The sequence below is a fragment of the Rhinoderma darwinii genome, chromosome 1 (genome assembly GCF_050947455.1).
Source record: "Rhinoderma darwinii isolate aRhiDar2 chromosome 1, aRhiDar2.hap1, whole genome shotgun sequence".
Classification (NCBI taxonomy): domain Eukaryota; kingdom Metazoa; phylum Chordata; class Amphibia; order Anura; family Rhinodermatidae; genus Rhinoderma; species Rhinoderma darwinii.
Window position 1 is genome coordinate 67,366,828 of NC_134687.1, and position 144,179 is coordinate 67,511,006.

Sequence of the window (144,179 nt, forward strand, 5' to 3'; positions counted from 1 at the left end):
CTTCAAGTTCCCTAGTGGGACACAAAAAAAAAGTTAAAACAAGGTAATAAAAATGTTGTAAAAAAGTTAAAAAAACTAAGTTTCATGTTAAAAAACACTATAACAGCCTTTTTTCCTATAATAAGTCTTTTATTATAGGAAAAACCAAAAAACATAAAAAAAGTACACATATGTGGTATCCCCGCATCCATAACGACCCAAACTATAAAAATATCACGCTATTTTACCCGTACGGTGAACACCGTAAAAAAATTAAATAAAAAACTATTCCAGAATCGCTGTTTGTTAGTCACTACCCCTTGCAAAACAGAATAAAAAAAGGGATCTAAAAATTGCATGTACCCCAAAATTATACCATTAAAAAACGCAGCCCGTCCCGCAAAAAACAAGCCCTCCCACCGCTTTTTTGACGGAAAAATAAAAAAGTTATGGCTCTCAGAATATGGTGACACCAAAAATAAATTATTTGAAACAAAAGTGATTTTATCGTGCAGACGCTGCAAAACATAAGAAAAACTATATATATATGGTATCGCCATAATCATACCGACCCGCAGAATAACGTAAAATTGTCATTCATAGCGCATGGCGAACGCCGTAAGAAAATAAATAATAAAAAACATCAGAATTGCAGGTTTTTGGTCACCTGGCTTGCCAAAAAAATCAAATACAAAGTGATCAAATAATCGCATGTACCCCAAAATGGTGCCAATGAAATCTACACATTGTCCCGCAACAAATAAGCCCTCACCCAGCTCCGGGGGAGAAAAAATAAAGACGTTTTGGCTCTCAGAATATGGCGATGCAAAATGTGCAAAGTGTCCAAAAGCGGATAAGATCGGGCGCCATTTATCAGTGTGACACCGGCCACATATCTGCGGATTATTATTTATTTACCGCATTATTATACCCTCTTATTATACCCCTGATGTACCCCGCACAGATTACATATTCCCCCACATCATAAACTGAAATACCAGCAAAACCCCAAACAGAACAACTAGCGAGCAAAATCTGCGCTCCAAATGCCAAATGGCGCTCCCTCCCTTCTGAGCCCTGCAGCGTGCCCAAGCAGCAGTGTACGTCCACATATATGGCATCGCCATACCCGGGAGAACCCGCTTAACAGTTTGAGGTATTTTTCTTCAGTGGCACGAACTGGGCACAAAATATTGTGCACTAAAATGGCACATACTTGTGGAAATTTGCAATTTTCACTTTGCAACATCCACTGAGCATTCATTTCTAATAGAAAAAAAAAAAATCTGTGTGGTCAAAATGCTCACTACACCCGTTAATAAAATGCCTTCAGGGGTGCAGTTTCCAAAATGGGGGTCACTACTTGGGGGTTTGTTTTACTATTTGACCCCAGAGCCCTGCCGTTGTGGGTTAATGCTGCGAAAATCACCAAAATAGGTCTCACATGCGCCTTTCACTCCTAAGCCCTGTCATATGTCCAGGCAAATGATAAATGCCTTGAGGGGTGTAGTTTACAAAATGGGGTCACTTCTCATGGTTTACACTCTACTCTGGTACCTAAGAGCGCTCTGCAAATGCGACATGGCGCCCCTACAGCAGTCCAGCAAAATCTGTGCTCTAAAACCACATGGCACTCCTTCCATTTTGAGCTCTGCCATGTGCCCAAACAGCAGTTTAGGGCCACACATTGGATATTGCCGTACTCGGGAGAAATTGGGTAACAAATTAAGTGTGTTTTTTTCTCCAATTTCCCCTTGTGGGGAAAAAAATTGGGTGCAAAACTACATATTTTTGGGAAATGTTTTTTTTTTTCATTTTCACTGCCTGATTCTAATACAATCTATGAAACACCTGTGGAATCAAAATGCTCAGTACACCCCTAGATGATTACCCTGAAGGGTAAAGTTTCCAAAATGGAGTCACTTCTAAGGGGTTTCTACTGTACGGGTACCTCAGGGGCTCTGCAAATGCGACATGGCGCCCAAAAAACAATCAACCAAAATCTACATGCCAAGTAGCACTCCTGCCATTCTGAGCCCTGCGGTGTATCCAAGCAGCAGTTTATAACCACATATAGGGTATTGCCGTACTCGGGAGAAATTGCTTTACAATTATTGGGGCACTTTTTCTCCTTTATTCCTTGTGAAAATGAAAACAATTCAACATTTTAGTGGAAAGAATGTAGATTTTCATTTTCACTTCATAATCCCAATAATTCAGCAAAAAAACTGTGGGGTCAAAATGCTCACTATACCGCTAGATAAATTCCACGAGGGGTATAGTTTCCCAAATGGGGTCACTTTTGCCGGGTTTGCACTATTTTGGCCCCTCAGTGGCTTTGCAAATGTGACATGGGGCCGCAAACCATTCCAGCAAAACTTGAGCTCCAAAAGTCAAATGGCGCTCCGTCCTTTCTAACTTCCGCAATGTGTCCAAACAGCAGTGTATTACCACATATGGGGTATTGCTGTGCTCAGAAGAGTTTGCTTTACAAATATTGGGGTGTTTTTTCTCCTTTATCTGTTGAAAAAATGAAAACATCTGAGCTAAAACTACATTTTATTAGAAAAAATTTAGATTTTATATTTCACAGCATAATTCCCATAGATTCAGCAAAAACCGTGTAGGGTCAAAATGCTAACTATACCCCTAGAAAAATTCCTTGAGGGGTGTAGTTTCCAAAATGGGGTCACTTTTGGGGAGTTTCCACTGTTATGGTCCCTCCAGGGCTTTGCAAACACGACATGGCACCGAAAACCATTCCAGCAAAATCTGCGCTCCAAAATCCAAATGACCCTCGTTCCCTTCTGAGCCCTGCCGTGGGTCCAAATAGCAGTTTATCACCACATATGGGGTATTGCCGTAATCGGGAGACATTGCTTTACAAATGTTGGGATGCTTTTTCTCCTTTTTTCCTTGTAAAATCTAAAACATCGTATGTTTTTTCAGAAAAAATGTAGACTTTCATTTTCACAGACCAGTTCCAATAAATTTAGCAAAAAACCTGTGGGCTAAAAATGCTAACTATACCCCTAGAAAAATTCCTTGAGGGGTGTAGTTTCCAAAATGGGGTCAATTTTGGGGAGTTTCCACTGTTATGGTCCCTCCAGGGCTTTGCAAACACGACATGGCACCGAAAACCATTCCAGCAAAATCTGCGCTCCAAAATCCAAATGGCCCTCGTTCCCTTCTGAGCCCTGCCGTGGGTCCAAACAGCAGTTTATTACCACATATGGGGTATTGCCGTAATCGGAAGACATTGCTTTACAAATGTTGGGGTGCTTTTTCTCCTTTATTCCTTGTAAAAATGAAAATATCGTATGTTTTTTCAGAAAAAAAGTAGATTTTCATTTTCACAGACAAGTTCCAATAAATTTAGCAAAAAACCTGTGGGCTAAAAATGCTAACTATACCCCTAGAAAAATTCCTTGAGGGGTGTAGTTTCCAAGATGGGGTCACTTTTGGGGGGTTTCCACTGTTTTGGCACCACAAGACCTCTTCAAACCTGACATGGTGCCTAAAATATATTCGAATAAAATAGAGGCCCCAAAATCCACCAGGTGCTCCTTTGCTTCTGAGGCCGGTGCTTCGGTCCTTTACCGCACTAGGACCACATGTGGGATATTTCTAAAAATTGCAGAATCTGGGCAATAAATATTGAGTTGCATTTCTCTGGTAAAACCTTCTGTGTTACAGAAAAAACTGTATTACAAATGAATTTCGTTAAAAAAAAATTGAAATTTGTAAATTTCACCTCTACTTTGCTTTATTTCTTGTGAAACGCCTAAAGGGTTAAAATAATTTCTGAATGCTGTTTTGAATACTTTGAGGTGTGCAGTTTTTAAAATGGGGTGATTTATAAGGGTTTTCTAATATATAAGGCCCTCAAAGCCACTTCAGAACTGAACTGGTCCCTGAAAAAATAGCCTTTTGAAATTTTCTTGAAAATGCGAGAAATTGCAGCTAAAGTTCTAAGCCTTGTAATGTCCTAGAAAAATAAAAGCACGTTCAAAAAACGATGCAAACATAAAGTAGACATATAGAAAATGTTAACTAGTAAGTATTTTGTGTGGTATTACTATCTGTTTTACAAGCAGATACATTACAATTTAGAAAAATGCAAATTTTTCCAAATTTTCTCTAAATTTTGGTGTTTTTTACAAATAAATATTGAATTTAACGACAGATTTTTTTCAGTACCATAAAGTACAACATGTCACGAGAAAACAGTCTCAGAATCGCTTGGATAGGCAAAAGCATTCTGGAGTTATTACCACATAAAGTAACACATATCAGATGTCCAAAATAGGCTTAGACCTTAAGGGGTTAAACAATAGGTAATTATTATTTTTTAAATAAATTCCCTTTTAATGGCAGCATATTACAGTTGAAAGTTCACTTTTTGAGGCCCCATGCACACAACCGTATTTTCATCTATCCCGAAATACTGTCCGTAAATACTTATTTCATCCGTATATACGGTAGGGTGTCTGTAAATACGGACCGCATTGCATACGTATATATGGATCCGTAACGAAAGGGGGAGGGTGCAAATGATGTAATCAGCATGTTGCATAGCAACGCTTCCGTAAATACGGACGGTATATGGATGCACATCTGTAGCCGTCCGTATTTACGGAAGTGCCCATAGGCTTTTATAGGAGAGTCCTTGACGTAGTTACAAACAAGAATAGGACAGGTTCTATAATTCTTTCAGCACGGACACCCATCAGTAAAAATACTGAAAGGTGTCCGTGGCCAATAGAAATGAATGGGTCCGTAATTACTGTCAGTAATTACTGTCCGTAATTACTGATGAAAAATACGGTCGTGTGCATGAAGCCTTAACCCCTTCCCGCAATTTCACGTATAGTTACGTCATGGGAGCTGGTGTTTTCCCGCAATTACACGTAACTGTACGTGAAAGAGATGGAGCTGGCTCAGGAGCTGAGCCAGCGACATCACCGCCGGGTGACAGCTGTATGTTACAGCTGGCACCCTGAGGTAGCGGCCAGGACCGGAGCTAGCATCCGATTCGACCGATTAACCCCTCACATGCTGCGTTTAATAGAGATTGCAGCATGTGAGGAGTTTATAGCCACCGGCACCCCAGCAACGTGATCGCTGGGTTGCCGGTGGCTGCAAAGGCGATCGGAGGGCTAATACTTACCTCCCGGTCTGCCAGTAACGGAATCCTCCTATGCCCCGTCGTCGGCGGGGCCCAGGAGGCTTCCGGTACCATCGGCAAGATGGCGCCGGCTCAGCTTCTGGCTCAGAAGCTGAGCCGGCGTCATCAGCAGTGGGTGTCCGCTGTATGTTACAGCGGACACCCCGATCTATCGGCAGGAACCGGAGCTAGCTTCGATTCCTGCCATTAACCCCTTCAATGCAGCGATTCAATGCAATCGCTGCATCAAAGTGGTTTGTATGCAATCGGCAGCCCTGCCATACGATGGCAAGGCTGGCGACTGTTACTATGGCAACAGGATGCCTAGCAATGGCTTCCTATCTGCCATTACATTAGCCGATTAGGCCCCGTCCGGAGGCGGAGCCTGGTCGGCTTGCTGTCAGTGAACAACTGACAGTTCTAATATATTGCACTACATAGGTAGTGCGATGTATTAGAACATCAAACAAACAGTTGGACCTTCAAGTCCCCTAGTGGGACTAAAGAAAAGTGTAAAAAAAGTGTAAAAAAAAGTAAAAATAAAAGTTGTAAAAAATACAATAAAAGTTTCAAATAATAACACAAAACACAATCGCCCTTTTTCCCTTATCAAGTCATTTATTATTGAAAAAAATAATAAAGCCATACATATTTGGTATCGCTGCGACCGTAACGACCTTAACTATAAAAATATTATGTTATTTATTCCGCACAGTGAACGCCGTAAAAAAAATAACTAAAAAATACTGACATAATTGCTATTTTTTGGTCACTTTGTCTTCCAAAAATTGAAATAAAAAGTGATCAAAAAGTCGCATGTACCTAAAAATGGTACCTATAAAAACTATAACTCGTCTCGCTAAAAACAAGCCCTCACACAGCTCCGTCGACGAAAAATTTTAAACCGTTATGGCTCTCACAACTTGGCGACAGAAAAAATCCATTCTCTTTACAAAAGATATTTTATTGTGCAAAAAGTTGTAAAACATAAAAAAGTGCTATAAATTAGGTATTACCGGAATCAGACTGACCCGCAGAATAAAGATAACATGTAATTTATAACGCGTGGTGAACGCTGTATAAAAAGAACTAAAAAAATATACCAGAATTGCTGTTTTTTAGTCACCTTGCCTCCCAAAAAAAAAAGGATAACAAGTGATCAAAAAGTCGCATGTACCCCAAAATGGTACAAATAAAAACTACAGCTCGTCCCACAAAAAAAAAAACAACCCTCATACCACTACGTCTATGAAAAAATAAAATTAGCCAAGGCACCAATAAGCCAGGATATAAAAATATGCAGTTGTGCAGCCCGAGGGGAACGTTTCTTCTGTTTCAAGTGGCAAATTATCAAGGCCCCTAAAATTAGGGAACCAGGAAGGGGAGGGCTCAAACATATCTGCTGGAAGGGTGCCCGTATTATACCAGGACAACACTTCCCAGCAAAATTCCTCAAACTGCAAAGATCCCGAGTGTGGACCAAAAGGGGAATAAGTAAGGACCATTTATTAGTTCGACACCGCCCTGTGCAGAAAGGATTGTGTCACAGCGTAACACATCTATGAATTATTTTATTGGTTTTTTTTACCCCACTATACCACCTGACTATGCCCCTTATATACTCCACCCGGCTTACATGTACCCCCACATTATAAACGGAAACACCAGTAAGACTCAAAACAAGACTACTACAAGCAAAATCCACACTCCAAAAGCCAAATGGCGCTACCTCCCTTCTGAACCCTACAGTGTGCCCAAACAGCAGTTTACTTCCACATATATGGCATCGGCATACCCGGGAGAACCCTTTTAACAATTTTTGGGGGGTGTGTCTCCAGTGGCACAAGCTGGGCGCCACATATTGGCATATCTATTGAAAAACCATTTTCACTCTGCAACATCGAGTGCACACCAATTTCTGCCAATCACCTGTGGAGTTAATATGCTCACTACACCCCTAGGTGAATACCTTGAGGGGTGTAGTTTCCAAAATGGGGTCACTTCTGGGCCGTTTCCACTGTTTTGGTACCACAGGGACTTTGCAAATGCGACATAGCGACCAGAAACCAATCCAGAAAAATCTGTACTCCAAAAGGCAAATGGCGCTCCTTCCCTTCTGAGCCTTACTCTGTGCCCAAACAGCAGTTTATGACCACATATGTGGTATTGCAGTACACAGGAGAAGTTGCTTTACAAGTGTTGCGGTGCTTTTTTTCATTTATTTGTTGAGAATATGAAACATTTTCAGCTAAAACTATGTCTTATTGAAGAAAAAGGATTTTTTTTATTTTCACTGCCCAATTCTAATAAAATCTATGAAACACCTGTGGGGTCAAAATGCTCACTACACCCCTAGATGAATTCCTCAAGGGGTGTAGTTTTTTGAATCGAGTCACTTTTGGGGAGTTTCCACTGTACTGGTACCTTAGGAGCTTTGCAAAAGTGACATGGTGTCAAGAAACCAATCCAGCAAAATCTGTGCTCCAAAAGCCAAATGGCGCTCCTTCTCTTCTGATCCTTGCCGTATGCCCAAACAGCAGTTTATGACCACAAATGGGGTATTTCCGTACTCCAGAGAAGTTGCTTTACAAATGTTGGGGTTCTTTTATTCCTTTATTTGTTGAGAAAATGAAAAATTTTGAGCTAAAGCTACATCTTATTGGAAAAAAAGGATTTTTTTTATCTTCACTGCCCAATTCTAATAAAATCTATGAAACCCCTGTGGGTTCAAAATGCTCACTACACCTCTAGATGGATTCTTCAAGGGGTGTAGTTTCCTAAATGGAATCACTGTTTTGGTGTTTTCACTGTTTTGGTCCTTAGGGGCTTTGCAAATGCGATGTGGTCTCCGCAAACCATTCCTGCTAAATTTGAGCTCCAAAAGCCAAATGGCGCTCTTTCCCTTCTCAGCCCTGCCGTGTGTCCAAACAGCTGTTTATGACCACATGTGGGGTATTGTTTTACTCGGGAGAAATTGCTTTACAAAAGTAGTGGTGCATTTTCTCCTTTTAGTCCTTGTGGAAATTAGAAAAAATTAGCTAAACCTACATTTACTTTGAAAGAATGTAGATTTTCATTTTCACGGCCTACTTCCAATAATTTCTGCAAAAAACCTGTTGGGTCAAAATGCTCACTATACCCCTAGATAATTTCCTCAAGGTGTATAGTTTCCAAAATGGGGTCACTTTTAGGGGATTTCCACTGTTTTGGTGCCGCAAGAGCCTTTCAGACCCGACATGGAGCCTAAAATATTTTCTAATAAAAAGGAGGCCCCAAAGTCCTCTAGGTGCTCCTTTGTTTCTGAGGCCTGTGCTTCAGTCAATAAGTGCACCAGGGCCACATGTGGGGTATTTCTAAAAAGTGCAGAATCTGGGCAATAAATATTGAGTTGCGTTTCTCTGGTAGAACATTCTGCGTTACAAAAAAAATAGATGAAAAATGAATTTCTGCAAAAAAATAAATAAATGTGAAAATTTCACATCTACTTTGCCTTAATTCCTGTGAAACATCTAAAGGGTTAAGAAACTTTCTAAATGCTGTTTCGAATACTTTGAGGGGTGAAGTTTTTAAAATGGGGTGACTTATCGAGGGTTTCTAATATATAATGCCCTAAAATCCACTTCACAACTGAACTGGCCCCTGTAAAAATAGCCTTTTGAAATTTCTGGAAAATGTGAGAAATTGCTGCTAAAGTTCTAAGCCTTGTGATGTCATAGAAAAATAAAAGGATGTTCAAAAAACTATGCCAATCTAAAGTAGACATATGGGTGATGTTAATTAGCATCAATTTTGTGTGGTATTACTATCTGTCTTACAAGCAGATACATATAAATTTAGAAAAATGCAAATTTTTGCAATTTTTCGCTAAATTTTGGTGTTTTTCACAATTAAATACTTAATGTATTGAGCAAATTTTGCCAGTAACATAAAGTCCAATGTGTCACGAGAAAACAATCTCAGAATCGCTTGGATAGGTAAAAGCATTCCGAAGTTATTACCACATAAAGTGAAACATGTGAGATTTGAAAAAATTGGCTGTGTCCTGAAGGCCAAAACAGGCTGTGTCTTGAAGGGGTTAAAGAGACTCTGTCACCACATTATAAGTGGCCTATCTTGTACATAATGTGATCGCACTGTAATGTAGATTTTTAATTTTTTTTATTTAGAAAAACGATAATTTTGGACAGAGTTATAACCTATATTAGCTTTATGCTAATAAGTTTCTTAATGAACAACTGGGCGTGTTTTACTTTTTGACCAAGTGGGCGTTGTGGAGAGGAGTGTATGACGCTGACCAATCAGTGACCAATCAGCGTCATACACTTCTCCCCATTCATTTACACAGCACATAGCGATATAGCTATATCGCTATGTGCAGACACATAAACACACTATAACGTTACTCAAGTGTCCTGACAGTGAATTTACATTACCTCCAACCAGGATGTGATGTCTATTCAGAATCCTGATACTTCTGTAGTGTCTGTGTGATATTTACAGCAAGGCAAGCGTAATCTCGCGATATTACGATGTAACCTGTCATTTAAAACGAGATTACGCTTGCCTTGCTGTAAATATCACACAGACGCTACAGAAGTGTAAGGATTCTGAATAGACATCACGTCCTGGATGGAGGTAATGTATATTCACTGTCAGGACACTTGAGAAACATTATAGTGTGTTTTAATGTGGCTGCACATAGCGATATAGCTATATCGCTATGTGCTGTGTAAATGAATAGGGAGAAGTGTATGACGCTGATTGGTCAGCGTCATACACTTCTCTCCACAACGCCCACTTGGTCAAAAAGTAAAACACGCCCAGTTGTCCATTAAGAAACTCATTAGCATAAAGCTAAAATAGGTCATAACTCCGTCAAAAATGATCGTTTTTCTAAATAAAAACACACTGCTGTAATCTACATTACAGCGCCGATCACATTATGTACAAGATAGGGCACTTATAATGTGGTGACAGAGTCTCTTTAAGTAGTATTCCCATCTCAGACATTTGACAAGTCTATGGGAGTAAGGCCTAATGCACACGACTGTGCCTCTAATTACGACCCACGAACCCATTATAAAATATGGGAGCATGGTCTGTAAAATAAAAAAATAGGACATGTCCTATTTTTATCGGCAGGTTTCTACGGCATGGACAGTCTCTCGTAAATATACGGGAAGGTGTCCGTCGGCCAAAGAAACCAATGGACCTGTAATTACGGGCGATTTTACGGTCATGTCCATGGGGCCTTAGGGTAAACAGTCGAGCAAGTGTGTTTGTTCATTTGAAGTTGGTACTTACTGCTCATGTGTCTTGTGACCAACTGCCTGCGGCATTAGTCATGGATGCGAAGTGGTTTATTGCCCTTTATCCTTGTTTATTACCAAATTGACATGTTTCCCTGGCCTCCAGCGGTCACTTACCTCTTGCACTGCTCTGCTGACTGGAAGCTTCAAGTCACAGGCTGGTCAAAGAAACCTTTTTGTTCTAGATGCTCCAGCATTTGTGTCAGACCTTTGTAGACAGATAACTTGATTGGAAGGAGCAACTGTCATCTGGCAGCTGTTTCCTACTATTCTTTTCATTGTGGTGCTCTTTGAGTTCTCTGGTCCATTACATTAGCACGGCTTTGCAATAAAGGGTAGAAAGTTGTGCCATAGGCATCTGCTTTTGTTTTGTAGATTTGCCTCTTAAAGCTTCAGTTTGTCATAAAATAACCAAATATATAAATAGATTAAAACCAGGCCCTTGTGATAGTGTGCATATAGCATACTGGAAATGAGCGACCGTGTTCCACTCGCCAAAAATGTAATGAAGAACTTGAAGCATGTCTAGTCACTGATGTAACAAGCTTTTTTCTTCTCTTTTCTAGCAGCATACCCGTCCAGAGTCTTGGCTTGATGTAGAGCAGCCTCTTGTGGTTTGTTTTACGACTGGAAATGTTTAACTGGAAGAAAAGAGTCTAAAGAAGAGCATTTTTGTTCTTACTTATTACACATTATGCGTACCTGGCAACGTCCTTCTCTAAATCTCTATGTTTGCCTGCCACCTAAAGCCTATACAGGAGAAAGGAAGTGCAGTAGAAAGTTCTCTGAGCTAATTTCAGGCTTGGAAATATTGTTTCACCTTCTTCTAAAGATAACATAGCTAAGCCTTCTTAATGACTTTGGGTGTTATGCGCCATCTTAGGACTCAAGCACACTACCATATTACGCTTTGCTTTGGGTCCATACTGTCCCTAATGGCATTCTCCATCTGATGCCGTTTTAAAGAGTTATTCTTCCCTAAAAGCTTTGCTTCTAGGGGACAATACAGCGCCTCATAGAGGCACCATATGGGTTTATGGACCTGTAGGGACTCCGTGTGCTGTCATATAGAGCCCTAAGATGAAGTTATAATTTAAGGTTAATTATTTCTAAACTGAAACAATCTCCAATATTTCCCAATGTATTAAATTATCCATAAATTTACTGAAGTTGTCCTACCATTACATATTCATTGTATACATCATAAAAAATGAAAAATGCTGTTAAAGAAGTGAATAGTTATGACATTTACTTACATAGTATGGCACCACCTCATGTTCAAAGTGTATAGCAATGTGCACGTCCTGCTAATGAGCTGAGTGATGTTGGACACACGTGGTCTGTCACTGTCCACACAGCCAGGTCTCTGCATAGTGATACGCGGTTCACTGCAGATCAACCAATAGAAATACTTTCTGCCCTGCTTGTCAGGGAAGGAGCAGAGCCTGTAAAGAATATTAGAAGTCACATTGGAGGTCCATTATGATATAAAAATGAGGCTGTAAGTTATTGTACCCCTCAGTGACTTCCAGTATTCTTATAGGGGGTATATTATCCCACATATAATACAGTATTCTCAGATTTAAAGAGACTATGTCACCTTCGAAAAAAAAACTAAACTACAGTAATCAGGAAATAACTTTTAATTTTTATCTTTCTACTCACTTACATTTCCCCGCGGTAAACCCGCAAATGGAAATGCTGATGCATAGAGAGGACTCCTATGCTAGGCGATATAATGGAGAGGACTCCTAGGCCTTGTCATCAGCATGCCCGGCCCAGTTGTAAGGTTACAGCAGTGTCCCTTTAAGACATAGGATATTACATTTCCATTAAGGCCATCATTTTTTCTCTTTCAGTTCACTTAGGAGATTTTAGTAGACCTTATATATTATATTCCATCTGGGACATTTGGCTAAAAAGTTAGAAGTATGCACACAGTTTGTCAATTCACGGCCTTGTATCATTCACCAGTTTGACTGCAGTATTGACTCCGTTGAAAACACGAAAACCTGCCGGAACGGTGACAAACGGAAACCACTAGCAATGTTTCCGTCACCATTGATATCAATGGTGATGCAAACGGAAGCTAAGGTTTCCGTTTGACCTCCGACAGAACCCCTTAACGGAAAGCCAACGCTGATGTGAACCGGCCCTTACTACTTTATGTCTGGAAAATGTATGTTCGCTCTGTACATATTGGCAACAGTGACTGATGTGAATGGGGACCATCTCAATATACAGCACTGATGAATATGTTGGAAATAAATAAATAATATTTGGTAATTTCATCAAGTAGCCACCATCACAGAACCCAGGGCTCTTTAATGTCTTTGTTGTTTGGGGGCATATTTGACACTTTTCATGGATGGAGAGTGCTCAATGAATGTTGATGCATTCTCAAGCTTTGCAGACCATGACATCTTTATAAGAACACACTGTTTTTAATGAGTGCCCCTCATCATAGTGTCAACCGGAGTGCCACACATGGCAATGACAGCCATAGTGCCTCTCATATCAATGACTGCTATAGTTCACCTTATGCCAATGACTGATATGGTGCTCCTCAAGACAATGAGAACTATAGTGCCCATCAGAAGGACACGTTCACACAGGGCGGATACGCTGCGTAAAAGGACACCGCATATCCGTTCTGTGCGCCGCAGGGAATTCTGGCCGAAATCCTTTAACAAATAAGCAGCGTTTACACAAATACAATACAATTGACATGCTGCAGATTAAAACAACGCACTGCATGTCAATTTCTGAGTGTCTTTTTCTGCTCAGTATTTACGCAGCCTGTGAATGAGATTTATTCTATCTCATCCACTTTGCTGCTACTGTATTATGCTGCGGATTTTCCGCAACGAAACCCGTTGCGGAAAATCTGCAGTATTTACGTAACTTGTGGACTGACCCTAACCGTAAATGCCGGCATGCCCTTTTGACACTCACAGCCCGAGTGACCCCATGACAGTGACTCATGACAACTAATAATAATAAAAAAAGCTGCTCACATTGTCTACTCCGTAGATTTTGTCCAGTCAATTCTGCCCCCTCTCCGCCTTGTTCTACTGATATCACATCACACAGACAAGTTCTTTCAGGATTTGGTCAACAAATAAACCAGGAGGAACTAAGAGTTGATGACTATATATGATGATCATATTCTCTTATAAAATTGATTATTATAACATTAAAATACATTTCCTCTCTCCTTTGAAAATATGTTGGACTATACACTTGGCTGCGTCTACTCAGCTGGCCACCGTTGATCTATACTTTTTATAACTTATAGCCAAAGCCCTGGTGATTTTTACCTAAATTTGGAGTACAAAAAACAGAAGTACATGATAAAAATTAGTCTAAAATGAGTCACAACATTTTCCTTTTTTTTTATATACAGTGAAGGAAATAAGTATTTGATCCCTTGCTGATTTTGTAAGTTTGCCCACTGTCAAAGACATGAACAGTCTAGAATTTTTAGGCTAGGTTAATTTTACCAGTTAGAGATAGATTATATAAAAAAAAAAAAACAGAAAATCACATAGTCAAAATTATATATATTTATTTGCATTGTGCACAGAGAAATAAGTATTTGATCCCCTACCAACCATTAAGAGTTCAGCCTCCTCCAGACCAGTTACACGCTCCAAATCAACTTGGTGCCTGCATTAAAGACAGCTGTCTTACATGGTCACCAGTATAAAAGACTCCTGTCCACAGACTCAATTAATCAGTCTGACTCTAACCTCTACAACATGGGCAATACCAAAGAGCTTTCTAAGGATGTCAGTGGATTTTAAATTTTCGTGGTATTGTGTATCCTCCACCTGGATAATCGTAAATACACTTCTCCGTAGTATTAGAATAAAGAAAGAATAGATCCGGAGTACTAAAATATAACTTTTACTGATATAGATAAAAATACGTGAACAAACATGTAAAATAACATGAGGATCCTATCTGCCAATACTGCATACAGATACTTGGTTATTTTCCATAATTTCGGAATATTAACAGAGATTCTGTTGACAGCAATGAATCAGTCCGCCTTTATAAGGTTTCCTAATTTGAGTAGTGCTTAATCTTTGGATCACATGTGGAGGAAATGTAAAGAACAATGGGGCAGTTGCCCTCCTACCCCGTATTTTTCGGTTAGTAGTCCTCCACGTCAATGTGTCCAGCAAATGTATTGTGTCCTCTCTTGGATGGTGGAAAACGACAGGTAATTCTCCCTACACGTTTCCTGCTGACCAGGCAATTCCTCAGGGGAGATAGGTCGATAAAGCAGTGGTGTCCAAAGTCAGGGCTTGCTGCATGAAGTATAGCTGTCAATCCTTATGGAGAGGAGTGCTCAATAATTCGGAGCGTGTTGGATCAGAGAAGCAGTTATTTTCAATTTGCTGCTCAGCTGTCATTTCTTGCACGAGGGAATGCTCGGTGATTGGAGCAAGTTTACCTCCCACCAGGAAGGATACATTCCTTGCCACTGCAAGATTGTTCTAACTTAAGGATTCCTTTTGCCACTGCAAACTTGCAAAATTTAAAATCTATTGAATTTACATAAGGATATGGCAAACTTCATTACGAATGCTATCAACACGGAGGCTTAGCTACATCAGGCCAAGGATGTTTTTTCAGAGAAAGAGTTCTCCCAGAAAAAGTTTACACCATCTTTGAAGTCAGCATTTTCCGAATTATCAAAATGCTATAAAGAACAAGCTACCTCCTGGTGGGAAGTACAGTCGTTTGAAAATTATTTGAAAAGCAATATTGTTCCGAGGGGCCTGAGAATCTTGCTTACACCTGCAGCCAGACTCCAAACTCCGGAATTAATGCACAAATGGGAAACTGAAGCAACCAACAGCTCCTTGAGACTAATACAGATCCTATTGGATGAAGAAAAACTTATTCTGGACATCACTACAAAAAATCGGAAAGAACAAATTGAAATTGTCCTTAAATTTAAATCTGAACCGGAATATACTGCCAAAATAATTGATCTTACAAAACACCTTTGAGAAATTTCAATCTAATCTTACAGAAAGAAAGCACAACCAGTTCGTTTGGGATCTGCAAGACTTCAAAGATAATAAAATATATACATTTGAAGTAAAAAAAGGAAGATCAAAAATTGAAACAGATCAATCTTCATCTGACACGGACCATACAGACCAAGAATCAAATTACCAGAGCTGGTCAAGAAACAATAGAGGAAGAAATCCCACCAGATTTGGTAGGGGCAGATATTCCCAAAGAGATAGAAACCCTCATAGACGATGGGACTTTGTACAAAATTCAGGTGTCTCCAGCTTTGCAGGAGCAAGTCAAAATCTTGGACCCAATGCAGAAATTTCTCCTTTTTTAGACAGGGAGGAAACGAGAACCCCCTACCAATTACGAAACAAACCAAACAGCCGCAAATAAACAAAAAAGAGCTTACGGTTATCAATTTATCTAAAAGAGAACTTTCTGATACTGAGACCTCCACTCTCACTAGAGGCTTATCTTTTGTACCAACAACAGGATTTGACATCTTTAACTGGGTGAAAGACATCAATCTGTTCACGAGAAAATTAAAATGGCACAAATTATACAGTTTAAAAGATAAAAAAGAATGTTCCGAGTTAGGAATTACACTCGAGGAATTGCCGCACGCAAGAGACCTAGCAAATCTGTTGGCCTCAAATGACAAACAAAGAGGGACAGGTCCCTTCACGAATTGCAAACTCAAAAGTCAGAAAATGCCCCCAATAGGAGATACGTCAGTTATTGACGTATTCCAAGATCTGGTCATAAATGACCTAATGAAGATCAATATACAAAAAAAGCTTACCAACCTAACCAGAAATGACAACAACGCATTGATTACTCTGGCCAGAGATGATAATATAGTGATCAAGTCATCAGACAAAGGGGGCAACGTGGTAATACTTGACAAAAATAAATATATTGAAATGTGCCATAATATCTTGAATGATCCCACCAGTTACGAGATCTTAATAGAAGACCCTACATCCAAATTTAAAAGGGACCTCTTTAAAATATTAAACGAAGCAATGAAGAACAATTTCATCAGTGAGCATGAATTCAAATTCATGATGATTGAAAAACCTAGGACCCCCACATTCTATGCTCTCCCCAAGATACACAAGGGTACTAATCCCCTGAAGGGGCGCCCCATAGTCTCTGGTATCCTGGGGTTGACACAGAATGTGGGGGTCTATTTAGATAGGGTTCTAAGAGGATTTGTAGAAACACTACCCTCCTATACAAGGGATACTATGGATTTGCTCTCTAAAATTGACGGTCTACCGATTGAGTCTGGTAATGCTTTATGCAGTATAGATGTGGAAGCCCTATACTCATCCATTCCTCACGAAATGGGACTTAGGGCTGTACATCACTTTTTAGACACCAGAGGAATACATCATAGGGACCATAACGCGCTCACCCTGAAATTATTGGAGTTTGTTCTAACAAAAAATTATTTTCTATTCAATGGACGTATGTACCACCAACTCAGGGGCACTGCCATAGGCAACTCATGTGCTCCTACATATGCCAATTTGTTCCTGGGTTGGTGGGAAGAAACCATTGTATTTACCGATGAACGTTGTTTACAGAATCTTCCAATTTCAATGTGGGCACGTTACATAGATTACATTTTTGTCTTGTGGGCTGGCACCCTTGACATATTCAGAGAATTCGTTCAGTCCATAAACCAGAACCATATTGGAATGAAATTCCCTTTTGAATCTGATCAGAATTCCCTACCCTTTTTGGATGTGCATATTTTTATAGATAGTGGCGGTAAAATAAAAACCTCAATTTACAGGAAACCCACAGCCACTAATAGCCTTCTGAGGTGGGAGAGTTACCACCCCCTACCGCTTAAAAAAGGTATACCTAAGGGCCAATATCTTCGTCTTAGAAGAAATTGTTCTGACCCACATGATTTTGTAGTGAAGGCTAGGGACCTAAAGGCTAGATTTATTGAGAGAGGCTATCCATCTAGAATTTTGAAAGAATCATTCCAACATGCGCATTCATTAAGAAGGGAGGAATTACTCATACCTAAAAAGAAAGAAATTACAAAACAACCTATATGACTAATAGGTACATTTGATATGGCAAACTACATGATCAGAAGTATATTAGATAAACACTGGAGAATTCTCCAGATGGACACAGATCTTAGGGGGATAGTAACACCTAAAGCACAAGTTACCTACCGAAAAGGTAGAAGTATCGGGGACCAACTAATGCATAGCCATCTAGAAACCACAAAAAAAGAAGGATGCTGGCTAGATCGTAAAATAAACGGATCCTTTAGATGTGGGCACTGCAGAGCATGTACATTTATACAAATTACGAAAATGTTCAACAGTGCACACACAGGAATTCACTACCCGATCAAAAGTTTTTCAAATTGTAGCACCAATAATGTGGTATACAAAATCACCTGCCCATGCCCCCTAGACTATATTGGAAAAACAACAAGAGAATTCAAAAAGAGAATTTTAGAACATATAGGTGATGTGCGTCATAAAAGAGACAAACCAGTTTCTCGTCATGTACACTTGAAACATAAAGGAGATCCAAATTGTCTAAAATTTATAGTAATTGAACAACTGCGACCATCCATAAGGGGTGAAGATCTAGACAGAACTCTACTACAAAGAGAATCCAAGTGGATCTTTAAATTGGGCACCATGGTACCAAATGGTCTAAATGAACAACTGGACTTTGTATGTTTCATCTGAATCCACTCTACATCTAACCTCCAATCATTAAATACTTCTTGACAGTATCTCTGAATACATATTGAGTTTTCAACCTCTAAAATTAGCTTTAAAATATTAACCTCAGTTTGCCATTTAAATATCCAAAGAATTTTAGTCACATGACTATTTATAAATGGATTGCCCTAAATTAAACAAAGCTTTTTCGATTATGTTCAGATACAATTCTGTGTTCCTGGTTCATTGAGCGCTGACATGTTCATGTCGGCACCACTGTCCCATGCACACAGCATTCGTTCCGTTCTGACATTGCCCTTCTCCCTATCCCTACCAATTACTCTCTGGCCATACTCCTCATCTCCATACATGGATTCATTCCATGTAATTTCTCAAATACAGACCCGTGACGCCTGGATAGGCGGCACGGACCTGGTGTACGAGAAACAGACTGAGGTACGTCACAGCCAATCACTGGCTGCTACGTCACTATAAGGGACGGACTTTTCAGTTCTCCCTGACATGCATCTCCTGTTTGCATTTGATCGCAACCAGGAGACGCCATAACATCTCCAGTATTTAGACTTGGGTGAGTTCGCCAGATGTGTTTTGTGGCACTTGCCCTCGGCGCGGCTGCTCGCACAGCTGTGGCATGATTTTCATGACCGGCGTGCATGCAGTCGCGGGGAGGATCAACCTGTCACATTAGACACACGCCTCCCTTGATACGTCACAAGGGGGTGTGTTAGGTGGGGCGGGTCAGGGGGAAATAATCTAGTACAAAAAGCAGGGAATCCCTCAGTACACTGACGGCACATGCCAGGGACAGGCGTTCTTTGTTTACCTCCCACCAGGAAGGATACATTCCTTGCCACTGCAAGATTGTTCTAACTTAAGGATTCCTTTTGCCACTGCAAACTTGCTCCAATCGCAGAGCATTCCCTCGTGCAAGAAATGACAGCTGAGCAGCAAATTGAAAATAACTGCTTCTCTGATCCAACACGCTCTGAATTATTGAGCACTCCTCTCCATAAGGATTGACAGCTATACTTCAAGCAGCAAGCCCTGACTTTGGACACCACTGCTTTATCGACCTATCTCCCCTGAGGAATTGCCTGGTCAGCAGGAAACGCGTAGGGAGAATTACGTAGGTCGATAAAGCAGTGGTGTCCAAAGTCAGGGCTTGCTGCTTGAAGTATAGCTGTCAATCCTTATGGAGAGGAGTGCTCAATAATTCAGAGCGTGTTGGATCAGAGAAGCAGTTATTTTCAATTTGCTGCTCAGCTGTCATTTCTTGCACGAGGGAATGCTCTGCGATTGGAGCAAGTTTGCAGTGGCAAAAGGAATCCTTAAGTTAGAACAATCTTGCAGTGGCAAGGAATGTATCCTTCCTGGTGGGAGGTAAACTTGCTCCAATCACCGAGCATTCCCTCGTGCATAAATGACAGCTGAGCAGCAAATTGAAAATAACTGCTTCTCTGATCCAACACGCTCCGAATTATTGAGCACTCCTCTCCATAAGGATTGACAGCTATACTTCATGCAGCAAGCCCTGACTTTGGACACCACTGCTTTATCGACCTATCTCCCCTGAGGAATTGCCTGGTCAGCAGGAAACGCGTAGGGAGAATTACCTGTCGTTTTCCACCATCCAAGAGAGGACACAATACATTTGCTGGACACATTGACGTGGAGGACTACTAACCGAAAAATACGGGGTAGGAGGGCAACTGCCCCATTGTTCTTTACATTTCCTCCACATGTGATCCAAAGATTAAGCACTACTCAAATTAGGAAACCTTATAAAGGCGGACTGATTCATTGCTGTCAACAGAATCTCTGTTAATATTCCGAAATGATGGAAAATAACCAAGTATCTGTATGCAGTATTGGCAGATAGGATCCTCATGTTATTTTACATGTTTGTTCACGTATTTTTATCTATATCAGTAAAAGTTATATTTTAGTACTCCGGATCTATTCTTTCTTTAAGGATGTCAGTGACAAGATCATAGACCTGCACAAGGCTGGAATGGGCTACAAAACCATAAGTAAGACGCTGGGTGAGAAGGAGACAACTGTTGGTGCAATAGTAAGAAAATGGAAGACATACAAAATGACTGTCAATCGACATCGATCGGGGGCTCCATGCAAAATCTCACCTCGTGGGGTATCCTTGATCCTGAGGAAGGTGAGAGCTCAGCCGAAAACTACACGGGGGGAACTTGTTAATGATCTCAAGGCAGCTGGGACCACAGTCACCAAGAAAACCATTGGTAACACATTACGCTGTAATGGATTAAAATCCTGCAGTGCCCGCAAGGTCCCCCTGCTCAAGAAGGCACATGTACAGGCCCTAAATACCCATAGCTGTATGTGAGGACATATCACACCTCCACAAAGGGAAAAATAACACCAAGTACAAATAGTACCTTGCAAATATATAAATCCTTTATTACAATAATCATAAAATATTCTTGATATTGTAACTTTTTGTCTTTCTATAGGGGATATATTTATCTTGGCTTTACAACTAATGGGCGGATTTGAATATCAAGCATCACATGATATGTTTTGGAATGCATTTTGCAGATTTTTATTAATTTACATGTATTGGATATACTCATACTGGCTTTGTTTACCGTTCTTTAGCTTTTTCAAGGGGTATCTATTCTATGTGTTTTTTACACATTATACTTACCTTTATAATGTGAGTTTTTCACAATTACATATTAACGTATTTTATATATGAATTTGAGTGCATATCTCTATATTTTTTTATAAATATTTACACATATATTTTTTTTAAATGTATGCAAACATAATATATATTTTTGTACACACTATTTATTTTTGATATATTTATTTACACATATGTTTACGTATTGTACAGGCTTTTTATATAACATATTTTTATATTACATTATATTATATTGGATAATTACCAATGGATATGTTTCGCTATACTCATATGGGCCTTTGTGCATCTATTTTTGACTTTTTTATGGGGTATCTATTTTTCATCATATGTCTTCACATTACACGTACTTTATCACATATATATTTTCCTTTGACACTTATTATGGTACTGAAACACTAATTTGATTGTACATTTGTATATTTTGTATACATATTTACACTTATTTTTATACATACGTACATATACTCTATATTTTTGTATTTATTACAATCATGTGTATATTTATTTGTATTCATTAAATAAGTTTTTTTCATATTTTACTTCACTATATTACACTACAGTAAATTATATTATATTATAACACTTATTGATTGCTGTATTTATTATTGTTGTCAATAAAATGAATTGTTTTATTCCTCTGGTGCGCTTATTCACGTATGTTTCACTTTATTTGTCCTCTCGTTCATTTTTTCACCAATCACTATGCACGTGTGTTCACTCACCTGGGTTTTACACTTTTTTTGTATATTATTATTTTTTCTTTTTAAAGTATCGTATTTATTATAATATGTTCTTTGGTACTTATTGTATGCCTCATTTTTGTATGCATATGGTTCTGTTATTATTATAAAATGATATTACGTTATTATACTAAGTGTAAATTATCCGACGTTGCATATGTCTGTATATATAGTATTTATACTACATCTGTGCTGCTTGTATATATAGAGATTTGGATCAATATATTTGCCCCTTTCTCTTTGTATTTTGCAAATGCTCCAGTCATAGATGGGCATTCTTGACTGTCCCTGCCCATATCCAAAATGGCTTTCTTAGTATGGCACGTCATGAGAGCGTAATCACGTGGTTTCTCCACGGCGCTCTCACGTTGATGCGCATGCGCATTCGCGTCCTTTGGACGCATGCAGGGGGAGGCGATGGCGGCTGCCGTTGCATACCTATTACTATCCAGGTAATGTCATACGAACCTGTTCATTTATTGGTGCACAACACCTGATACACCTCAGATGCATAATATCAGGCATTCTGAATACCAGACCGCTATAGGCTACTTAGAATAAACCCCTCCCACCACTAAAGTATAAATACAACGCTAGTTACCTTACCTGTCAGTACCCCTTGAAAAAGCTAACGCGAAACGTGCGTCGGGGCTTTTGGTGTGGAGCTCATTACAGGTTTATCATGCAGCACATGGGTTGGTATGGTCTTTGGGACCTTTTCGATTTTTGATCATTTCCTGGTCTCCATTTATCTACATATACACTGTTATTCTAGTGTTTGCTGCCTTCCTTTGTCATATTCTTTTGGGTCTAAGACATATTATTCTCTGTACAGGCATGTGCTTTTGAACCATTTGTGGTTATTATATTTCTCTGTACTATATATTTACAGCATGTCTGTCTAAGCGACCCATTGTGTGACTATACCATGTATCACTGTTGAATGTATGTTACTTTGAATAGCCTCATTGTGCTCCACATCAGTGTATTTTATTTGTTTGTCTCATTTTAGGTCTTGATGGCCAATATGTTTTTATGATTATTGTAATAAAGGATTTATATATTTGCAAGGTACTATTTGTACTTGGTGTTATTCTTCCCTTTGTGGAGGTGTGATATGTCCTCACATACAGCTATGGGTATTTAATGTCTATTCTCTATTTTGATATGTGTGGACGTTGATTATAACGTTTATCATTTGGCCTGTATCAACATAGGTATTCATCACATGTACAGGCCCGTCTGAAGTTTGCAAATGAACATCTGGATGATTCTGAGAGTGATTGGGAGAAAGTGCTGTGGTCAGATGAGACTAAAATTGAGCTCTTTGGCATTAACTCAACTCGCCGTGTTTGGAGGAAGAGAAATGCTTCCTATGACCCAAAGAACACCGTCCCACTGTCAAGCATGGATGTGGAAACATTATGTTTTGGGGGTGTTTCTCTTCTAAGGGCACAGTACTACTTCACCGCATTAATGGGAGAATGGATGGAGCCATGTACCGTCAAATCCTGAGTGACAACCTCCTTCCCTCCACCAGGACATTAAAAATGGCTCGTCTGGGTCTTCCAGCATGACAATGACCCGAAACATACAGCCAAGGCAACAAAGGAGTGGCTCAAAAAGAAGCACATTAAGGTCATGGAGTGGCCTAGCCAGCCTCCAGACCTTAATCCCATCGAAAACTTATGGAGGGAGCTGAAGATCCGAGTTGCCAAGCGACAGCCTCGAAATCTTAATGATTTACAGATGATCTGCAAAGAGGAGTGGGCCAAAATTCCATCTAACATGTGTGCAAACCTCATCATCAACTACAGAAAACGTCTGACTGCTGTGCTTGCCAACAAGGGTTTTGCGACCAATATTAAGTCTTGTTTGCCAAAGGGATGAAATACTTATTTCTCTGTGCACAATGCAAATAAATATATATAATTTTGACAATGTGATTTTCTGTTTTTTTGTTTTTTGTTTTTTTTTTATATAATCTATCTCTCACTGGTAAAATTAACCTAGCCTAACAATTCTAGACTTTTCAGGTCTTTGACAGTGGGCAAACTTACAAAATCAGCAAGGGATTAAATACTTATTTTCTTCACTGTATATGTAATATTTTTATTAAAACAACATTTTTCAACATGTAAATTTCATCTAGCGTGTTGAAAAATAAGTTTTGGTATTCACACTGGGAATAAATGATCAGCAAAGTAGTGAAGCATTGAGTTTTCCCACATGCTGTCAAATACAAATGTCCTACAGTGTCGGAGAAATGAATTGTCTCAGTAGATGAGGTATTTCATGTGCCTGATAGTGGCAACCACTGATGCTTAAATATCACACTGCAACCTTGATGAAATTGAAGATCCAACTGCAATTTACCAAGTGGATGTGTCTATCCCGGCATAACATAGGGCTCCCTTATAAGCTTCATGTATCTGGAAGAAGTAAAAAATTACATATCACATCTCATTGGAAACTTTCTGAGGTTACTATGTTTGTGAGAGTGGGTGCCAGTTTAGATCAATGTTTGTATGTTAGATGGCATATTACTTGATGAGGCACAAATTAGGCTGGACAGCTTTTGTTTGCTGGCTAGCTTGGGTACAACGAGATTTGCATGACTTTATATAAACATAACTACTAGTTCTTCTTCAATTTGTTGTTTATTTAGCAAACATGAAAGAATCCTCCGATATATTGTGTACTCTGCATTATGTACTGGCAAACATGAATATATAGATGTGCTTGTATGCTTGTGCAGTAACTCAGAGAAAGATGGCATCATTTCAGGGCCACAGCACATTGTCCCAAATTATACAGAGTTTGCTAACTTTCTACATAAACGAAATCCTATACTTTTACATGGGGTGGTTCTCGAGTTAGTAATAGTTTTCCTGTCAGACTCCTGGTGGTCTAGAGTGGTTAATGGTTGATATCTCTGGTGGTCTAAGGTAAAGGAGGAGTGTTGGTATAGATTATATATGGTGGTTATGGGATGATATCTGATATACCTAGAGGTCTATGGTGCTCTAGTGGTTTACACGTATCTATTTATTGTCATTGTTATTATTATTAATATTAATATTATGATCATATATGGTGGTCTCAGACAGGAAAGTGTAAAGTTTAATTTTAATTTAAAAAAACAGATCCAAAATAATAATAGTTGGGTTCTGTTTTTCTGATAACAAACTTCAATCCCCTGGTTCCCTTCATACATTCATAGCGTAATATGATACAATTCTGCCTTTCTATAGCTACCACTAGGGGGAGCTCACTACATAGAACTCAATAACAAATTCCAGTGCAGTGATCTGGTGACTGAGAGGTGAGGTTTCCAGGCACGAGGAACACCCCCTTAAGGACGCAACTGCATTTCAGTTCTGAAATTTAGCTCAGACTTAACCCACATGTGGGTGTTGCTGAATATATTAGAAAGACACAGTATAAGTAAATTGACAATAGATTTTGTAGATCAGTAATCTGCAGCCAATGGTTCTCCAGCTGTTGCAGAACTACAACTCCTATCATGTCCTACCAGCTTTTTGATGCTGGGAATTATAATTTTGTAGCAGCAGGACAGCCAAAGGTTGAAGACCAATGATCTAGATAATTCTCAACATGAAATCATCCAGTATCAGAATTATGAACCACTCAATGTATTTAGGTTTTGATGCAGAACACCTTACATACAAAGTTACATAGGTTAAAAAAAGACACAGGTCTATCAAGTCCAACCTTTCTCAATTAATTAGGCCTTGTTCACACGGTGCTAAAAAAGACAAATGACGTGTAAACATGTCAAAAACACTTTTTAAAATACAGGCGCTGTTGACGCGTTTTCGTTGTGTTTTTTATGCATTTTGTGCACGTTTTTGGCGCATTTTTTGGCGCGTAATTAGGACTCCCATTGGCTTCGGGAATTATTAGCGTTTTTCTTCTTTTTTTATGCAACGCGTCTTTTAGATATACGCTCGTGTAAAAAATCTCGTTGTATGCACTAACAATGCGCTTTCCTATTGATATCAATGGTAGGCTTAAATCAAGTATTTTTGACACATTTTTTAGATCCTATGCACAATGATATGATTCTTATGTTCCGTTAAATTTCAAGATTGACTGCCTGGTTAGAACGATTAAAATATGTTTAATTGATAAATTGTTAAAATAAGCTCTAATAGCCCTTATTACAATACAACAGGCTCAGACAAACGGTCAGTAATAGAGAAAGGTATAATGGTGTGGTGATATTGTTCCACTTGCTGACTATATAATCCGATTATATAGTCAGCAAGTGGTGTCAGTACAATATATCATAAGGGAAGAGGTTGGTTTGGCGGTGGAACAATATCACCACACCATTATACCTTTCTCTATTACTGACCGTTTGTCTGAGCCTGTTGTATAGTAATAAGGACATTTTTTAGATCCTGCCCAAAAACACGCCGAATACACACAGTGTTATTGAATATTATATTAAAACTTTATATATTGTGGTCACTATTGCCCAAGTGCTCCCGGACCTCCACATCTGATATCGTGTCTGATCTATTAGATAAGACCGGATCCAGCACATTATTCTCTCTGGTTGGTTTATTAACCAACTGAGTGAAATAATTGTCTTGAATTGTGTATAAAAACTTACGGCTTTTAGTACATCAATCGGCCTCTATGTCCCAATTAATGTTAGGATAGTTAAAATCCCACTTTATAAGGACCCTATTATTATTTATTGCCTTCTCTATTTGTTGCAGCATTTCTTCCTCAGTCTGTTCCGCTATGTTCGGTGGCTTATAACAAACTCCAATTAGTAGTTTGCCGTCATTAATCGCTCAATGAATATTTACCCATAAGGTCTCCACACTGTCACAGTCTCCCCCCATGTCTTCATTCAGGACTGGTCTTAGGCTGGATTTTACAAACAGACAAACCCCTCCACCTTTTATATATGTTCTATCCCATCTGAATACGGTGCAGCCCCCCACATTTGTTACGCAGCCATGGCTCTCATCCAGCCAGGTTTCTGTTATGCCCACTACATCATAATCCATGTCGGTCATTAGACTCTCCAACTCCATTTTATTTGCAAGACTTTTTGCATTCGGCAGCATACATTTGATCTTACCAACACCTTTAATATTCTTAGGTCCGTATTTATTCCTAGTCACCTCCCTACTCAGCTTGCTATCCCCAGCCCCAACTAAATCCCCATAAACCCCTGCTGTATCCCACGCCCTATCTACTCTATCTAACCCCACTTGTGTATCCCCACCCTCTCCCCCCCAGATCCTAGTTTTCCTCCAGCGATCTAACCATTCTTTCCCCCTGCACCCTCCCCATTTAGGAGCAGCCCGGTCAGCCCAGTTATTCAAACACTTCCTTCCTGCACCAATTTCGAATCCACTTATTTAACTCGATAATCTCTCGCTGTCTTTCTAGTGATGCTCATTGCACTGGTAGTATTTCTGAAAACATTACTATGGAGGTCCTGGCCTTGAGCTTCTCTTCTATTTCCCTAAAATCATTTTCAAGGGCCTTCCATCTCCCCTAATATATTTTAGACTTAACAATACTTTACAAAGTTACTCTAAAATGTATATTGAGTTTATATATTGCTATTTCTACTGTTGGCAATACCCCTGTAATTCCTGTAAGTGGCGAGGTATTCAGGGAGAAGCAGAAAATGACGTATCACATTTACTGAGGTTGAGTGAGTGCCAGTTTGGATCAATGCTTGTATGTTAGATGGCATATTACTTGATGAGGCACAAATTAGGCTGGGCAACGTCTATTAACTGGCTGACTAGGTTACAAAGAACGATACATGGCTTTATATAAACATAACTACTAGTTCTTCTTCAATGTGATGTTTATTTAAAGGCAAAGAAGGAATCATTTCATGGGTAAACGCAGGGAGGTTTTCAAAAGTGTTGGTGCCCTCAACGGAGACAGCACAATGCCCCAAATTATATGGACTTTTCCAACTTTCTTTATAAACTTCATCATGCACTTTTTACATGGGGTGGTTTAGGGATTAGTGATAGTATTCCTGTCATACACCTGGTGGTCTAGTGTTTTACTCATGAGGGTCTAAGGTGAAGAAGAAGTATTGATGAGCAATGGGGCCTTCATTGTTCAAACTTGTTTTTCCAGCAACTCCCACAGATGCTCGATTGAGATCTAGGGAATTTGGAGGCCAAATCAACACCTTGAACTCTTTGTCATGTTCCCCAAGCAATTTCTAAACAATTTTTGCAGTGTGACAGGGCACATTATCCTGCTGAAAAAGGACACTGCCATTAGGGTATGGTTGCCATGAAGAGGTGTACTTGGTCTGCAACTATGTTTAGGTAGCTGGTACGTATCAAAGTAACGTCCACATGAATGTCATCTAGCCATCACAATTTGGTCCTTGTCAACATCGGTCAGGTCCAACACTTGCTAATTTTTCCTGCTTCCAACACATCAATTTTAAATAGCTACACCAACTGACTGATCACTTGTTTGGTGCCTAATATTTGCCGTCCCTTGACAGGCGCCATTGTAATGAGAAATCAATATAATTCACATCACCTACCAGTGTTTTTAATATTAAAGCTGAATGGTGTAGTTAAAGGATAACATGCTAGATGCCTGCAATTGTCACTATAGAGAAATTAGAACTTCACTTCTTATGTTATTATTGAGTTCAAAGAATAGACAGTGTGAAGTATGCGCTTCTGCTCCCTCTAGTGGTGACTGCAGGTAGCCAGCATATGGTCTTTTAAATCTATGTTTATGCAAAGGCTTTGGAACACTGTATGAAAAACGTGGCGCTCCAACTGCTATATAGCATAAGTTTAGATAGCACTGGGTGATCTAGTATGTGGGTGCATAAATAGGGGCCCAACCCTCTATAGACTGTGGAAAGTATTACGCACACCAATGGGGATAATTTTGCAAGTAAAATCTTTTATTATCTCATACCAGAGTGCAATGTAAGGTTTCGGTCCTGGCACGGACCTTTTTCAAGCACTGGAGATCAATGGTAGATACACATATATGTTATTACACATCATAGTAAAGTATGTGGTAAGAAACATTATTACAAAATATACAGTATATACAAATATACAAAATGGATGTAATCATACAATGTCGGAAGAAGAAGATAGGTACGGTCACAGGTATCCATCCGTCTGTGATGGTAAATGAACTCCGTGGTCGTGAGTAGGTAAGAGGTTGTTACATTTGTCACTATGTGGAGACGTGTCCCAAGGTGAGTGGTATCATTATATATTTGAACTGTATGCTTGTCTCTCTGGCCATATGTGCAAGGGTTAAGGTATAATAATGCATTTCATAAAAATAGTCCTATATGGCACAATAGTGATAATAATATTCCTATTACATAGAGACCTAGTCTGAGCAAGATATCATTCTGAATATATAATGTCCATTATGTATAATGGTATCTGGGGGTCCCTAGTCTAGGTGTACTTACCTACTATATTCTGGTCAGACGGCGTGACGGCGCAATGAATAGTGGTATTTCGCTTCTGTAGGCTCTCTACATAGTGACAACTGTAACAACCTCTTACCTACTCACGACCACGGAGTTCATTTACCAGCACAGACGTACCTATCTTCTTCTTCTGACATTGTATGATTACATCCATTTTGTATATTTGTATATATGTATACACTGTATTTTTTGTAATAATTTTTCTTACCACATACTTTGCTATGATGTGTAATAACATATATGTGTATCTACCATTGATCTCCAGTGCTTGAAAAAGGTCCGTGCCAGGACCGAAACTTTACGTTGCACTCTGGTATGAGAAAATAAAAGATTTTACTTGCAAAATTATCCCCATTGGTGTGCGTAATACTTTCCACGCTTCAACTGCTATAACTATATATTGAGAAATTAATCAGTGCAGAATTTTTAACCTATTTAGATAAAAAGAGCAAAAATAAAAAACAACAAAATGGTATTCTAGGGAGATCATTCACTCTAAGGCTATGTTCACACGGAGTATTTTGGGGGAGGAATATCTGCCTCAAAGCTCCAAACGGAATTTTGAGGCAGATATTCCTCCCCCAAAATACTCCGTGTGAATAGCAATTATCGCGCCGTTTTTCGCCCGCGGCCATTGAGCGCCGCGGGCATAAAACACGCTTTCTCCTGCCTCCCATTGAAGTCAATGGGAGGTCGGAGGCGGAAGCGCCCGAAGATAGGGCATGTCGCTTCTTTTTCCCGCGAGGCAGTTTTACTGCTCGCGGGAAAAAGACGCCGACGCCTCCCATTGAAATCAATGGAAGGCGTTCTCGGGCCGTTTCTGCCGAGTTTTGCGACGCGGTTTCCGCGTCAAAAAACTCGGCAAAAGACCCCGTGTGAACATAGCCTAAGGCTATGTTCACATGGAGTTTTTTGCAGGCGGAATTTCTGTCTCAAAATTCCATTTTGGAAGTTTGAGGCAGATTTTCCTCTCCCTGCACGCCGCGGGGCGCCGCGGGCATTGAGCGCCACGGGCATAAAACGCAGCGAAATACGCTTTCTCTGCCTCCCATTGAAGTCAATGTTAAAACTTGTGGCCTGCCACTTGCCCATAGAGACTCTGTGTGCATCATGTATGCATCATGTCAATACTCCCTGCAGGCACAGTCCACAAGGTTCGTTCTTTATGACCAAATGTGACATGTCTCATATTAGCAATACATGTGCCCTGATATTTATGACCTAAGTTGATGAAACCATAAAATCTTTTTGTTGCTTTGTTGTCAGTTCTTGGACAGGTTCTGCATTGTCACAGCTGCTTTCCCTATTCAGCTACTTTTTATATTTAAGGAAATTAAGCTAAATGGCAAAATGATAATGTGCGCCCCTTTTCTGCTTCTCTTTACCGGTTGTGCTGTGAAAGTACACTACAGGTCTTACATAATTAATCAAGCATATTCATTTACAGGTTTTAGCTTAAGGGTAACCATAGCAGACAGGAATTCATTATTAATCGCAGTTTCAGGGTAAGCTACACCTTGCCATACCTGACGTTATTTCCTTATGGGTGCTGTTATTCCTATTGTTGAGTGTGACCGCTCGGCAAGTGAGGTGACGCTCTGGGGCCTGGACAATGTAAGCGTTTTTTGTTTATTATCCTTGGATGGCAATATGATAAACATGGAGATGAATTCGGAAGGAGACCGGCAGCAAAGAAAAGTGAGGTTTAGGATAGCATCATCACATAGCGGACGAGTGCTGAAAGAAGTCTACACCGATGGAGACTCCGTAGATTCTGAATGTGCCAGCAGCTCAGAGACTGATCAGAACAGCATACCAAGTGAAACCGACGGTCATCACAATGGATTTTTAGGGTCAGAGTATGATGAAAGTGAAAATGATCCAGACGACTTGCTTGTTTTAGCAAGAGCCACTAAAGATAGAGGATTTGGAACGAAGCGGGTGAAAATTTTCAGTAAGAATGGCACAGTGCGAGGAGTCAAGCACAAAGTCAGTGCAGGCCAAGCTTTGTTTGACAATTTGGCAAAGGTTTTCCAGGTAAGAAAAGCCAATAACAACAAATATATATAGATACATACATATATATATATATATATATATATATATATACATATATATATATATATATATATATATATATACATATACATATATATATATTAAAAAAAACTTAAATTATATTTTCAGATAGAAGGTGGTTTTCTAATATGTATATATATTTATATATATATATATATATATATATATATACTGTCTAGAAATTATGTAATGTCCTGTATGAATGACTGCTGCATCAAGTACAATGGGAATGGACTCACATCCAATAGGACCCATAAAATGTAAAGAATTGGGCCACAGAAGGACAGTCAGGTTTATTTGCCCAACTACTGCTTTTGATGATAAGTTTGTCTCTCTGGGGGCTGCTCAGCCCATATAAATCATAGACCATTGGCAGAAGATTACACAGTAGTATGTATTTTAAAAGAGCAGTATTAACTAAGGCAGTGGCAGTGGTTTTTGTGAAACTACAACTCCCAACATGCTCAGAGAGCCACAGGTTTGAGCCCACTGAACTAAGAGCTCCCAGTGACTACCACAATATTCATACGGCCTTTATTTATAAAAACATAAAGTTTAGATGTAGCCCATAAAAAAACAGATTCCAGTTTTCAATTTTATAGTGGCGATTGCTAAAAATCTACTTTTAGGGCTTATGTATAAAAATGTATTAATAATTTAATCTCTCAAAGAATTGACTATATTTGTAGCATTTTAATCTTAACTTATTAACATTTATCAAAGGTATTGGTCATTGTGTTATAAATCTGACATAAGTATCAGAAATGTAACATAGTAAGTTCCATCAAGCTCAACTTATTATCCTGCAAGTTGTACGACAGAAAGTGGCAGATGTAACTTTATACATTATTTATCATACATTGTGCAACATTTTTTAACGTGTTGAATCACTTTCACAGAAAACAAAAATTATATTGACAAGACATTTTTGAATTTTTTGTCTGCACCAGTTTTCACAAATGGGGCCCATAGTAGCAGGGGTCACTGAAATACAAAGCTCCTGTATTGCTAACCAACCTCCTTTAAGTGGACTTGAGTCGACTGAGCTCACTTAAGGACTAAGGTTTCAAGTGTCAGGTTCAACACAGGATAAAAGAACAGGATTTCCTATTACTGCAGGTAACTGCGATATACAAATGCTGCTCCTTTTCTATGCAGAAGAAATGTATGAATTCCAAAATAGCTTATATGTAATATATATATATATATATATATATATATATATATATATATATATATATATATAGAATACGGTATTTCTAATATATTTAGTGATTCAAATCTGTAGTAAATGTGTTGTATTCTTAGCTTTAAACAGTGGAGGAGAAAAAACAACACAAAGCTCACATAGTGCATCAAATGATATAGTAAAAAAGCCCCAGATAGGTGATCAGTTCTGCTGACCTGGGTGGTTGCGCTAGGAGCACAACATCCTTGAAAGCGTGTTTTAAAATATTGCTGCAGTCTGGGTTCCGATCTGGATCCAAAGGGTCCAGTGGTAAATGGTAATTTGAGAAGTTTGAGGAAAAAACTGATTTTCCCTGGCGCTGCTAACTGGTAAAACCCTTCTTGAGTTATGAGGATTTAAAACAAGCAAATGTAATATCAGATATTGTTTTAATTACTACGCGTTTCAAGGCTGGACTGGCCTCTTCATCAGGTAAAATACAAATGCTATCCTATTCTTAGCTTTGTCCTTTACTCTTGACTAGGAAGGACTGGGTAGTGGTATTTCACTGTCTTTAATGTCCAATATGGGAAAAAAAACTTGTTGTATATAGACTACAGAAATCAAGAATAAGTAAAAGAGAATTATGTGCACCTCATAATATATTATTTATATAGGTATATACTTGGGGTGAAGCATAAGGTGATGGTAATTCATCAGGTTCACTATAACATATGTCAACCTGTCTTTGTAAATATTCATGAATGTAAACTCTAGATTTCATTTGACAAATGTCATATACTTAAAATGCTCCCAGTGTACAGTAGTAACCAATATGGAGCCGTGTAACTGATCTCACCTAAGGAAGTCCGGTATCTTCATCTGCTGCAGCAATGTAAGAAGCTTACTATACATTGGTTTGGTTTTAGTCAGCTATTCGTTGATATTTTTGTACCTTCTGTATAACTTGTTTCACTGGGCTGGCACAATGTCATCTTTATGGTTCAAGGCCCGGTTAATACAAAAAGTCATTCATACAGGTAACCAGTAAAGTCATCTTTACATCACCTCATAAATACCCATTGTTCTACATCTCGATGGAGTCACTAGGAGAAATTGATCAACCTTTATAGCGTAGAAAAGTCACAAAATAGCCCAAAAGTCAAAACGTCTTTTACACCGCCTTTGAATTTTTTTTAAAAAGGAGGCGAGGCTTACAAAGGGGGGTGGGCTATCGCAGCCTAACACATTTTTTCGAATTTTCATTAGAAAACTGGTGTAATGTATAGCGGAAATCTACACTGGCCCCTAGCTAGCATAGATTTCACTTTGTGGGGCATAGCAAGGTAAATGCCTAGGCTGGATCCCATAACTTACCCCCTAGATTGGACTATCCACACTGTCAGACCACCCCCCAATTGGATAACAAAAAAATAAGCATACTTTTACCTGACTGCTCCTCTTCTCGCCCTATGGGTTCCCTCAGGGTCTCACTACCGACCACGGCTCATACAACGTACAGGCGCCAGACAGCGCAAGGACATTGTATGTGAGACGGCACTGTTAACCAGGGTCGTATCTAAAGGCTCATGGGCCCTGATGCAAAGGTACTTCTTGTCCCCCCCAAACTTCTCATGGCCGATGGCCCGCAGCTTTTAGCTGTATCGCTGAGTCTCCTAAGTGACCCAACAATGCAGCACTAGCAGCCAGGGGCGTGACTAAGGTCTTAAAACATATGGGGAAATAGCCCCAATACATATGTGTCCCCCCTCAAAAAAAGTGTACATTTATGTATATGTGTGTGTATATGTGTATGTATATGTGTGTGTGTGTGTGTGTATATATATATATGTATATCTGCAGTCATAGGTGTTCTTGCACCTGCGTATTTTGTATCATTTAGTTGGAATGTGCTGTTCAATTTTTGTTGTGTTTATGGTATCCATATATGTGGGGTTAGTGACTGCCTCCACTTGTTGTTCTTGCACTCCTCCCACTCTGCCCTGGGTGATTTTAATCAGTTCAATGCTGGATCCTACCATCCCCAGGAATATATGTAGGCTTAGTCCCAGTTCTGGGTGTATGTGCAGCGTAGGTTCCCACCTTACAGAGGTCGCCTTGTCGTGGCAGCTGGGCTAACACTTTTTGATCAAAATGTGCACTAAGAACCTCCCTATTTGTAGGTAGATTTAGCTTTAGTGCATATCTATTTATATTTAGTGGTTTAGGTGGCATTAGTGTTGCAGGGTGCTGTCGCCATTTTTTTATATCTGCTATATATGTATATATATATATACACACACACACACATATACATATATACTGTATATGAGACATCATATCTCTAGCACTGCGACCCTATAGCTATGGATAGGATTAGATATAGGGCCCAGCTCGCTGACATTGCGGCTCAAGCGCCGGACCCAGGAAAGGTAAGTATAATAATGGTTTTGCTTTTTTATGTGTTACTAATTATTTTTGTGTGTTTGTGTTTTTTTACAAGTTCAGTTGTTGGACTACTTCAGATTCGAGGACTACTTGTAAGTGGGATTTTTATTTCAATAAAAAAAAATTGTATGTCTTTGTATTTTTTTAAACTTTATTACTACCGCCTTAGTAATAGCTGCTGGCCTATTGACAACGTCCATTACTAAGGTGGGCTTAGTGTTAGACATGAAGAGGCTAACACTAACCCCCATTATTACCCCGATACACACCGCCACTCTGGGTACAGGGAAGAGCCGGGTACGATCCAGTACCCGACCATCTGCAGTAACGGAGGGACACTGGCATGGCCGTAGGCTGTTATTATCAGGCTGGGAAAGCCCAAAAACAGTGGGTCATCTCACCTTGATAATGCTAGGCTGCTGCTGCTATGTTGTATCTGGCTGGTTATAAAAATGGGGGAACCCCACATCGTGCTTTCCAATTATTATTATTATTTTTTTTTAAATGACATGTCCCCCCCATTTTTCATAACCAGCCAGATACAACACAGCAGCAGCAGACTAGCATTACCAGGGTGGGAAAGGACCCTTTTTTTGGTCTTTCCCAGCCTAATAGTGCCAGCCTGCGGCCGCCCCAGTGCCCGACCATCACTACAGATGGTCGGGTACTGGATCGTACCCGGCTTTTCCCAGCATCCCTGGTGGCGGTGGGTACTAGGGTAATCATGGGGGTTATTGTTGACCTTTTCACCGGCTGGCACTAAGCCCCGGCCTTAGTAAAGGACGCTGTCAATCAGTCAGCATCCATTACTAAGGTGGTTGCGATAACGTTTAAAAAAAACATAGAAAAAATAGGTTCATTGAAACCTACACACAACACCCCACACAACTCTCATAACCATTTTATTGAGAATAAAAAAAGCCAACCTAGTCCAACGACCGAACCTGTAAAAAAACACAAACACACAAAAAAAAACATTAGTAAGGGCCTGTTCACATCACCGGAGCCCTTCCTCTGAGGGGTTCCGTCTGAGGTTTCCATCGTGTAACCCCTCAACAGAAAGGCGAACTTAAACCTCAGCTTCCATTTCCCTCACCATTGATCTCAATGGTGACAGAAACATTGCTAAATGTTTCTGTTTGTCACCGTTGTGACAGGATTCCGTTGTTTTGCATTTTCGACTGCGCTATTGATTCTGCCAAAACAACGGAACACGTTCACAACGGTGACAGTCGGAAGCCATTAGCAAAATTTCCGTCACCATTGAGATCAATGGTGATGCAAACGGAAGCTAAGGTTTCCGTTTGCCTTTCCGTTGAGGGGTTAACCCGACGGAAACATCAGACGGAAACCCCTCAACAGAAGGGCAACACTGATCTGAACAGGGCCTTAGATACAGAGCCCATGTGCATGTGTGATACTGTTTGATGGACCCTGTATCTAAGCCTAGGTAGGCTTAGATACAGGGTCCAGCAGACAGTAATCTTATACAATATAAGATTACTGTCTGCTGGGCCATGTATCTAAGCCTAACACATGGTAGGCTTAAGGGTATGTTCACACGTAGTCAACCAAAACGTCTGAAAATCCAGAGCTGTTTTCAAGGGAAAACAGACCCTGCTTTTCAGACGTTTTTTTACCAACTCGCATTTTTACCAACTCATTTTTTTACCAACTCGTTTTTGGAGCTGTTTTCATTGGAGTCTATGAGAAAACAGCTCCAAAAACGTCTGAAAGAAGTGTCCTGCACTTCTTTTGACGAGGCTGTATTTTTACGAGTCGTCATTTGACAGCTGTCAAACGACGATGCGTAAATAACAGGTCGTCTGCACAGTACGTCGGCAAACCCATTCAAATGAATGGGCAGATGTTTGCCGACGTATTGTAGCCCTATTTTCAGACGTAAAACGAGGCATAATACGCCTCGTATACGTCTGAAATTTGGCCGTGTGAACATACCCTAAAAGGGATTGTCCAGTACCTAAACATTGATGGCCTATACTCAGGACTCCCGGGACCCCTGCCAATCAGCTGTTTTGAAGGGGGTGCAGCGCTCGTACGAGTGCTACCTTCTCTTCATTGCCCTTACCTGCTCACACTGTGAATCACTGACACGTCCGTCGGCGATTCACAGTGTGAGGAAATGACCAGAATGAAGGGGAAGTAGCACACGTATGAGCGCTGTACCCCCTTCAAAACAGCTGATTGGCGGGGGTCCCGGGAGTCAGACCCCGACCCATCAGCTTCAGCAGACAGTGGTATTAAACTTACCCTACTCTTCGGCTTCAGCGGATTTCCTGACTCCATCCAGGGTCGGGATGTTGTGCGCAGCGCATAGCGTAGTGACATCATGCGCTGCGCACAGTGCTTTGACGTCAGAACCTCCAATAGTGGGGAAAGTAGTGGATGGCGCACAGACGCAGTAGTTATGCCACAATTATGTCGCGCCGTGAGAAAAATGACACATATTTATTAAGAGGCGTGCGCCTCTAAATAAATCTGTTGTATCCTTCTCCAGCGGAGTATAAAATGTCAATCTTAGTAAATCTGCCCTACTGTGTTTTTCAGAGACACTATAACATTATACAACACCCTAAGACATATTTACAGTGGCTCTAAATTGGAGCTTAAACTTAAAAGGGTATTCCTTATATAATCCATGTCCTTGTCCATAGAACATATTGGACATTAGCAACCGGGGAATGAAAATAAAGTAGATAAATTTACAAAATCTTACCTGTCTCCTAGACACATAATGCCAATTCGGTCAGATGAACTCTTCATACAACGTTATGTGTGCTTGCTGCCTTTTTATGTTGCACACAGCTCAGGGTAAAATGTGATATGCTTAATACAAAGAATGTCTCCAGAGACAAAGACAAGTCACAACAACTTTTACTTTTGAGTGCTAAGATCATGTGTATTGGATTACAACCCAAAGACCATAAACAATAATAGGTAATAGTCTACCGGTCATGCATCTTTTGAGTATATACAGTATAACAGGAGGCTATTTCATAGAAATATTCTGAGCTGCATGGTAGATAAAGAATATTATAGAAGTATATGATCTCTAAAAGACAATATGGAGAAATAGAATTATTATTGTTATAATAATAGACGTGATCTAAAACTCCTACTTGCCAAACTAATAATCTACACAACTTTGATCTTTGATATGAAGATAATAAAAAAAAACTACGATGTTCATGTTGTCTATAGTAGTATTCCCCAACCGGTGGATTGTAATTTGTTTGTATCTGTTAGGGATCTGCCAGGTACTACGTCTAGGTATACTCCTGGGATTAATCAATCCACACCTGAGGCCAGACCTGTTCGACTGACACCATCTCCCACCAACCAGGGTGGCAGGCTCAGGAGTGGGAGAGCCTATCGCGGCCTTGTCAGTCGGAGTTAGCTCCGCCCCCTGTCCTTTATTACCTGCCGTGTTCTCCTCCTCAGTGCTTGTAATTCTTCTGGATTCCTGGCCCCACTGCTGCTTGCTCCAGCCTGCTTCTGCCGTGCTTCTGCCTTGCTGCAGTTCCGCTTAACCTGCTTTGCTTTGCCTCTGGCTTGCTTCCTCCTCCGTGCTCACTTGGGTATACTCCACTTCATCCTGGTCCGGACTACTCATTCACCGCTCCGTTTCCTCGCGGCGTTCCGTGGGCTACTGCCCCTTCCCTTGCGTGTTCCCTGTTTGTTCTCCCGTGCACTTAGACAGCGTAGGGACCGCCACCCAGTTGTACCCCGTCGCCTAGGGCGGGTCGTTGCAAGTAGGCAGGGACAGGGCGGTGGGTAGATTAGGGCTCACTTTCCCTTCACCTCCTTCCTGCCATTACATAATTACAAGCCGTTACCTAGTCTACCATTTCTCCTACGCTGACGCTATCATGGACCCCCTTGAGACCCTGACCCAGCAGATGCAGGGCCTCTCCCTACAGGTCCAGGCCCTGGCCCAGAGGGTCAACCAGGGTGACGCTGCCTTAGTAGTTCCCCTCACCTCACCTCTAGAACCCGACCTCAAGTTACCTGACCGGTTCTCAGGGGACCGTAAGACGTTTCTCTCCTTCCGGGAGAGTTGCAGACTGTATTTCCGCCTAAAACCCCACTCCTCAGGTTCCGAGAACCAGCGGGTGGGTATCATCATATCCCGACTCCAGGAAGGGCCCCAAGAGTGGGCCTTCTCCTTCGCTCCTGACGCCCCTGAACTTTCCTCTGTTGATCGTTTTTTCTCTGCCCTCGGACTCATTTACGACGAGACTGACAGGACTGCTTTAGCCGGGAGTCAGCTGGTGACCTTACGTCACGGTAGGAGACCGGTGGAGGAATACTGTTCTGATTTTAGAAAGTGGTGCGTAGCTTCTCGGTGGAACGATCCGGCCCTAAGGTGCCAGTTTAGGTTAGGATTATCTGACGCCCTGAAGGATCTGCTGGTTAGCTACCCCTCTTCTGATTCCCTTGACCAGGTTATGGCCCTAGCAGTACGACTTGACCGACGTCTCAGGGAACGTCAGCTGGAACGCTTCAATGTGCTCCCCTCTGACTTTTCTGCGATCCCCCCCGAGGTCCCGTCTCCTCGCCCCTCCACGGAGGACTCGGAGGTACCTATGCAACTCGGGGCCTCCATGTCCACTCGACAACGTAGGGAGTTTCGCAGAATGAATGGTCTCTGCTTCTACTGTGGGGACGGCAAGCATCTTCTGAACACCTGTCCCAGGCGCAAGAATAAAAAGCCGGAAAACTTCCGCGCCTAAGTGATCATCGGGGAGGTCACTTGGGCGCACAGGTATTTCCCGTTAATGTGAAACGCAATAAAATTTTGCTTCCCTTTCAGGTCTGCCTGGCCGGTCTGCCACGGGCAGTGCTTTCGTGGATTCTGGCTCATCTGCTAATATCATGTCTGTGGAATTTGCTATGTCTCTAAAGATGCCATTTATTGATTTACCTTATCCTATCCCTGTAGTAGGTATCGACTCAACTCCCCTTGCTAATGGTAATTTTACTCAGCATACCCCTGTTTTTGAACTCCTCGTTGGCTCCATGCATTTGGAGCAGTGCTCTGTACTGGTGATGCAGGGATTATCGTCTGATCTGGTATTAGGTCTTCCCTGGTTGCAGTTGCATAAGCCCACGTTTGATTGGAATACTGGGGATCTCACCAAATGGGGTAGTGAATGTCTTATGTCATGTCTTTCTGTTAACTCTATTTCTCCCCGGGAGGAGGTAAACACGCTTCCTGAGTTTGTTCAGGACTTCGCCGATGTGTTTTCTAAGGAGGCCTCCGAGGTGTTGCCCCGCCATAGAGATTACGATTGCGCCATCGATTTGGTGCCTGGTGCCAAGCTTCCTAAGGGTAGGATATTTAATCTTTCATGTCCTGAACGTGAAGCTATGAGGGTGTATATCCAAGAATGCTTGGCCAAGGGTTTCATTCGCCCCTCGACTTCTCCTGTAGGTGCTGGCTTCTTCTTCGTGGGGAAGAAGGATGGTGGTCTTAGGCCGTGCATTGATTATCGTAACCTGAATAAGGTCACCGTAAGGAACCAGTACCCACTTCCTTTGATTCCGGATCTTTTTAATCAGGTTCAGGGAGCCCAATGGTTTTCTAAGTTCGATCTACGGGGGGCATATAACCTTATCCGCATCAAAGAGGGGGATGAGTGGAAAACTGCGTTCAACACACCCGAGGGTCATTTCGAATACCTGGTCATGCCCTTTGGGTTGTGTAATGCCCCTGCTGTCTTCCAGAAATTTATTAATGAAATCCTGAGAGATTACCTGGGTAATTTTCTTGTTGTGTACCTTGATGACATACTGGTGTTTTCCAAGGACTGGTCCTCCCACGTGGAGCATGTCAGGAAGGTGCTCCAGGTCCTTCGGGAGAATAATCTGTTTGCTAAGACTGAAAAATGTGTCTTTGGGGTACAGGAGATACCATTTTTAGGGCAAATCCTCACTCCTCATGAATTCCGCATGGACCCTGCCAAGGTTCAGGCTGTGGCGGAATGGGTCCAACCTGCCTCCGTTAAGGCGTTACAGTGTTTTTTAGGGTTCGCCAACTATTACAGGAGATTTATGGCCAACTTCTCGGTCGTCGCTAAGCCTCTTACGGACCTTACTCGCAAGGGTGCTGATGTCCTCCATTGGCCCCCTGAGGCCGTCCAGGCCTTTGAGACCCTCAAGAAGTGCTTTATCTCGGCCCACGTGCTGATTCAGCCCAACCAAGAGGAGCCATTTATTGTGGAGGTTGACGCATCCGAGGTGGGAGTGGGGGCCGTCTTGTTCCAGGGTACCAGCTCCCTCACCCATCTCCGCCCCTGTGCTTACTTCTCTAGGAAGTTTTCGCCCACGGAGAGTAACTATGATATTGGCAACCGCGAACTTCTAGCCATTAAATGGGCTTTTGAAGCGTGGCGGCACTTCCTGGAGGGGGCCAGACACCAGGTAACGGTCCTTACGGATCACAAGAATCTGGTTTTCCTAGAATCGGCCCGGAGGCTTAATCCTAGACAAGCTCGGTGGGCACTATTCTTTGCCAGATTTAATTTCTTGCTTACCTATAGGGCTGGGTCCAAGAATATTAAGGCTGATGCCCTGTCACGTAGTTTCATGGCCAATCCTCCTTCCGAGAAGGATCCTGCTTGTATTTTACCCCCTGGTATAATCGTTTCTGCCACGGATTCTGATTTAGCTTCTGATATCGCGGCTGATCAGGGTGCAGCTCCCGGGAACGTCCCTGGGGACAAACTGTTTGTTCCCCTGCAATACCGGCGAAGGGTGCTCAGGGAAAACCATGACTCCGCTCTATCTGGTCATCCTGGCATCTTGGGCACCAAACACCTCATCACCAGAAACTATTGGTGGCCTGGGTTGCCTAAAGACGTTAGGGCTTACGTCGCCGCTTGTGAGGTTTGCGCTAGGTCCAAAACCCCTAGGTCCCGACCTGCGGGCCTACTACGTTCCTTGCCCATTCCCCAGAGACCTTGGACCCATATCTCCATGGATTTTATCACCGATTTGCTTCCATCTCAGGGGAAGTCGGTGGTGTGGGTGGTAGTAGACCGCTTCAGCAAGATGTGCCACTTTGTGCCCCTTAAGAAGCTACCTAACGCCAAGACGTTAGCTTCTTTGTTTGTGAAACACATCCTGCGTCTCCATGGGGCCCCAGTCAATATAGTTTCTGACAGGGGGGTACAATTTGTTTCCTTATTTTGGAGAGCTTTTTGTAAAAAGTTGGAGATTGATCTGTCCTTCTCCTCCGCCTTCCATCCCGAAACTAATGGCCAAACGGAAAGGACTGACCAATCCCTGGAACAATATTTAAGGTGTTTCATCTCGGACTGTCAATTCGATTGGGTCTCATTCCTTCCCCTTGCTGAATTTTCCCTGAATAACCGGGTCAGTAACTCGTCAGGGGTCTCCCCGTTTTTCTGTAATTTCGGGTTTAACCCAAGGTTCTCCTCCGTTTCCCCTGGTTGTTCCAATAATCCTGAGGTAGAGGATGTTCATCGGGAACTGTGCACTGTCTGGGCCCAGGTTCAGAAGAACCTAGAGGCGTCCCAGAGCGCACAAAAGATTCAGGCGGATAGTAGACGTTCTGCTAACCCCCGGTTTGTCGTCGGGGATTTGGTCTGGTTGTCGTCCAGGAACTTGCGCCTTAAGGTCCCGTCCAGGAAGTTTGCTCCCCGATTTATTGGACCTTATAAGATCATTGAAGTCCTCAACCCTGTATCCTTCCGTCTGGAGCTGCCCCCATCCTTTCGCATACATGACGTCTTCCATGCCTCCCTCCTTAAACGCTGCTCCCCGTCCTGGTCCCCCTCGAGGAAACCTCCTGTTCCCGTTCTCACTCCTGAGGGGGTGGAATTCGAGGTGGCCAAGATTATGGACAGTAGGATGGTCCAGGGCCTGGTCCATTGGAGAGGATACGGGCCGGAGGAGAGGACTTGGGTACCTGCCCGTGATGTTCACGCTGGGGTATTGATCAGGAGGTTCCACCTTCTCTTCCCTACTAAACCGGGTCCTCTTAGTAAGGGTCCGGTGGCCCCTCATAAAAGGGGGAGTACTGTTAGGGATCTGCCAGGTACTACGTCTAGGTATACTCCTGGGATTAATCAATCCACACCTGAGGCCATACCTGTTCGACTGACACCATCTCCCACCAACCAGGGTGGCAGGCTCAGGAGTGGGAGAGCCTATCGCGGCCTGGTCAGTCAAAGTTAGCTCCGCCCCCTGTCCTTTATTACCTGCCGTGTTCTCCTCCTCAGTGCTTGTAATTCTTCTGGATTCCTGGCCCCACTGCTGCTTGCTCCAGCCTGCTTCTGCCGTGCTTCTGCCTTGCTGCAGTTCCGCTTAACCTGCTTTGCTTTGCCTCTGGCTTGCTTCCTCCTCCGTGCTCACTTGGGTATACTCCACTTCATCCTGGTCCGGACTACTCATTCACCGCTCCGTTTCCTCGCGGCGTTCCGTGGGCTACTGCCCCTTCCCTTGCGTGTTCCCTGTTTGTTCTCCCGTGCACTTAGACAGCGTAGGGACCGCCGCCCAGTTGTACCCCGTCGCCTAGGGCGGGTCGTTGCAAGTAGGCAGGGACAGGGCGGTGGGTAGATTAGGGCTCACTTTCCCTTCACCTCCTTCCTGCCATTACAGTATCCTTTCCATGTGGATTATAGGCTGTTGACATGTGCAGCTATTATTGTGAACCATTGACAAGTGATGGCTGCAGAGTCTCATGCAGGTAGAGTCTTACTACTTTTCCAAACATAAATTAGATTGTCGTTGGTGGGTGTCATCATAAATATGGCATGGCAACTTCATTCACTAACACAAACACAATATCTAATAATTAATTTGACTTAAACTTAATAGCGTTATTATTGCGGTTGGAGCTGTGTTTTTCTGACAAAGAGCTTCGTTGATACAACCATCCAGATAAATGACAAATTATGTCTGCCTGCAACTGCCACTAGAGGGAGCTACCTCTAGTGGCAGTTGCAGGGTTCTCATTGATTATGTAGCTCTACTAAGCCACAATCAGTATGGCACTGGCTAGACTGGGGAGTGGAGTCTAAGGAATCTCTCTGTTCTTCACCCTCAATCCCCGCAAAGACTTGTGGACTTTCCCAATCGTGGTACCCATATTAGTCCCTGATTGGTGGAAAGTGTGCTGAAGAAACTGTAATATAGGCAGGATCAGAGTCAATAATCACCATAGAAGTATGCAACAAGCGAGAAGAGACAAGAATTGTAGTAGGAGAACGGGCCGAGGGTCAGAACCAGAAATAGTACAAAAGGCACCAAGCAACAAATCTAAGGTGCAAGACAGAAGTGAAACATTATTGTCGGCGTCCCCTTTACATAGGGCAACTTGGCCGACGTCACCCAGAAGCGCCGGTTGCGATAGAAACACGACGTGGACAGTAGCTGGAAGAAGGAAGCCACAGACTGGAGACAAGACAGGTTTGCATCTGTTAGCAGAGGGCAGCTCTGGAGCAAGGAGAGGTGAGTCAGTTTGCCTTGCGTTTGGTGGCTGGAGCCGCGACCGCTAGCGGGAACACACAATTGGAATGGGGAGTAGTGAGTAATAGTTTTATGGTTTCTTTGTTTTTCTAAAGGTTTCCAGGTTTTTTTGGAAAAAAATGTTTTAAAAAATGTGTGATTCCTATACATGAAATTTCCCCCCCTGTGATGCAGAATATACAATGGACCCTAGTTATGTACGTGTAATCTAACAGTGGTCACAATGTTTTATACATGTTTATGAATGTAATGACATTATCTTATCCTTTCACTGACATTAATGTTATTCCTTTCACTAATTGCTGCGTCATTCAGCTTTAAATTTGTATGATAATTGAAAATGAGTTAGATGCCTGATGTTTTAAGGGATTTTCACAATGAATAGATTAATAGAAAGCAAGCAAAGAGAGCTCATGCTTTCCAGAGTGGATCTATAGTCGATGGTGCCCAGGGGAAGTTCCAGGTAGAAGGTTTTTATTAATTAATGAGAAGCAGAAACACAATCTGCCTAAAAGCCAAAGTCCACCTGATGGAGGCTTCAGATATACCATCATATACAGATATACACTGTGAAGAGTTTCAACAATGCAAAATTATACATGCAATCCAAATAAAAAGAGGCATAAATATATAATGCTCCTAAGTAGCAGAACATTTCTTGTGGCTGCTGTTCTGTTTAGATACAGTACATACTATCAGCAATATATACATAGATCCCTAATGCCGCGTCGATGGATGAGGGTTTTAAAGTAATGCAGATAGTTATTACATACCACAATACGGAGCGACATTACAGGTTGTAACCCAAAACATGGACAGGTACTTGCAGGATTCAAGGAATCCTGTCCCCAGATGTATTGTGCAAGACTAAGCAGCAGAAACATCCAAAAGACTGAACAGCAGTGGTGGAGATTAAGGGCAGTCTAAGGGTATGTGCACACGAGAACTGTCTTTTACGTCTGAAAAGACGACGACGACGCGTAAATGACAGGTCTTCGGCACAGTACGTCGGCAAACCCATTCAAATGAATGGGCAGATGTTTGCCGACGTATTGTAGCCGTATTTTCAGATGTAAAACGAGGCTTAATACGCCTCGTCTATGTCTGAAAATAGGTCGTGTGAACCCAGCCTAACCATTTGGGCATTAGGGCAGTGCCCATGATCTAATTGCCCCACATCTAATTGGTAAGTTAAAAGACTCCTAAAATAGGGCCTGCAAAAATGCCTGAAAATATAAGTGCATGTGCACGTCATAGCTATAGTGGTTGGTAAGGGGCTCAGATCCAGGGCCCAGATCACACTCTGCCCACCCCTGGTGACAATCTCTTCCCTACTACTCTGAGTGCTGCTGACATGCAAATGTCTACTGTCTCATACTGTAGATAATACTACAAGGTTGCTCTACCCATTGACTCCCATCTTTTCTCCAGAGGCAAAGCAGAGATTCATCTTGCATTCAGCTAAATGATCAATGAGAAGTAAAGGGATATAGGCACTTCTATAGAAATATTGAGGGATGGGTATAAAACAGCCAGTGGACATGAAGATTGTTTGTAAAAAAAATAAAATATTGATACTCCATAAAAGTCAAAATATACTGTTAACTTTTGAGGGATGAAAGTAATGAAGTCTTCATTGTCTTTTCAGAAAGTTTTTTTTGTTGTAATCATTAGGGCACGTTCACACGTGGCGGAATTGTTGTGGAATTCCGCTGCGGACAGTCCGCAGTGGAAATCCGCAGCAGACAGTTTGTCCATTGGTTTCCACACCTTTTTAGTTATCTTCGTGCAGACGTTGCGGAAACTCCGCTGCGGACCATAGGCTGCGGTGCTGAATTTTCTGTCTGCAGCTTACACTGTCTGTTGCGGACTTGTGGCGTAATTTCTCCATTGACTTCAATGGAGTTGCAAAATTACGCAATTAAATCCGCAGATGTTATGTGTGTTGCGTTGCAGATTGCTTTTGCGAACAGGATAGTTCATCATTCTGGTTTCGAGGTCTATAGCCAGACTGAGATGGAATGTTTTAAAAGAGAGCAGGGTGTACTCTTCACCTGAAGCCGTAACGACTGATCCGCAGCATTTTACTTCACATTTTAGGCAAAGGCGCAACGGAATCTGCAACACAGATTATGTGCGGCATTGATGCGGACAGTGTCTGCAGAATTCCGCCACATCTGGACATGCCCTTACTGTTTTGGATTGAGGTAGTTATGTGATCCTGCTGTCTACTTTTCATATTCATTAAATTAGCTAATCAAGTAATTTCATTTTCATTACATGTATAATGGCACTCATAAATATTTTAAACCTAATTTCCATTTTATCTTTTTACTCACTAGAAGCAGCACGATAATGTATTTGTGGAAATCAATGTAGACATCTGAAATATTTGATAAAGAGACGCACATTGGGAGTCATGTATTCAATTTGTACAACACTTTTGTTTGTTTTGAATGCTGCTGAGAAGAGAGATGGTAGGATTGATATGACAGAATGGAGATTTGCAGGTGATCTGAGGGATTTTGTAGAATTAGTGTGAAAAGGGAAGTGTCCATAGAGATTTGCAGTGTGTATATATATATATATATATATATATATATATATATATATAAATATATATATATATATATATATATATATATATATATATATATATATATACTAGTCCTTCCCCATGAATTAGAGTATCGTCAAAAAGCTAATTTACTTCAGTGATTCAATTAAAAAAATTGAAACTCGGTCCGTGCAGGAGCTCCGGCATGCTTGGTACCATCAGCTGCCATCCGCCCTCCTAAAACCTCTGGGGGTGATTGCTCCTGCGTGGCTGTGTTTCCCACATCCTGGAGAGCGGATCGAACCGGGTCCGGCACGAATCCGGGCTCCTAGTATGTTGCGGCCCAGGAAGGAGGCTGTATCCCCGGCCTCGATTTGGGAGTGGCGGGCCGACGACTCCCGTTGAGGCGGGCTCAGCTGCTGTAAGTAATGGAGTCCAGGACAGAGGGGCTGATACACCGCTGTGCCTAGTTCCCTCAACAGCTGCCTCCCTCTGGAGCCCATCAGAGCTCCTTTCGTTTTGCGGCCTAGCTGGAGGCCCCGATCGCCGGCCTCGATTTTGTAGCGGTGCACCCCGACGACTCCCGTTGAGATGGGCCCAGCCTCTGCAGGCAGAAGAACCCAGGCCGGAGGGGCTGCCACACCACTGTGCCTAGCTCGCACACAAACTGCTGCACTCCGTAGCTCACCGTAGCTCCCGTTCAGGGAGTGACACTACCCCTTTTTCCCAACTGGGCGAAACCCCACGAGGTCCTCTGTTACTGCACCTGTTAGGCTTGGCAACCTTACAGTGGGCAATCCCTGCCTTTTCCTGTCCACAGGATTATGTTTTCCTGCCTAGACCCGCTTGAGCGCCGCACCTTGCCTTCCACACAGGCCTTAATAAGCTACACGGCTGCCTTGCCCTGCTCTAGTCACTGGGGTACCCTCCCGCCAATCAGATCATTGCTCCACTCAGGCTGATCTTACTTCCACATACTCATCTTTGCTAGGAAATGTGATCGTAACGTGGCCTTTTCATTCCCGTCTCCCTTAGACACATATACAAAGCAAGATGGTGAAAATTGGTCAGGCTAAACACGGAGACCCTCCTACTACCCCCAAACAAAAGACATCCCTACCGGACATGGATAAATTCCTGAAAAGACGCTCGCCCCAACGATCTACATCCACTAAACGGTCACTGCTGCCTAACGATCATCGTGACACTTCTGATGCTGAAAGTTACATAGAGGAAGAAGTGACACCTGACCCACCTTCTATGATCTCCATTTCTACTAAAGGTTTGCAAAAGATTATCGAGAAAGCCCTACAACCTGTAATGGGAGAACTTGCCGATATTAAGCAGGAAGTCCACCACATTGGAGCTAGAGTTGAGCTACTTGAAGAAACCCAAACTACTCTTCTCACTCATGGAGACGCGACCTCCTCGGCTCTTCAGGCTTGTCAAACTCATCTGAATTCTCTTCACACCTATTTGGAAGATCAGAACAATAGGGGAAGGAGCAATAATTTGCTGATAAGGGGAATGCCGGAAAACTTCCCTCCGCATGAGACCATGTCCATGACTAAGAAAATCCTGGACTTTGTCCTCAGCCCTGATTAGCCCCCAGACCTACAGATTGAAAGCGCACATAGGACTCTACGTCCAAAACCCAAAGAGGGTGAACCACCAAGGGATATTGTATGCAAGATACTGTCTTTTCCTATCAAAGAAGCGGGGCTCCGCAAGACACGGGGTATGCCTGACCTTATGTTTGAGGGACATAAACTGACTTTCTTTCAGGATATTTGCCCGACCACCCTATCCAAACGTAGGTCTCTAGGGATTGTCACGGACCGTCTCTGATCCCTAAAAATACCGTACAAATGGCTTTTCCCTTTTGGACTATCCTACCATTTCCAAGGTCGGTTGTTCATTGTTCGTTTAGCGGAAGATCTAGAGAAAACTTGCCCTTCACTAGACCTTGACCATATCGCCATCCCCTTTTGGCAACCTTACACAGATGTAGCCTCTCTTCCCTCTCTGCCTAAGCCTGATGTCTGGCTGAACCCCAGAAAGCCCGACTAAGAAGAGACCGGCAAATAACCCTCCATGATAGACTTGCGGCCCTGCTTAAGATTGTGTTTTGTTTGCATCCATGCCATGTCTGTCTAGGGATATGTTTGTGTACGGATTTATTGTCCTAACTTACATTTTTTTCTTTCTTCAGGTGCTTTCAAATCTGTGCTTTAAAACTGTTTGGCTACAGTCTGCCTTGAATTTTAGTCGTCTTGGTGCCCGGATGACAAGTGTTCACGGGTGCATATTCTTATTCACTCGTTCACTCTTCTCCCCGCCGCCACAACTCTCCGTCAGTGAGTGCTTAACTGACTAATACCACACTGTGGATCAGTGCAAATATCTTTACTAAAACATTTGAAAACAATTTACTTCTTATTGTTTTCTTTTCTGTGTTTCTCATCTTTTCTTTCTCTCTTCATGCTGGTGAATTTATGTCACGTATTCAGGTTACGACATTGAACGTTACGGGCTTCAACTTCCCTACTAAGCGCTCCCAGGTCATACACTCCCTTAAGAAAATGGATTTGTCTGTGCTGCTGCTACAGGAAACCAACTTTTTGAAAGGTAACGTTCCAAACCTTCCTAAATCGCCTTACACTACATGGTTCCATTCATGCAATGATAGTGGCAAACGTAACGGAGTCAGTATAGCACTAAGGTCTGACATTCCCTTTGAATTTGTCTCCCAGATTGCTGATGGTGCAGGCTGCTTTCTTTTCATAAAAGGTAAAGTGGCGAACACCCTGACTACCATTGGGAATATTTACGCCCCAAACTCGGGTCAGATTCCCTGGCTATCTGCGACTCTAGACACGTTTTCTCAGGGCCTAACGCTTCTGGGAGGGGACTTCAACATTGCGCTTGAGCCCCTTCTGGACTTCTCTATGGGAACCTCCGCTCACAGCTACTCAGGTCTGAGGAAAATCCGTAGAATCCTAACATCTTTACGATTGATGGATGTGTGGAGATCCTTCCATCCCACGGCTAGGGAATATACCTTCTACTTCCACCCCCACCAATCTGACCAAAGACTAGATTACCTGTTCATCATGGATAGCCAACTCCCTTTAATAGATTCCCCCTCTATAGGCAAAATACTCCTGTCTGACCATGCCCCAATGTCCATGTTCCTCAACATACACACTATTTTGCCTAGGCAATATAAATGGAAACTTAATGAAACTCTCCTATACTCTTCGCGCAATAAGCAGTGAGTTGAGGCGGCGCTGAAGTCCTACTTTGTTGAGAATGATACACAGGATGTCTCCGCTAGCACTATATGGGAGCCCCGTAAGCCAGTGATCAGAGGAGTCCTCATAAGCATAGGTTAGTTTATGAAACGAGAGCGGTACTGGGACATTGATTACCTTCTTTCCCGAATATCTGACCTTGAAAACCAGCATTAACGGTCCGCAGCTCAAGGGGTTCTTTCCTCGCTTATACTTTACAGAGAAAGACTCAAACAATGTTTGAATTTGCGCACGGCAAAGGCATATACCTCTGCTATTCACAAACACTACATGCATGGTGACAAGGGGAGCAAACTCATGACTTACTTAGCTAAAAAGAGAAGACAGCAGAACTATATCCCCAAAATCAGGTCTCCTACTGGAGCTGTACTTGAGGACACCAATGACATTGCTGCTGAGTTTTGCTCCTTCTATCAAACACTGTATGACCTACGTCCTGGGGAGACGCCCAAGGAGCTTGCGGACAGAACTGAGATGATTGAATCTTTCCTAGACTCCCTCTCTCTTCGTACCTTAACTGCTACGCAAAAAACCCAACTAGAATCCCCTTTTTTAGTTAAAGAAATCCGTGATGCGCTCTCCAGTTTGCCCTCTAGTAAGTCCCCAGGTCCTGACGGCCTTCCAGCCTCATACTATAAACAGTTTGGAAACGTCCTGCTGCCATTCTTCCTCATAGTATGTAACTCTCTTAACGCTTCTCAACATTTCTCTCCTTCAGCGCTCGAAGCACATATTTTGGTATTACCAAAAGAGGGTAAAGACCCGTCGCTATGTGGTAGTTATTGCCCTATATCAATTTTTAATGTGGATGTCCAATTATATGCCAAAATCATAGCTAACAGGATGCAATCCTTACTCCCATTCCTGATTGACCCAGAGCAGACGGGTTTTGTTAAGGGGAGAGAGGGTAAACACAACACTACGCGAGTTCTCCATCTGATCCAGTACACTAGGTCGAGAAATATCCCTTTGGTTCTATTGTCTACTGATGCAGAGAAGACTTTCGACTGGGTGGACTGGACCTTTATGGTCAAGGCGCTTTCCCGTTTCGGCTTCCCATAACTCATCATTCACAAAATCCTGTCTCTGTACACTTCCCCACATGCTAAGGTTAGAGTAAATGGCCACCTATCGCGGCCATTCCAGATCAGGAATGGAACAAGACAGGGTTGCCCACTCTCCCCCTCCTTTTTGTCCTCACAATTGAGACCTTAATCCAGAGTCTGCGTCAGGAGCCACTTCTGTCGGGGGTCTACATTGGTGACAGAGTGCATTGCACAGCGGCTTGCTTATTTTCATCACTAAGCCCTCCACAGCTCTACCCCGACTTCAAGAGATGCTTACCCATTTTGGTGACATATCCAATTTTAAAATTAATTCTGGCAAATCCGAGGGACTAGGTGTCTCCTGCACTCCGGCTCTATTAACATCTCTAAAACTCAGCTCCTCCTTCCTACTGCGCTCAGATACTATAAAATACCTAGGAATTAATTTAACTCCCTCACCTGAACACTGGTATCAACGCAATTCCACACCCTTACTCTCCGAGATTAAAGTCACTATCCTGTCTTGGCGTATCCCATATATTTCATGGCTTGGTAGAACCAACTTACTTAAAATGATTATTCTCCCCAAACTCCTTTATCCATTCCAAACTCTCCTGATTCCCCTCCCTAGAGCCTTTTTTTTGCTGCCATTAGACAACAGTTTTCTAAATATATTTGGAATAATACTAAACCCAGAATAGCATTTCACACTCTTAAGCTCAAGGGGGATAGGACTTCCGGATATTGAATCCTACTACCACTCCGTACAATTAGCCAGGATAACTGAGTTGTTTGATCATACCTCAATCAGACTCAAGGTTCCCGAGGAGGACGGCACCATAGGCATGTCCCTTACCTCCCTTCTGTGGCTTGACAAATCCAACGCAGCCTTTTTTTTGTCTCGCAACTCTCTTACCTCTGCTTCATATCAGACATGGATGAAAGGTGAGGGGATGAAATCTCTGCACCAAATTCAAACTCCCCTGATGACGGTTCGTGATCTTGTGCAGTCGCAGACTGAGAGATTTCGAGATTGTTCTTCCCTTCCTAGAACAGCATCCTGCAGCACGTACGATTCCATACTGACTAACGGGGCTGCTCCTACCCTCCCTGAATTGCGGTCCCAACCTGGTTTCTCGTCTGTCAATTTTCTGACTTACACACACCTCAAAAGTGGTTACCTGGGATCGTTTAAGCAGGGACCAATAGACTGCCCGTTATCCTGGTTGGAAGCAACCCTCCTCCTTCGACAACCACCTAAGAAGCTTAGTACACTATACTATAATAATCTCATTAAGATGAATTCATCAATACAGCCCCCCTTTCTTAAAGCTTTGGAGTTGGAACTTAAGACTACTTTTTCTGATGAGGACACCAAGGAGGTTTTTTTAAACTTCCTTGGGACCTCAAGATGTATTAAATTGCAAGAATCCTCATACAAACTGACCTCTAGGTGGTACAAGACTCCCTGGGTATTGGATAAAATGTGTAATAAAATCTCCCCAGACTGTTGGAGGTGTCATAAAGACCCGGGAACATATATACTTTTGTGGTGAGAGTGTGAGAAAATCTCCCCCTTTTGAGCCCAGATACAAAATGTCCTCAACCACATAACTCATTCCTCTATTGTTATTTCCCCTCGTGTAGTGTTCCTAAACCTGTGGCCAACATTCCCTGGGGGGGCCCCCAAGGAGCTATGGTTACAGCTCTTCACGGCGTCCAAATCTCTAATACCGTTGTATTGGAAGACCGAGGTTGTGCCACCAATAAGCCATTGGCTTAGGAAGGGAGCCCAGCTTGCGAGAATGGAGGAGCTCTCGCATATTGAGTATCACTCTCATTCCAAGTACCAAAAGATCTGGGCACCCTAGTTTGAATTCTGCAAAAATGACTCCTTTCAACACCTCTGGGGTGCAGACCCCCCCCCCCCCCGTGTTGGATAATGTCTATTGATATTCTAGTTTGGGACTACTTTCTAAACATTCCCACAAGGCCTGATGTTCTTGGAGACCTCTCTCCTTGAGCGTTTCTTTTCCCTCCTTTTCTATAGCCTCCTTCTCTACCCCCTCCCCCTTGACGTTGGGTGCATGTGGTGAGAACTTACACCAAGATGCTCATACTTCTTTAATGTTCTGTTTGTATGATCGGTTCTGTTTAATATTGAGATAACGCATTGTACATACGAGTCTTCTTATTGTGAATTCTAACAATTACCCGTATATTGTATGTACTATGGCTCTTATGCATATTGTAACTCACATATTGCCTCTCTGAAAAAACCCTCAATAAAATTTTATTTTTAAAATAAAAAATTTAAACTCATATTATATAGATTCATTCCACAGAGTGATCTATTTCCAGCATTTTTTTCTTTTAATGTTGATGGTTATGGTAACAGTTAATGAAAATCCAAAATTTAATGTCTCAGAAAATTAGAATATTATATAAGCCCAATTTCAAAAATTATTTTTAATACCGAAATGTTGTCCTACTGAAAAGCATGTACAGTATATGCGCTCAATACTTGGTCGGGGCTCCTTTTGCATGAATTACTGCATCAATCCGGCGTGGCATGGAGGCGATCAGCCTGTGGCACTGCTGAGGTGTTATGGAGCCTTCAGCTCGTCTACATTGTTGGGTCTGGTGGCTCTCATCTTCCTCTTTAAGAATACTCCATAGATTCTCTATGGGGTTTAGGTCAGGCGAGTTTGCTGGCCAATCAAGCACAGGTATTGGTACTTTTGGCAGTGTGGGCAGGTGCCAAGTTCTGCTGGAAAATGAAATCCGCATTTCCATAAAGCTTGTCAGCACAGGGAAGCATGAAGTGCTCGAAAATTTCCTGGTAGACGGATGCGTTGACTCTGGACTTGATATATCACTGCGCTTGATTGGCCAGCAAACTCGCTTAACCTAAACCCCATAGAGAATCTATGGGGTATAGTTAAGAGGAAGATGAGAGACACCAGACCCAACAATACAGACGAGCTGAAGGCCACTATCAAAGCAACCTGGGCTTCCATCACACCTCAGTAGTGCTACAGGCTGATCACCTCCATGCCATGCTGCATTGATGCAGTAATTCATGCAGAGTCGGAGCCCTGACCAAGTATTGAGGGCATATACTGTGCATACTTTTCAGTAGGCCAGCATTTCGGTATTAAAAACCAAATTTTTAAATTGGCCTTATATAATATTTGAAAAAAATGATGGAAATAGATCACTCTGTGTGTAATGCATCTATATAATATATGGGATTCACTTTTTGAATTGAATAACTGAATTAAATAAACTATTTGATGATATTCTAATTCATTGAGAAGGAATAATGTTTGTGTGTATGTATATATATATATATATATATATATATATATATATATGTATACACATACATACATACATACATACATACACACACAGTATATATATATATATATATATATATATATTATATATAGCCTTGATAAAAAAATATCTCCTTGGTCTCCATGGTAACAGACTGCAAATAAACCCTGTGTGTAGTCTGATCCTGGAGTCGTGTAATTCTCTCTGTTACTAACCTGTAAGGTGGGGGAAGATGGGGTACGATGGTGGAACCCTCGCAAGAATGTGACTGAAAGATATGAAACGAAGCAGAAAGTTAGTAGTGCCTACCTTAACTTTTACCTTGCATTTAAAAATATGTACAGTTCTTTTTCTAGTGCTGCACACAGTCACAAAAATTATATACATTCTTCCCTTCTGGGAGACACATCAAGTAGTTCTAGTATTTACAATTTATAAAATTGTATTACTGCGGAGAACCACTGACTGTTGATCTTTGAGTTGACCAGACCAAAATTCTATTTTTTTTTTCTGAGTTGTTTTTGTATCATGATATGATCAGTGAATTGCTGCAAAACCAAATTAAGTCTCCACTCACAGATGGAAGACTGAACAATCTCCTTTTACTGGTAGAATTAATAAAACTGTGCTTACTCATATCTCCCTTTTTTAATTATGTGTTATTACATTTTGTGGAAGGATCAGAAATCATGGCAAATATACAAAAAAAAAGAAGGGCATTTGGAAGGGAGAAATAAATCCTAACGTTATTGTTTATTCTAGGAACTTAAGTAGTAACGCCACAGGTACCCTGCATAAAACATTTATAGCTAAAAGATAAAAGTCCTGAATGGAGACCCCAATCTACTATCTAAGAATTATGCAATAAAGAAAAATAAAGTATCTAGAGGATTTTAAAACTATTTGCTGTTTTTGTCAGCAAGATTTGGACTACTCTTTATTACTGTAGTCTATAGAACGTCACGTAATAGCCTATAGTTTGCAAGACATTGACCTATGGTGGTTTGATGAACAATTTACAGTAGGCTCTTCGGCAAAAAAATGCGGTCTTTAGAACTCTTAGGGCTCGTCCACACGTAACGGAAATGCCGCTTTTTTTCCGGCCTGAATTTCAGCCAAAAAATACGGAGCAGAATACAGTAGCAGCATAGTGGATGAGATTTAACAAATCTCATCCACATGCTGCGTAAAATTTCCGAGCCGATAATTGACCTGCGGTGCGTATTTTTCGGACTGCAGCATGTCAACTCCTGCTACGGAAAGTGTACAGAATTACTGCCTTTTTCATAGGAGATGTCTCCATCTCCTAACATTGGCAAACACGCAGCAATTTATACACCATTTTCTGCTGCAAAAACCGCAGGAAATGGTGCGTTTTTACCACAGCGGAAACCCTTTGACTTTTAACGAAATTGCTGCATAAATTTTCTGCAGCAATTCCGTTGTGTGTGGACAAGCACTTATATGCGATATAATGTACAGTGAATGTTTCACATGTTGAAAACATATCATCCAGTGTTTCCACAATGGGGCTCCAGAGCCACATGCAGCTCATGTAGCTCTTTCATCTGGCTCCTGACAAACAAGATTCTCTAGAGCGAGTCCTGGATTTCTGCCACGGCCCTACAATGTCACACATCTGCTCTGATTGTAGAGATGATTCATAAATCACTTCTGTAAGAGTTGCTGTATTTTTAATATATAGGTTATACCAGCACTACTGTAGTAGCTTTACAAATTGACATTCAATTTAATTATTTTAAAGTTTTGTATATTTTTTCCCTTCCCCTTATTTGTGGCGAGAAAACAATTCGTACTAGGATTATTAGGATTTTAATTCTTAGGAGATGCTGATCTTTTCTTTGCTTCTTTTAGGATACATAGTAGCAGGTACCGTATTTTTTGGACTATAAGACGCACCTGACTATAAGACGCACCCAGGTTTTAGACAACAGAAAATAGGAAAAAAATTATTTGTTAAAAAATAATTTATTCTGTTTCACCACATTCTGAGAGCCAAATTTTTTTTAGATTTTTTACATCGATTGAGCGGTGTGATGGCTTACTTTTTGCGGGACGAGCTGTAGTTTTATTGGCACCAGTTTTTGGTACATACGATTTTTTTTGTCACTTTTTTTAAAATTTCATATTTTAAGCACTAAGCTGACCAAAAAACTATTTTGATGTTTTCAATTTTTAAACTCACCATGCGAGTTAAATAATGGTATAGTGTAATAGATCAGACTTTTACGGACACAGCAATACCAAATTATTTTATTTTTTACATTGTGCTTGGGGAAAAATGGGAAAAGTTTTTTTTTGGACTTTTAATATTATTATTTTTTACACTCCTGAAAATTTATCTAACATTTATTTATTTTTTACACATTTTATTACTTCCCCTAGAGGACTTGAACCAGCGGCCACTTGGTTACATGTGGAGTTAGGGAAACAGCGTAGTTACGCTGTTTCAGTAACTCCCATAGTAGCGAATGGCAGTTACGGAAGCAGCATAGCATGTGAGCTATGCTGTTTCCGTAACTACTGTTCAGTTCTATGGGATTTACGTAAACAGCATAGCTAAGCGAGTTATGCTGTTTCAGTAACTCCACATGTAATCAAGTGGCCGGGAGAGCACAGAAAGCTAGAACAGAATTTAGGGGGCCCCGTTCGAGAGATAGGTGCGGGTCCCAGAGGTCGCTATTGACCACGGCATTTAACTAGTTAAAGGGGTTTGCCATAAAACACATTTAAACCCTATCCACAGGATAGGGGCTACATGTGAGATCGCTGGGGGTCCCACTGCTGGGACCCCCAGCGATAAGGAGAACAGGGGACCACCCAAAGCGCTACATGAGAAGCCTGGACTTCCGGATTCTGTGTCCGGCTTATCCGTACCGTAGCTCCATAGAGATCATTGGAGAGCCACTCGCGCATGCGCAGAAGAATCCCATTGATCTCTATGAAGCTGCCGGACACAGAACGCGGAAGTCACATCTTCTCATGCGGCGCTCTTGGTAACTTTCGGTCCCCGTTCTCCTTATCGATCACACATGTATCCCCTATCCTGTGGATAGGGGATACATGTGTTTTATGGCACAAGCCCTTTAAACTGGCAGGAAGAGCGAAATTGCTGTTCCTGGCCGTTAGAGCAGCGTGTCAGAAGCTGACACCTGCAGTGTATGGTGCGGGCTCAGCGCGTGAGCCCGCTCCATACATCATCCCCCTCCAGCTCCATGATGTGCCGGCACGTCATGGGTCGGGAAGGGGTTAAGTAATGACGCGGTCATGGGGCCCGGCGAGGATTACATCCACTGAACTGTAGTGAACAACATTAACTATCTCATTACAATAGCAACTGATAAGAAATTAGATACACTATATGATCAAAAGTATTAGTACGCCTGCACATTACACCTACAGGTGCTTTTATGGCATCCCATTCTAAATCCATAGGCATTAATACGAAGTTTGTCCCCACTTTGGAGCTAAAACAGCTTTCACTCTTCTGGGAAGGCTTTCTACAAGATTTTGGAGAGTGTCTGTGGGAATTTTTGTCCATTTATCTAGAAGAGCGTTTGTGAGGTCAGACACTTATGTTAGACAAGAGGACCTGGCTTGCAATCTCAATTCTGGTTCATACCAAAGATTTTTTTTGGGGTTGTGGTCAGAGCTCTGTGCAGGCCAGTCAAGTTTTTCCACACCAAACTCTACCATGCCTATAACTTTGCTTTGTGTACTGGGGTATAGTAATTTTGGAATAAAAAAAAATTGTCAAAAATGCCTTGTTATGCTGAAGCATTAAGATTTCCCTTTACTGGAATTAAGGGGCCTAGGCCAACCCCTGAAAAACAACCCCAAAGCATTATCACTCCTCCACCAAACTATACAGTTGGCACAATACAGCCAGGTATAACATTCACCTGGCATTCAACAAACCCAGACACTTCCATAAGACCACCAAATAGAGAAGGGTGATTCATCACTCCACAGTAAATGTTTCCACTGCTCCAGAGTCTAGTGGCGGCGTGCTTCACACCACTCCATCCGATGCTTGGTATTGTGCTTGGTGATGAAAGGCTTGCATGCAGCTGCTCTCCCATGAAAACCCATTCCATGAAGATCCCGGGGCAAAGTTTTTGTGCTGATGCTAATGCTATAGAAAGTTTGAAAATTTGCAGTTATTGAGTCAATTTTATGAACTATGCGCCTGAGCACTTGGCTACCCTGCTCTTTTCGTTTATGTGGTCTGCCACTTTGTGGATGACTTGTGTAACGTCCACTGGGTTGTGGACCCTCTGGACTTCTCCACAGATGAGAGTAGCAGCTGGCAGCAGATAACAGGCCACATGCAGGTAATTGGTAGCTCGATACGGACACATAACTTGTAGCTGGATACAGATAGGTGACCTGTAGCTGGATACAGGCAGGTGCCAGGTTACTGGACACAGACTGGTGCCGTATTACTGGAAACAGGCTGTGGCTGGATTACTGGACACAGGCAGGTGCTGGATTACTAGAGACAGGCTGGTGCCGGATTACTGGATACAGGCTCATGCTGAATTACTGGAAACCGGCAGATGCCGTATTACTGGACACAGGCTGGTGCCAGATTACTGGACAAAGGCAGGTGCCGTTGTACTGTACACAGGATGGACACGGACATAGGATTAGGGAAACACGATACAGAAACCTTTGCAGAATAACACAAGGTTTGTCCAATATTGCTCAGGCACTGGGGCAGAGGGCAGGCTTACTTATAAAGCCCCGGGTGTGCAGGGATAGGTTGGGGACACTTGTACTAGCGTGCACGCTGGCCCTATAAGACATAGCAAGGGCACGTATGTGCACCCTACGGTCACACATGGCAGTGGAGGAGGCAGGAAGCAGAGTGCGCCAACATCCCTGACAAGGGAGATGCCTGCGAGCATGGACAGACTGACAACCGCTACCGTCGGGGGGAAAGAAATGCAGGTGGTCATTGGCCGCCGATGCCATAGTACTCCTCCATTATGTCCCCTCCTCTTGGGTCCAGAGCATAGGAGGAACTTCTTGATGAGAGGTGGGGCATCAATGTTCTTTTCACGTTCCCAAGATCGTTCCTCGGAACAAAAACCCTTCCAGTCCACAAGATAAAAGGTCTCCCCTCCTACTTTCTTGTAGCCTAGAATCTCCTTCACTTCAAAGACATCTGAAGACTCCCAGGGAGCAGCCGCAGAATTCGAGAACTTGCTATACCAGTTGAGGACCACAGGTTTCAGGAGAGACACATGGAAGGATTTGGGAATTTTGAAGGTAGGAGGCAGCCGAAATTTCTAGGACACAAAATTAATTTGTCGGCCTTTTCATATGAGCGCTGCTTCCCCTTCATTTCTTGCTCATTGTGAATCTTCGTCCCGCATTTAGCGGCGATTCACAGGTATTGCAGCCTTTTCTACGATTCACTTCAATTGGTGAAAAGACTGCAATACCTTTGAATCGCCGCTAAATGTGTGTCGAAGAAACACAGTGAGCAAGTAGAAATAAAGGGGAAGCAGCACTCGTACGAGCACTGCACCCCCTTCACAACAGCTAATCGGCGGGGGTCCCTGGAGTCGGACCCCAACCCATCACCTATTGGTGGCCCATCCTGAAGATAGGACATTATTTTATACTGGCTGGAAACCTGCATTAAAAAAATAAAATAGAGTATACACAAAGTATGTGTTCAGATGTAAGCTCATCGTGTATAGATTCTGGTTTCAGGTGTGCAGTTTCCCAGGAGCAATGGCCAGACAATGGGCCTTGTAAGCAACAGCATGGCAATCCAAAAGAAAAGTGATAGTAATCCAGCAGGTGTCGGTTAAAGCATGACATTTATTAATGCATTAAAAATTCATGTCCAAAAGGATGATGCAATGTTTAAAATGACTTACATGTTTCAGACCATTGTAACATTACGGTCTTACTCATAGCCTACTTGGTCTCAGTGGAGAGACAAGTTTAAAACCAATACCATGTAGAAAATCCCTCCCCCTTCTATCCAACACACGTGTCATTACCGAATTAGCCTAGAAAACAATATTCATCTTTAACTCTTGATGGCCATGTGAAATCAGCCTTTAAACCCATTGCACAGAACTGAGAAAAAAAGCACTTATATTTCAAGCACAAGCTTATAGAAATTCAGACAGTAAAATATAGTATGGCAGTCATATATGGAGAAATTTTTGCATAAATACATGAGATCAGATCACAAGTTCATACCATTTGGGGCCTGGTATCCAATTTGAGGATCCAGAAAGCCCTTTTGGTATGCACCTTGCGCCCCCACTCCCTCCCCCCCTTAATAGTTTTAATAACTTTTTTGATGCCTGTTACCATAAAAAAGTTGGTGTTTCCCCTGTGGACTTTTAAGAGGTGTCTGGATGCTGCCAATGGTTTACGGGTGCCAGGAAGCTTAATATCGTATAGATGTTCACCTATTCGTTTTCTGAGAGTCCTCTCATTGCACCCCACATATTGGATATTGCACCTCGTGCAACATATCATATACACATGTGTTGAACCACAGTTGATAAAAGTATTAATGTGAAAAATCTCCTGTTAAATGGCTGATACGAAAGTTTGATGCTTGTTTACATGGTTACATAAACCGCAGCGGGGGACCCTTAGTATCCAACCAGGTTGTTTTAAAAAAAAAACAATAAAACAATTCTGGTATATGCTTGGTGATATATTATTTTCAATGGTTGATGCACTAGCTATAAACCTACATCCATTTCTTAATATCGCAGACATTGTCATCCTTATATAAAATGGAAGGAACTTTATAATGATTTTGGTTACTTGATAATAATCATTATTATATTCAAAGTTAAAGTGACCGGTGTTAGCTCACTATTTTCTACCTTACTTCTTTTATTTTTTTCCACTAAGTCTGCCCTAGTTCTGGAGTCTGCTATATTTTTAGCTCTGCTTATGATTGGTTTACTGTACCCCCAATGGCGGAATCTCTGTGTCATATGTTCACTTTCCTGGCCAAAATCAAGGTCCTCCGTACAAGAACGATGTGCCCTATAGAGCTCACCAACCTGCAGGTTATTAATAAGATGCGCGGGGTGGCAACTGTTGGCATGTAGTAAACATTTTTTAAGCCACGCTTCGAATCCCACCCAATCCACGCCCTCATAGTGCACCCCATAGTATAATGCCCCGATAGGTGCCACCATACAGTATAATGCCCCCATACAGTATAATGCCCCATACAGTATAATGTCCACACAGATGCCCTATACAGCGTAATGCCCACACATATGCCCCATACAGTATAATGCCCACACAGATGCCCCATAGAGTATAATGCCCACACAGATGCCCCATACAGTATAATGCCCACACAGATGCCCCATACAGTATAATGCCCACACAGATGCCCTATATAGTATAATGCCCACACAGATGCCCCATACAGTATAATTCCTACACAGATGCCCACATACAGTATAATACCCATACAGATGCCCCCATGCAGTACAATGCCCAATCTAATTTTCCCATACAGCATAATTCCCCATAGCGGCCCCCAGAGTATAATGGCCCCCATAGCTGCCCCCACACAGTATAATGCTCTCCATAGTTGCCCCCACACAGTATAATGCCTCCCATAGCTGCCCCCACAAAATATAATGCCTCCCGTAGCTGCCCCACAGTATATTGCCCCCATAGCAGCCACCACAGTATAATGCCCCACACAGTATAATGCCCCCATAGCTGCCCCACACAGTATAATGCCTCCCATAGCTGCCCCCACAGTATAATGCCCCACACAGTATAATGCCGCCTGATAGCTGCCCCCACAATATAATGCCCCCCCAAAGCTGCCCTCACAGTATAATGCCACACATAGCTGTCCCCACAGTATAATTCCCCCCATAGCTGCCCCCACAGTATAATGCCACCCATAGCTGCCCCCACAGTATAATGCCCTCCATAGCGGCCTCCACACAGTATAATGCTCCCATAGCTGCCCCCACAATATAATGCCCCCATAGCTGCCCCCACATTATAATGCCCCCCATAGCTGCCCCCACAGTATAATGCCCCCCATAGCTGTCCACACAGTATAATGCCACACATAGCTGTCCCCACAGTATAATGCCCCCCATAGCTGCCCCCACAGTATAATGCCACCCATAGCTGCCCCCACAGTATAATGCCCTCCATAGCGGCCTCCACACAGTATAATGCTCCCATAGCTGCCCCCACAATATAATGCACGCATAGCTGCCCCCACACTATAATTCCCCCCATAGCTGCCCCCACAGTATAATGCCCCCCATAGCTGTCCCCGCAGTATAATGCTGCCCATACAGTATAATTCCCCTCATATAATAAAATGCTCCTATAGCAGCCACCATATCAGTCCCCCTTCCCTACCCAGTATAATACCCCATAGTGCCTAATAGAAAAATAATAACATAGTTACTTACCTATCCCCGTTCCCATGACGGGTGGAGGATCCTTCTCCTTCGGTCTGTGCTGTGAGTACATCGCGCCTGCCTGCGCCGTGCTGCTCACGGCAGAGTGAATGCTGAAGAAAGGAGCCATTGCTCCAGCATTCAGGAAACGGGACAAGTGCTGGCAGCGCTGTGTGGCTACGGGGGCCCTGTGGGCCCCCCAGGCTTAGGGGCCTGGTCGCAATTGCGGCTGTTTGAACTCCTAGAGCTATGCCACTGATACTGTAGCCTATGGCAGGGCAGGGAGATACCTCCCTGCTCTGTCATAGTGTTTAATAGCATCTGCATCCGAAGCACGCAGACACTATTGAATGTGGCGTCACTATCACTGTAGAAGCCATAGCGGCTGCTAGTGGCAACCCAGGCATGGGGGGACCCGTGCCGGCTGGCGTCACGGGCCTCCTCATGCTGCGGACCTGTAGCAGCCGCTATGGATTGTGGTATAAGTATGCTATGTACGCTGGTATGGTGGCAGTAGGACCCTCCCGGATGAGGATACAGTCATCTATATACTGTACATACCATAATACCAGCGTACATTGGCCATTAAATTATTGTCGCAACTGCAGACATACCTCTCTTCCCACCAAGCTACATATAAGTTACCCAACGATGGTGAGAAGCAAGCCCCCATCTGGCAACCCTGTAGTTGGAGGTAGTATTGACCATTAAACCAGAAAAAATTGTGTTTAAGCAGAAACAGGACAGTAGTTGTCAAAAAATTAATCAGGCCCTCATTATAATCAGTGTGTTTCTGCAACATGTATATCATAACATACACAGCCCTGTCATGTGGTATACATGTATACACTGTCACGTAGGGTTCATGGACCCACTGGGCCGTACCGCCTTGGCGGTATAGCAGCTGGCCAACAGGGATCAGGTCAAAGTCTATAGTTTGTATAGGGTACCTGTCTCAGCTCGGACAGGAGCAAGGCAGGCTCTGCTGGGACTAGGCAGCGGGTAGACGTCAGGGGTGGAGTAGCAGGATAGGCGTGGAATACAGCACAGCAAGATCACTGCACAGCACGGCACTTGACCAGGATAGCACGGGATACATTGGGAACTTGAAAACACTGGGAGACCATTTGCTTAGACAAACTAGGATATGACAAACAACGCTCAGGCACTGCAGGAAGGGGCTGGGCCCTTCATATAGTCCCGTGGGCTCATGGGCTAATTTCTCATTAAAGTCCGGTGCCGAGATGAGTGGAAGTGAGCGCTGGCGTCTCCTGAGTAGGAGACTGGGGCCAGCTCTCGCCGACCCATGGCTGCGGCCGTCAGGAGGTGAGTGAACATGAAGGCCCGCAGCCATGGACATGACAGTATCCCCCATCTTACGCCCCCTCTTCTTGGGGCCAGAGCGAGAGAGAAACTTCTTCATAAGGGTAGGAGCATTGAGTTTCTCCTCTGGCTCCCAGGACTTCTCTTCAGGAACAAAGCCCCTCCAATCCACCAAATAAAAAGTCTTTCCTCTCACTTTCTTGGTGTCCAAGATCTCCTTAACCTCGAAGGTGTCTGAAGGGCCGCTGGAGGTAACCGCAGGGCTAGGAGTCTTGGTAAAGTGGTTCAGAACCACCGGTTTCATGAGAGAAACATGGAAGGAGTTGGGGATCCTGAGTGTAGGAGGCAGCCGAAGCTTGTAGGCGACAGGGTTGATCTGCTGAAGGATGTCAAAGGGTCCGAGGAACCTGGGAGCAAATTTATATGATGGCACCCCCAGTCGAATATTCCTGGAGGACAGCCAGACCTTCGTGCCAGGAAGAAACTGAGGAGGTTCTCTTCTCCTTGTATCTGCCTTCCGTTTCATGCGGCTGACCGCCAAAAGGATGGAGGATACAGTCTGCTGCCAGATGTGCAGAAAGTCCCTAAAAATAGTATCAGCAGCTGGTACCTCGGACATATCAGGCACCGGAAGAGATATTCGTGGGTGTTGGCCATAGACAATAAAGAACGGTGTATTCCTTGTGGACTTGCTGGTGTGATTATTGTAGGAGAATTCAGCCCACTGGAGCAACTGCACCCAGTCATCATGCTGCTTGGAGATGAAGTGGTGTAAGTAGTTCTCCAAGATCTGATTGATCCTCTCGACTGGACCATTGGACTGACGATGTTAGGCCGAGGAGAAGTCCAACTTTACACCTAGGAGTCCGCAGAGGGCTCTCCAGAACTTCGAGGTGAACTGAACCCCCCGATCAGACACAATATTCTGCGGCAAGCCGTGCAGGCGGAAGATGTGTTGGATGAAAAGCTTGGCCAGTTGAGGAGCAGAAGTAAGACCGGTCAGAGGAATGAAGTGGCCCATCTTCGAAAATCGATCCACCACCACCCAGACAGTACTGCATCCAGCAGAGAGAGGCAGGTCAGTGATAAAGTCCATAGCTATATGCTGCCAGGGAGCATCGGGCAGAGGCAATGGCTGGAGCAGGCCAGCAGGTCTGGAGTGAGCGACCTTGTTAGCTGCAAAAACTGAGCAAGAAGAAACAAATTCCATAATGTCCTTGGGCAGCGTGGGCCACCAGAAATGACGGGCAATCAGATCTCGGGTCTTACGGGTCCCTGCATGACCTGCAAGTCTAGAGGAGTGTCCCCAGCGGAGGATTCTCCCTCTGTCAGCCAGGCGCACAAAGGTTCTCACTGGAGGAATGTCGCCAACTTGCAGGGGATTGACAGAGACAATATTGTTCTGTGGAATTTCCATGGTGTCTTCTGTCTCGAAAGACCTGGACAAGGCATCGGCCCTCACATTCTTGTCGGCCGGGCGATAATGGAGCTGAAACTGGAAACTGGTAAAGAACAGTGACCACCTGGCCTGACGAGGGTTCAGCCGTTGGGCCGTCTGAAGATAGGTGGGGTTATTGTGGTCCGTAAAAATCAGGATGGGATGAGCTGCTCCCTTTAGTAGATGTCTCCACTCCTCCAGGGCCAATTGATGGCCAGTAACTCCCGATCCCCAATCGAATGATCTATCAGGGGCATCACTTGCATCGGGCTTCCGGTGTAATGGCAGGAAGGAGGTGAAGGGAAAGTGAGCCCTAATCTACCCACCGCCCTGTCCCTGCCTACTTGCAACGACCCGCCCTAGGCGACGAGGTACAACTGGGCGGCGGTCCCTACGCTGGCTAAGTGCACAGGAAGACAAACAGGGAACACGCAAGGGAAGGGGCAGTAGCCACGGAACGCCACGAGGAAACGGGGCGGCGAACGAACAGTCAGGACCAGGACGAAGTGAGTACACCCGAGCAGGCACAGAGACAGAAGCAAGCCAGGGCAAGCAAGCAGGTCAAGCAGAACTGCAGCAAGGCAGAAGCACGGCAGAAGCAGGCTGGAGCAAGCAGCAGAGGCCAGGAATCCAAAAGAATTACAAGCACTGAGGGAGAGCACAGGGCAGGTAATAAAGGGCAGGGGGCGGAGCTAACTCCGAGAGACCAGGCCGCGATAGGCTCTCCCACTCCTGAGCCTGCCACCCTGGTTGGTGGGAGATGGTGTCAGTCGAGCAGGTCTGGCCTCAGGTGTGGATTGATTAATCCCAGGAGTATAGCTAGATGAAGTACCTGGCAGATCCCTAACAGTACTCCCCCTTTTATGAGGGGCCACCGGACCCTTACTAAGGGGACCCGGTTTAGTGGGGAAGAGGAGGTGGAACCTCCTGATCAATACCCCAGCATGAACATCACGGGCAGGTACCCAAGTCCTCTCCTCCGGCCCGTATCCTCTCCAATGGACCAGGTACTGGAGGGAGCCCTGGACCATCCTACTGTCCATAATCTTGGCCACCTCGAATTCCACCCCCTCAGGGGTGAGAACGGGAACAGGAGGTATCCTCGAGGGGGACCAGGACGGGGAGCAGCGTTTAAGGAGGGAGGCATGGAAGACGTCATGTATGCGAAAGGATGGGGGGAGCTCCAGACGGAAGGATACAGGGTTGAGGACTTCAATGATCTTATAAGGTCCAATAAATCGGGGAGCAAACTTCCTGGACGGGACCTTAAGGCGCAAGTTCCTGGACGACAACCAGACCAAATCCCCGACGACAAACCGGGGGTTAGCAGAACGTCTACTATCCGCCTGAATCTTTTGTGCGCTCTGGGACGCCTCTAGGTTCTTCTGAACCTGGGCCCAGACAGTGCACAGTTCCCGATGAACCTCCTCTACCTCAGGATTATTGGAACAACCAGGGGAGACGGAGGAGAACCTTGGGTTAAACCCGAAATTACAGAAAAACGGGGAGACACCTGACGAGTTACTGACCCGGTTATTCAGGGAAAATTCAGCAAGGGGAAGGAATGAGACCCAATCGAATTGACAGTCAGAGATGAAACACCTTAAATATTGTTCCAGGGATTGGTTGGTCCTTTCCGTTTGGCCATTAGTTTCGGGATGGAAGGCGGAGGAGAAGGACAGATCAATCTCCAACTTTTTACAAAAAGCTCTCCAAAATAAGGAAACAAATTGTACCCCTCTGTCAGAAACGATATTGACTGGGGCCCCATGGAGACGCAGGATGTGTTTCACAAACAAAGAAGCTAACGTCTTGGCGTTAGGTAGCTTCTTAAGGGGCACAAAGTGGCACATCTTGCTGAAGCGGTCTACTACCACCCACACCACCGACTTGCCCTGAGATGGAGGCAAATCGGTGATAAAATCCATGGAGATATGGGTCCAAGGTCTCTGGGGAATGGGCAAGGAACGTAGTAGGCCCGCAGGTCGGGACCTAGGGGTTTTGGACCTAGCGCAAACCTCACAAGCGGCGACGTAAGCCCTAACATCTTTAGGCAACCCAGGCCACCAATAGTTTCTGGTAATGAGGTGTTTGGTGCCCAAGATGCCAGGATGACCAGATAGAGCGGAGTCATGGTTTTCCCTGAGTACCCTCAGCCGGTATTGCAGGGGAACAAACAGTTTGTCCCCAGGGGCGTTCCCGGGAGCTGCACCCTGATCAGCCGCGATATCAGAAGCTAAATCAGAATCCGTGGCAGAGACGATTATACCAGGGGGTAAAATACAAGCGGGATCCTTCTCGGAAGGAGGATTGGCCATGAAACTACGTGACAGAGCGTCAGCCTTAATATTCTTGGACCCAGCCCTATAGGTAACCAAGAAATTAAATCTGGTAAAGAATAGTGCCCACCGAGCTTGTCTAGGATTAAGCCTCCGGGCCGATTCTAGGAAAACCAGATTCTTGTGATCCGTAAGGACCATTACCTGGTGTCTGGCCCCCTCCAGGAAGTGCCGCCACTCCTCAAAAGCCCATTTAATGGCTAGAAGTTCGCGGTTACCAATATCATAGTTACTCTCCGTGGGCGAAAACTTCCTAGAGAAGTAAGCACAGGGGCGGAGATGGGTGAGGGAGCTGGTACCCTGGGACAAGACGGCCCCTACTCCCACCTCGGAAGCGTCAACCTCCACAATAAATGGCTCCTCTTGGTTGGGCTGAATCAGCACGGGGGCCGAGATAAAGCACTTCTTGAGAGTCTCAAAGGCCTGGACGGCCTCAGGGGGCCAATGGAGGACATCGGCACCCTTGCGGGTAAGGTCCGTAAGAGGCTTAGCGACGACCGAGAAGTTGGCAATAAATCTCCTGTAATAGTTGGCGAACCCTAAAAAACACTGTAACGCCTTAAGGGAGGCAGGTTGGACCCATTCCGCCACAGCTTGAACCTTGGCAGGGTCCATGCGGAATTCATGAGGAGTGAGGATTTGCCCTAAAAATGGTATCTCCTGTACCCCAAAGACACATTTTTCAGTCTTAGCAAACAGATTATTCTCCCGAAGGACCTGGAGCACCTTCCTGACATGCTCCACGTGGGAGGACCAGTCCTTGGAAAACACCAGTATGTCATCAAGGTACACAACAAGAAAATTACCCAGGTACTCTCTCAGGATTTCATTAATAAAATTCTGGAAGACAGCAGGGGCATTACACAACCCAAAGGGCATGACCAGGTATTCGAAATGACCCTCGGGTGTGTTGAACGCAGTTTTCCACTCATCCCCCTCTTTGATGCGGATAAGGTTATATGCCCCCCGTAGATCGAACTTAGAAAACCATTGGGCTCCCTGAACCTGATTAAAAAGATCCGGAATCAAAGGAAGTGGGTACTGGTTCCTTACGGTGACCTTATTCAGGTTACGATAATCAATGCACGGCCTAAGACCACCATCCTTCTTCCCCACGAAGAAGAAGCCAGCACCTACAGGAGAAGTCGAGGGGCGAATGAAACCCTTGGCCAGGCATTCTTGGATATACACCCTCATCGCTTCACGTTCAGGACATGAAAGATTAAATATCCTACCCTTAGGAAGCTTGGCACCAGGCACCAAATCGATAGCGCAATCGTAATCTCTATGGGGGGGCAACACCTCGGAGGCCTCCTTAGAAAACACATCGGCGAAGTCCTGAACAAACTCAGGAAGCGTGTTTACCTCCTCCCGGGGAGAAATAGTGTTAACAGAAAGACATGACATAAGACATTCATTACCCCATTTGGTGAGATCCCCAGTATTCCAATCAAATGTGGGATTATGCAACTGCAACCAGGGAAGACCTAATACCAGATCAGACGATAATCCCTGCATCACCAGTACAGAGCACTGCTCCAAATGCTTGGAGCCAACCAGGAGTTCAAAAACAGGAGTATGCTGAGTAAAATAACCATTAGCAAGAGGAGTGGAGTCGATTCCTACTACAGGGATAGGATAAGGTAAATCAATACAAGGCATCTTTAGAGACATAGCAAAATCCACAGACATGATATTAGCAGATGAGCCAGAATCCACGAAAGCACTGCCCGTGGCAGACCGGCCAGCAAACGAGACCTGAAAGGGAAGCAAAATTTTATTGCGTTTCACATTAACGGGAAATACCTGTGCGCCCAAGTGACCTCCCCGATGATCACTTAGGCGCGGAAGTTTTCCGGCTTCTTATTCTTGCGCCTGGGGCAGGTGTTCAGTAGATGCTTGTCGTCCCCACAGTAGAAGCAGAGACCATTCATTCTGCGAAACTCTCTACGTTGTCGAGGGGACATGGAGGCCCCGAGTTGCATAGGTACCTCCGAGTCCTCCGTGGAGGGGCGAGGAGACGGGACCTCGGGGGGAATCACAGAAAAGTCAGAGGGGAGCACACTGAAGCGTTCAAGCTGACGTTCCCTGAGACGTCGGTCAAGTCGTACTGCTAGGGCCATAACCTGGTCAAGGGAGTCAGGCGAGGGGTAGCTAACCAGCAGATCCTTCAGGGCGTCAGATAATCCTAACCTAAACTGGCACTTTAGGGCCGGATCGTTCCACTGAGAAGCTACGCACCACTTCCTAAAATCAGAACAGTATTCCTCAACCGGTCTCCTACCCTGACGTAAGGTCACCAGCTGACTCTCGGCTAAAGCAGTCCTGTCAGTCTCGTCGTAAATGAGTCCGAGGGCAGAGAAAAAACGATCAACAGAGGAAAGTTCAGGGGCGTCAGGAGCCAAGGAGAAGGCCCACTCTTGGGGCCCTTCCTGGAGTCGGGATATGATGATACCCACCCGCTGGTTCTCGGAACCTGAGGAGTGGGGCTTTAGGCGGAAATACAGTCTGCAACTCTCCCGGAAGGAGAGAAACGTCTTACGGTCCCCTGAAAACCGGTCAGGTAACTTGAGGTCGGGTTCTAGAGGTGAGGTGAGGGGTACTACTAAAGCAGCGTCACCCTGATTGACCCTCTGGGCCAGGGCCTGGACCTGTAGGGAGAGGCCCTGCATCTGCTGGGTCAGGGTCTCAAGGGGGTCCATGATAGCGTCAGCGTAGGAGAAATGGTAGACTAGGTAAGGGCTTGTAATTATGTAATGGCAGGAAGGAGGTGAAGGGAAAGTGAGCCCTAATCTACCCACCGCCCTGTCCCTGCCTACTTGCAACGACCCGCCCTAGGCGACGAGGTACAACTGGGCGGCGGTCCCTACGCTGGCTAAGTGCACAGGAAGACAAACAGGGAACACGCAAGGGAAGGGGCAGTAGCCACGGAACGCCACGAGGAAACGGGGCGGCGAACGAACAGTCAGGACCAGGACGAAGTGAGTACACCCGAGCAGGCACAGAGACAGAAGAAAGCCAGGGCAAGCAAGCAGGTCAAGCAGAACTGCAGCAAGGCAGAAGCACGGCAGAAGCAGGCTGGAGCAAGCAGCAGAGGCCAGGAATCCAAAAGAATTACAAGCACTGAGGGAGAGCACAGGGCAGGTAATAAAGGGCAGGGGGCGGAGCTAACTCCGAGAGACCAGGCCGCGATAGGCTCTCCCACTCCTGAGCCTGCCACCCTGGTTGGTGGGAGATGGTGTCAGTCGAGCAGGTCTGGCCTCAGGTGTGGATTGATTAATCCCAGGAGTATAGCTAGATGAAGTACCTGGCAGATCCCTAACATCCGGGGCCCAAGCCCCGGATCTTTGGCCCGGTGCCCCGGATTCCCCGGTGACTGCCACATTCAGAGGTGTAGCTACAGGGGTCGCAGCAATTTGGGCCAGGACGCGGCCCCCGCACCGCGTCTATAAAAATTTACTATAGTAACTGGGGCCTATGCCATAATATACACGGGCCCCTGTTTCTATAGTAAGAACACCATACTTACCCTCCTTCCGGAGCACAGCGGAAGTCCTGATATCTTCTCGCGTCACGACGTCACAAAGCAGTGCGCCACACATGACTTCATGACACTGGATGGTGTCAGGACATCCGCTGCATCCAGAGCCGAAGAGGAGGGTAAGTGTAACATTACTGCCTGCTGGGGTCCTATATCTAAGCCTGCCTTGTGGTAGGCTTAGATACAGGGTCTAACAGACAGTATCACAGATGTACCCTGTATCTATGCCTACCACATGGTGGACTTAGATACATGACCATGTAAGATACTGTTTGATGGGACATGTATCTAAGCCTACCTCATTGTAGGCTTAGATACAGGGCCCCAGCAGACAGTAATCTTATACTGTATAAGATTACTGTCTGCTGGGGCCCTGTATCTAAGCCTAACATGTGGTAGGCTTAGATACAGGGTCGAACAGACAGTATCACACCTGGGCCCTGTATCTAAGCCTACCACCTGTGTTACAAATGTTTTTTTTTTAAGTTTGTGTTTTTTAACAGGTTCGGTTGTTGGACTACTTCAGATTCGAGGACTACTTCGATGACAGCTTTTTTTATTCTCAATAAAATGGTTAACGAGGGCTGTGAGGGGGCGTTTAATTTCAATAAAAAATTTTTTGGGGTATTTTCTTTTAAACTTTTATTACTACCGCTTTAGTAATGGCCACTGGCTGATCGACAGCATCCATTACTAAGACGGGGCTTAGTGCTAGCTGGTACAGAGGCTAATACTAACCCCCATTATTACCCCGATACTCACCGCCACTAGGGGTACCAGGAAGAGTCGGGTACAATCCAGTACCCGACCATCTGTAGTGATGGCTGGTACTGGGGCGGCCGCAGGCTGTTATTACTAGGTTGAGAAAGCCTAAAAACAGTGGGCCTTCCCATCCTGGTAATGCTAGCCTGAAGCTGCTATGCTGTATCTGGCTAGTTATAAAAAATGGGGGAAAACCACGTCATTTATTTATTTTTTTTAAATGGAAAAGACTAACTAGCCAGATACAAAATAGCAGCTGCAGGCTAGTATTACCAGGGTGGGAAGGGTCACTGTTTTTGGCCTTTTCCAGCCTAATAATACCAGCCTGCAGTCGCCCCAGTACAGGACCATCACTACAGATGGTCGGGTACTGGATCGTACTCAGCTCTTCCCGGTACCCCTGGTGGCAGTGGGTAACGGGGTAATAATGGGGGTTTAGTGTTAGCCTTTTTACTGGCTAACATTAAGCCCTGCCTTAGTAATGGACTCTGTCAATCAGCCAGCGGACATTACTAAGGCGGTAGTAATAAAGTTTAAAAAAATACAAGGACATAGAAAAAATATTTTATTGAAATTTAAAAAAAAACACATAAACCCCCATTAACCTTTTTATTGAGAGTAAAAAAGCCATCATCGAAGTAGTCCTCGAATCCGATGTAGTCCAACATCTGGACCTGTAAAAAAACACAAACACAACAAAAAAATAATTAACACATAAAAAAGCAAAACTATTTTTAGGGCTCGTGCATGCACAGCGGAATTGCTGTGTTTTTTATGTCCGGAATTGGGAATGGAAAAAACGCAGCAGAATATAGTAGCAGCACAGTGGGGGAGATTTAACAAATCTCATCCACACGCTGCGTAAAAATTCTGAGACTAAATTGACCTGCGGTGCATTATTTTCAGACTGCAGCATGTCAACTCCTGCTGCGGAATGTGGACAGAAATGCTGCATTTTTCATTGGAGATGTCACAATCTCCTAGTGTTGTGAAAAACGCAGCAAAATACACACCATTTTCTGCCGTAAAAAAAAGTTTTTGCCGCAGTGGAAAGCCTGCAGCTTTCAACGGAATTGTTGCAGAAATTTTCTGCAGCAATTCGATTGTGTGTGGACAAGCCCTTATACTTTTCCTTTCCTGGGTACAGCGCTGGAGCCGCAATGTCAGCGAGCTGGGCCCTATATCTAATCCCATGATTTGTGATACTGTCTTCTGAGCCACTGCATCTAATCCTATCCATAGCTATAGGGTCGTAGTGCTATAGATATGCTGTCTCATATATATATATATATATATATATATATATATATATATATATATATATATATATATATATATACATATACAATCCAGATACAGATGAACACAGCACTCCAACACACCTATATATTAGGCCATGTGCTCTTACCACAGGATGAATCAGTTCCTCAACTTGAATATAAAACGACCATAGAACGAAGTAACAGCACCAGGACTTCAGAGAAGATGAAATTGAGAAAGGTTCTGTGATGAACCGAAATGTCGCTCACTTGAGGTGAATAAATCCACCCTGTTTCATCTTCTCTGAAGTCCTGGTGCCGTTTCTTTGTTCTATGGTCGTTTTATATATATATATATATATATATATATATACTGCATATATATATATATATATATATATATATATATATATACTGCATATATATATATATATATATATATATATATACTGTACATATATATACACATATATATGTACATATAGATATATAGACTACCGTTCGAAAGTTTAGGGTCATGTTAGGGATCTGCCAGGTACTACGTCTAGGTATACTCCTGGGATTAATCAATCCACACCTGAGGTCAGACCTGTTCGACTGACACCATCTCCCACCAACCAGGGTGGCAGGCTCAGGAGTGGGAGAGCCTATCGCGGCCTGGTCAGTCGGAGTTAGCTCCGCCCCCTGTCCTTTATTACCTGCCGTGTTCTCCTCCTCAGTGCTTGTAATTCTTCCGGATTCCTGGCCCCACTGCTGCTTGCTCCAGCCTGCTTCTGCCGTGCTTCTGCCTTGCTGCAGTACCGCTTAACCTGCTTTGCTTTGCCTCTGGCTTGCTTCCTCCTCCGTGCTCACTTGGATATACTCCACTTCATCCTGGTCCGGACTACTCATTCACCGTTCCGTTTCCTCGCGGCGTTCCGTGGGCTACTGCCCCTTCCCTTGCGTGTTCCCTGTTTGTTCTCCCGTGCACTTAGACAGCGTAGGGACCGCCGCCCAGTTGTACCCCGTCGCCTAGGGCGGGTCGTTGCAAGTAGGCAGGGACAGGGCGGTGGGTAGATTAGGGCTCACTTTCCCTTCACCTCCTTCCTGCCATTACATAATTACAAGCCCATACCTAGTCTACCATTTCTCCTACGCTGACGCTATCATGGACCCCCTTGAGACCCTGACCCAGCAGATGCAGGGCCTCTCCCTACAGGTCCAGGCCCTGGCCCAGAGGGTCAACCAGGGTGACGCTGCCTTAGTAGTTCCCCTCACCTCACCTCTAGAACCCGACCTCAAGTTACCTGACCGGTTCTCAGGGGACCGTAAGACGTTTCTCTACTTCCGGGAGAGTTGCAGACTGTATATCCGCCTAAAACCCCACTCCTCAGGTTCCGAGAACCAGCGGGTGGGTATCATCATATCCCGACTCCAGGAAGGGCCCCAAGAGTGGGCCTTCTCCTTGGCTCCTGACGCCCCTGAACTTTCCTCTGTTGATCGTTTTGTCTCTGCCCTCGGACTCATTTACGACGAGACTGACAGGACTGCTTTAGCCGAGAGTCAGCTGGTGACCTTACGTCAGGGTAGGAGACCGGTGGAGGAATACTGTTCTGATTTTAGAAAGTGGTGCGTAGATTCTCGGTGGAACGATCCGGCCCTAAGGTGCCAGTTTAGGTTAGGATTATCTGACGCCCTGAAGGATCTGCTGGTTAGCTACCCCTCTTCTGACTCCCTTGACCAGGTTAAGGCCCTAGCAGTACGACTTGACCGACGTCTCAGGGAACGTCAGCTGGAACGCTTCAATGTGCTCCCCTCTGACTTTTCTGCGATCCCCCCTGAGGTCCCGTCTCCTCGCCCCTCCACGGAGGACTCGGAGGCACCTATGCAACTCGGGGCCTCGATGTCCCCTCGACAACGTAGGGAGTTTCGCAGAATGAATGGTCTCTGCTTCTACTGTGGGGACGACAAGCATCTTCTGAACACCTGTCCCAGGCGCAAGAATAAAAAGCCGGAAAACTTCCGCGCCTAAGTGATCATCGGGGAGGTCACTTGGGCGCACAGGTATTTCCCGTTAATGTGAAACGCAATAAAATTTTTCTTCCCTTTCAGGTCTCGTTTGCTGGCCGGTCTGCCACGGGCAGTGCTTTCGTGGATTCTGGCTCATCTGCTAATATCATGTCTGTGGAATTTGCTATGTCTCTAAAGATGCCATTTATTGATTTACCTTATCCTATCCCTGTAGTAGGTATCGACTCAACTCCCCTTGCTAATGGTTATTTTACTCAGCATACTCCTGTTTTTGAACTCCTGGTTGGCTCCATGCATTTGGAGCAGTGCTCTGTACTGGTGATGCAGGGATTATCGTCTGATCTGGTATTAGGTCTTCCCTGGTTGCAGTTGCATAATCCCACGTTTGATTGGAATACTGGGGATCTCACCAAATGGGGTAGTGAATGTCTTATGTCATGTCTTTCTGTTAACTCTATTTCTCCCCGGGAGGAGGTAAACACGCTTCCTGAGTTTGTTCAGGACTTCGCCGATGTGTTTTCTAAGGAGGCCTCCGAGGTGTTGCCCCCCCATAGAGATTACGATTGCGCCATCGATTTGGTGCCTGGTGCCAAGCTTCCTAAGGGTAGGATATTTAATCTTTCATGTCCTGAACGTGAAGCTATGAGGGTGTATATCCAAGAATGCTTGGCCAAGGGTTTCATTCGCCCCTCGACTTCTCCTGTAGGTGCTGGCTTCTTCTTCGTGGGGAAGAAGGATGGTGGTCTTAGGCCGTGCATTTATTATCGTAACCTGAATAAGGTCACCGTAAGGAACCAGTACCCACTTCCTTTGATTCCGGATCTTTTTAATCAGGTTCAGGGAGCCCAATGGTTTTCTAAGTTCGATCTACGGGGGGCATATAACCTTATCCGCATCAAAGAGGGGGATGAGTGGAAAACTGCATTCAACACACCCGAGGGTCATTTCGAATACCTGGTCATGCCCTTTGGGTTGTGTAATGCCCCTGCTGTCTTCCAGAATTTTATTAATGAAATCCTGAGAGATTACCTGGGTAATTTTCTTGTTGTGTACCTTGATGACATACTGGTGTTTTCCAAGGACTGGTCCTCCCACGTGGAGCATGTCAGGAAGGTGCTCCAGGTCCTTCGGGAGAATAATCTGTTTGCTAAGACTGAAAAATGTGTCTTTGGGGTACAGGAGATACCATTTTTAGGGCAAATCCTCACTCCTCATGAATTCCGCATGGACCCTGCCAAGGTTCAGGCTGTGGCGGAATGGGTCCAACCTGCCTCCGTTAAGGCGTTACAGTGTTTTTTAGGGTTCGCCAACTATTACAGGAGATTTATTGCCAACTTCTCGGTCGTCGCTAAGCCTCTTACGGACCTTACTTGCAAGGGTGCTGATGTCCTCCATTGGCCCCCTGAGGCCGTCCAGGCCTTTGAGACCCTCAAGAAGTGCTTTATCTCGGCCCCCGTGCTGATTCAGCCCAACCAAGAGGAGCCATTTATTGTGGAGGTTGACGCATCCGAGGTGGGAGTGGGGGCCGTCTTGTCCCAGGGTACCAGCTCCCTCACCCATCTCCGCCCCTGTGCTTACTTCTCTAGGAAGTTTTCGCCCACGGAGAGTAACTATGATATTGGCAACCGCGAACTTCTAGCCATTAAATGGGCTTTTGAAGAGTGGCGGCACTTCCTGGAGGGGGCCAGACACCAGGTAACGGTCCTTACGGATCACAAGAATCTGGTTTTCCTAGAATCGGCCCGGAGGCTTAATCCTAGACAAGCTCGGTGGGCACTATTCTTTACCAGATTTAATTTCTTGGTTACCTATAGGGCTGGGTCCAAGAATATTAAGGCTGATGCCCTGTCATGTAGTTTCATGGCCAATCCTCCTTCCGAGAAGGATCCTGCTTGTATTTTACACCCTGGTATAATCGTTTCTGCCACGGATTCTGATTTAGCTTCTGATATCGCGGCTGATCAGGGTGCAGCTCCCGGGAACGTCCCTGGGGACAAACTGTTTGTTCCCCTGCAATACCGGCTAAGGGTACTCAGGGAAAACCATGACTCCGCTCTATCTGGTCATCCTGGCATCTTGGGCACCAAACACCTCATCACCAGAAACTATTGGTGGCCTGGGTTGCCTAAAGACGTTAGGGCTTACGTCGCCGCTTGTGAGGTTTGCGCTAGGTCCAAAACCCCTAGGTCCCGACCTGTGGGCCTACTACGTTCCTTGCCCATTCCCCAGAGACCTTGGACCCATATCTCCATGAATTTTATCACCGATTTGCCTCCATCTCAGGGCAAGTCAGTGGTGTGGGTGGTAGTAGACCGCTTCAGCAAGATGTGCCACTTTGTGCCCCTTAAGAAGCTACCTAACGCCAAGACGTTAGCTTCTTTGTTTTCTGAAACACATCCTGCGTCTCCATGGGGCCCCAGTCAATATCGTTTCTGACAGGGGGGTACAATTTGTTTCCTTATTTTGGAGAGCTTTTTGTAAAAAGTTGGAGATTGATCTGTCCTTCTCCTCCGCCTTCCATCCCAAAACTAATGGCCAAACGGAAAGGACTAACCAATCCATGGAACAATATTTAAGGTGTTTCATCTCTGACTGTCAATTCGATTGGGTCTCATTCCTTCCCCTTGCTGAATTTTCCCTGAATAACCGGGTCAGTAACTCGTCAGGGGTCTCCCCGTTTTTCTGTAATTTTGGGTTTAACCCAAGGTTCTCCTCCGTTTCCCCTGGTTGTTCCAATAATCCTGAGGTAGAGGATGTTCATCGGGAACTGTGCACTGTCTGGGCCCAGGTTCAGAAGAACCTAGAGGCGTCCCAGAGCGCACAAAAGATTGAGGCGGATAGTAGACGTTCTGCTAACCCCCGGTTTGTCGTCGGGGATTTGGTCTGGTTGTCGTCCAGGAACTTGCGCCTTAAGGTCCCGTCCAGGAAGTTTGCTCCCCGATTTATTGGACCTTATAAGATCATTGAAGTCCTCAACCCTGTATCCTTCCGTCTGGAGCTGCCCCCATCCTTCCGCATACATGACGTCTTCCATGCCTCCCTCCTTAAACGCTGCTCCCCGTCCTTGTCCCCCTCGAGGAAACCTCCTGTTCCCGTTCTCACCCCTGAGGGGGTGGAATTCGAGGTGGCCAAGATTATGGACAGTAGGATGGTCCAGGGCTCCCTCCAGTACCTGGTCCATTGGAGAGGATACGGGCCGGAGGAGAGGACTTGGGTACCTGCCCGTGATGTTCACGCTGGGGTATTGATCAGGAGGTTCCACCTTCTCTTCCCTACTAAACCGGGTCCTCTTAGTAAGGGTCCGGTGGCCCCTCATAAAAGGGGGAGTACTGTTAGGGATCTGCCAGGTACTACGTCTAGGTATACTCCTGGGATTAATCAATCCACACCTGAGGTCAGACCTGTTCGACTGACACCATCTCCCACCAACCAGGGTGGCAGGCTCAGGAGTGGGAGAGCCTATCGCGGCCTGGTCAGTCGGAGTTAGCTCCGGCCCCTGTCCTTTATTACCTGCCGTGTTCTCCTCCTCAGTGCTTGTAATTCTTCCGGATTCCTGGCCCCACTGCTGCTTGCTCCAGCCTGCTTCTGCCGTGCTTCTGCCTTGCTGCAGTACCGCTTAACCTGCTTTGCTTTGCCTCTGGCTTGCTTCCTCCTCCGTGCTCACTTGGATATACTCCACTTCATCCTGGTCCGGACTACTCATTCACCGCTCCGTTTCCTCGCGGCGTTCCGTGGGCTACTGCCCCTTCCCTTGCGTGTTCCCTGTTTGTTCTCCCGTGCACTTAGACAGCGTAGGGACCGCCGCCCAGTTGTACCCCGTCGCCTAGGGCGGGTCGTTGCAAGTAGGCAGGGACAGGGCGGTGGGTAGATTAGGGCTCACTTTCCCTTCACCTCCTTCCTGCCATTACAGGTCACTTAGAAATTTCCTGATTTTTGAAAGAAAAGCACAGTTTTTTTCAATGAAGATAACATTAAATTAATCAAAAATATACTCTATACATTGTTAATGTGCTAAATGACTATTCTAGCTGCAAACGTCTGGTTTTTAATGCAATATCTACATAGGTGTATAGAGGCCCATTTCCAGCAACCATCACTCCAGTATATATATATATATATATATATATATACATACACGCACATAATTTTTTTTTGGGGGGGTGGACATATGTTAGTACAAGGATACTTACTGCTGGGTTCCTGAATCTAAGTCTATCATGTGTGATACTGTCTACTGGGCCATGTATCTAAGCCTATCATGTATGATACTGTCTGCACAGACAGGGAGACTGTGTGTGTAACCATACAGGGGGGTTGTGTCAATATATACAGGGGGCATTGTGTGGGGCCCCAGAAATGGCAAATTTACTCCTGAAGGTTAGTACAAGGATACTTACTGCTGGGGCCTGTGCCTAAGGCTACATTCATACGAGCGTGACAGATTTACGTACGTAAAAAATTTGAGTAAATCTGTCAGTGTGCGTTGCGTTTTTGCATCAGTGTGTTTTGCCTGTGGCATGTGTTTTTCACGCACTTGCAAGTACTTTCTTTCTTTTCAGTATAATTCGTGTGTGAAACACAGACAGCACACGGACGAGAATCATGCTCGTCTGAATAAGCCAGAAGTCTATAATGTGTGATACTATCTGCCGGGGCCATGTATCTAAGCCTATCATGTATTATACTGTCTGCTGAGACAATGCATCCAATTATATCCAGCGGTGTAGCTATAGGAGCCTTAGTCTTACAGATACAGTGAAGGAAATAAGTATTTGATCCCTTGCTGATTTTGTACGTTTGCCCACTGTCAAAGACATGAACAGTCTAGAATTTTTAGGCTAGGTTAATTTTACCAGTGAGAGATAGATTATAGAAAAAAAAAACAGAAAATCACATAGTCAAAATTATATATATTTATTTGCATTGTGCACAGAGAAATAAGTATTTGAACCCTTTGGCAAACAAGACTTAATACTTGGTGGCAAAACCCTTGTTGGCAAGCACAGCAGTCAGACGTTTTTAGTAGTTGATGATGAGGTTTGCACACGTTAGTTGGAATTTTGGCCCACTCCTCTTTGCAGATCATCTGTAAATCATTAAGATTTCGAGGCTGTCGCTTGGCAACTCGGATCTTCAGCTCCCTCCATAAGTTTTCGATGGGATTAAGGTCTGGAGGCTGGCTAGGCCACTCCATGACCTTAATGTGCTTCTTTTTGAGCCACTCCTTTGTTGCCATGGCTGTATGTTTCGGGTCATTGTCGTGCTGGAAGACCCAGCCATGAGCCATTTTTAATGTCCTGGTGGAGGGAAGGAGGTTGTTACTCAGGATTTGATGGTACATGGCTCCATCCATTCTCCCATTGATGCGGTGAAGTAGTCCTGTGCCCTTAGCAGAGAAACACCCCCAAAACATAATGTTTCCACCTCCATGCTTGACAGTGGGGACGGTGTTCTTTGGGTCATAGGCAGCATTTCTCTTCCTCCAAACACGGCAAGTTGAGATAATGCCAAAGAGCTCAATTTTAGTCTCATCTGACCACAGCACCTTCTCCCAATCACTCTCAGAATCATCCAGATGTTCATTTGCAAACTTCAGACGGGCCTGTACATGTGCCTTCTTGAGCAGGGGGACCTTGCGGGCACTGCAGGATTTTAATCCATCTGTAAAGGATCTGCCAGACACAGCTTCTGTGTCGACGCCCGTGGTTAGTCAGTCTGCACCTGCTCCTAAGTCTGATAGAGTGACTCCTTCTACCACTCAGGCTGGGAGGCTGAGGAGTGGGAGAGCCTATCACAGCCTGGCCAGATGGAGCTAGCTCCCGCCCTCTGTCTATTTATGCCTTCGTTTCCTGCTTCTCTTTTGCCTGTGATTCTGCTTGTTTCCTGGCTCTGCTGCTGCTGCTTGTACTATTTGTCCACTGCCTCATATTGACCCTGGCTTTACTGACTACTCTCGTGCTCTGCGTTTGGTACCTTGTACACTCCTGGTTTGACTCGGCTCGTTCACTACTCTTGTAGCTCGCGGTGTTGCCGTCGGCATCTGACCCTTTTCCCTTTGTTCCCTTGTCTGTCTGTCTGTTGTACACATAGTGAGAGTAGGGACCGTCGCCCAGTTGTACGCCGTCGCCTAGGACGGGCCATTGCAAGTAGGCAGGGACTGAGTGGCGGGTAGATTAGGGCTCACCTGTCTGTCTCCCTACCCCGGCATTACACCATCACGGCGTAATGTGTTACAAATGGTTTTCTTGGTGACTATGGTCCCTGCTGCCTTGAGATCATTAACAAGTTCCCCCCGTGTAGTTTTTGGCTGAGCTGTCACCTTCCTCAGGATCAAGGATACCCCACGAGGTGAGATTTTGCAAGGAGCCCCAGATCGATGTCGATTGACAGTCATTTTGTATGTGTTCCATTTTCTTACAATTGCACCAACAGTTGTCTCCTTCTCACCCAGCGTCTTACTGGTGGTTTTGTAGCCCATTCCAGCCTTGTGCAGGTCTATGATCTTGTCCCTGACATCCTTAGAAAGCTCTTTGGTCTTGCCCATGTTGTAGAGGTTAGAGTCAGACTGATTAATTGAGTCTGTGGACAGGAGTTTTTTTTATACAGGTGATCATTTAAGATAGCTGTCTTTAATGCAGGCACCAAGTTGATTTGGAGCGTGTAACTGGTCTGGAGGAGGCTGAACTCTTAATGGTTGTTAGGGAATCAAATACTTATTTCTCTGTGCACAATGCAAATAAATATATATAATTTTGACTATGTGATTTTCCGTTTTTTTTAAATATAATCTATCTCTCACTGGTAAAATTAACCTAGCCTAAAAATTCTAGACTGTTCATGACTTTGACAGTGGGCAAACTTACAAAATCAGCAAGGGATCAAATACTTATTTCCTTCACTGTATGCTATCTCCGATATGTATGTAAAAATTTATTAATTTTTCAGGAGGGGGGGGTGGTAAATATGTGTCTCGGGGCTTGTGCCCCTGATCTTTTTAGACCCTAGCAGCGCCCCTGTATCTATAGCTTGAGACCTTGTCTGCACTGGATAACAAGCCTGATTTGATGTTTTGTATGTTGGAATTGATGCCTTAGTTATTGCTGTTTTATTGTCTTTCTTGTGCTAATGTCCGCAACTGTAGAATGGAAATCTGTTCTTTAAACTTTAAATGGTTTATTTCCTCCTGTTGTGAAGTTCTATTTTGTTCACACACCGACAATGTATCCTGTGGAGGCTCCGATTCCATACTCAAATAATGTTTTTTTATCGTTCAAAGTCTCACGAATCTGTTTACATCAGGCAGTGTTCTGTATAAATTCTTTCTTTCTCATAATTAGGTCCCTTGGACGGCACCTCAAACTGTTCTTTAGGCGAAACACATACAGATAAATCTAATACTGTCAAATCCTCCATATTATCCATGTCATTATTTCTTTTTGTTTGCGACCATCCACATTTGGCTGTCTTGCACATGTTTAAGACAATCCAAACACTAGTTTTCATTAGAAAGTTTATTTTATATCTGAATAGTGTAAAAATATATATTTGCATGCCTCTAATTCAGCATTCCAAAAGGGAGACAGGAGATACATATATTTACTTTAGAAGTGCTCATATGCAAGTCTGATTCACGGCCATTCACTATTTCTTCTATTTGACTCCGTCCCATTTTTACCCATGAACAGTTGAAGGAAATTGCTGCTAGTTCATATTCTGTCTTATTCTGGTGTTCTCCTGCCTTTTAATAACATGTAGAGAAAAAACATCAAGGTTTAATATTTAATAATTGTTATGTTCTAGTGAACTCCACTTAGCTGAAGTAAAACCTTCTCTCTCAAAGGTGAGGTTATCTCCATATGAGTTTGTCTTAGAAGTAAAGTTACTTACTCCCACCATTGTATTATTATTATTATTTTTTTTTTTCTTAATGATCCAGATATTCTGAATATTTCGATTAATGAGCTGTGCAATCGCTATGTCTCAGCACATTACTCTGTTAGGAGAAGCTATTTAGGCTGCGTTGCATTATCTTCTGTCTTCATTGAATAGACCCTGTGTCTTGAATGGAGCTCTGTTGCATTCCCTTCATTCTCAAAATCAGCAGAGGTCCCAGAGGTCGGTCTCCGACCAGTCGTAATGTTACGGCGTATTTTAGCTATATGCAATAAAGTTATCAGATGCACAATCCCAATTACATATGGTGCTGTGAATGCTGCCTTTTGATGAGTTTCCTACTAAGCCCTATATATATATATATATATATATATATATATATATACATACATATATATATATATATATATATATATATGTATTTTTTTTCATTTATTCTTTTTTTTTCATTTAAACTGCCTTTACAGACTTTGTTCTTGTAAGAGAATGTTTGCATAAACTCTATAAGGGGGTATGTATATATATATATATATATATATATATATATATATATATATATATATATATATATATATATATATGTGTACCTGCAGTAACTTTTCAGTAAGAGGAAGGGCATCCAGACAATTTACCAGTGAACTACCCACCCTAATCCACATGTTACTGGTCACCTGGAACAGATTGCAGTTGGGAAAAATGAATACTTTTCTATTACACAGTTTTGGTTTGTCAAAACAAAACTGTGAAATTGCACCCTGTTTTTACCCCTTTTCTTATTGTTCACAATTTCCTTGGGGTCCAGTGATTTTATGTCCTGGTCCATACCAAAAATATACATTTTTTCGAAGTAATTATGCTAGTACAAACATGGCTACATTTTGTGGTACCTCTGTCAGGTCCGTATTTCACACCGAATAACCACCTCTGTAAATTGAAAGCTGAAGGCATGCCTGGAAAGAAGTAAACAAGCCAAAGATGTTTGGTACACAGCTTCCCTCTGTCAGCCAGGAGGAAGACTGAAACTTTTATTCAGAACAAAGAAACACAGAAAGAGACACATGCCTCCTCCCCAGAGATGTGGGAGTGCCCAAGCCCCCACTGGTTTCTCAGCTGTAAGTTCTCAGACTCACTCTTCTTGAATTCCAGGGGGCGGTGTCTTCCATAGGTGTGTCCGACATGAACAAAGAACTTATTATATATCAGTATATTACACAAAGAACTGAAATGTATATACATATGTGTGAGGATAATATTTTTCAAACAATATACATAGTAATGATCCCTGACAGTCCCCCCTAAAAATATTATTACTCTATCCCTGAGTCTTGCCTAGCAACCTACCACTGACCACTCGAACCAGGAGGGTAGGGGTTTTGGATTTCTTCACCAGCTTGAGACGAGCTACTCCTGATGAGTAACCTCCCTTTGTACCTGGACTACCAAGGTGTCGGAGTGGTCCTAACTTTCCCTATTCTCCTCTGGATACAGGATGGTTGTCTTGATATAATCTACAAACCGCTGCTGCTTGTAATATATATATAATTAATCCGGTCTACATTTTTATTAACAGTAATAATTGTCGCACTGTCACTTACTGTCCTAATGGGACTTTTACCCCTGCAGATATAACAGGTCATGGGCAGCACAGTGACCTTCACCTCACACCTTCACATACAACTCCTCAGATTGTAATTTGCAGCACCGTGGCATATTTACACACATTATAATTATAAACCTCAGACATTATAAACAATAGGGCCTCAACTAATAATCATAATGCTATCACCAATCTCATGCTATCACCCTCAGGTTTCGGGTCCCATCAGTTCATTGCCAGTCCTGTACACCATAGTCCCCTTCTTCTCCTGTCTTCTGCTCTTCACTGACTGTCACCCTCAGGGTAACCCACACAATTGTGGAGTCAGACTACGTTGGTGTCCAGTGGGGGAGTTATTATTACCCCCTCCTAGCCACTTACTTAACAAAACACTTGATCCTGCTGACGGATTCACTCAGGTCTTTGGTCTTTACTTTGATCTTTGCTGATTTCATCAGGACTTGGTTTGGTCCTTCTCATCTGTCCGACACCGTCTCCTTTAGTTTACGTCACCGGGCTGTACATAGCACCTCATGCTGTGAGCCTGGGGTGAGATCCCACGTAGGCGGATTAGTGGAGTTGTATTGTGACTATCACAAACCCTCCGCATCTGTACTCTTCCTCTGGCAAATTACTTGTCTGGGCGGCTGCTTAGAATTGTGACACTGCCGTCAGTTCATGATAAACGCGTTGTACTGGCTCAGGCTGTGCCTGCCGCATCTCAGCGATGGAGTTCATCATGTTAAAAGTCTTTTAGTTCATATTTACTGGCACTTGCCGGGGACCCCCAACTCATGTCAATTGTTAAAATAAATACTAATCTGGTGATAACATCATCCGCGTACACTATAAACGTTGTTCTAAGTACATACAATAATGTCAGGCCCTCAAATGACATCAAACACCTTTATATATAGGAAAAAAACTTCTTTGTTACAATGGACAGGGCACCTAGAAGATGTGTGATTACTGGGTACATTTCATTTGCTCTTGGTGATACTCTTTCAGCAGGATTTGCACCTTGATCTCAACTGATTGCCTAGAACATCTCCACCTCACAGAAACATACATAGATTCCACATGTTTATCTGACAAGTGTCTCAAACCAATTTTTCTTACTCTAATCTGGTTCGTTCTACCTGGGAAGGCCTCTCAAGGTTGGTTCTCTTCATGTGAGGCGGGTATGATAAGGTTGGCACCGGTCTGCCAGGACTGTTCTGTAGGCAAATCAAACAGCTCTAACAGAATTTAGCAGCAACAGCTGTAAAGCCTGGGACATACCAATTAGATCTTACCACATCGATCCTTGCAGTCTTGGGGCATATGTGAGGTCATACACCATCAATACAAGTGCTATCAGGAGTGCCTTGGGCGCTACCGGTTTACCTTCCTTTATCCGTCCACATTCTGTTAGAATATGGTTCTCACGCCTTCCGCTCCCAGTTGGACTCTTCCTGGGAAGAACAAGCTTTTCATAGCCTAATCAGTAATTGATCTTAATCAGATAATTAACTTGAAGAAAAACATTAACAATGACAGATTTATTTTAAACGTTCACACTGGGCAGTAACTAAAACTGATACATACAAATTGATTCTTCTTTATATATATATATATATATATATATATATATATATATATATATATATATATATATATATATATATACACATACACATATACACTGCACAGAATTCTCTGCTCTAAAATGTTCCTTTCACAATAACAACAAAAATAAACTAATAAAAATGTTTTCGAATGGGAATATTCCGCTTCTGTACCTTTTATCTGACACATCCAACAGTCCAATGCTGAGGCTGGTCTAGAACTTTACATAAAACTTAACCTCAGTATTTAATATTCCCACAACCCTTCTTAAATACAGTTATTTAAACAAACTAACCTTGGGACAACGTCTAGAGAACTGCTGACATCTTATCATTGTACAAACACCAGGTCAATACTTGGGATAACACTGTTCCCCTGCCACTTACACACAACGTCTGCAGTGGGGAAGATACCGGCCGGGCTTCAGGCCCCCCTGAGAACAGGTCTACACACACGAGCACATTGTCATACACTTCTACCTCGGGTAGTTGTATGTTCTGCAGTCGCTGGGACGGGTAATCTGGCCGGGCTGCACTTTTCACAGGTACCTTTGCTGTTTTACCTATGTCATGCCGTGCGCTACAAACCTAGTGGTGGCATTATTGTATCCAGGAACAAGCCAATTTACTGACACCTGGCTGCACATACCCTTGTTGTCAGTTCTGTCTTCTCTCGCTCTCTCAATTGGCTTACCCGATGATCCAATAAAGTTCCTACTACCAATGGGCCCATAATTGTGGGTGATGCCAAAAGCGTACCTAGAGTCAGTGTAAATGTCGGCCGTCTTACCTTTTGCCAGGTTACAAGCCTCAGCGAGCACCTCCAGCTCCGCTCCTTGAGATAAACAAGAAGGTGAGAGTGGTTTCTAGGTAATTTACCTGGTGCCTCATATCCTGTCTTGTACATACTGTGTAATAAAATCTCATTATTACAAATTTACATTAAAAACCCATGTCACATATAGATAGAACATTTCAAAGGGGTGGCGTCTTCATCCTCTAAAATAAAACCAAATGTTATACACTCTACACTCATCTGATAATCCAGAATACTTTGAGAATCTCACTTTTATCAGATTCTGCAAATCCTTGATTAATACAAAAACAAATAAAAAATAAAAAATTCCTAAAAACGTTACATCAAATTAACAATGTCCAGACAATTTTTGTTTTGCCTTCTCCCCCATCTAAATCCATAAAGACTCGTGTGGGTGACGTCACCTCTGCCTCCTGTGTAAATTTGCTGGAGGGGGATGGTCTCTTACACAATACCTCATATTGGGTGGAGACTACAGCACAGCTTACCCAGTGCCATATTTACTGTTCTGGAAAGATCTGGAACCATCTACACAGAAAAACCTCAACATTTAGGTTACTCTCATACACCTTTAATCTGGATTACTCATTGGGGTCTCATACACATTTTGTAGATCTCCTGAAACCAAATTAATTAATTCAAAACAAACCAAAATTGTACCTGATCAGTTCCTTCACCATTCCCCCCTTTGTGGACTCTGCGAAAGTAATGTAGCAGAGTTCAAAACGACATCTCAACATAACAAAGTCGGGCACTAGTTTAACCCCCTGTAATGTACAACAGCCTGAAACAAAAATGACTTTTTCCTGACGAAAATACATTTGATCTTTACAATGACATAACTCATGTGTGAAATCAAAAACAAAACAATTGTAGTTAGTTATTCAATAAAACAGAAAATATTATATCTGATAACATTAATTACTGCAAACCAATAAACTGTATATAAAAATATATGGAACGGTGGGGGGCACATACATTTTCAAAACCCCGTGTCTCACAGTATCTGTAGTTTAATACATCTGAATTAACATCAAAACACATGAAATCTGATCACATCATAACACATAAATATCGTAACTTTTATAAACAACAGCGCATGCGCAAAGATAAGAAATTTATTTAGGTTTGTAGACATTACTGATATATATATACCAAAGCAGTGCATATTGAAATCCCTTTGTCTCATCAGCCCTGCAGACTGCACCCAGTCAGCCCCCCTCCTCCTCCCAAACACAGCATACTACAGGGGGGAGGGAGGGGGGTCACACACTCATTTCTCACAGCATCTAGTCTCACAATCTTAACACTTTCAATGCTGGCAAAACAACATACGTATCTGCAATCATTCATCACACCATTGTATAGGAATTATCTACATTCAAAACATCAAACACATAATCTGTAACAGCCCAAGCTGTCGGCCACCATCTCTATATTATGATGACGTGTTGTTTCATCAGTGAACAGCGTCCCGCACACTAGAATGGAACCTAAAAATAGAAAAGACACTGCAGAGGCATGTGTTACAAATGACAAAATTAACAAGGCGATTATTTCATACTGATTTGGTTGGGCCGGGCGTGGCCACTTCAGGGGCGGGGGGGGGGAAGGGGGGCAGCCTCTCCCATTGGAATCACATTGTGCAGCTGTGAGGGGGAGGGGGTTTCCCACCCACAATGAGGACACACTCAACATGAGGTACGGACACCATTACCGAGCGTCGGCTGGCCCTGTGTTTTCTAATACATATAACATACAATACCTTCCTTATTCCTAACTTCCATTCGCTTCACCAAATCATGAATAGGATCGGGTGATCCTGATGATTTGAATATGGGCCGTAAACCATCCATTCTAACAGTCTATATTATACACGTAATTTATATAACAATCTTCGGTCTACAACTCTCTGGTCTGGCCACTTTATTACCTACAAATTTATTACACGTCTTATCAGTGCATTGCATTGCACCCCGCATGCACCTGTCTCACGTCTTATCACACGACTCATCAGTGCATTGCACCCCGCATGCCCGCGTATAGGACAGGTTATAATACTATCCACGACTTATCACACATCTATATTGTGCCCGCGTATTTTCTATCTAGTCCCTAATTACCCAGAGGATGGTTAGTCGGGCGCGACTAAGGTCTCACAGGTTTTCGACCTCACAGCGGAAAATATCGCTTCTGTCGCCTGAGATAATCCAGGAAATCAACAAAAGGGTTCTACAGATCGCCACAAGACTGTCACAGATAAGTCGAAGATTTATAAAATCAATTTGCTTACCGTGTTATTGCGGAGGTGATCAAATTCCTTATCAGTGGGCAATCTCGGGTCCTCTGTTTCACCCTGTGATTGTCAGTTATCCGGATTTCGATATTTCCTCGAGTGAGGTCCCCGTCGGGCGCCAAAAATGTCAGGTCCGTATTTCACACCGAATAACCACCTCTGTAAATTGAAAGCTGAAGGCATGCCTGGAAAGAAGTAAACCAGCCAAAGATGTTTGGTACACAGCTTCCCTCTGTCAGCCAGGAGGAAGACTGAAACTTTTATTCAGAACAAAGAAACACAGAAAGAGACACATGCCTCCTCCTCAGAGATGTGGGAGTGCCCAAACCCCCAACGGTTTCTCAGCTGTAAGTTCTCAGACTCACTCTTCTTGCATTCCAGGGGGCGGTGTCTTCTATAGGTGTATCCGACATGAACAAAGAACTTATTATATATCAGTATATTACACAAAGAACTGAAATGTATATACATATGTGTGAGGATAATATTTTTTCAAACAATATACATAGTAATGATCCCTGACACCTCTGTGTTTTATTTAAGTAGTGAACCATTCATCCTGTCAACAGTGCTAAAATATAAAGGCTACAGGACTATTGTAACGTCCGCAGTCGCAGACTCCTATCATTCTGCTGACGTCTTCCTCCCCAGAGATGCCAGCACATGCGGCTGTCCTGCAGTGACCACTAGGGTGTGCGCTCGAGCTCATTCCCGGCCTTAATGGGCCAGAGCACACACGTTTTAGATTGACTGATTGCTCCCATGATCACCCTGGACTATAAGAAGGGCCCTGGCCCTTCCTTCATTGCCTGAGCTTTGTTGTGTAACCTGTGTTAGTCTTTGCAAATGGTCCCTTAGTGTTTTCCAGTTCCCAGTGTTCCCGTTCCTGCTACCTTTATCCTGTATCCCGTGCAACCTTGTTCCTGTGCCGTAGAGAGTTGGAGTCGTGTTGTGTCGTATACTACGCCTGCTGTATTTCACCGTGCCTGGTGTCTGCCTGCTGCCAAGGTCCCATCCGAGCCTGCCATCACTACTGTCTGTATTGCCACAGGTACCCTTATTCGAATTGTTGACTTTGCCTTGGTATCCTGTTTGGCCAACTGCTATCCCGCTACGGCGGTGCGGCCCAGTGGGTCCACACACCTATTGTGACAACTATCTCAAAAGAGCTTGATATTTCTCTGGCCACTGTTAAGATTATTAAGAAGCTTCAAACCCATGGGTCTGTAGCCAAGATCCCTAGTTGCACGAAGTAGACTGACCAAAAGTTGATGAGAAAACAAGTTTAAGAGGCAACAGTTTTACACCAATCATCGATGTCTGCATTAAAATAAGTTTTATGCTAGGAGATCCTTGAATGCTCCATTTCTGAGAGAACACCAAAAAAGTATGACTGGCGTTTTCCAATATGCATGTTGGAAAGATACATTACTTCTAGGAGATGTCCATTAGCTAGATGAAACAACATTGCAGATTTTTAGTAATAAGTCAAACCAACTCACAATAAAACAATATAACAAATATTTTAACAAATCAAGGCTTTAAAGAAAAATAACACCATCCCTAGCATGAAGCATGGGGGGGGGGCTAACTGATATGTAGCAGTTTCCTTGCTACTTCTGGTGCTGGGTACCTAGCGTTTGTACAAGGCATAATGAAATCAGAAGACTGTCATGGAGTTTTGGACTAAAACATACTGTGTGAAAGTGAAATGGCCCAAAAGTTGAAAAAATGTTGAGTTTTGGGCTGTCCCTACCCGCTAAAAAGAAAGAGGCAGAGCTTAGCGGAAGGGGAGTGGCCACCCACAGGCCAACGCATTAACTATAATTTATTCCAGAAACTGGGGTAAATTACAGCAGACATCTACATCAGCTCCTGGCTGTCGCAGATTTTATGCGCACGGACAGACGAAGATGCGACAAATTTATTAAGGGGCGTGTACCTCTTGATACATTATTTTCATCTTATTCTAGCTTGTATTTTTATTAAGACTAGCGCAGTCTTATTACATCCCCGCCATAGTCTATTGTCAGAAAGCGCAGTCCAAGGATCCTAAATCAAAAGAAATGTTGTTGAACTATTAAATATAAAGAATGAATTGTAACTATAAAATACTTTGGAAAGCTTCAATTTGTTTGAAAAAGTGTAATTTTGTAAATGCTAATACATTATATCTTTTGATTTTCACACAATATTTCCTTTAATAAACTGGGGAAGTCACATGATTTACTTGGTTTATATGTTTATAATAGGCTTTTTATATTTTTTGATCTCACTAACTACATATACATAGGCAGCATGATGCCTTGTATGACATTTCCCAAACAGACACAAAAATGTTTGTCTTTTGCATCTACATCTTGCCCTTATTTGCATGAGTTTTCTCACTCGAAGAACATACAGATAGGATAATTGACATTTTATGAAAATGAAGGTAACCATACACTTTAGATAGCTGTCGGGCAGAGCCTCCCAACCCTCCCATACAAATGCACGCTAAACTTGGCTGAGCATGCATGTGTACTTAATGGAAGGAGGGGAATATGCAGTTGCCAGACCTTTAGGGGCGGCTTATATTCCGTGAGAACAAAGGATCAGGCATATTGAAATCCAGCATGCCTGATGCTTCTATTCCCTAAGATCTGCCATCAGGGCAGAGTTAGGATACTCGCATACACATTAGATGATCAACCATTCATCTATTGTGTATGAGCGCCTTTATGCCTCATGCAATCGTCAATTCCTTGTGCATGGAACCATAAGGGCAAAGCCCCACATTGCGGAATTGCTCTGGAATTCCGCTGCGGACACTCCGCAGCGTTAATCCGCAGCGGACCCGTTTCTCCATTGCCTTCCACTTATTTTTAGTAGGGTTCGTTTAGACGAGGCGGAAAATTCCGCTGCGGAGCGGAATTTGGTGTCCGCAGCATACAATGGATGTTGCGGACCTGTGGCGGATTGGTTGCGGACTCATTGCGGAAGTTCTCCATTGACTTAAATGGAGATTCTAAATTCCGCAATGAAGTCCGCAGATGTCATGTACATGTTATGTGTGCTGCAGATGCGTATTGGTTTTTTAACATGACATTTCTTCATTCTGACTGTACCTATGTATTTCTAGGTCTACAGCCAGACTGAGGAAGTCAATGGGGCTCCCGTAATTACGGGTGACTACGTGTCTGCACCCATAATTACGAGTGACTACGTGTGTGCACCCGTAATTATGGGAGCGTTGCTAGGCGACGTCAGTAAATAGTCACTGTCCAGGGTGCTGAAAGAGTTAAGCGATCGGCAGTAACTGTTTCAGCACCCTGGACAGTGACTACCGATCACAATATACATCAACCTGTTAAAAAAATAGAAGTTCATACTTACCGAGAACTCCCTGCTTCTTTCTCCAGTCCGGCTTCTCAGGATGACATTTCAGTCTAAGTGACGGCTGCAGCCAATCACAGGCTGCAGCGGTCACATGGACTGCCGCGTCATCCAGGGAGGTCGGGCTGGATGCCGAAAGAGCGACGCGTCACCAAGACAATGGCCGGTAAGTATGAAATTCTTTTACTTTCACTAGGGAAAGTGCTGTCCCTTCTCTCTATCCTGCACTGATAGAGAGAAGGGAAGTACTTTCACCTCAATACGCAACGGCCAGTCCGCATCAATTTACTGCACATTTTGGCCAGATCCGCCACAGAATCTGCAACGCAGATTCTGTGCGGCATTGATGCGGACAGTTGCGGAAGAAAACCGCCACATGGGGCCATGCCCTAAAGCCACAAGTGGACTGCAGTATGTACCTTTAGGGTCGTGTCTTAGTGAGCATATCTTCTAGGGAAGAATAACCCTAGAATAATCATCTGTAATATGTGATACTTTGGAGAATAATTCTTTTTTTTGGTAATCAGTGAGAAAATGTTTTGATGTGTATAGGTACAGTACGAAATCATATTCAGGATTCACATGATATTACTGATGTAATTAAAATCTATGTACAGCCTTGTGGAATATGTTCCTGCTATATTAGAAAAAAAAATAAAATACATTCCACCAACGTTCATGCTCTATACTGCTTCAACCACGCTCTTTATATTTAAAGTGTACCTCCATCTTCATGCAGTAAATTATTCCATGCTCAAATTTTAAAAAGATTTGCTAAGGGAAGTAAAGTTGATAAAATAAAGAAAGCGACAATACTCACCTGTTCAATCTTTTGCCGCTCCAGTGCTACTTGTCCTGCAGTGATGACGTGCTGTTCATGCACGTGACCACTGAAACCAGTGATCGGTCGCAGTAGTCACGTGTAGGCATGACACATCATCGCTCCAGGAAAATAAACAAAGACTGGAGGGGGCCACCGGAACAGGTGACTATTGTTTTTTGTTTGTTTTTATCAACTTTACTGCTCTTAGCAATTTTTTTTTTAAATCCCGTAAAACCCCTTTAACAAACTGTCACCTACTTCAACCTGCACTGAATGTATTTTTTTTTACTGATATCATGTATTTACAGTTGTTTTTTGACGGGATTTCCGTAAATCATAACAAAAAACAATGCATTTGTTAAAACATGTTAAGGTTTTTCCTTAAATACGAAAATCCCAGCAAAAACCTGTAAAACTAAGTCATGTTAGTACACCCAGAGACAGTGTGCGGTGTGCAGTACGTAGAATTTGGAGCGCGCAGGGAGTAGCAGCCCCTTCCATATGAACGTGAGCCTCTCAGAATCCGTATCTTGCATCTCACAGTGCTTTATAAGGAAGCCCACAGGCAACGAACATAGAATGGCATTGTACAGTAGAAAGTGAAATCCGATGGGGGTAGCCAGCAAAATATTGCAGAAACTGTGCAATGCAAGTAAAATAAAAATGAGTCAAAATTATTGGTGAGCTGTACTATTCAGATAAACAAAGTTGTTTTCTATTGGAAGTATACTAATCCTTTATGAAAGTTTTAATAATGTCCGTACGATGTTCTATAGTAGCGTGTGAATTTATGACCCTTAAAGGTGCCCAACTGCCCACTAATCTGTATGAAGATAAATGATATATCTTCATTTGACATATATTTATGTAAATTTGTTATGGGTATATGAAAAAAAGTGTAACAGGACTCACTGTCATATGCAATGCTGGGATAGAAGATAGATAGATAGATAGATAGATTCACGATACAGATGTGTCCTTCCTTACCTTTACTCCTATCTCAACATATCCTGAGATGTGTGTCGCAAGATAGCTTTGAAAAAAACAAAAACATGATTACGCGTTACTATGTCACGAGATGTCTGTATGTGTCTATGTGTGGTCACCCACATTTTTATATTTTTTGATAAAATTAATGGCATGGAACAGATTTTAGTTTATAGAACCTAGTTCATCAAAATTATCTAAGGAAAACTGTCCTTGTTGCCCATTGCAACCAGAGGACAACTTTCATATTTTCTATCTGCCCTGTGATTGGTTGCTGTAGGCAACAAGGCCAGTCTTTCTGTTAGACTGTTTTGATAAATGAAAATATAATTACTGTAAGATTTTCTTTACATGAACTGTATATTGTTTTCTCCGCTCCCTTCCAACCCTACAACATACAGTACGTACTGCATAAAATCCAATTTTCAATATTGAATTTGCATTTTGTTCCAGTCCACTACCACCTTAGAATACGGGCGCATTGTGATTTACACTACAAGTCTGCGAGTGGTACGAAACACCTTTGAAAGGTGTGAAATAGTCCGGAAAATCTTCCAGAATCACAGAGTAAAATTTGAGGATAAGAATATTGCCCTTAATAGTGAATATGGGAAAGAGGTTGATGAGAGATGTCGCCGGGTGTCTGAAATGCCATCTCTACCTGTTGTATTCATTGATGGCCATTATCTTGGGGTGAGTGAGTATTATTATTAATATTATTATTATATTTTATCTAATTTGGACCAAGATATTTTAGATTAATTTAAGGGTGGGTTCAAACTTTGCATTAGTATGCTAATACATTCTAAATTTAAAATAACAACGAAAGATTTTAATCCCATGAATTGTAGTACAAAACAAAAATATAAAAAAATACCTAAAAATACCACCAAAAAATTACAATAAATGTGATTATTTAGTATGAAATAAAGTTTACTATGCATATGTTACATGAAAACAAAAACCATACAGTACACATATGTGAACAGTATAAAAATGTAAGAAAAAAAAATAATGAAATGTATACTTTATATTTCTATAAATTACACAATAACATATATGAACCCACAGGCGGAACTTATAAAATGTACAATTTCTCTCGCATTAAACAAGGCCTTTTTACAGATATGTCAATAAAAAAAAAAAAAGTTATGGCTGCTGAAATGCGGAGAGTCAATTAAGGCCTAAACAGGCTTGGTTGCTAAAACACTGAGACTTTTTATCACTTTACAAAAAAAAAAAAAAAACAGTACCAACTATCACTTAAAAAGCAGTAGCGACTATTTCCTTTCAGATAGTAAAAAGAAAGTATCTTGAAAATCGCTCAGTCATTAATGTGGAAAAATGTGCATCCATTTGACTGCTGCAGCTAATCATTGGCCTCAGCGGTCTATTGTTATACACGCATATGTATATGTATACATGCATGTCATTGCTGCAGCAAAGTAAGCAAAGACCGGTGGGGACCACCAGAGCATCGCTGCTGGAGCGGCGGGGGATTTAATTGGGGATTAATTGAGTTCTGGTAATGGTGGCGAATTTCAGGAACACCGCTTTAAACGGGTTGTCTCCTTTGATATTTTAGCGACTCCCGGCAACTCTGGCAAACAACTTAAATTTTTGGAGAGGTCCTCTCTGTCCAGACATTTAGGAAATGTAGTATTACGTGGTGGCCATTCAAGTCCGTCAGAACGGGAGCACTCTGTTCTGGCTCATAGAGGGGGTTTTAGAGTCTATCTTAGCCATTCAGCTTCAGATTAAGCACGATTTTAGCTTAATGTAACCTTTTTTTAGTTCATGCTCCAGGCTGGTGATTTGTATGGACAGACTTCAACAACACAGCTAAATATTATACCAATTTATTTGCTTGTTATATATCGTGGATAATTATATAGATATTATTCTGCAAAGATAAATCAGAGAATGTCACCGCTGAATCACTGTGATATATGCCTAATGAAATCACAATTATTACTCATCTTTCCTCATTCCAGTTGTGGTCCGCATGTTTGCTTCCCTAATACACAATGACATCATGTCTATCGTTTCTCTAGGACTTCAAAGCTGTTGCTATGGCAAACGGTATGACCCGATGACATCATCAGGCAGTGTATTTTTAATCCAAACTCAATCAGACATTCCTTTTTCAGGCTTCACTGCTCTAGCCTTAAATTGGCCTGTTATTCCTGTGCTGTTATAATCTATTGTTGTGTCATATGCTTGGTTTCTTTGCCCTGGGTCTGGTCTGTTCTCTGTCTCTGTCATCTGGCCTCTAGTTTTGACTCTGGTCTGTTCTTTTATTCCTGGATCTTTTCATTCTCCTGTTAAAAACTTTTTGACGCTGTGACCTAGAATTTCGAGAATTGGAGAAATAAGGCCATGTCTCCTTGTGGGGGTTAATAGTGAAGTCTAGACTTCATTCTTAAAACCAGCCCTAATCCAAGCCCCTTGAAAAGGCATAGAACAGAACAGAAAATGAGGGAGCAAAGTAATATTTAGTTCATATATTATACTCATTAAATTTTTCCCAGTACCCTTTTTTATTCTGGCCACAGATCAATTCATAGTGTTATTTCAGACATAGCCCAGATTTAAGGACTGTCAGTGTTCAGCATGGTTGTACAGCACCACCTGCCTAATGAACACAGACACTACAGAAATAAAATGGATATTAAACCCTTAAAGACGAAGGACGGATATATCCATCCTATGCAAGAGCTAGTTCCCGCATAAGGACAGATATATCCGTCCTCCGATGGGTACTGCCAGTGTACCCACGCGATCAGCGGCATTTGCACGGCTGTTATACACAACCTGGCTCCTGCCCCAACTGCCAGAATCGAAGCGCGCTCCTATTCCGTCAGTTTAACCCATTAGATGCCACTGTCAATAGCGACAGCGGCATCTAATGTGTTTGACAGAGGGAGGGAGTTCCCTCCGTCACCCCATCGGCTCCCCCGCAAAGAAATCGTGGGGCGCCATTGGGTTTCCATGGCAGCCGGGGGCCTAACAAAGGCCCCCAGGTCTGCCTTCGGCATCTGCTGATTAGGTCATGCCAGAGACATGGCCTAATAGATAACAGATTGCCTGTCAGTTTTACTCTGGCAGGCAATAATGCTTTGGTATACTAAGTATATCAAAGCATTATATAAGCGATCAGCAGATCGCAAAGTAAAGTCCCCTAGTGGGACAAAAAAAAAGTTAAATAGTTAAATAAAGTTTATGAAAAAAAAAAAAGATTACAGTAAAAATAAAATAAAACCACTTGTTTTCCTCCAAAAAGTAATTTTATTTAGTAAAAGTGTCAAAACAAATAACACATACACGTATATGGTATCGCCACCATCGATCAAACAATAAAATTAACACATTAATTAAACCGTCAGATGAACAGCGTCCAAAAAAAACGCAAAAAACAACAGCAAAATTATTTTTTTCTCCAATTCCCCCCATAAAAAATAAAATAAAAGTTAATCAATAAGTTAATCAGGAGGAAAGACCCAACTGTCATAAACAAATAGTTTTATAACCACCTTCGCCTTGTCTCTCAATATACAGCACTCAATGAGATTAACTCTAATTAGACGAGTGATACAATAGAAGATTTTTCCCATGCACATTTTTTCTTGCCAATGAGGGCGTAGTGTAAAAAATAAATCCATAGCTCTATAGTCTTTTCTGATCTTTTGGGGGACAAAATGTATGTGAAAAATGAGCATAACATAACAAATTAAAACAAAGAATGATGCTGCCAATACAAACTGTTGCCTTACCTTACCAACCAACACTATGATTATTATATATTAAAATGACCAAAATTGAAAGGGGAACCCATTTTAAGACTTTATTTTATTGGACTAATAAAAATTAAAAGGGTTGTCTCATCTTTTCATAGGCCCTATTAGGCCATATGTTAGTCATAGAGGAGGTCCTCTCTTGGGACCGCCCTCTATGAGTCAGAACATAATCGTCAGAGGTGAAAATTATGGTCAGCCGGAGTTTCCACAGGTATTTGGATGACCCTAACCAGAGGCGTAGCTAGGTTCTCCTGCACCCGGGGCAAAGATTCAGATTCGCACCCCCCAACTTATTTCCCGACATCTCCTTCCCCCTCGCCATGTTTGCTTACTCTACGAATCAGTGAGGTGTCATTTTTTTTTTCACAATTTTTTTAATGTAACTCGAGCATAAAAGCATTTCTACATTTTACAAGCGATATAGTTATATAATGTAATTAACATAACAATAAATTAAAATAAAATAAATTAAAGAGGCCACACACAGCCCCCTGTAGATAGTGCCACACACAGCCCCCCTTGTAGATAGTGCCACACACAGCCCCTCTCTTGTAGATAGTGCCGCACACATCCCCCCTTGTAGATAACGCACACACAGCCCCCGTTGTAAATAGTGCCACACACAGCCCGCTTCCCCCCTTGTAGATAGCGGCACACTCCCCCCCTTGTAGATAGTGCCACACACAGCTTGCTGCCCCTTTGTAAATAGCGCCACACTCCCCCTTGTACTTAGCGCCACACTGTAAACAGAGTGGAGAGCGGTAGCCTACCGCTACCACTCTCCGCTCTGCCTGGCGTGACTTACCAGAGGAGCCGAGGAGGTCATGCGGCGCAGGCAGCGGCGGAGTTCCTTCTGACTAGGGTTGGTGACAGCCAGGGCCGGCCTTAGCTTGCATGGTGCCCTGTGCGGGACTCTCTATTGCCGCCCCCTACACAAACCAAAAATTAACCACATATATGGGCACGATGGAACATATATACTGTACATACATAAATACAAATATTTAGACATACAGGCAAATATACATACACACATTCTGGAATATATACATACAGGTAAATATATAGACACATATATACACACACACCGGCAGATAAATACACAGACAGGGACATATACAAATACATAAAAGGCACATATATACTAGCAAAAAGACACATTCACAAACAGACCCATATATATCTACACAGGCACATATATACCCAGTACAGATAATGTAGTTATGTCACCTGCAGTCCTATGTAACACCACAGATAACACAGTAATAACTGAGAACAGATAATGTAGTAGTGTTACCTGCAGTCCTATGTAACACCACAGATAACACAGTGATTACTCTCTGAGTACAGATAATGTAGTTATGTCACCTACAGTCCTATGTAACACCACAGGTAACTCAGTGATAATGTTCTGAGTACAGATAATGTAGTTGTCACCTGCAGTCCTATGTAACACCACAGATAACACAGTGATAACTCTCTGAGTACTGATAATGTAGTTATGTCACCTGCAGTCCTATGTAACACCACAGATAACACAGTAATAACGCTCTGAGTACAGATAATGTAGATGTAAGAAACAGACACACACACACACACACACACACACACACACACACACACACACACACACACACTGTAACATATACACATACAAACACAGAGACACATACTGTATACATACTGTATACACACTACACACACATATACACACAGACACTCACCATGACTCCTTGCTGACAGCATTACAGGTCAGGACGGGCTGTGGGCGGAGCTTCCTCCTCTGCTTCTCGGCTGTTATTTACTCCGGGTGTGTAACAGCAGAGCTCAGAGTAGACGCAGAGCCCAGTGGTGCCCCCTACATGCTGGGAGGGTGCAGCACGGGAGTGGACCAGTCTAGTCCCCTGACCTTAGTCATCTGACCTCATGTCACTGACGTGAGGTCAGGTGACAGGTAAGGTGTCTAGACCGGTCCACTCCCTGGCCGTCACAGACCCCAGTCAGAACGCTGCTGCGTGATTTCCTGGCTCTTCCTAAAGCTACTGCAGGTGTCCGACATACAGGGCGCCTATCAGCAGCGATCAGCTGCTCTGCGGCGCCCCCTCCTTCCATACAAGCTTGTTGCGCTTGGGGCACATGCCCCGCCTGCCCCTCCCTAGCTACGCCCCTGACCCTAACCCTATGAAATAAAACATATATTGTTTAAAATAGTACTTACATCAACAGGAGGAAAACCCAGTGCTATTGTGGTTAAACAAAATGTAATATCTAATGAGAAAACACAGTATTTATTTAAGAAGCAAAGTTACTAATTTAGCTAGAATATCTGGGATTTACTTATTTAGCTCTTGTGATTGGCCCATTACAAAAAACTGGTGTCTGTGATCAGGTTTTCTATACCTTCAGTGTCCAGTTTTCCTAAATGTGCTTGCATCTTATCCTTTCCAATGGACAATAATGAATTATTCTAGGAAGCACACACACATTATAATATACATGAACGTATACAGTACAATAAACTAATATTTGTATGTTTTATGCATTTAATTTAAAAACTACAATAAAACTGAACAATATACAATAGGCAAAACTCTCATTGGTTTTGTTATATACATTATTTCAGGGTGCTGAAAAAATACTATCAATGAATGAATCAGGAGAACTTCAGGACCTGCTCATGAAGATTGAGGTGATTGAACTGCTAGCAATTATGTGTGATGTACACTTTCTCATGTCTCCTGCAGCATGTACGTACGTACGTACGTACGTACGTACGTACGTACGTACGTACACACACACACACACACACACACACAGTTACTACTCTATTTTGTTTATATTACTACAGACACTAATTTTTCCAACGTATGATAATCTAATAGTATACCTGATATATATCAACTTTGTAATTGACTTACTGTTAAAAATGTGTTGTTTGATCCCTGAAAATTCTGTGTGAATTTACTGCCACTAGGTGTCGCCTTTCCTATAATTTACTGTCCACTCTCTGTTGTCAAGCATAATCCATCCCTATTTACAGAGCAGAGAATATGGACTGCAGGTAGTGGGGGGGGGTGTCTCTTCACTGCCTCACCATAAAAGTCTATGAAGAGGATGGAGGGAGCAGGGAGAGAGAAAGAGACACAGATACGCTGCCCATAGAAGACTATGGAGAGGGGAGGGGAGCAGGAGGAGGTAGCACAAGCAGAATGAGAAAGGAGACACAGAAACGCTGCCCATAGAAGTCTATGAAGAGGGGAGGGGGAGCAGGGAGAGAAACACACAAACACACTGCCTATAGAAGCCTATAGGGAGGGAGGGGAGTGCAGGAGCAAAGAATAGACACAAGCTGCTGGTAAGAGTTCTATCTTAACCCAGTACTGGATTCTCAACTACACTGCTCCTTCCTTCTAAGTTTATTCATGCTGCTGCAGCTTCTATATACGCTATATGGGCAAAAGTATTGCGATACACATCTTGAATCATTAAATTCAGGTGTTTTATTCAGTCCCATTGCCACAGGTGTATAAAATCCAGCACTAGCCATACAGTCTGCCTTTACAAACAGTTGTGAAAGAACGGGTCGTTGTAAAGAGATCACTGAATTCCAGCGTGGTACTGTAATAGGATTCCACCATTGCAACAAGTCAGTTCATGAAATTTCTTCCCTCCTAGATCCATGATCATCTGTGAGTGGTATTATTGCAAAGTGAAATAATTTATTAAGCACAGCAACTCAGCTATGAAGTGGCAGACCATGTAATGTTACAGAGCGGGGTCACCGGGAGCTTCATTGTATGGGTTTCCATTTCCGAGCAGCTGCATGCAAGCCTTACATCACCAAGCACAATCCCAAGAGTCGGATGGAGTGATGTTAAGCACGCCACCACTGGACTCTGGAGCAGTGGAAACGTTTTCTGTGGATTGATGCATCACATTTCTCTATCTGGCGGTCTGATGGATGAGTTGGTTTGGCCAATACCAGGAGAACATTACCTGCCTGACTACTTTGTGCTGACTGTAAAGTTTGGTGGAGGAGGGATAATGCTGTGGAATTTTTTTTCAGGGTTTGGCCTAAGCCCCTTATTTCCAGTGAAAAGAAATCTTAATTCTTTAGCATACCAACACATTTTAAACAATTGTAGCTTCCAACTTTGTGGGAACAGTTTGGGGTTTGTCCCTTTTCTGTTCCAGAATGACTGTGCCCCAGTTCACAAAGCAAGGTTCATAAAGACATATTTCGGTGGGTTTGGTGTGGAAGAACTTGACTTGCCCGCACAAAGCCCTGACCTCAACCCCATCAAACACGTTTGGGATAAACTAGAACAGAGATTGCAAGCTAAGCCCTCTCGTCCAACATCAATGTCTGACCTTGCAAATGCTCTTCTGTTAGAATGGGCAAAAATTCCCACAGACATAGTCCAACATTTTCTAGAAAGCTTTCCTAGAGGAGTGGAAGTTGTTTTAGATGCAAAAGTGGGAAAAACTCCATATTAATGCCTATGGCTCTAGAATGTGATGACATAAAAGCTCCTGTAGGTGTAATAATGTAGGTGTCACAATGTTTTTTTCCATATAGTGAAGATAGAGCCTTCAGGTGTGATTTTGTCTGGTGGAACCAAAGAACACCAGTCCAACATTGCAGCCGTCTGTTTTTTTTTCTTTACAATCAGAATAGTGTAGCATGCTGTGCTATTGAAAGCTTTACCGCCTATTATTATTATTATTATTATTATTATTATTATTATTTTTGTTGTTGTTCTAAATCTCTATAAAGTATGTGTTTACAGAGAAAATAATCAATGACATTTTGAACTTCGAAAAATACAAACAAGTTACAGAAACACTTGAGCAATTTAGTAAAGAACACAAATAGGTTCTCATACATTAATAAACTACATATTGTTATTTAAAGAGTAACTAAACTTTTAAAAAACCTTTGACATGTCATAGTGACGTGTCAGAAGTTTTGATTGGTTGGGGTCGTGGTGAGCACGGTGTCGCTTAGTTTCTGATCGGCTTTACGGGGAAAGCTGACCCAACGGTGTACGGGCTCCTAGACTTTCTATTGAGCATGTACATCGCTGGCTTGGCTTTCCAAGAAAAGACGATCAGAAATCAGGCAGCACAGTCCCTACCTGAGCGCTTCTACTGCTTCATTTTAGCGATTGGTGGGGGTTTTAGTGCTTGGACCCCCACCGATCAAAACTTTTGACATGCCACCGTGACATGTCAAAAGTTTTTAAGAAGTTTTTAAAAAGTTTAGTTAACCTTTTAGGTGGGGGGGGGGGACGGACATATCATGTGTCAATGTGTATATTTTGTGACATAAGACCCTAATGCACCCCGTTGGTCTGATATGTTTAGTAATGTATATCTTTCTTTCTTTATGCAGAGAGTGCAGCACCCTCACGCATGTGCCTCTTGTGGGGGGTTTGGCTTCCTTCCTTGTCTAGTGTGCCACGGAAGCAAGATGTCAGTGTTCCGAAACTGCTTCACGGACTCTTTTAAAGCTTTAAAGTGCACAGCGTGCAATGAGAATGGGCTACAACGCTGTAAAAGCTGCACTGGTTAAGAAAAAAAAGACAAATGTTCTTTGCTAAGATTCATTTTGAAATACACCATTTCTTATACATTTTTTAAGGTGATATTTGCATAAATAAAGGGAATTTGTACATTTTAGTTTCTCATTGTTTTATAAAAAAAGACAATCACTTTAAAGTGTAACTAGATTCATAATTAACCATATCTCTACTTGCTGACGTACATATATTTGTCCAGTTTGCATTATTCTAGTGGATAGAGATGACTGTATCAGTGAGAAATTGGGCGCTATGTAGACAGGCAGATTTTTTTTTATTATGGAACATCATTGTGCAGCTTATAAGACATTAATAGAAACTTTGTACTTTGGTAGTATGCCAACAAAGTAATTGTTCACTAATTTGCTCAGCTCTCCTAACAGATAAGCTTTTAGCTAACATCAGACATATTGAAATGTATTACACTAAATTTGTCAGGCCAAAGGCTGTTTGAACTTATAAACACTTGATCCAGAAATATACTGGGAGATGATGTCATTTTGCTTTAGCTGTAAAAGACATTAGTGACAAGAAGTTTTATGTCAAGAAAGGGAGCGGTGTGGATGCTTGGATTAGTGTAAAGGGGGTTTTACACTGGACGATTATCGGGCAGACGGGCGTTCACAGAACGCTCGTTGCCGATAATTGCCCAGTGTAAACAGGGGAACGATCAGCAGATGAATGAGCAACTGTGCCCAGTGTAATCAGCAGCTCGATCATCTGCTGGTTGTATCATTTTAAAAAAGTTAAATATTATCGTTGTTGGCAGCACATCCCCCTGTGTAAACAGGGGGACACGCTGCCAACATGACAATAATGTATGGGGACGAGCAATCGGAGTAACGACCGCTCGTCCCCATCCATAGCTCCATGTGACAGAAGCAAACAAGTGCCGATCAACAATGTCTCGTTGATCGGCGCTCGCTGCACCGGCCGCTTATCGGCCTGTGTAAAAGGGCCTTTAGTGACCATTGGACGCCAGAAACTGGGGCACTAAACCACTAGATACAAGGGATTGGGCATCAAATAATTGAACCAAGGAATAGAGTTCTAAACAACTGGACTGCAGGAAATGGGGTGCCAAATCTCTGGATATTAGGAGCTAAGGAAGTAAACCTTTGGACATCAAAGGTGTGACCCGTACAATACCCCCGTAAAGGGCATCTATTATAAGGGTCTCAATGATACAGCTCTTAAAAAAACTATGGTTTAGTAAATAAATGGAACATAAGGAAGACAAGATCTGATGTAGGTATATTTACTTACTTGTCATCTTGCCTTTCATATTTTAAACAGTAACAGTGTTAATACCATTAAGAATGATGGTGGACTGATAGCTACCAAGACGTAGCTTACTTTCTTATCTTCTTCCTGTTTGATTATTGAAGAAAAGTATTGCCAGGGATCTCAGATACATTTGTAGTTTTTCCATCATTAAATATATAGTTGTAATCACCAAATGCAATGTTGTTAACCTTAGAATGGGGATTAAGGTTTCTAAGGTACCATTCATCAAGCTCCATGATTATCTAATATATATATTTTTTGATGGAATGTGCTTAATAAGAGGTAGTAAAAACAAAAACTGTCCTCTCTCAACAACAAAAAAAAAATGAAAATAATCTATCAATGTAAAGTACTTGTGGACAATTGTAAGTCTGTTTTGAAAATCACCAGGTCTTCCTTATTAATGTGCCAGATGTTCTCAGTTTTTGGTCCTTCAACCATAATAAGTCTTTCTCAAGACAATACATCACAAATGTACCTCAAGGTCCCTCAATATCTTTCTGGGCGGCCATCAGCAGGATGAGCAGTCACAATGCAAATCAGGAGAAATTTAGTAATATTTAGTAATATTTTCTGGAATTTGTTCCGACTGCAAAAATCAAGAAGGGCCAAATGCACTTTTACTGACACACATAAAACATTTGTTGCTTAAATCCGTAAATAGGGAGATGCCTGATCAGCCGCACAAAATGCAAATGATTTATTAAAGTTGCCGCCACTTTTCTGTACGGAACAATGGTGCACCGTGCTTTTGCTCAGTATCCTGCAGTATAAATGTCATCGGAAGATATGGTGCTACGATCTGAATGAGGCCATGTCGTGAGTATGGTGGATATTTAGTACCTCTATATTTAGTAGAATAAGGTGATTCATTTTTAAGGTAAAATCCCTCTACAATCACAGCAACGCCGCATTTATTTTTGTTTTGGGTATGAGAGACAATACATAATATTTTTTTCTCCACATTACTTTTACTTTTTTATCTGTTGCCGCATGTTTTAACCTTAGTGTTGAATAATGTATTTCTTTTGCAAGCCGTGCATTACAAATTCCTGTGCATTATAAATAATGTAGGAGGTTTCCCACTGAATGCTTTTGTGGTTTCATTACGTAGCTTAGTCAAAGTGCATATGTTGTAATTATCATTAGTGAAGGGGAAACACAACCAGAACCATAACAGATGGATCCTATTTATAGGCGCTCATCTGATCTGTGCTTTGAAACTGTTATTATGGTACAGTTTTAATATATCACATTGAGTACTGCCTCAATATGTTCACATTCTAAGCAATTTGTATAGTGAAAAATAGATTACAAAACACTAGCAGATAGAGAAAAGAAGGAATAGACTGAGGATATAGAGTGGAGGTCTAAATAATCATACCCTTTAAATGCACTGAACTCTATTGCTGCTGAGTGTAGTCCTGGTGGATGGGTGCCCTATTGGGGTGGGTTGGGGCCCTATTCCAAGATATGCTATGATGCCCCATGGGTGCTTGTAACCAGGGGCGTAGCTATAGGGGTCGTAATTGCAACTGGGCCCTCAAAGCCAGGGGGCGTGCCACCCCCCACACCCCATCTATTAAAAGAATTACGTCCGAAAATAGCGCCTCAATAGCGTTGACAAACATCTGCCCATTGAAAGCAATGGGCAGACGTTTGTCTGTTCACACGAGGCGTATATTTACGCGCCGCTGTCAAATGACGGCGCGTAAATAGACGCCCGCGTCAAAGAAGTGACCTGTCACTTCTTTGGGCGTAATTGGAGCCGTTACTCATTGACTCCAATGAATAGCAGCGCCAATTACATCCGTAATGGATGCGGCGTTCAAGCGCCTGCACATGCCGTTACGGCTGAAATTACGGGGATGTTTTCAGGCTGAAACATCCCCGTAATTTCAGCCGTTACGGATGCCCTCGTGTGAACATACCCTGAATGTCATATGGATGTCATGGAGGGAGAGAGTAGCTCTCACTCTGGCAGATCCTACCCATCATCAATACTACTTCTACCTGCAGGGGCAGTGGCAAAAACCTAATTGGGTAGTTCTTAATTGAAAAAGGGTTGTCTTGATCAAATCTCCTTTAATGCAAAGTATTTATTAAAAGACTCACTTTTTACATAGATTATATCTATATATAAATTTACAAATTACAGTTGAAGTTTCTTTCAATAGTTGTGATGTGTACTTTTACCATTACAAATACAGATTTCTTAAAGTGCACCCAATTGTCTGAATAAAGATAAAAGAAAAAACATAAAAGGTCACTGGTGCTCGATGATAATTAATACATTGGTACAGAATCACAACTTCATTCTTTATTTAAATTCTTAAAAATATTGAAATTATTTTTTTATTAAATCCACATTCAATGACCCAGCAGGATTAATACAGACTTTCACCAGATGGCACTAGCGTGCTTTAAAGAAAAAAGAAATGCATGTGTCAACACAGAGTAGAACATGCAGGATAATTAAACTAGTCATATCTACGGTAGTTATTATGACGTAGATTCACTTGGAAAGAGATTTGTTACTGTTTAATTTAGATTATAAGCATAAGTACGCATTGGATTCAAATTCAGAAAGTAAGTCTGATTATGATGAAATCTAAAACAACTGTAAGTGACTTGTGCTTTATACATGTCACTAACTATATTATGTTACAGGAGCCGGTTCCTGTCCACCAGCTGTATATATAAACTGCCGGCCGTCGAGGTCCTTAAAACCCGTGCCATAGCAGATATACGGCGCAGGTTTTAGCTGATCGGGTAGCTGAATGTCGGGTGCCCAGCAGTCAGTGACTGCCAAGGACCTTGAGGTGCTGCTTCTGTCTACTCTGATCGCTTCTACACAGCGCTCAAAGAGCGCTGTGAATAGAACAGAGGCATGCCTCTATTGGTCCTGGTGATCACTGGCGTAGCTATAGGGGTCGCAGCGGTCGCAATTGCGTCCAGGCCCCGAAGCCAGGGGGGCCCACAGCCCCCCGCACCACATCAATAAAAAGTTACTATAGTAACTCGGGCCGCGGGCCCCTGTTACTATAGTAACAGACTGTACTTACCTTCCTGGTTCCGGATCGCAGCGGAGGTCCTGACGTCAAACGCTGTGCGCAGCGCATGACGTCACAGCGCTATGCGCCGCGCACAGCATCGAGACGACAGAACTACCGCCGCGGCTGAAGAGGAAGGTAAGATTAGTAGCCCTGACTGGCGGGGTCCGACTCCCGGGATCTGCCAATCAGCTGTTTTGAAGGGGCCGCAGCACTCGTACGAGAGCTGCTCCCCTTCATTCCGGTCACTTCATTCCGGTCACACTGTGAATCTGTGTCGGCGATTCACAGTGTGAGCGAGTAGTGAAATGAAGGGGAAGCAGCTCTCATACGAGTGCTGCGGCCCCTTCAAAACAGCTGATTGGCAGGTCCCGGGAGTCGGACCCCGACACATCAGCTATTGATGGCCTATCCTATGGATAGGCCATCAATGTTTAGGGACTGCACAACCCCTAAGCCTACGATGTAGCAGGCTTAGGGGGCCCATGAGACAGGATCACAGATTGTGTGACCCTGTCTGCTGGGCCCTGTATCTAAACCAATCACATGGTAGGCTTAGATACATGGCCCATGCGTGATCCTGTCTGCTGGGCCCTGTATCTAAGCCAATCACATGGTAGGCTTAGATACATGGCCCATGTGTGATACTGTCTGTGGGACCCTGTATCTAAGCCTACCACACTGTAGGTTTAGATACAGGGTCCAGCACACAGTAATCTTATACTGTATAAGATTACTGTCTGCTGGACCCTGTATCTAAGTCTACCTTGTGGTAGGCTTAGATACAGGGTCCCACAGACAGTATCACACATGGGCCCTGTATCTAAGCCTGTGTTACTAATCGTTATTTTTGTGTGTTTTCTAACAGGTTCGGTCGTTGGACTACGGTGGATTCCAGGACTACTTCGATGACGGCTTTTTTTTATTATCAATAAAATGGTTAATGAGGGTTGTGTGTTTTTTTTTTATTTCAATAAAATATTTTTTCTATGTCTTTGTTTTTTTTAAAACTTTATTACTACCGCCTTAGTAATGGCCGCCGGCTGATTGACAGCATCCATTGCTAAGGCGGGGCTTAGTGTTAGCCGATGCAGAGGCGAACACTAACCCCCTTTATTATCCCGGTACCCACCGCCACCAGGGGTGCTGGGAAGAGCCGGGTACGATCCAGTACCTGACCATCTGTAGTGATGGTCGGCCACTGGGGCGGCCGCAGGCTGGTAGTATCAGGAGGGGAAAGGCCAAAAACAGTGGCCCTTCCCACCCTGGTAATGCTAGGCTGCTGCTGCTTTATTGTATCTAGCTGGTTATGAAAAATGGGGGGGACCCCACGTCATTTAAAAAAAAATAATAATAATAATAATTGGAAAGAACGATGTCGCGTCCCCGCCCAATTTTCATAACCAGCCAAATACAACACAGCAGCAGCAGGCAGCATTACCAGGGTGGGAAGGGCCACTGTTTTTGGCCTTCCCCAGACTAATACTACCAGCCTGCGGCCACCCCGGTGCCTGCCCGTCGCTGCAGATGGTCGGGTATTGGTTCATACCCGACTCTTCCCAGTACCCCAGGTGGCGGTGGGTACCGGGGTAATAATGGGGGTTAGTGTTGGCCTCTGCACCTGCTAACGTTAAGCCCCGCCTTAGTAATGGAGGTTGTCAATCAGCCAGCGGCCATTACTAAGGCGGTGATAATAAAGTTTAAAAAGATACAAGCACATAGAAAAAATATTTTATTGAAATAAAAAAACACAACCCTCATTTACCATTTTATTGAGAATAAAAAAAAAGCTGTCATTGAAGTCCTCGTATCCGAAGTCCAACAACCGAACCTGTAAAAAAACACAAACACGCAAAAATAATCAGTAACACATAAAGAAGCAAAATTATTATTCTTACCTTTCCTGGGTCCAACGCTGGAGCCGCAATGTCAGCGAGCTGAGCCCTGTATCTAATCCAATCATGTGTGATACAGTCTGCTGAGCCCTGTATCTAATCCTATCATGTGTGATACTGTCTGCTGGGCCCTATATCTAATCCTATCATGTGTGATACTGTCTGCTGGGCCCTATATCTAATCCTATCATGTGTGATACTGTCTGCTGTGCCACTGTATCTAATCCTATCATGTGTGATACTGTCTGCTGAGCTGTGTATCTAATCCTATCATGTGTGATACTGTCTGCTGAGCCACTGTGTCTAATCCTATCATGTGTGATACTGTCTGCTGAGCCAATGTATCTAATCCTATCATGTGTGATACTGTCTGCTGAGCCACTGTATCTAATCCTATCGTGTGTGATACTGTCTGCTGAGTCATTGTATCTAATCCTATCATGTGTGATACTGTCTGCTGAGCAACTGTATCTAATTCTATCATGTGTGATACTGTCTGCTGAGCCAATGTATCTAATCCTATCCATAGTTTATAGGGTCGTAGTGCTATAGATATGCTATGCTGTCTCCTATACACATTTTTTTTTTTGGGTGGACACATATGTATTGGGGCTATTTCCCCTGACATTTTAAGCCCTGAGGGTATGTTCACACGGCAGCGTCCGTTACGGCTGAAATTACGGTGCTGTTTTCAGGAGAAAACAGCACCGTAATTTCAGCCGTAAAGGCATGTGCAGGCGTCTTTTGCTGCGTCCATTACGAACGTAATTGGAGCTGTTTTTCTATGGAGTCCATGGAAAACGGCTCCATTTACGTCTGAAGAAGTGACAGGCGCTTCTTTGACGCGGTCGTCTTTTTTACGCGCCGCCTTTTGACAGCGGCGCATAAAAAAAATGACCGTCGGCACAGAACATCGTAAGACCCATTCAAATGAATGGGCAGATGTTTGCCAACGCTTTTGAGCCGCATTTTCGGACGTAATTCAATGCTAAAACGCCCGAATTACGTCCGTAAATAGTGTGTGTGAACCGAGCCTTAGTGACGCCCCGGCTGCTAGTGCTGCATTGTTGGGTCACTTAGGAGACCCAGCGATGCAGCTGAAAGCTGCGGACCGTCGGCCATGAGGAGTTTGCGGGGGGGGGGGGCCCAATAAGAACTTTTGCATCGGGGCCCATGAGCCTTTAGCTACGCCCCTGCCGGTGATCATGTGACTGGTCACATGATTGCCAGCATGCCGTTAGTGGCAGGTTGCTGCTAGGTCTAACTAGACCCAGTACAGCCCTATTAGTGACAATAGTCACTATAAGAGGGCTGATTTCCCCTGTAACTGGGGCTGCCAGTTACCGTGAAAAAATAAGGTGTAAAAGAAAAAAAAATAACCTTTGAGGGACAGACCATAATAATAACAACAAAATTAAATTAAATTAAAGTGCAACAAAACAAAATAATAAATATATATAAAATACCCACCCCAAAAAAAGGTCGTCGTCCCCCCCGCCAATCATTGTCCTAATGCTAGCCCTAACTGATTTATCCTGAAATAGACATGTAATATATAGCCGTTTAACTAACACGTGCAAAAAATGGCTAAACAGGGTCTGGTCCTAAAGGCTCAAAATAGCCCGGACCCGAACCGTGAATTTCCACCTTTTAACGCAATGTCATATTTACGTCCAATATTATGTGCTGATTCATTTCTTATTACATCTTTGTAGCAGCCGGCACTTAGTATTTCCGTTAAATTGCTCCAAACCTCCTGAACATACACAGATTCAGCTTCATACCGCTACCACTAGAGGGAGCTTAGGAGCTTATCCAGACAGTTTTATAAAACAGTTTTATTAATCAGGTGGAAATTTAATATTTTAGCTCTATGGCTATGCAGGGGATTTAAAGTTTCGTATCAGAAAAGTAGAGCTCTGACTGCTATAAAAATGTATAATGAAATTAATAAGCACAACATTTTGGACCTATTTAGATTAAAAAGAATTTATAAGGGTGGACACTCAATTTACAGACAGAAACAAGTAATTTTTTTTACTTTTTTTATTAAATCATTACGTTTTTTCCCCTGCAAATAATTATTTTCAATTTTTTTTATATTTTTTATATTTTACATTTTTATATTAAATACTAAAAGTCACATAAAAATACTGCCATATGCTGTCCTCACTACGACAATTCAGTACAATGCATTTTGCATAAAAAAGTCTCGTGTGCTCATTCAGTTTTAATTTCTAAATGACACACAAAACAAAAAGTGGCTTGAAATTGCCTAAAATGGCATTACCTTACTTAATTTTTGCATGAGAAGGTGTTCAAATAGGAAGACACTAATACACGAAATTTTACATAAAATAATTTGAAATAACTAAAGCATAACTGTATTCTAACGGTCAAAGCGAATCCTAGCTACAACAATGAGGCTTATGAAGGTTGCAGTAATTTGGATCATGGAATAGCTTTAGTGAGCAGTGTAAACATATATCGGATAGAGTTAAAGGTCTAAACCAACTCGATTTCTATACACAATGATAATAATGAGATCAGATTTAGGTCACGTTCACACTTGACACATGGAAGATTTGTTCTAGAAATTTATGCAACTAAAGATCTGTTCAATACATCTGCATGGTGTTGTTTTTGCAGAATGTGATCGGACTATTTACAAACCCCATTTAGATGTATGGGCCGGATTTTCATTTGCATTTAAAGAGGCTCTGTCACCAGATTTTGCAACCCCTATCTGCTATTGCAGCAGATAGGCGCTGCAATGTAGATTACAGTAACGTTTTTATTTTTAAAAAACGAGCATTTTTGGCCAAGTTATGACCATTTTTGTAATTATGCAAATGAGGCTTGCAAAAGTCCAAGTGGGTGTGTTTAAAAGTACAAGTCCAAGTGGGCGTGTATTAGGTGCGTACATCGGGGCGTTTTTAATACTTTTACTAGCTGGGCGCTGTGAAGAGAAGTAACATCCTCTTCTCTTCAGAACGCCCAGCTTGTGACAGTGCAGATCTGTGACGTCACTCACAGGTCCTGCATCGTGACGGCCACATCGGCAGCAGAGGCTACAGTTGATTCTGCAGCAGCATCAGCGTTTGCAGGTAAGATCGACTTACCTGCAAACGCTGATGCTGCTGCAGAATCAGCTGTAGCCTCTGGTGCCGATGTGGCCGTCACGATGCAGGACCTGTGAGTGACGTCACAGATCTGCACTGTCACAAGCTGGGCGTTCTGAAGAGAAGAGGATGTTACTTCTCATCAGAGCGCCCAGCTAGTAAAAGTATTAAAAACGCCCCGATGTACGCACATAATACACACCCACTTGGACTTGTACTTTTAAACACACCCACTTGGACTTTTGCAAGCCTCATTTGCATAACTACAAAAATGGTCATAACTTGGCCAAAAATGCTCGTTTTTTTAAAATAAAAACGTTATTGTAATCTACATTGCAGCGCCTATCTGCTGCAATAGCAGATAGGGGTTGCAAAATCTGGTGACAGAGCCTCTTTAATGTCTACAACAGATCTGCCACATGTGAACATACATTTACACTGACAGCATTACAGATATTTAGGTGGTTAATGACTCCTGGTTTTTTCAGTCGTCAATAAATGAGTAGCCGGTTCTTTTACATAAAATAGACGTAGGTCATAGAATGCGCAGGGTGTAGTGAAATATATCAGGGGGAATGTCTTATGCATTAAAACGGCTTTCAGATAAAGTGTCTGTGTTACCCACAGCAACTGCAATCCAGGATTCATCAGGATAAAAGAAGAGATCTGCTTACTTACACAATGTTATACATGAGGCCAAAGAGGGTGATTTAGTAACCCCTTCGCAGCCATTTTTACTTTTTCCTCCCCACATCCCAAAAGCCATACCTTTTTTTATTTCTCTATCAATATTGCCGTATGAGGATTTGTTCTTTGCAGCCCAAGTTCTAGTTTTTCACTGCACCATTTATTGTACCATATATTTGACTGGGAAACTGGGAAAATGTATTTGTGGATGAAATGGAAAAAACACAGTGATTCCTCTATTGTTTTTTGAGGTTTAGTTTTTAGATGTTAACTTTATTCTGCGAACCAAAATAATTACGATGATACCCAATTGATATGTTTTTTTTTTCTGTTTTACTACTTTTCCAATGAAAAAACTAATTGTTAAAAATATAAATAGTTTTATGTCGCCATATTCTGAGAGCCATATCTTTTTTATTTTTCTGTCGATTGAGCGATGTGAAGGCTTATTTTTTGCCATTTCGTATTTATTTGGTACCATTTTGGAGTACAATTGACTTTTTGATCACTTTTAATAAAAATTTTTGTGAGAGATGAGGTGACTAAAAAGCAGTGATTCCCGTGTGTTCTGTCCTCGCCAGCTAGTCCAGTTATTTACATAATAATACCTCTTTTTTGTGTATGATTACCAGTACAGATATTGCAATTGCCTATTCTTGTACCCCATCTATATTGTATTGTATGGTTATAGCACCATCTACTGGTGGTTTTGTGTATTCCTAGATTGTAGTTCTCTATGTATTATGGGAAAGCACCTGAGGCATTGTGGGTTATTTCCTGTTCCTGTTTGTGTATGAGTAGCAGCCATTTTTCCTCATCATGCCAGTGTGAGGGGCCACTCTCCATTTCTACCTCAAGTTCAGTGCCATCAGCCTGTTCTAAGCATAGTCGGTAAGATCCAAATCTATATGTTATAATCCTGTGGTTCACTGTATGTTTTGCTGTATCAGATATCACATTGTCAGCTTGCAGTATTACCTCATGTTATATTGTGTATGTATAGCAGATTATTTGTATCCTATGCACTGTACAGTTGATATATTCTGAATACTGCTGTTATTTCATCCTATAGTTTCACCCTTTCCTGTCTACCAGCAATAAAGAGAAAGATTTTACAGTTTCACAGCCTTTTTCTTAAGAAGACAGGGGGTTTAGCTACATGTCAGATTACACACCGTGCTAACGTGTATGAGGACAGAATAGTGAAACGACTGCTGAGAACAAGCTCAGAAGATCAGACCATAGGGTGCCCGCCATTATCCACGCAGAGCCTGCATACGGATATCGCAGTAACCTCCTAACGGTCGCATCATGTCTCAAAGTCGAGCATCTTCGGTCAAGACAAGGTCCCTGACAAGTGGCTCTAACAGGACATCGATCAGAGAAGCTGCCGCCATTGCCCGCGCAAAAGCTGAAGCGGCAAAAGCGAAAGCCAGCTTCGCAGAACAGGAAATACAGATAAAGCTAGAGAAAGCGCGCCTTGAAGCAACTCTAGAGAAACTCACTGTTGAGAAAGAGACAGCGGCTGCCATAGCAGAAGCAGAATTTCTAGAAGCAGTAGAACTTCCAGAAATAGAGAATCGTCGCGACGTTCTCCAGCCGGAACTTGAACACCAAGATCCAGAACAGCGTACCTTACAATACGTCTATAAACATTCCAAGTCAGAATACGATACCGACTTCCAACTCAACACAAAGGGTTTTATTAACAAGCCAAGCCACCCTGATTATTCAGACCGCCAGAAAGTTGACCATCAGTCTCCTTACTGCAAACAAGACAAGACACATCAAAGGGAAACCGGCTACAACAACTTCTCTTCAGAGCAGAATATCAAAAACCCGCTCCAGCTAAGAGAGACGCCCTTCGCTTCAGAGCGGTACTACGCAGGTTGTAATAAATCAGAGACTCCCAACAGGTATGGTCACACACCACACATGCACTCTGACAACACACCAGTAGTCGGATCTAACATTAATCAAGCCACAATGGACTTTGCCAGATTCCTTGTTCGACGTGAGCTGGTCACCAAGGGACTTGTAAAGTTCAGCGATCGCGCTGAAAACTACAGAGCTTGGCGAGCTTCCTTCCAAAATGCCACCAGAGACTTAGATCTATCATGTAGTGAGGAACTGGATCTCCTGGTAAAGTGGCTAGGAAGTGAGTCCGCCGAACACGCTAAAAGAATCAGGGATATCAATGTCAATTATCCAGATGTTGGTCTTAAAAGGGTCTGGGACAGACTTGAAGAGTGCTATGGCTCGGCCGAAGTCATAGAAAGTGCCTTATTCAAGAGAATTGAGGACTTTCCTAAAATAGCAAACAAAGGCTATACAAAGCTTAGGGAGTTAAGTGATCTGTTAATGGAGTTGTGTGTAGCAAAGGCAGAAGGGGATCTGGTAGGATTGACATTCCTTGACACTGCAAGAGGTGTGAACCCCATAGTTCAGAAGCTCCCATACAACCTGCAAGAGAAATGGGTTATACATGGTTCTAGATATAAACAGACTTACAATGTACTATTTCCTCCATTTAATGTGTTTGTAGATTTTGTCTCTGAACAAGCTAAAATTAGAAATGATCCTAGCTTTGATTTCACGCTGTCATGTGCCGCCACCCCTGTTAGTAAACCTCGTAGAGCAATGGTGGAGGTCCACAAAATTAACGTTTCCTCCACAGGTTCAGTCCATAAAGAGTTCAGCTCCCGTCAAGGAGACAAACCCAAAGACCCGAACAGACAGTGTCCCTTACACAGGAAGCCACATTCCCTACTTAGGTGCAGAGCCTTCAGGGAAAAGTCAATAGAGGACCGCAAGGTCTTCCTTAAGGAAAACAACATCTGCTTCAAATGCTGTTCTTCAACATCACACTTCGCCAGAGATTGCGAGGTTCGTGCAAAGTGTATCGAATGTGGTAGCACAGAACATAACACAGCCCTACACCCTGGAGCACCATCGTGGACTTCGCCCCAAGACCAAGAGCATAGCGGGGAGCTGAAGGACAAAAGTACTGACACTCCAGCGGTTACTTCTAAATGCACAGAGGTTTGTAGAGGCCTCATAGGAGGAAGGTCCTGCTCAAAAATCTCCCTAGTGAGGATTTACCCAGCAGACGACCAGGACAAAGCCATCAAAGTATATGCTATTCTAGACGATCAAAGCAACAAGTCGTTAGCCAAGTCTGCCTTCTTTGATAGCTTTAACGTCAGAGGCCCTGGCGCCCCCTACTCTCTAAAAACTTGTGCCGGTACTGTAGAGACAGCTGGAAGGAGGGCAAGCGGCTATGTAGTCGAGTCTATAAATGGCCAAGTGTGTCTGCCCTTACCAACCATACTGGAGTGTAACCAAATTCCTGATAACAGGTCTGAGATACCTACGCCGGAAGTAGCAGCGCACCAACCTCACCTGAAGCATATAGAACACTTGATTCCGAAACTTGATCCAGAGGCTCAGATAGTCTTGCTCCTCGGGAGAGATATTCTTCGAGTCCACAAGGTTAGGCAACAGATCAATGGCCCTCACAACGCTCCATATGCACAGAGACTCGACCTAGGATGGGTCGTCGTAGGAGAGGTCTGTTTGGGAGGTGTACACAAACCGACAACTGTTAACAGCATGCTTACCAGTACACTGGAGAATGGACGCCCATCTCTTCTCCGACCATGTGAAAATCATTTCTTCATAAAGGAACTGCCACACAGCATTTCATCATCAAGTATCCTTGTAGGCTCTGCCTACGATGACTACATCTGGGAGGGCAACCAAGATCACCTAGGGTGCACAGTCTTCCGCCAGACAAAGGAGGACAATCGTATGGCGATGTCATTCGAAGATAGACTGTTCCTAGACATAATGGAGCAGGGAATGGTGCAGAATGAAATGAAGAGCTGGGTTGCACCTCTACCATTTAGGCCTCAAAGACAACGCTTACCTAACAACAGAGAACAGGTTTACAAACGTTTCGTCTCTCTCAGACACAGCCTGCAAAGAAAACCAGAGATGAGAGACCACTTCTTTACCTTCATGGAAAAGATATTCCAGAACGGCCATGCAGAGTTAGCACCTATACTTCCAGACTCTGAAGAGCGCTGGTACCTGCCCCTGTTTGGAGTGTATCACCCGAAGAAACCAGGTCAGATCAGAGTAGTATTTGACTCAAGTGCCAAGTATGAAGGTGTCTCGTTGAATGACGTCCTGATGTCAGGCCCGGATCTAAACAACAAGCTCTTGGGAGTACTTCTACGCTTTCGCAAAGACTCTGTTGCATTCACGGCTGATATCCAACAGATGTTCCATTGCTTCCTCGTCAAAAAAGAACACAGAAATTTCTTGAGATTCCTTTGGTACAAGGATAACGATCCCTCTAAAGATGTTACAGAGTATCGAATGAAGGTACACATCTTCGGTAATAGTCCTTCCCCTGCAGTCGCCATCTATGGGCTGAGGCGTGCGGCTCAAGATGTCGAAACGAAGTACGGAACGGATGTCAGACGCTTCGTAGAAAAGGATTTCTATGTGGACGACTGTTTGAAATCAATGCCCACAAATGAAACCGCAATTTGTCTTCTGAAGAGAGCCCAGGAGATGCTTGCTCTATCTAACCTGAGGTTACACAAGATCGCTTCTAACAGCCAGAAAGTGATGGAAGCCTTTCCTCCTCATGACCACTCAAAAGACTTAAAGGATTTAGATCTAGGCATCGACTCCCCTCCCATGCATCGGAGCCTTGGCCTACTCTGGGACCTAAAAGCTGATACCTTCACCTTCCAGGCCAGCAGAGAAGAAAAACCCTTCACTCGCAGAGGAGTACTGTCGGCCATAAGCAGTTTATATGACCCACTGGGATTTGCAGCTCCTGTAACCATCGAAGGTAAAGCTATGTTGAGAGACTACACCAGGGAAGTGTCGAACTGGGATGCTCCTCTTCCCATGAAGGAAAGAGCCACGTGGACGGCTTGGAGAAATTCCCTCACAGCCTTATCTGGTCTTCACATACCACGCCCGTATGCTTCTGTACCAACTACCAAGGTTGAGACACAAAGACTTTGTGTTTTCTGCGACGCTTCAGTCAAAGCGATTGCTGCTGTAGCTTACTTAAAGACGATAGATACCAGCGGACAATGCCACGTAGGGTTCGTCATGAACAGAGCAAAACTAGCGCCACTTCTTGAACACACAATACCACGCCTGGAACTTTGCGCCGCGGTGTTAGCAGTGGAGTTAGCCGAACTCATCACTACGGAATTGAACATGGAGATTAAAGATGCTGAGTTTTACACTGACAGCAAGATAGTACTAGGATACATCTGTAACTTAACTAGACGCTTCTATGTCTACGTAAGCAACAGAGTGCTAAGGATTAGAAGATCTACCTCTCCCGAACAATGGCATTACGTACCTACTCATCTCAATCCTGCAGACCAAGATACCAGATCCGTTGCCGCTAACCGTCTGAAAGACACAATCTGGTTTACAGGCCCTACGTTCTTGTATAGACCGATGCCCAGCACAGCAGAAACCGCCATGTTTGAACTAGTGGACCCACATGCAGATGTTGAGATACGCCCTCTGGTATCTGCGTTGCACACGGAGACTTTGGACAGCCACCTGAAATCTCATCGATTCAGTAGATTCTCTACTTGGAGATCACTTGTCCGTGCAATCACCTGCTTGACTCACATGGCTCGGTCGTACAAGACAACCTCGTCAGCAGATAAAAGGGACTGTAAAGGCTGGCATCGTTGTAAACATGTTTACACGGCTCTCGATCTGGAACAGGCAAAAAATGTAATCATCCGAGCTGTACAGCACGATATCTATGCCAAGGAAATCGACTGTGTAATCGGTCAGAGACCCGTACCCAAAGACAGTGTTCTGAGGAAACTTGACCCAGTCATCGATGAAAATGGGCTCTTAAGAATAGGAGGACGCCTTAAGGAAGCCAAGGTAGATTTTGCAGAGAAACATCCCTTGATAGTTCCCGGACAGCATCATATAGCTACTCTGCTGGTGCAACATCACCATGAGCAAACAAGGCACCAGGGTTGTCTGTTCACAGAAGGAGCCTTACGATCAGCCGGACTGTGGATAGTTGGAGCAAAGAGATGTGTGTGCAGATTCATCTTTAAATGTGTTACTTGTCGGAAACTTCGTGGTATGTCACAGACTCCAAAGATGGCGAATCTCCCATATGATCGACTTAGCACAGATCCACCCTTCTCCAATGTCGGCCTAGATGTGTTCGGTCCTTGGTCTGTGGTTGTCCGGCAAACCAGAGGAAGCCGTGCGAACGGAAAACGTTGGGCGGTTATGTTCACTTGTATGTCCATCAGAGCTGTCCACATAGAAGTGATCGAATCTATGGATACTTCATGCTTCATAAATGCTCTCCGGCGTTTCATTGCTATCAGAGGACCTGTCAAACATATTCGTTCTGACAGAGGCACAAACTTTGTTGGGGCAGCAAGGGAACTACAACTCTCTTCTAACTTGGACGCTAAAAACATAGAAAGATACCTTAGTGGACAGGGATGTACTTGGACCTTCAACCCAACACACTCTTCACACATGGGAGGTGCTTGGGAGAGAATGATAGGCATCGCACGTAGAATCCTCGACTCAATCTTCTTACAAGTAGGATCTACAAAGCTGACTCACGAAAGCTTGACCACCTTTATGGCGGAAGTATCGGCCATCATAAATGCCAGACCGTTGATTCCGATTTCCAGTGATCCTGATGACCCAACTGTTCTCACCCCTGCCACGCTGCTTACTCAGAAGACTGACACTATTTGCACTCCACCTGGAGAATTTAATGCTAAAGACCTCTACAGAAGTCGATGGAGGCAAGTACAGAGTCTCTCCAATACTTTCTGGGACAAGTGGAAAAAGCAATACATTCCCACTCTGCAACCAAGGAGAAAGTGGCAAATCAGCAAGCCTAACCTCCAGCCTGGCGATGTGGTGCTAATGAAAGATTGCCAGTCACGAAGAAATGAGTGGCCGTTAGGTCTTATTACCAAGACATTCCCGAGTAAAGACGGAAATATACGTAAGGTCGAAGTAAAAGTACGGAAGCAGAGTGAGACCAAATTGTTCCTCAGACCAGTAGGGGAACTCGTTCTACTGTTTTCATCCAACGAACCCAATAGTGACGTCGGCTGACGTCAAGCGGGGAGTGTTCTGTCCTCGCCAGCAAGTCCAGTTATTTACGTAATAATACCTCTTTTTTGTGTATGATTACCAGTACAGATATTGCAATTGCCTATTCTTGTACCCCATCTATATTGTATTGTATGGTTATAGCACCATCTACTGGTGGTTTTGTGTATTCCTAGATTGTAGTTCTCTATGTATTATGGGAAAGCACCTGAGGCATTGTGGGTTATTTCCTGTTCCTGTTTGTGTATGAGTAGCAGCCATTTTTCCTCATCATGCCAGTGTGAGGGGCCACTCTCCATTTCTACCTCAAGTTCAGTGCCATCAGCCTGTTCTAAGCATAGTCGGTAAGATCCAAATCTATATGTTATAATCCTGTGGTTCACTGTATGTTTTGCTGTATCAGATATCACATTGTCAGCTTGCAGTATTACCTCATGTTATATTGTGTATGTATAGCAGATTATTTGTATCCTATGCACTGTACAGTTGATATATTCTGAATACTGCTGTTATTTCATCCTATAGTTTCACCCTTTCCTGTCTACCAGCAATAAAGAGAAAGATTTTACAGTTTCACAGCCTTTTTCTTAAGAAGACAGGGGGTTTAGCTACATGTCAGATTACACACCGTGCTAACGTGTATGAGGACAGAATACCGTGTTTTACTTTTTTTGTTTTCTGCGTCACCGTGGGGGTTAAATAATGTTACATTGTTATAGTTCGGGCTTCTACGGACGTGACATTATACTTCAATACTAATAATGGCAGAGCTTAATAGAAGCACAAAAATGGCAGATCTGGGGACCGTCATTAGGCTCCCAGCCTGCCATAACAACCATAAGGCTGGGTTCACACGACCTATTTTCAGACGTAAACGAGGCGTATTATGCCTCGTTTTACGTCTGAAAATAGGGCTACAATACGTCGGCAAACATCTGCCCATTCATTTGAATGGGTTTGCCGACGTATTGTGCAGACGACCTGTAATTTACGCGTCGTCGTTTGACAGCTGTTACAAGGCTTAGAACTTTAGCAGCAATTTCTCACATTTTCAAGAAAATTTCAAAAGGCTATTTTTACAGGGGCCATTTCAGTTCCGAAGTGGCTTTGAGGTCCTTAGATATTAGAAACCCCAATAAGTCACCCCATTTTAAAAACTGCACCCCTCAAATTATTCAAAACAGCATTTAGAAAGTTTCTTAACCCTTTAGACATTTCGCAGGAATTAAACCAAAGTAGAGGTGAAATTTACAAAGTTAATTTTTTTTTTCCAGAAATTCATTTTGAATCCATTTGTTTTGTACCACAGAAGGTTTTACCAGAGAAACTCAATATTTATTGCCCAGGTTCTGCAGTTTTAGTAAATATCCCACTTGTGGCTCTAGTGTGCTTATGGACAGAAACACAGGCCTCTGAAGTAAAGTAGCACCTAGTGGATTTTGGACACTCCTTTCTATTAGAATATATTTTAGGCACCATGTCAGCTTTGAAGAAGTCTTGTGGTACTAAAACAGAGGAAACCCCCCAAAAGTGACCCCATTTGGGAAACTATACCCCTCGAGGAATTTATTTAGGGGTGTAACAAGCATTTTGATCCGCAAGTTTTTTTTGCAAAAATTTTTGGAATTAGGCCATGAAAATGACAATCTAAATTTTTTCAAATAAAATGAAGGTTTAGCTAATTTTTTTCATTTCCAAAAGGACTAAAGTAAAAAAAGCACCACAACATTTGTAAAGCAATTTCTTCCGAGTAAAACAATACCCCATATGTGGTCCTAAACGGCTGTTTAGACACACAGCAGGGTTTAGAAGGGAAAGAGCGCCATTTGGTTTTTCGAACTCAAATTTAACAGGAATGGTTTGTGGAGGCGATGTCCCATTTGCGAAGCCCCTGAGGGGACAAAACAGTGGAAACCCCCAACGAGTGACCCCATTTTGGAAACTACACCCCTTGAGGAAATTATCTAGGGGTATACTGAGCATTTTGACCCCACAGGTTTTTTGCAGAAATTTTTGGAAGTAGGCTGTGAAAATGAAAATATAACATTTGTAAAGCAATTTCTCCCGAGTAAAACAGTACCCCACATGTGGTCATAAACGGCTGTTTGGACACACGGTAGGGCTCAGAACGGAAGGAGCACCATTTGGATTTTGGAATGGTTTCTGGGGGCCATGTCACATTTGCTGAGCCCCAGTAGTACTAGTACAGTGGGAACACCCCAAAAGTGACTCCATTTTGGAAACTGCATGAGGAATCATCTAGGGGTATAGTGAAAATTTTGATCCCAAAGTTTTTTTGCTGAATTAATTAGAATTAAGCCATGAAAATGAAAAATACATTTTTTTCCAATAAGATGTAGTTTTAGATCAAAATTTTTCATTTTTACAAGGAATAGAGAAGAAAAAGCACCCCAACATTTGTAAAGCAAGTTCTCCTGAGTACGGTAATACACCATATGTGGTTATAATCAGCTGTTTACATATATGGGAGCATTCAGAAGAAAAGGAGCGGTATTTAACTTTTGGAGCGTAGATTTTGCTGGAATCGTTTGCGGACAGCATGTTGCATTTGCAAAACCCCTGATGTACCAAACAAAAGTGACCCCGTTTTAGAAACTACACCTCTAAAGGCCTTTATCAAGGGGTGTAGTGAGAATTTAGACTCCACAGATGTTTTTCAGAAATGAATACGCAGTGGATGGTGCAAAGTGAAAATTGCAATTGATCCACTGATCTGCCTATTCACCGCAAAATATGTTGTGCCCCTGGAGAATCGTACCCCATAAATTGTTAGGCGGGTTCTCCCGGGAATGGTAATGCCTTACTTGTGGACATAAATTGCTGTTTGGGCACACGGTAGGGCTAAGAAGGCATGGATTTTGATTTTGAGCATGGATTTTGCTTGGTAGTTTTGTTTGGGGTTTTGCTGGTATTTCAGTTTATAATGTGGTGGCATATGTAATCTGTGCGGAGTACATCAGGGTATATGTAATCTGTGCGGAGTATATCAGGGCATAATAAGAGGGTATAATAATGGGGTAAATAATACAATTATCCATAGATGTGTGTTACGCTGTGAAGCAATCCGTTATGTGCAGGCCAGTGTCACACTGATAAACGGTTTTCTTTCTTATCCCCCTTCTGTAACACTCTTCACATTTTGGGGACTTTTTCTCCTTTGTAGTTTGGGAAATTTTGCTTGGAAAGTTTTGCGCTGGTATAATACGGGCGCCCTCGCTTCCAGCGGATGTGCTATGTCCCTTCCCTTTTCTAGTTCCTAAATACTAGGGCCCTGAAACTGAAGGAATGTTCCCCTCAAGCCTGAGCATTGAGATGTTTTTTCATCACCGCATTACTAGTGCCATAACTTTTTTTATTTTTCAGTTGATTGAGCGGTGTGTGGGTTTATTTTTTGCAAGACGGGCTGTAGATTTTATTGGTACCATTTTAGAACACATACGACTTTTTGATCACTTTTTATTTCATTTTTCGTTAAAGGAAATGAGCAAAAACAAGCAATTCTGGAATAGTTTCTTATTGGTTTTTTTTTCGGCATCCACAGTGCGCCATAAATTACATGTTAACTTTATTTTGCGGGTCGATACGATTACGGCGATACCAAATTTATAAAAAAAAAATATGTATTGCAGCTTTTGCACAATAAAATCAGTTTTTTTATAAAATCATTTGTTTTCTGTGTCGCCATATTCTAAGACCCATAACTTTTTTATTTTTGCGTGGACAAAGCTGTGTCAGGGATTCTTTTTTGCGGGACAGATTGACGTTTTTATTGGTATTATTTTGGAGTAAATGTGACTTTTTGATCACTTTTTATAGCATTTTTTGGAAGGAGATGTGACCTAAAAACAAAGATGCTGGCGTTGTTTTTCATATTTTTTTTTACGGCGTTCACCGTGCGGGATAAATTACATAATAGTTTTCTAGTTTGGGTCATTACGGACGCTGTGATACCAATTATGTATAGTTTTTAAAAATATTTACGTTTTTCCACCTAAATAAAAGACTTAGGCTGTGTTCACACAGAGTTTTTTGACACGTTTTTTGACGCGGAAAACGCGTCGGAAAACGCGTCGGAAAAAGCGCCAAAAAACGACCCAAAATGACTCCCATTGATTTCAATGGGAGACGGAGGCGTTTTTTTACCGCGAGTAAAAAAAACGCCTCGCGCCAAAAAGAAGGGACATGACCCATCTTGATGCGGTTTCCGCGTCCAAAACCGCATTGAAATCAATGGGGACACGTCAAAAAACACCTCGAACTAGTGAGTTTTTTGCAGGAGTCGTCTCCTGCTGCTAGTCCAGCCCAGAAAGGGACTGTCATTTCCTGTCTGCTCGTGGAGGCTGAAAAACATCGTGGACAGAACTCCCCTGAGGGATACAGAAAACCGAAGTCCTGCATCCAAATACAAGTAAGTGCAATTGCTCCTATGTTCCATACATGCTATACATGTATGGAGCTGTGCATTTATTTTTTTTATATTTATTTTTTCAAATTTTTATTTTTAATTTTTTAATTTTGTTATGCAGTTGTTCATGTATGTCATCTCTTTTTTTTTTTTTTTTACATTTCAGGAACAGAAATGACGACAGCAGAGGTGTACCACCGAATGGACATTGATGTTGGGAATTTTTTTTTTTTAATGTGGGCCTGTTCACATCAGCGTGGTTTCCGCTGAGGGGTTCCGTCGGTGCTTTCAGTCAGGGGAACCCCTCAACAGAAAGGCAAGTGTGAAGTGGTGACAGATCCGTTGCTAATGGTTTCTGTTTAACCCCGTTGTGCAAAGGGTTCTGTCGTTTTGACGGAACCAATACCGCAGCGTAGGGAATCCCATTAGCAACGGATTCATCAGCATTGAAGTCAATGATGATGCAAACAGAAAACAATGTTTTTTTTAATGTGGGCCTGTTCACATCAGCGTGGTTTCTGCTGAGGGGTTCCGTCGTTGCTTTCAGTCAGGGGAACCCCTCAACGGAAAGGCAAGTGTGAAGTAAGTTCCGTTTGCATCACCATTCATTTCAATGGTGACAGATCCGTTGACAGAAGGATGTCATGCATGTGAAAACCTCGGCAAAAACAGCCTGAAAAACCGCCTGGAAAACAGCCTCAAAAACCACGTCAAAAACCACGTCAAAAACCACATCAAACATGAAAACCTCCAGGGTCAGTTTTTACAGGAGGAATTTTCCTCCTGCAAAAAACTTTGTGTGAACACAGCCTTACTATGGGAAAAAAGGCAGTTTAACTTTTTTTTTTTTTACTTGAAACTTGTGTGTTTTTATTGTTTTACGACATTTTTATTAACTTTGTCTGACTTGTCCCACTAGGGCACTTGAGGGCCTGATGCCCTGAACGCTACTCTATTACACTGCACTACATACGTCCTGAATGAAGACATTGGGGGAGACTGTGACAGTGTGGAGACCTTATGGGTAAATATTCACTGAGCGATTAATGACGGTAAACTACTGATTGGAGTTTGTTATAAGCCACCGAACATAGCGGAACAGACTGAGGAAGAAATGCTGCAACAAATAGAGAAGGCAATAAATAATAATAGGGTCCTTATAAAGTGGGATTTTAACTATCCTAACATTAATTGGGACATAGAGGCCGATTGATGTACTAAAAGCCGTAAGTTTTTATACACAATTCAAGACAATTATTTCACTCAGTTGGTTAATAAACCAACCAGAGAGAATAATGTGCTGGATCCGGTCTTATCTAATAGATCAGACACAAAATCAAATGTGGTGGTCCGGAAGCACTTGGGCAATAGTGACCACAATATATAAAGTTTTAATATAATTTTCAATAAAACAATACGAAGGGGAGCAACAAAAACCTGGAATTTTAGGAAAGCAAAATTTGATTGACTGAGGGAAACACTTAGTCTTGTTGACTGGGATCATGTAATGGTAAATAGGAATACTGACGCTAAATGGGGAGTTTTTAAAGATATATTACATGAATCGTTTAGTAAGTTTATACAAACAAAAAGCATTTAAAACATTGAAGGCTGAGGGCTCAGTGAAGGCATTCCATACTTATGAAGATCTCAATAGAAAATCAAAAAATTAAATCAAGTTAGCAAAGTTATCTACAGAAAAACAAATTGCTAACGACATTAAAATGAATACCAAATTTTTTTATAAATATATTAATGCCAAAAAAAACAAATCTGATAATATTGGCCCTCTCTAAGATGAGCATGGGAGTATAATTGTAGAGGACAAAGGGAGGGTTGAGATATTAAACACATACTTTTCCTCTATGTTTACTGATGAGCTGCCAGTGCCAAATATTCAGGGAGACAGTGATAAAGGTCCCCCACCCAATATTACCTGCTTAACACAGGACAGTCACGTCTGAACAAATGAAATATTGATAAATCCCAGACGGCATTCATCCGCGAGTATTAAGGGAATTAAGCTCAGTATTGGACAGACCGTTGTATTTCATCTTCTTAGACTCTCTTGTAACAGGATCAGTGTCACAGGATTGGAGGACGGCTGAGGTTGTACCAATATTTAAGAAGGGTGAAAAGGTGGAACCGAGTAACTACCGTCCAGTAAGTTTGACATCTGTGGTATGCAAAATATTTGAGGGTATTCTAAGAGATGAACTACAAAAGTATAGAAGCAGAGAAAAGTCTAATAACTGATACCCATCATGGATTCATGAAAAGCAAATCGTGCCTGACTAACATGCTCAGTTTCTATGAGGAGGTAAGTGCAAATCTGGATGTTGGTCATGCAGCTGATGTGATTTATTTGCATTTTGCAAAACATTTGATACTGTTCCACACAACAGTCTTGATCTGACGCTACAGACACAGGGACTGGGGGACCATATATGCAAGTGGGTAAAGAATTGGTTAACCCTTCCCGCTCCTGGACGTACTATTAGGTCATGGTAGCTGTATCGTTCGCGCTCCATGACCTAATAGTACGTCACGGGAGTAACGGCCATTTCGGCCATCTTCCCGATACATACAGGAGCTGTGACAGCTGCTGTCTTGTACAGCGGTTGCTGCAGCTCCTACAGCGGGGACCGATCGCTGTGTCCCCGCTGATTAACCCCTTAAAAGCCGCGTTCAATAGAGATCGCGGCTTTTTAGGAGTTAAACCACCATCGACGGCCCGCTACACGATAGCGGCCGGCGATGGTGGCGATGGCAACCAGACGCCTAATAATGGCGTCCGGCTATGCCATCTACGGAAGCTTAGTGGGTCCTGACAAAGTCAAGACCCACTATGCTTGCTGTCAGTGAGTAGCTGACAACTCTAATACACTGCACTACGCATGTAGTGCAGTGTTTTAGAATAGCGATCAGGGCCTCCTGTCCTCAAGTCCCCTAGTGGGACAAAGTAAAAAAGTAAAAAAAAAGTTGTGTAAAAATAAGAAAATAAAAGTTTTAAAAGTAATAAAAGTAAAAATCCCCCTTTTCCCTTATCAGTCCTTTATTATTAATAAAAATAGATAAATAAACAAATAAACTATACATAATTGGTATCGCCGCGTCCGTAACGGCCTGAACTACAAAATTATTTCGTTATTTAACCCGCGCGGTGAATGCCATATAAGAAAATAACAATAAACCGTACCAGAATTACAATTTTTTTGTCACTTCACCTCTCAAAAAATGAAATAAAAAGAGATCAAAAAGTCGCATATACGTAAGTATTTTATTGTGATAACGCCATAACACATAAAAAAAACTATAAACATCTGGTATCGCCGTAATCGTATCGCCCCGCAGAATAAAGTGAATATGTCATTTATAGCATGCGCTGAACGCTGTAAAAAAAAAAAATACTATAAAAAACAATAGTAGAATTGATGTTTTTTAGTCACCACGCCACTTAAAAATAGAATAAAAACTGATCAAAAAGTCACATGCACCCCATGAAAGCTACAATGTATTCCTCAAGGGGGTCTAGTTTCCAAAATAGGGTCACTTTTGGGGGGTTTCCACTGTTTTGACCTCTTCAAACCGGACATGGTGCCTAATAAAAAGGAGGCCTCAAAATCCAATAGGTGCTCCTTTGCATCTGAGGCCGCTGCTTCAGTCCATTACCACACTAGGGCCACATATGGGATATTTCTCAAAACTGAAGAATCTGGGCAATAAGTATTCTGTTTTACAGGAAAAAATGGAATAAAAATAATTTTCTGACAAAAAAAGAAATATGTCAATTTCACTTCTTCTTTGCTCTAAATTCCTGTGAAACACCTAAAGGGTTAATAAACTTTCTAAATGCTGTTGTGAATAGTTTGAGGGGTCTAGTTTCTAAAATGGGGTGTTTGATGGGGGTGTTTAATATATAGGCCCCTCAAAGTAACTTCAGAACTGAACTGGAAACTAAAAAAAATAAATGAGGCAATACTTTGCTTCTTACATTATACTGATAATGAGCATTGCCCACCTTGAGATGGCCCCAGTTTTGACCGTTTGTATAAACGGAGACCCCTATTAGACCATTTCAGTGCCTGGTTTTCCCAAGCATACACCCCCGAGAAGTGTATTTCTATTCTTGAGTCCTTGGTAGATTTTAAAGGGAGGATTCAATTTTGCCAGTACCTGCCGAGTAAGAGGGCAAGGTATGGTGTGAAGATGTATAAACTGTGCGAGAGTTCATCATGGCATACCTACAAATTTAGGATATATGAAGGGAAGGACAGCAGTATTCAGCCCCCAGAATGCCCCCCCCCCCCTTACTGGGAGTTAATGCAAAAATTGTGTGGGATTTGATGCACCCACTGCTGGACCAGGGTTACCACCTCTACCTCGATAATTTTTATACCAGCGTCCCGCTCTTCAAGTGCCTCGCTTCCAGAAGTCCTTCGGCATGTGGCACTGCTAGAAGAAATCTGAGAGACCTCCCTAAGACTCTGCTTGGGAAAACACTCAGAAGGAGTGAGAGCAGGGCAAAATCTAGCAGCAACATATTGTGTGTCAAGTACAAGAGAGAAGTCATGTATTGACAACAACACATGGCCACAACAGTACCCATGGACCTGTACGAGGTAACAGTACAGAGACTCCCAAACCAGATTGCATCCTGGACTACAATAGGTACATGGGAGGGGTTGACTTGTCATATCAAGTCCTGAAGCCCTACAGCGCCATGCGGTGTGGTATAAGAAGCTGGCCGTGCACATCATTATCAAGAATCTAATCTTTAGGGACCAAGAACGGGGCACCCAGTACTTCTGGAAGCGAGGCCGCACACATCGTACCAGGGCAACACTTTCCAGAAGAAGTTCCCCAAACTGGCAAGAAGGGAAAAAGTCAAAAGAGGTGCAAAGTCTGCTATAAGAGGGGGATAAGGAAGGACACAATATATCAATGTGACACGTGTCCCGAAAAACCAGGGCTCTGTATGAAAGTGTTTTAAAATTTATCATACATCCCTTAGATTTTTAATCTACCCTGACGCACTCCGCACAGCTTATCCCCCTCATCTTTCCCTTCTGAGCCCTGCTGTGTGCCCGGGTAGCTGATAACAGCCTCATGTAGGGTATTGCCGTATCCAGGAAAACCCACATTACAGCTTATGGGGTGTATATCTCCGGTGGAGCATGCTGGGCACAATATACTAGACACTGAAATGGCATAGATATATCGAAAATTGCAAATCTCACACTTCCCCATCTGCTGCGCATTACCTTTTACACAATACCTGTGGGGTCAAAATGCTCACTACACCTCTAGATGAATGCCTTAAGGGGTGTAGTTTTCAAAATGGGGTCACTTCTCGGGGGTTTCAACTGTACTGGTAGCTCAGGGACTTCTGCATACATGACTTAGCACCAGAAAAGCTCCAGTAGGCCAAATGGTGGTCCTTTCCTTCTGAGCCCTGCCGTGTGCCCAGGCAGCTAATAACAGCCACATGTAGGGTATTGCCATACCCGGGAGAACCCACATTACAGTTTATAGGTTGTATATCTCCAGTGGCACCTGCTGGGCACAATATATCGGACACTGACATGGCATATATATAGAAAAAATTTCAAATCTCACTCTGCATCATCTGCTGCGCATTATCTTTTACACAGTACCTGTGGAGTCAAAATGCTAACCTCTAGATGAATGTCTTAAGGGGTGTAGTTTTTAAAATGGGGTCACTTCTCGGGGGTTTCGACTGTACTGGTACCTCAGGGGCTTCTGCATACATGACTTAGCACCAAAAAAGCTCCAGTAGGCCAAATGGTGGTCCTTTCCTTCTGAGCCCTCCCATGGGCCCAAATGGCAGTTTATCGCCACAAATGGGGTATTGCCGCACTCAGGACAAATCGGGCAACAAAATGGAGTATTTTATTTCTTGTGAAAATAAGAAATTTTATCAAAAATGACATCTTATTTGAAAAAATGTAATTTTTAAAATTTCACAGCCCAATTCAAATACGTGCTGTGAAAAAACTGTGTGGTCAAAATTGTAACAACAACCATACATGAATTCCTTGAGAGGTGTAGATTCCAAAATAGGGTCACTTTTGGGGGATTCCTACTGATTTGGCACCTCAACACCTCTTCAAACCTGGCCCCAAAATGCACTAGGTGCTTCTTTGCTTCTGGGGCTTGTGTTTTAGTCCACGAGCACACTAGAGCCACATGTTGGACATTTCTAAAAACGTCAGAATCTGGACAATACATATTTAGTAGTGTTTCTCTGGTAAAACCTTCCGTGTTACAGAAAAAAATGGAATATAATTGAAATTCAGCAAGAAAAATTAAATTTGCAAATTTCACCTACGCTTTGCTTTAATTCCTGTAAAATGCCTGAAGGGTAAAAAAAACTTTCTAAATGCTGTTTTGAATACTTTGAGGGGTCTAGTTTTTAAAATAGGGTGTTTATGGGGGTTTCTAATACATAGGCTCCTCAAAGCCACTTCAGAACTGAACAGGTACCTTAAAAAAAAGGCTTTTGAAATTTTCTTAAACATATGAGAAATTGCTGTTTATGTTCTTGTAACGTCCAAGAAAAATTAAAAATGTTCAAAAAACAATGCCAATATAAAGTAGACATATGGAAAATGTGAACTAGTAACTATGTTGGGGGTATAACCATCTGTTTTACAAGCAGATGCATTTAAATTCAGAAAAATGCTGTTTTTTCTAAATTTTCTCTACATTTTGCAATTTTTCACAAATAAACACTGAATATATCGACCAAATTTTACCACTAACATAAAGCCCAATGTCTCACGAGAAAACAGTTTCAGAATCGCTTGGATAGGTTTAAGCATTCCGACGTTATTACCACATAAAGTGAAATATGTCAGATTTGAAAAATGGGCTCTGAGCCTTAAGGCCAAAACAAGGCTGCGTCCTTAAGGGGTTAAGGGGTTAAGGAACAGAAAACAAAGTTGTTATAAATGAAACTTACACAAAATTGGCTGAAGTCAGCAGTGGGGTACCAAAAGGATCGGTGTTAGGCCCAATTGTTTTTAATCTCTTTATTAATGACCTTGTGGATGGGTTTGATAGCAAGGTGTTAGTTTTTGCTGACGATACAAAACTATGTAGGATACTTAAAATGCAGCTTGACTCTAAAATATTACAGAAAGACCTATATAAGGCAGCATGGGCTAAAACATGGCAGATTAAATATAATTGAAATATAAGGACTTACCAGGTCAGGTAGAAGGTTAGGCGTCATAAATCAGTGTTCAATACGCCACATAATATATAGATAACATAGCAAACTTCGTTATATCATAAGGAATTTAGAGAAAGAGAAGTCATTACGCCACAAATATAGTAGGAAAATAGCAAATTTTATTTTGTGGTGGCTTCAAAGACATTAAGCGATTTGGGATATTGGGCCCACCATGGCACAAACATTACCCTAGGCACAGGAGGAACAGATAGTTTGGATCCAGCGTAGCTGCAACTAAAAAGGAACTTGTTCCAAGTTTAATGAAAATTGTTTTAAAAGAGGTCAATCGGAGTGATGTCCTCAAGTGCTGGGAGAGAAGTGAGAGGATTGAGGAAGCCTACGCGTTTCAAATGCAGCTAGCGTTTGAAACGCGTAGGCTTCCTCAATCCTCTCACTTCTCTCCCAGCACTTGAGGACATCACTCCGATTGACCTCTTTTAAAACAATTTTCATTAAACTTGGAACAAGTTCCTTTTTAGTTGCAGCTACGCTGGATCCAAACTATCTGTTCCTCCTGTATTTCACACAACGCGTGCCGACGCGAGGATCCGTGCGGAGACCATAGTACACCAACCTGTACTTACAAGGTGAGCTGGAGGTTCCCCTCCTCTTTTTTCTACATTACCCTAGGCACTAAGTTAAAGTCCGGCATAGGTCATAGATGACATAATCTGAGCGAAGTTGTACATGCGTAGTTATAAGGTAATTATAGTAGCATATAAGTCTGTAATAATATTAAATATAATGTTGATAAATGTAAAGTAATGCACATATGACGCATAATAGCATTAATTCATATACATTAAATGGAATAAAACTGGGGATAACGGAACAATGGAAGGACCTGGGTATTCTCGTAACAAATAAACTAAGCAGCAGCAGCAGCAGCATTCAATGTCAGGCAGCAGCTGCAAACGTAAATAGGATTTTAGGGTGTATAAAAAGAGAGATAAAAACCCGTGATTCAAATATAATATTACCACTCTATAAATTCCTTGTAAGGAATTCAGTTTTAGGCTCCACATTGTAAAAAGGACATAGGAGAACTGGAGAGGGTTCAAAGGCGGGCAACTAGATTATTAAATGGGATGGAAGGTGTTGCTTACAATGAAAGGCTAAAAAAATTGGGCTTGTTCAGCTTGGAAAGAAAATGTCTTAGAGGTAATCTTATTAATATGTATAAGTATATGTGTGGTCAATACAGAGAACTAGCACATGATCTGTTCCTTCCAAGGACTCGACAAAGGACAAGGGGACATTGATTGCGTGTGGAAGAAAGATGTTTCAGACATCAATACAAAAAAGGGTTCTTTACAGTTAGAGTAGTCAAACTATGGAATGCCCTTCCCCAAGTGGTAGTGATGGCAGATACTATTTCAGCATTTAAAAAAGGGCTAGATGCCTATTTATTTACAAATGGTATTGAGGGTTATAATTAATTAAGCATTGAAAAGCGGGTGATTTATTGAGAAAGGTTGAACTTGATGAACATGTGTCTTTTTTAAACCTATGTAACTATGTAACTAATCAGATCTCCTCTTTCCTTTAACCCCTTCCCTCTATGGCCACTTTTGATCTTCCCGAGAGAGCCTCATTTTTCAAATCTGACATGTTTCACTTTATATGGTAACAACTTTGGAATGCTTTAACCTATCCAAGCAATTCTGATTGTTTTCTCGTGACACATTGGACTTTATGTTACTAGTAAAATTTGCTCGATACATTCAGTATTTAATTGTGAAAAACACCAAAATTTAGCAAAATTTTACAAAAAATTTCATTTTTCTAAATTTAAATGTATCTGCTTGTAAGACAGGCAGTTATACCACACAAAATTGTTGATAATTAACATCAACCATATGTCTACTTTAGCTTGACATCGCTTTTTGAACATCCTTTTATTTTTCTAGGACGTTACAAGACTTAGAACTTTAGCAGCAATTTCTCACATTTTCAAGAAAATTTCAAAAGGGTATTTTTGCAGAGGCCAGTTCAGTTGTGAAGTGGCTTTTAGGGCCTTATATAATAGAAACCCCCAAAAAGTCCCCCCATTTAAAAAACTTCACCTCTCAAAATATTCAAAACAGCATTTAGAAAGTTTCTTAACCCTTTAGATGTTTCACAGGAATTAAACCAAAATAGAGGTGAAATTTACAAATTACATTTTTTGTTGTTGCAGAAATTTATTTTTAATCCATGTTTTTTGTAACACAAAGTTTTACCAGAGAAACGCCACTCAATATTTATAGCCCAGGTTCTGCAGTTTAGGAAATATCCCACATGTGGCCCTAGTGTGGTAATGGACTGAAGCACTGGCCTCAGAAGCAAAGGAGCACCTAGTGGATTTTGGGCCGCCTTTTTATTAGAGTATATTTTAGGCACCATGTCGGGTTTGAAGAGCTATTGCGGTGCCAAAACAGTGGAAATCCCCCAAAAGTGACCCCATTTGGGAAACTACACCCCTCAAGGAAATTATCTAGGGGTATAGTGAGCATTTTGATCCTACTGGTGGTTTATTTCAGAAATTATTGGAAGTAGGCCGTGAAAATGGAAATCTACATTCTTTCAAAGAAAATGTAGCTTTAGCTAATTTTTTTTTTATTTCCACAAGGACTAAAGGAGAAAAAGCACCACAACATTTGGAAAGCAATTTCTCCCAAGTAAAACAGTACCCCATATGTGGTAATAAATGGCCGTTTAGACACGGCAGGGCTTAGAAGGGAAAGAGCGCTATTTGGCTTTTGGAGCTCAAATTTAGCAGGAATGGTTTGCGGAGACCATGTGGCATTTGCAAAGCCCCTGAGTGGACAAAACAGTGAAAACGCCCAAAGAGTGATGCCATTTAGGAAACTACACCCCTTGAGGAATTCATCTACGGGTGTAGTGAGCATTTTGACCCCACAGGTTTTTCATAGAATTTATTAGAATTGGGCATTGAAAATAAAAACAATCCTTTTTCTTCAATAAGATGTAGCTTTAGCTCAAAATGTTTCATTTTCTCAACAAACAAAGGAAAAAAGAACCCCAACATTTGTAAAGCAACTTCTCTGGAGCACGGAAATACCCCATATGTGGGCATAAACTGCTGTTTGGGCACACGGCAAGGCTCAGAAGGGAAAGAGCACCATTTGGCTTTTGGAGCACAGATTTTGCTGGATTGGTTGACACTATGTTGCTTTGCAAAGCCCCTAAGGTACCAGTACAGTGGAAACTAGCCAAAAGGGACTCCATTTAGGATACTACACCCCTTAAGGAATTAATCTAGGGGTGTAGTGAGCATTTTGACCCCACAGGTGTTTTATAGATTTTATTTGAATTGGGCAGTGAAAATAAAAATATTTTTTTTTCCAATAAGACGTAGCTTTAGCGCAAAATGAGGAAAAAAAATGCCAAATTTGTAAAACAGTTTCTCCCGAGTACGGCAATAACCCCATATGTGGTCATAAACTAATTTTTGGGCACCCGGCAGGGCTCAGAATGGAAGGAGCGCCATTTGGCTTTCAGAGTAGAGATTTGGCTGGATTGGTTTCTGGTAGCTATGTAGCATTTGCAAAACCCCTGTGGGAGTAAAACACTGGGAACCCCCAAAAGTAACCCCATTTTGGAAACTACACCCCTCAAGGTATTGGGGTGTAGTGAGCATGTTAACCCTGCAGGTGTTTTGCAGAAATTAGTGTGCACTCGATATTGCAGAGTGAAAATGGGATTTTTCAATAGATATGCCAATATGTGGTGCCCGGCTTGTGCCACCATAACAAGACTGCTCTCTAATTATTATTCTGTGTATCCCGGTTTTAGAATCACCCTACATGGGGCACTAATCTTTTGCCTGGACGTTTGACAGGGCTCAGGAGTGAAAGAGTACCATGCGAAATTGAGGCCTAATTTGGCGACATATATAGTATTGGTTCACAATGGCAGGGCTCTGATGTGAAGTAATAAAAGAAACCACTGAGAAGTGATCCCATTTTAGAAACTACACCCCTCAAGGCATTTATTAAGGGGTGTGTAGCGTCCATGGCCGCGGGCCGTCGGGTTTACTCACCTCTCGACGCCCGCAGCCATGGATCCGTGAGCGCTGGCCCCTGTCTCACTTCCGCTCCTTAAAGGGCCAGCGCACGCACAAAAGGATCGTCATCATCATCAACTGCCATGACTTCTTGGTCTATAAGAAGGCCCCAGGCCTTCTGATCCTTGCCTGAGCATTGTTAGTCTATTCCAGTCTGTCTCGCAAATGGTCCCTTAGTGTTTCCCCGTTCCAGTTGTTACCCGTGCCCTGTTACCCGTTCCTGTATTCCGTATTGTTCTAGTTCCTGTGCCTACCAGCGTTGGAGTCGTGTCTACTGCACCTGCTGTCGTTTGCCACGTCCAGTGTCTTCTGCCACGTCCAGTGTCTTCTGCCACGTCCAGTGTCTTCTGCCACGTCCAGTGTCTTCTGCTACATCGGATACTGCCCGCCACGTCTGGTGCCACTTGCCGCACCAGCCTCCATCCGTGCTGAGGCCACAGCCACCGTCTGGACTATTGCAGGTACCCAAGCATTACTGTCTGCCATTGACTTTCGCATAGACTGTGACCTGGTCAGCTGCCTCCCCGCTACGGCGGAGCAGCCTAGTGGGTCCACATACCCTGTGTCCGTGACAGTACGCTCAGGCCATGGAACCCGCTGGCCAGCCCAAGACCGCAGTCCAGAAGATTCAGACAGAGATGCATGACCTACGCACACGTCAGGATCAACTCCTTGAGGCGGTGAATTTTATCATGGTCCGCCTGGATCGACTCGCTGTTCCACCTCCGGTACTTCCTCCTGAAGCGGTTGCTGTGCCACTGCCCGTTGCTCATCCTGTTTGTTCCGGATCCACAGTTCCTCTGCCTCTTCCACCTCGCTACGACGGTGATCCCAGAGCATGTAGATGATTTCTCAATCAATGCACGGTTCATTTTAGGCTACGGCCTCATCTCTTCCCCTCCGAGGAGGCCAAAGTGGCATTTATTATCTCCCTCCTCGCTGGCAAGGCCCTGGCATGGGCGAACCCAATCTTGGAGCAACAAGGACCTGTATCCGTGGACCTAGCCTTGTTCCTGCAGTCCTTTCATGCCGTGTTCGAGGAGCCGGATCGAACATCCTCTGCCGCAGCCACTCTGTTGACCCTCAAGCAAGAAGGCTCCACGGTAGGGAAGTATGCTATCTCCTTCCGTACCCTAGCAGCCGAGCTGGCATGGAACAATGAGGCACTGGTGGCGACCTTCTGGCAGGGACTGTCCTCTCACATCAAGGACGAACTGGCGGCCCGCGACCTTCCTTCTACCTTGGATGCCCTCATCCTGTCAGCCACACGGGTTGATATGAGAATCTGGGAGCACTCTCTAGTGGTTCGACAGGAGAGCCGGGTCCACAGACCAGCACCCACGGTCCAGAGACCACTATTGTCCTCTCCTAGCGCGCTACCTGAATAACCCATGCAGGTAGACAGAGTCCGGTTATCTGAACAGGAGAAGCAACGCAGACGCTCCTCTGGACTATGTATGTATTGTGGCCTCAAGGGTCATTTTGTGCGCCAATGCCCACAGAGACCGGGAAACTCCAGTACCTAGGGTTGATTGGAGAGGCAACTCTAGGTGGAACGTCTCCAAACGTTAAAACCTCTTCCAGATTATCGATTCCTGTGGCCATCGTCACCGGAGAGACATCACATCCTTCCTCCGCCTATCTTGACTCTGGAGCGGCTGCTAATTTCATCCAGCAGGATCTAGTGGATCGTTTTCGTCTACCCACAGTCCCTCTGGAGAGACCCCTGGCAGTTGCCTCTGTGAATGGTCTACCATTGCCTGATCCGATCATGCTCATCACTGAGCCGGTGACACTACGGGTTGGAGCTCTTCATTCAGAACAGATCACCTTCCTGGTACTACCTAAGGATATCAATCCTATCCTTCTGGGTCTGCCATGGCTCCGTCTACACGCCGCGACCCTTGACTGGAATTCTGGAGAGGTTCTTCAATGGGGTTCCAGATGCCATAGCCATTTCCTGTCACAAGTCCGTCCTGTTGTGCCCCCTCTGCCTCAGTCACTTTCCGGTCTACCATCTCAGTATGCCAGTTTTGCGGATGTCTTTTGCAAACGAGAGGCTGAGACGTTGCCTCCACATCGGAATTATGACTGTCCCATTGAACTGGTTCCTAATGCTTCTCTTCCCCGTGGACGAGAGTATCCTCTCTCCTTGCCAGAGACTTTATCGATGTCAGCCTAAGTCAAGGAGAACTTGGAGAGGGGTTTTATTCGAAAATCTTCCTCCCCGGCTGGGGCAGGCTTCTTCTTCGTTAAGAAGAGAGATGGATCTCTTTGACCCTGCATTGACTATCGTGGTTTCAATCAGATCACGGTCAAGAACAAATACCCGTTGCCACTTATTTCCGAGCTCTTTGATTGCATACGAGGAGCCAACATTTTTTCTAAACTAGATCTGCGGGGGCAGGGCCTAACTAGGAAAGACTGGGCCCCATAGCAAACTTTTGGCTGGGGCCCCCCCCCTCTGCTGGGTATCACACAACCCCCCCTTGTAGATAGTGCCTCCCTATAGATTCCACCACACAGCGCCCCCTATAGATAGCACCATACACAGCCCCCTGTAGATAACGCCATACAGCCCCCCTGTAGATAACGCCATACAGCCCCCCTGTAGATAACGCCATACAGCCCCCCCTGTAGATAACGCCATACAGCCCCTTCTGTAGATAACGCCATACAGACCCCCTCTGTAGATAACGTCATACAGCCCCCTCTGTAGATTACGCCATACAGACCCCCCCCCAAAAAAAAACGACCTATAGTTTGTCCTACAAAAGACATGCATCCCCTATCCACAGGATAGGGGATACATGTGTGATCGCTGGCAGCGATATGGAGAACGGGGGACCGAAAGTCCCCCGAAGTTCTCCATGACTAACCTCGGACTTCCGGCGTCTGCGCAGCTCAATAAAAATGAAAGGAGCGCTGGTCACGCATGCGCACAAGCACGACCGGTGCGCAAGTCATTTCCATGGAGCTGCAGACAGACTACGGAAGTCCGAGGTTTGTCATGGAGAACTTAGGGGGGACTTTCGGTCCCCCGTTCTCCTCATCGCTGGGCGTCCCAGCGATCCCAAATGTATCCCCTATCCTGTGGATAGGGGATGCATGTCTTTTGTAGGAACAACCTCTTCAGTGGCGTCGCGCTGTAGCAGCCATAGCGGCTGCTAGCGGAGCCTGCGGCCATGGGAGGGGCCGTGCCGGCGGGTGGCACGGGCCCCCTCATGCTGCAGGCCCCGTAGAAGTCGCTACGGCTGCTATAGCGGTAGTTACGCCACTGCGCATTGGTTTGTACGGCGTAAAACTACAGCTCCCAGCATGGCCGAAACAATGATAAGGATATGCTGGGAGATGCGGTTTCACAAAAAAAAATCATACCACCATCATCTCGCTGCAGATCATACAGTGACTACAATACTGATTAGAGGCAGATAAACATTTACATTAGGTGACTCACCGGTGACGTCTCAGATTCTAGTTATTTTCTTCTCCCTCCGGTTCAGACATCTATGATGGATTTCTCCCGGCCATGACCCATTTCTGCAGTTTTCCGTTTAGATGTCTTCAGCTTCTCACTTTTAAAACATTTCTGCACCTGTAAACAAAGTTAAAATTCTCAACACCTCTAAATATAACTGTCACACACACACACACACACACACACACACACACACACACACACACACACCGTGCCCCCTGTAGATAGTGCCCCCTGTAGATAGTGACCTACATAGAAGCCCCTGTAGATAGTGCCCACATATGGACTCCAGAGCTGCAAGGCAATAGTGCTAACCACTGAGCCACCGTGCTGCCCTACATATAGCTTCCCCTATAGTTAGTGCTCCACGTATAGCCCACCTCTGTAGATATTGTCCCACATATAGCCCACCCCTGTAGACTGTGCACTACATATAGCCACCCTGTTGCTAGTGCCCCACAGGTAACCCACCCCTGTATATAGTGTCCCACACATAGCCCACCCCTATAGAAAGTACCCTAAAAAATAGCTCCCCTATAGATAGTGCTCTACATATAGCCCACCCCTGTATAGTGTCTCACATATACTGCCCCACATATAGACCCCCGTAAGATAGTGGCCCACATCCCCACATACAGACCTCCCCTGTAGCTAGTGCCCCACATATAGACCCCCCCTGTATATAGTGGCCCACATATAGACCCCCCTGTATATAGTGGCCCACACCCCCACATATAGACCGCCCCTGTAGCTACTGCCCCACATATAGACCCCCCTGTAGCTACTGCCCCACATATAGACCCCCCTGTAGCTACTGCCCCACATATAGACCCCCCTATATATAATAGCCCACATAAAGACGACCCCCCCCTGTAGATAGACCCCCCCACTATAGATAATGCCATTCACATTTTTATGAGGAAAAAAATATATAAAGTTGACATACTCACATTCTCCGGTTCCCACGCTGTTCACTGGCGATGCAGACATGCTCTCTTCTGAGCATGTCTGCAGGAGCTGAATGAGCGTCCTTCAATTACGCTGATTGGCGGGGCAGAATGACTTGCCCCGCCAATCAGCACCTTCCAAGCATGGAAGCGGTGCGATGATGTCATCGCGCCGCTAGCCAATCAGTGTCATTGTAAGGCACTGGATGGTCAGGCATGGAACATGCCCGGCCATTCAGTGCTAATACATGTATTTGGCTGCCGCTAGCACCGGGGCCCCCTCCGGTGCTAGCGACACCTACAGGCATGAGAGTGCCTGTGTAAGGCTCGGTGGCGCGGGCCCCACAGTAGCGGTGCTACCCCTGTAGCAGCATTAACGGCTGCTAGCGGCGCCACCGGGTATTTGGGAGGGCGTGTCGGCTGGCAGCACGGGCCGCTACTGCTGCTACCGCGGTAGTTACGCCACTGTGCGGGGGGCTTATAATCTAATCCGGATTAGCCAGTGTGACGAATGGAAGACGGCATTTAACACCTGCGATGGGCACTACGAATACCTAGTGATGCCCTTCGGACTGTGTAACGCTCCCGCAGTATTTCAGGAGTTCGTTAATGATATCTTCCGAGATCTCCTCTACAGTGAAGGAAATAAGTATTTGATCCCTTGCTGATTTTGTACGTTTTCCCACTGTCAAAGACATGAACAGTCTAGAATTTTTAGGCTAGGTTAATTTTACCAGTGAGAGATAGATTATATATATAAAAAAAAAAAGAAATCAAATAGTCAAAATTATATATATTTATTTGCATTGTGCACTGAGAAATAAGTATTTGATCCCCTACCAACCATTAAGAGTTCAGCCTCCTCCAGACCAGTTACACGCTCCAAATCAACTTGGTGCCTGCATTAAAGACAGCTGTCTTAAATGGACACCTGTATAAAAGACTCCTGTCCACAGACTCAATTAATCAGTCTGACTCTAACCTCTACAACATGGGCAAGACCAAAGAGCTTTCTAAGGATGTCCGGGACAAGATCATAGACCTGCACAAGGCTGGAATGGGCTACAAAACCATAAGTAAGACACTGGGTGAGAAGGAGACAACTGTTGGTGCAATAGTAAGAAAATGGAAGACATACAAAATGACTGTCAATCGACATCGATCTGGGGCTCCATGCAAAATCTCACCTCGTGGGGTATCCTTGATCCTGAGGAAGGTGAGAGCTCAGCCGAAAACTACACGGGGGGAACTTGTTAATGATCTCAAAGCAGCTGGGACCTCATACACCAAGAAAACCATTGGTAACACATTACGCCGTAATGAATTAAAATCCTGCAGTGCCCGCAAGGTCCCCCTGCTCAAGAAGGCACATGTACAGGCTGTCTGAAGTTTGCAAATGAACATCTGGATGATTCTGAGAGTGATTGGGAGAAGGTGCTGTGGTCAGATGAGACTAAAATTGAGCTCTTTGGCATTAACTCAACTCGCCGTGTTTGGAGGAAGAGAAATGCTGCCTATGACCCAAAGAACACCGTCCCCACTGTCAAGCATGGAGGTGGAAACATGTTTTGGGGGTGTTTCTCTGCTAAGGGCACAGGACTACTTCACCGCATCAATGGGAGAATGGATGGAGCCGTGTACCGTCAAATCCAAAACATACAGCCAAGGCAACAAAGGAGTGGCTCAAAAAGAAGCGCATTAAGGTCATGGAGTGGCCTAGCCAGTCTCCAGACCTTAATCCCATCGAAAACTTATGGAGGGAGCTGAAGATCCGAGTTGCCAAGCGACAGCTTCGAAATCTTAATGATTTACAGATGATCTGCAAAGAGGAGTCGGCCAAAATTCCATCTAACATGTGTGCAAACCTCATCATCAACTACAAAAAACGTCTGACTGCTGTGCTTGCCAACAAGGGTTTTGCTACCATGTATTAAGTCTTGTTTGCCAAAGGGATCAAATACTTATTTCTCTGTGCACAATGCAAATAAATATATATAATTTTGTGATTTTCTGTTTTTTTTTAAATATAATCTATCTCTCACTGGTAAAATTAACCTAGCCTAAAAATTCTAGACTGTTCATGTCTTTGACAGTGGGCAAACGTACAAAATCAGCAAGGGATCAAATACTTATTTCCTTCACTGTATATGTGTGTTGTAGTTTATCTCGATGATATTTTAATTTTTTCCCCAGATCTGGTGACCCATCGGAGGCATGTTCGTCAAGTTCTTTTGCGACTAAGAGAGAATCGCTTATATGCCAAGTTGGAGAAGTGCACCTTT

General features: G+C 43.1%; 1 protein-coding gene across 1 annotated transcript; it reads left to right on the forward strand.

Annotated features, from left to right (window-relative positions):
- The first annotated feature begins 30,792 nt into the window (after positions 1–30,792).
- GRXCR1 (glutaredoxin and cysteine rich domain containing 1) lies at positions 30,793–104,510 on the forward strand. The gene is made up of 5 exons (XM_075849598.1): positions 30,793–31,179; positions 56,500–56,502; positions 95,592–95,831; positions 101,559–101,624; positions 104,331–104,510. Exons 1-5 carry the CDS (start codon positions 30,793–30,795, stop codon positions 104,508–104,510), a joined length of 876 nt encoding a protein of 291 aa, XP_075705713.1.
- The last annotated feature ends 39,669 nt before the right edge of the window (positions 104,511–144,179 follow it).

What these genes read in the sequence shown, in the direction of transcription:
- GRXCR1 (XM_075849598.1), top strand. Translation starts at nt 30,793, where the DNA reads ATGATAAACATGGAGATGAATTCGGAAGGAGACCGGCAGCAAAGAAAA. An exon ending in TTGATGGCCATTATCTTGGG is followed by an intron (nt 95,832 to 101,558) that starts GTGAGTGAGTAT and finishes ACATTATTTCAG; the next exon opens with GGTGCTGAAAAAATACTATC. An exon ending in ACCTGCTCATGAAGATTGAG is followed by an intron (nt 101,625 to 104,330) that starts GTGATTGAACTG and finishes TTCTTTATGCAG; the next exon opens with AGAGTGCAGCACCCTCACGC.